This window comes from Limanda limanda, chromosome 5 (genome assembly GCF_963576545.1).
Source record: "Limanda limanda chromosome 5, fLimLim1.1, whole genome shotgun sequence".
Lineage (NCBI taxonomy): Eukaryota > Metazoa > Chordata > Actinopteri > Pleuronectiformes > Pleuronectidae > Limanda > Limanda limanda.
Window position 1 is genome coordinate 3,289,647 of NC_083640.1, and position 144,179 is coordinate 3,433,825.

Here is a 144,179-nt window from a genome sequence, read left to right on the forward strand (position 1 = left end):
CCTGATCTAGAGCGCTAATGATTGTGGGTAAAACATCCTGTGAGAGAGCAGTGTTAGTATTTCCAACAGTATGTGTAATGTACTATCTGGTTGAGTTGTAACAGGTGAAGTCTCATCGTGTTTTATCACAAACTGCCCTAAGAAAGAGGCAGAATTGTACGAAGCGTATTGAAATGAATCTAACGCACCCAGCCTTTAATCCCGGTGATCAAAACCTCTCTTTGCTTCTTTCTCAACGATCAGAAATATTTCACTTTTGTATTTTGTCACGCGTTTTTCTCTATTTATCCTTTTCCACACGTCGCTGCTTCCTTAGATTAGCGTCGTGGTTTTAACTGTCACTTTTGATTTCCGCCTTCCACTTCAAAAGCCCCCCCATGACAAATCAATGTACTACAACTATTTTCTCAATCCACTGATTCTCGTAAACATTTCCCCACCCAAAATAATGGTAAATAAGTGCTTCTCCTCATCTTATCTTTGTCTCCCTTTGTTCCGCTCAGCCCCGACTGGATGCACCGAGTTAGGGAGGATATACTAAAACCAAACGCCGTGCAGAGGAATTAACATTGTAATTAAAATCCAGTTAGACTTTGATTTGGCAGATAATTATACTCGTGTGTTGCTGTTCTCAGGACTATTCGGATTTGATGAGGTGTGTTAGTGGTAATTACCTCGCTGATATGGAGTTGTGTGACAGCGCAATTTTCCACACGGGGACAAAAACAAAAGAAAATAGATTTAGTTGCTGTGTGGAATCCATTCGACGGAGAGGAATCGGTTCTTTGATTCTTTAAGAGGATTTAAACTAAATGTGGTTTATGGATGTGAGTGTTTTTATTATCTCTATATGCAGATCAAAAGAAAAACAGTGATTTATTGGAATGTCTCCGTCCCATCTTGACACCATGTCTGTCTCACATCTGTCCACTGTATGTAAAGGACTGGGATTGTGCAGGAGGAGGAAGTTCAGGGTCGAGGCAGGAGAGCAGATCAGATCATGAGCTCATTTATTTACTGTGTGAGTGTCTGTCAGTGTTTCTACCACATTCCATAGCCTGAAGTCGTATCCTCTGACAGCGACACACACACCTTGTCCCAACAGGAGCGGTGAGCGATCAGATAAGACCGAACCTGGAGTTTCCTGTGTGTCTTACCACATGAGGCAATTAAGGTTTATTGTAACCTGAGGGCAGGGAATTTCCTTTCCAGGCCATGCTCATGACCCTGGTAGATAACTTGTCATCCGCAGAATTGTAAGATAGAGTGTGAACAGTATCACAGAGGGTAGGCACAATAAGTACACCAACCTTTCCAATAAACAAATGTTGTTGCTTATAATTATTACTAGTAGTGACATCTGTAGAGGCATGAGTATTACCAGTAGCTATATCTGCATTCTTTATCAAAATGGCACAGCCTAGACATTGAGAGACAACCCAATGCGTGACTACTTTTATTTTTAATACATAAAGTAAATTTAAAAGTAAGTATTTTTTACTTTTACTTAAGCAGGATTGTTGATGTAGTACTTTTGCTTTTACTTAAGTATATATTTTCCTGGGTACTAAACTTCAGTACTTCCTCCACCACTGCTCATGACACAAAGCTATAGGAACTCTAGTTGTGTAAACTAACCATAATTGTTGATGGAATGGTTACTTACAGTAATATCTGAAATTGACATACTCATGGTGTTGGTCACCATCAACACAGCCTGAGGGGGAAGAACGTCACAGCAGTTATGAAATGTTATTATTACTCATCTAGATGCAACAGGTACAACTGTGAAAACATTTGACTCATCCATCCGGTTATTTCCTGGAAGACTCCTGGAACTTTTGGAACGCCACTCGGCCACATGTTCATATTGCAGTCGGTTAAAAGCTGCGGCAGCGAGTGGCAGCGGCGAGTGGCAGCGGCAGGAGGAGGAGGTGCCAGGTCCACATCCAGTCTGCCATGTTTGGGGATTTTAAATCACACAATGAACCGTCCATGCTGAAGATGGAGGCGCCTGCAGGTTGCTTCATGTGTCATGAATAAAAAAAACATAATTACATCATCCCTCATGTTGCTGCACTGGTAAATATCCTGTCTGACAACACACTGTAGATAAAGATGGACGACGTGTTTCCACCTCCTCCCACTGTCCAGAAATATCGTCTTCGACCTGCATGATGTCATTTAGAACCAACATTTGTTTTGTTTTTTCATATTTATGCATTGGTTCCACCACAGGGAATCAAACCCTCAACCCTCAAGTTAATGCCTTCGTGTTGCAGTTTACAAAGTCTGTTAAATCTGAGGAGAAATTAAATGAATTGTAGATATTGTTGACGTGACATTATGAAGTGGCCTTGAACAAAAGAGGAAACAGATGTTATTGGGTGTGTGAGCTCCAGCTGGACTTCACACTGATGCTGCATTCAAGAGCTGCCGGAAACACTGGACTCCAAATTAAACTAAAATATAAACATCCATCTACTTATTCCACAAATGTTTGTCTGTATGTTTGGTGAATATCTCGTGAACCATTCATATTATCGACTTCATGTCTCTTGTTATAGCCAGAGAAGCTGAGTTTGATGCTTGGACACTTGAAATGGTTAAAATTGATCTGCAGATAAACCAGGTGGGATGAGCTCATGGTTTTCTAACTTCATTCTGCTCCATTGACTGTGTGTTAACAACATCCAGCACACAAACAACTGAAGGGGACAGTATATTTCTGTTTGAGGAGGACTCACTCGTGAGAAGAATAATTCTGAGACTCTGCAGAATCAAACCAGGACGAGCACACAGCAGATTTAAGAACAGGGACTTCACTGATTTGTGTGAAAGTATTTTCCATAATATAGTAAAAAGAAATCACTTGAATGGTTCATGCAAAATAAAAACATGTCCTGTGTTTCTTTAATTCTGTAAATCATAACAATGTGAGATCAGTGTAGGTCGGGTCTTGATCGCTCAGATATCCGAGCTTTGTAGGTGCACCTGAACGCAGCCTAACTTTTCCTCCCGAACCCTGAACTTTTCCTTCAGCTCAGAGAAGTTTCCTCGGAAGTTTCCTCTGAAGTTCCCTGGGCTCGTTTCCTTCAGCTCGGTGAAGTGTCCTCGGCTCGTGTCCTCAGCTGTCCCCTAGGTGTCTCCTTGTCCCCTGGAGACTTGTCCTCCTGACGTCACAGAGGATGTGACCGAACCGTGACTCAAGAACCATGCAGAGCCTTCACGCCTGCTGACGTCAGAGCCTGTCGTGCAGGTCAGTGCTCGGGACTCACTTTGTTTTGGAGGAAGAACTTTTGAGTCTCGTTGACTTTTCACAGCCGCTTCCTTCTTCTTCTTCTTCTTCTTCTCTATTCCTCCTCCTCCTCGGACATGAAGCAGCCGGAGACAATGTGGCGGCAGCTGTCGGGACGTGTGGCCGCGCTGGGGGACGTGTTGGACGGCAGGAGTCGGTGGAGGACCTCGGTGCTGGCCCTGGTCCTCCTGGTCCTGCTGGCCGCGTCCTGCCGGGCGGAGGAAGCCTCCTGCCACGGAGCCTACGACCTGTACTTCGTCCTGGACAAGTAAGTGAAGTGGAGGAGGGGGGGGAGGAGGTTGTGTTGTTGTGTCAGTTCTCAAGTTGCAACAATGTTTCACTTTGCTGCACAAAGACAACAAGAGAACAAGGTTCGATTCCTGGGATGGTGCCGCCTGATGTCTTCAGACACTTCTCCACATGCGATAACAAACTCTCAGTGAAGATCTTTCTGAGTTCAGACCCGACCGGTCGCGGCAGGTCCAGCCCGAGTCCCAGCTTCGTTTAACCCCCTGAGGCGAACTGGGATTGGTCCATACTTAAAACACTGATTAATTGGTTGACTGATTGCTTGGCAGTGGTTGTAGTGGTTTTCACAAAGTGCTTCCTGGTTGTGGGAACTGTTGTTGCTCTATAAAATGTAAATTCTCAACCTAACTATGTAAAGTACCTTGAGATAACATATGTTTTGATTTGAGCCTTAACAAATAGAGTAGAGTTGAATCAATGCCACATTATGAAATAGACCTTTTTACATGGACACTGATCTTCCACTTGAACTTCTCCAGTGTTTGGTTTAACAAAGCTACAAAACAATGAAGCTCACCCGGTGTAAAACCACAGAGTTTCATGTTTCTGACCAACAAGACAAACCAAAACAACCAAAACAACCGAAACCGTAACAACCACTGGTTTCACTTCATTAATTTATTGTATTAAAATGTTTAAGCAATGCCATCATTGTGTTGTTAGGAGCATAGAAATCAATGTGCCGCTACAGGATCTTTTACTAAACACAAACAGACATGATGATGGGGAGTTCAGTGGTTATTGAGGAGGAGGAAGATGAGGAAGAGGAGGATGAGAGCCCTCAAAACAAACTTTTGAACATGAACGTGACCTTTTCCACATCCTGAGCTCTATCTGCCGAAGGGTGAACCGAACCTGAACCACCGCTGCCTCCAGGGAGGAAAGCTGGTTATGAGGTTTGTCCCACAACCTGTTTTATAAAGATGGTCATAAACAGTTCCTCCTCCATGTTGGTGGATGGGACATAGGGTTAAATTAAGAAGTCACAGTCTATTGTTTGTCCCCTTGTTGCTCTCCTGACCCGACTAACATCAGGAAATGATTATGAAGAAGAATCTCGGCTTGTCCGCTTGTACTTTCCCCCAAACTTTAAAAAGTCCTTTAGTCTTTTAAGTCCCTCTCTGTCCTATGGGATCATCTAAAACAGATTTGATCCTCGTGTTACCTCAACATTTTCGACCTTCTTCAATCGTAGAATGAGACTAAAAACAGTTGTTAAATCGGGCGTGTTGATCTTGCAATGTGACCACAAAGAGCTGTTTTGTCATTTGGAGCATACTTAGAAAAAAGCCTTCACTTCCTGTGTCTTTCATGTGCTCGAGTCTTCTGCTTCAAGCACTCAGACAGCTCCCTGCCAGATTCAGTGGCTTCAGCAGAACTTTGCAGAGCTGCAGCAGCGTCATGCACAAAGACCTCACATGCATTCTGAGAGTTTACAGTTTCTGTTTTGAATCCTGTCCTCCCTCGGCCTGGACAGGAGCCAGCGTCTCAGGGCCGTTGAGTTGCAGCGCCGCTTCCCCCCCGACCTGGTTTCAAACCCCACTCCACCCTCGTCTAAATTGCCAAATTACCGGATGATGACATTGATTATTCGTTGGACCGTGTTTCTGTGCACATTTGTACGTTAGGGGCGTGTCTGGTGCACAGATGCAAGTTTGGGTTTGTGAAATGTAGAAGCCTGATTCGTGGTGATTGTGACATCCTGAGTTCACAGGACTTGTTTTGCCTGAGTGTTATCTGCAGGGAGAAATAGCTCCGCTGTGGAGTTTCCTGATTCTACTGATAAGACTAATGTGCTAACGTCAGCACTTTAATTTACAAAGCCTCTGGACAAAGAGGTTTTTGTGCAGATTTGGGGAATTCTGACCTTTATTCTGACTTTCTGCAGATGAAGATTTCCTCGGAGGCCAGGTCATGAAAGTTTTTCTGTGTTTGGTTTTCCACACACTCAGGTAGCTCTTTCCAAGGAAGTGTCTCTCGGCCTTATTAGTTCAGGCGAGTTTTCCACTTGAGCTGCAGCTGCAGAGGAGGAGCAGAGAAACTGGTGCAGGTCAAATACTCGGGGTAGAGATTCTAAATCTGGTTCTATTTTAAATCAAGTTCCCAAAAATCACAGTTTAATGATGTAATGAAAAACTCCCTATTGTTCATTTGGTGAACAAGCACAGTGATTCACCCATCAAAAAAACTTTGAAAACTTTAAGAACAACTGTATTCACGGTCATATTATCGGACTATTTATTGATCCCAGTCCTGTTCAGTTTTTATCTTTTTAACTGAAGTTATTTATTTAATTTATCAGCCACTGTTAAAGTAAATGTCACATACATTTTGAGGGCTTGTATTCAGGACTATTGGGAACAACAACACACGTTTGCTTCCTGATTGGCTCTTGTACTTTCTCTCAGTAACAGATTCACCTCATCATTGCACCTAGGAAGGAAATGCTCTGACTTACCGTCACAGAAGTTATATTTTCGGCCTCTGATCATTTGCATATCTGTTTATATCCTTGTAGCGTGCACACCAGCAGTTTCCATGTGTGGACATGTGGCGTGAAGATGCTCATCAGGGCTGAGATTACTCATTTTAAAGCGAAAACACATTTGTTGCCTTAAATGTGATATAACTGTATTAATTTGATTGTGATGACATCTGAGACAGCTCTGAATCTCTCTTTTCTACTCGATTTATTGCCTCTTTCTGTCTGCTAGTGTGTTTGTGATCAACATGTGAACATCTGGATACGTAGCATTAGCATTGGAAGCTAGCGTTGCACAACAAAGTGAGATTCTGGAGGGATGAGTGCTTACAGATCACAAAGAAGTTACAATCCAGTTTCCCTCGAGCGCCTCATCTGATCAATAACAGATGAGTTCCGGGGCCAGATACCATTAATTTGTCTCCCTCCTTTAACCGCGGTGCAAACACTTAACCACAATTAACCACCGCTAATTACCCAGTGACACTCAAATCCTGTCAAAGTGCCGTGGAACTTTGTTTCACCCGTGACCTTGACTGGAGCAGCTGGGGGGGGGGGGGGGGGGGAGGAGAGAGAGGATGACAGATGAGCCTCCTAATGGTCAAACTCGTCTGTTTTATGTTCTCCGCACATACATTGAATTGTAATTATTGGTTTAATTACCTCTTACATCAAGGGCACATTTTACTCACTGTACCCACGGTGGTCAGGTTGACTTATCGAGGGGCGGGCGGGGCCACAGGGCCACAGGGTGACGCCCACCTCACTGCGGTTTGTCCTTGGTCACAGCCAGAAACTTATATTTTTCTTTTTTAAGTCTTAATTGGTTTTAACGAGAGTCTTTAAAACAAATTAAGACTAAACACCTGAAAGGAAAACCTCCTCTTCTTGGTGTTCTTGTTTCACATCGGCTGAATGAAGAGAGACATCCTTTTTTAATTTGAATATCTTGATTCTCAGCTAATTGGTTTTTAATTAAAGGGTCAAACTTGTTTTGAAAAGTTGTACAAAAATGTTTATTTGAATTAAAAATGGACTAATGTTGTGTTGACCACCTCAGAATGAAGGTGGTGCAGTTCCCTCCTACTCTGTCTCACAGCTCTCAGTTCATACGATCATATCACTTTAGTTATCTCTATTTTTTCCCTACACTTTCTTTTTTCGGATAAAACAAATCCCGACTCCTCCGGCCAACTCGATTTGAACGCTCCTGTGAACGTGTGAGGACTCGAGCAGCTGAAGCTACGCTACACAGATTTATCCCTCACAATTATCCAGCATGTGGCCGGTGTTAATGTCCAACTGTGGCACAAAGCACGATTACTGTACAGTATACATTTTTTTTTTTTTGTGTGTGTAACTCCCCAGCACTCAATCTGCTGCGGCTGCCGAGCTGTGAGCTGACTCTTGTTTCCCTCGGTTTCAGGTCTGGAAGCGTCTCCGCCGACTGGATCGAGATCTACTCGTTTGTGAAGAACCTCACCGACAGATTTGTGAGGTGAGCATGAGGTCACGAGTGTCCTCTCGCGTCTCCTCTCTGGAGGTGTGATATATTTATTCATGTGGAACCGGGAAGCGTTTCACAATGCTCGTGTTTTCGAAATAAGAAAAAAAACACACATGAAGTGAAAAATCACACTCCCTGAATCTGGCTTTGCACGGAGCCTCGGAGCGAAGCAGCAACTTAATGTTTATGGCGACACGGAGTTATAGCAGGGAACATATAATAAATCAATAAAAGCTCAAGTACGTAGTAAATACGAGGATTTAACGCCGAGGCGAGATATTCACCATCTCCTCAAAAGTTGTCGCGGCACACCGACAACACAAGCGACAGCCGCGAGTGGAGACGAATGATAAGTGAACATCAGTGGGATTGTTTTATGGGATAAACGTCAATAATTCACGAGCAGGCATGGGGCGACTTCCCACCTGTTTCATTTTGCATAAACCGCGGCTTCCTTTCTCTACATTATTCATCGAATCCAAAATGACCACAAAATTAAAAAAAAACGGGGAGAAGCCGGCTTGCGTAACGTTTTGATTCGAGCGGCGCCTGCCAGCACAGGACAGACGGTGGCGACCCAGCCAGAATCAAGTGGTTGGTTGAAGAAAATAGCAAAGGCACCAGGTGGGAGTGGGTGGCAGAGAGGAGCAGTCTTCTGGGCTGTGAGAATGGCCATTTGCACCGGGGAGGGGAGAGGAGAATGGTGGCGGTGGTGGTGGTGTGGGGGGTGTGTGGGGGGTGGGGGGGTCCGGCTCCACACGACAATGTACAGTAAAGCAAAAGAACACTGGAAGGCAACGAGGACAATCTGCTAAACAATGCCCGACTCACCAAGAGCACTTCTGTTCCGCCATGTGGAGCAAACTGGACTCCCTTCTTCAACCACCCCCCCAATCCCACCACCACCACCACCACCACCTCCCCCCTGATTTGTCCTTGGCATCGCCCGCCTCTTCATCCCAACTCTTCCTCAGAAGGAGTAATACACCAGCAGCAGCAGAAGAGGTAACGTATATATCCGATAAGTCGCCCACCCACGATTTCTCCTCCGTGAGTTTCTAGTCCACATATGACTGAAAGTTGCAGACAGGATGTGGATGTATGCGGCTGCTAACCGCTTCCTGCCAAATCTGCCCGTGTGGCCTAAAGATTGTGCTATGTTTGCGTGGGTGGATGGCGACTGGGCCGTGTGTCACGTGGGTGAGAAGTATCAGCTCCATCTCCTTATGCTCCGAAGACTCCGGATCCCTGAAGGAGACTCGGCAGCGCTCGAGTATCTGAAGTTTGAGTCGCTCTATGGAAGCTGGGAAGTTCCCCGAGTCCGGTTCTTCACTAACGCAATACTTAATTTAAATACTTTCCTGGGATACACCTGATTTTGACTGTTTTACTCCACTTTGTACTTTACATTGAAATGAGGGCTGGACCTGCAACGCTCACATATTCTCTTCAAAGACAAATTCTGATGAGCAGAACTCTATTTGGGATTTAATATATCTGCATTTCATAATAACAGTAAATTTAATAAATAATAAACTTAATTTACAAAGCACTTTACATTGGTGGCACATTTCAGCACTCAATATGATCAGGAAATAATTTAATACAGCAGAAATTAAACAGTAAAAAACATAATTAACACAACAATAATATAATAATACAAATAACAAAAACGTTTTTTTTTGCTTAAATTCATATAAAACTCAAGCTAAACCAAATTTTTTCACTTGGTACATTGGACTAAGAGAATTTTAATCAAATGTCTTAACACATTTTAAGTTGCTGCCGTTGTAATGACAAATTAAGTGTTTAAATATTTAATAATGTTAATATCTGCTTTGATCAGTAGTTTTTATTAAAGACGACAAGTCTTGAAAATATTCATGTTTGTTGATCAATGTAGACTTTTTAGACTTAATTGTAAAATTTGTTATTTTTCAGCTTTTCGATTTAAATATATTTTTGTTAAATTATTCAAGAAAATAATATTGAATATATCATTATTATTATTAAATTACTATAATTATGTAAAAACCGCTATGGCAAAAGTGCTGTATTTCTGTGTCACTGATATTTAGACACAAACACAAGCGTCCACAGTTTTTACAGTTACAATACTGTTATTTACACCTAATACATTTTACTGGCACATTTTACTGCTGATGCTTTACTTTTATTTAGGTAAAATCAAATGACTTCTTTTTTATTCCTTCACGACGTTGCTGTGTAAACATGTGAAGATCATGTTCTCAACACGAGCTGGTAAAATAAGTTTTCGCCTCTGCTCTGATTTGTGTTTTCACAAACTGAAGAATCTCTGTGGTCAGTCCCACCTTTTAAAAATACAAAAGTCACAGGTACAAAGTACATGTTCGTGCAACAGGACATGTGTGTGTGTTTGTGTGTGTTTGTGTGTTTTACGTGTGACTCATCGTCACCACATCATGTTTCCTGCACGTCGATTATTCACTTCAGTCACACACTAATATTAGTCCACGGCTCCTTCTGTTGCTCTGTAATCCTCCTGAAGTCAACTCATGTAGAAGCTGTTTCATGCAACTGACTCTGACTCCATCATGTCACTGTGTGTGTGTGTGTGTGGGTGGGTGGATGTTTGATGAAGAGGATGAAGGACACAAGGGAAGATGAGTTCATGGAGAAAAGAAAAATAAACTGTTGTGTTTCTTTCAAGCAGGAAGTTGTCTCCAGGTTTAGATAATCTGGATTAATCTAAGGATCATTGATTTTTTTCTTGTTCCTCTCCAGCCCCAGTATGAGAGTCTCCTTCATCGTCTTCTCAGCCAAAGCGACTGTCCTGCTGCCGCTGACCGGAGACAGGTACTGAGCTCTGAACTTACACTCTGCACACGTGTGACACTGTTAACGTCTTCATATCACCATCAGACGTGTAACTTCTCATTATCCAATATAACTGCAAGAAAATTCCAGACTAAAATGATAATTTTTCCTCATTTTGCACAGTTCTACCATTGAACGTGTTTGAGTTATAGTTTTGAGCACTTGTATTATTTAACATTAAGCTTTTTTAACCTTCTTAGCCAGAAGAAGACGTGCTTTTATAATTTTGGGCCAAATTTTAAAAAGGAAAGTCTGAAGTAACTTATTTTCCCCTCAGGGTTTTGACTCTAACATGATTTATAGAACCTGAACATGGGAAGGAAAATTAGAGATATTCCACATCAGGAATCATGCAGTATAACCATGAGGTACTCTAAAAATAGTAATGATATTTACAACATAGACAGGACTGTTATACAATGTATATATTGAAATTATTAACATGACTTTTATGCACCATCATCCAAATTTGCTCTTGTTTTAAAACTGCAATTCTCTTCCAAGAATCTCTCACAGTGTTTTTTTGTGCAGTTACAACTTGAGATCTTTTTTAAAAGTTTGCATGTTGACTTCAGGCTGAAACTTTAGAAACAAAAAACCCGCTGAAATTGTCTAAATTAACAACTTCTCTTTTTTGTCTTTATTACAAGAACAACCTGTTAATGGTTTTCACCACAACCACAAATTTATTGTTAAGCCACTAATCTTAGATCTGGGTTCGGATCCTTTTTAAAGAGGGGGAAACAAAACCCCAGAGTCCTGCTGTGACTTCAGCTCAGCAGAGAACACGTGGACCACAGTGCTGATCACTTATCTTGTGTGTGTTTGAAGGTACGAGATCGAAGAGGGTCTGGAGCGGCTGCGAGCCGTGAAACCAGCCGGGGAAACGTATATGCACGAGGGAATCAAAGAGGTCAGTTTACTCTCTCTCCGACAAACCTGCTCCACAACCACGTCTGTTGAAAAGCCGAGTGTGACGATCTGTCTTGTGTTTGAACCCGAAGGCCAAGGAGCAGATTCAGAAACAGTCCAAGAAGTCCTCCAGCATCATCTTGGCTCTGACCGACGGGAAACTTGATGTTTACGTCAACGAGCTCACGGTGAAAGAGGTCAGATCGTTTCCCTCCACACCAAAAGTCTTTCCTGAAGTGCAAGTGCTGTTTTCTTTCACAGTGTTTTGACCTTTTCTCTTTCCTTCCCGTTCGACCCGCTACACGTCGTCCTCTTTGTGACGGAGCAGGCGGATGAGGCGAGGAAGTACGGCGCCCGTGTTTACTGCGTGGGCATCAAGGACTTTGACGAGCAGCAGGTGAGAGAGCTTCAGTCTGAATCTGTCGCTGAACGTACGCTCGGCGTGAGACGCGCTTCCGAGCTGGAAGTGTGACAAGAAAAGGTGAAACAGTTGTAACATCGCAGACTAAACAGCCTTAAAGAGATATTCCACCTAAAAACTCCCACTTCCTGAACCATAACAGGAAAGAGGAAGTCATTAATAACAGAAGAGAAGCTTTAGGGACATGTTTTCATGGCAGAAAAACAAATATGCATAAAACTTTTAAACTATTCTTTCAGGAAAATCCACTTTGCAGATGTTAAACTGCAGTTTGCTCCACGTTTGGTCAAAATATGGTGAAATATGTTGATTCCAGCCGAGCTCTGGAGCTTCAAGGACGCAGATATCTGTTGATCTGGAATGTTCTTCCAATTTTTTAGTTTATTTTTTGCCACAAATCATAGATTAAGAGTCCAACACATGTTCAAACCCGGGGGTTTACAGGTTATGTGGCTTTGTGTGTTTGCTGAATGTTTAATGATTAGCATCACAATCAGCTCTCAAATGGAAAAAAGATCTCAACTAAAAACCTAAATTTATTGTTAAAAACATAACTAATAAAACAGCAGCTATATGAAACTATTAAATACTAATTTGATCTGTGGATTCTCTATTAAATCCACTTTATCTAAGCCTCATATTAAAGTTTGTAGCTTTATTTATTACACATACAGCTGCTTAAAAAAGTCTAACACCTAAAAAACCACATTTAAAATCCACTAGATTCACATTTTTATTTGGATCTGCACCAATTTGCACAAACTCATAGATGCTAGGCCTCTAAATAAGCCAGATTTTTGTAATTATTGTAAGGGAAATTGTTTAACTTGATAAAATGCCCCTTTTTGCAACGTTAAATAAAAAGGTAAACATTTTCGGTATAATAAAGATTAATATGGTTTTCCCCTGACACAAACCGTTCTGTAGTGCTTTTGCAAAATATAACCTTCATGGCAAAGGTAATGAAACTAGGACACCCATCAATATTACAAACAGGCACACACTAAGTAATAGTAATACTTTTTAATTTAAAGTAGAAACTGAAGTAAAAGTCTTTTTATTTTGCCTGTTTCAATCAGTTTCTGACCCATTACTTCTCTGTTTATTAATCAATATGTTTAATCTGGTCACTGGTTCATCCATCACTTCTCTGCTGGTGTAATCTTAAGTCAGTGAAGTCTGTAGTTCTCCTGTTTCTCCTCCACCCGTCACCACGGCCTGTCCCCTGTAACCATTGGTAACCATCCTGCGATCCGCTCTTATTAAGTCATAAACAAAGACAATGTTTCTCCCAGTTTGTGCACATTTTTTTTTTTTTTTACAGTTGAGTGTTATGAAGTGTTTGCCACAGTCATGCCATCTGCTTGGTCTCCTGCTGCCCATGATCTGAGAGGAAAGAAAGACACTGCTCCGTCATTAAGAAAAGAGAAGAAAGCAGCGTTTAAATCAGACGTCTCTTCTCTCTCTCGTGTCTCCGGCAGCTCGCCGAAATCGCCGACACCAAGGACCAAGTGTTTCCTGTCAAAGATGGCTTCCACGCTCTCAAAGGCATCGTCAACTCGGTGAGTTTTAGCTTTTTACTCCTCCGTCTGTGTGTCGGTTCACGTGAGATCAGGAGGAGGCTTTGCTCTCTTTGCTCTCTTAAGAAACAACTGAAGGTGCAGACTGATGGAAAGTTTGGTGAATTCACCAAATCGTGTTTCCTGTCTTGACCTCCTGGAAGTTTATCACAAACCTCAGTGAACTTCCCGCAAAGCTGCGTGGAAAACATTTGCAGAAACGCCGCTCGGTGTTTCCTGGGAGAAGGAAACGTGCAGAACACTGGACTCTGGAGCGGGAGCAGCTTGACAGTTAGTCACTGTCCATATGACATCAGGGTTCTCATTGTGTTGAGTGTCAAAACTCTCTCGAGCGGCATCAGCGCCTCAACGCCTTAACGCTTTTATTATTTCGATAAAAACTTCAGAATAAAAGCCAGTAAAACCCATCGAATCCATCTGGTCAGTTTGAGAGTAAGAGTCCGTGAAACAGTGTTTATATTATGAAGTTTCCCCCCCGCTCCCTGCCAGCCAATTAGCGATACTTTCCGTCCGCTGCGGCTCTCGGGCCTGAGCGCTGTCAGCCAAGGCGGGGGGGGTTTGTGTGGCAACATTTGTACATGATCGTGAGCCCAGAGTCGGCCGAGGCGCTCTGACCTGAGCCGGACTTGGACACGAGAGTCGGAGCCGACAGGGCCGGCAGTGTTGAGGAGCCGAGCGGAACCAGACAGAGCTGCTCCGACGAGCGGCGAGGAAGAAGTGATGCAACGCCACGAGGGTGTGGCCTGTTTTCTGAGAGTGAGCTCGACAGAGGAGGAGGAGGAGGAGGGTCGGAAACTGTGGCTCAGTCTGCGTCTCACACAGGAAGAACAACCTCTGATCGCAAACTCAGATTTTTTTATGATAAAATGTGCATAATTCTATTTGAGACATTAAATTCACCTTCAGAATTGAATCTGTTTAAATTTGAGTTTAGAAACATTGAACTTGTAGCCTTGGAAATATCAGGTCGGGTCCTGGTGGCTCAAACGTGTCCGGGCCTCTGTCACCAGGGCCTGAGGATAAGAAACTAGTAGATTTACTATAAAATAATTACTTCTTTTAAAGTAATACATGTGTTACTGCCTTTTTATTTTGTTGTTTTATTACTTTCCTTCTTTTATTTGTATTTTTATTAACATTTATTTGATGCTGTCTTATTGCTTTTATTAATTCATTTTTCTATCAGCGTTAGAGGTGCTATATAAATAAAGTTATTATTATTATCAAGTGGGTTTTTTCAAACAGGAATTTTCTTTGTTGTTTGGTGCATAACAAACATATTAGGTAGAACAAATATTAAATAAAGTTTTGCACCTGATTGCAAAACTATGCACTAACATCAAATGTACTGCATAAATTAAAGGTAAAAACTTATAAATTTAGATACTCTATATGCAATGTGTTGAATATTGTGCAGAACATTTGCAGGTAGACAATGTTGTGTGCATTCATCTAATGCATTATATTAATAATGGGTCATTGTCGGTGAAGGTTGTTGATGAAAAAAATATATCAGGTTCCAATGCATGTTGCATATATTTGCAGCAAAATTATTCAAAACAGTTGCTGGTTAAAAGTGAAAAGGGAACTAGAACTTTACTTAACACTTTAACAGGCCCCTTGGTTAAAGTCACTGAATCCAGATGTTTACTTTGACCAGCACCAAATGAAAAACACTCATAAACATCAGTCCACTTAATATGTCAGATCTTTTAAAAATAAAGATCCATGAATTATTGTCTGAGAAACAAACAGAAATGTCAAAAACGTCCTATTTTATAATGACCCTGGATCCGCCCACATCCTTGTGTCGTTGAAATCAGTCCAATAAGTCTTTCTGATATTTCCAAGGAGCATGTGAATCCATCTTGTAATAATTAAGGTTAAATTGAGCTCAAAGCCTCTGGAAGCTTGGAGTTGATTATCGATCATTTGATCTGATCTTTCAAATGCTCTCAGTCTTTTTTCCACGAGGCTGTTCTTCTCATTGAATCCATATTTTCTGCATTTTTAATGACACGTCAACACTTTTTTATGAAACGTATCAAAGCCTCTATAAGATGCTCCTGCTACAGAGCTCATCCCCTCAGCTCTTTTGAGACCTAGTGATGCTTCATCCAAACGAAAACGTGCAGCATTCCTCTCTGATGAATAATACTGGAGCGTTGACGACTTGGCCTCCGCCTTCCTCTGCTGGATTGTGAGGATTTGAGATCATCTGTGAAGCCTCTTGCTGCCGGAGGATCTGCGCTGCCTCTGTGACCGGCATGACAAAACTCACACAGATAGAGAGAGAGAGAGAGAGGGAGAGAGAGAGGGTTTCTGCTCCCAGTCAGGACATTTATTTTTATTCCCTGCTACACTGGGCCTTTTGTTGCCTAGGCTTCCGTCCTTTTGGGAAAACCAACCCCAAAAACTGCAGCACGGCCACATTGTTATTGTTATTTAAACTCACACTCCAGCTGAGTTAAGCAACATGTACAGTGTCGCAGACTTCCTGTTTAATAATGTATGAGAGAAACGGCCCCAGTGAACCTTTCCACCAAATTATCTCCATAAAACTGATAAAACTCTGGGCCTGATCCTTTCTCAAACCTTGTGAGTTACAACTCTACAATTCTGGCTGCAGATATTTGGACGACTGCCTCCTTCTCCTCCTGCAGCAGAGGAATGTTAGTCACAAGATTCCTGGAGAAATGAAGAGCTGCTGTTTTAGTGTTGAACCAAACGGACGCCGATCATCTCAACGTTCAAAACTCAGATTATGAATATCTGCAAACCTCCAGCGTGAGGATCTTCCCTCCCGAACAAATCACTTCATTTACTCTTTGAATTTGAGTTTAAGATTTTCCCTTTTAGATCTCTTCTTAGAAACATTGAGCCACTTGTATCATCTGGTCGGGTCCTTGTGTCTCAAACTTGTATTTATATATATGTATGTGAGGCTGTCTTCTTATTGCTTTTATTAATTCATTTTTCCATCAGTGTGAATGAATTTGTGTTGTTACCCCTGAGTCGAGGCACTTTTTAAACCCTGTGTTTAAAGGTGGTATATAAATAAATGTATTATTATCAAGTAGGTTTATTCAAACATAGGAATTTTCTTTGTTTTTTGGTGCATAACAAACATATTAGGTAGAACAAATAAAGGTATAGTTTTGTACCTGATTGCAAAACTATGCACTAAAATCAAATGTACTGCATAAAAGGTAAAAACTTATAAAATTAGATACTCTATATGCAATGTGTTAAATATTGTGCAGAAAATGAGCAGGTGGACAACGGTGTGTGCATTCACCTAATGCATTATATTAATAATGGATCAGTGAAGGTTGTTGATGAACAAAAAATATCATGTTTCTACGCATGTTGCATATATTTGCAGCAAAATTATGAAAATGAGGAAAAGGAACATTCAAAACAGTTGCTGGTTAAAAGTGAAAAGGGAACTAGAACTTTACTCAGCACTTTAACAGGCCCCTTGTTTAAACTCACTGAATCCAGATGTTTATTTTGACCAGCACTAAATGAAAAAAACACATAAACATCAGTCAACTTAATATGTCAGATCTTTTAAAAATAAAGATCCATGAATGATTGTCTGAGAAATAAACAGAAATGTCCTCGCAGTCCATTTTGTTTTATCTCCCTTTTCACCGAGGAAGTGGTCAGACGGAGGAACAGCAGCAGATCCGTTTCCTCCCGGCTGTCATCCCCTCACCCCCCCTCCCTTTCTGACGCTTCCACATCAAACCATCATCTTTAATAAGGCCGCTGTAAACACTCCTCAGACTGAAGTTTTGCCCAACATCAAACGAAGGGTTCAAGTGTCCTGTATCGCCGTTAATATGCTTCTTTTTACCGCCTGTGTCCGGGGATTTGCATAGTTGTCCTTTGTTGATTTATTGAATCATAGCGGACAGTGCGGCTCCGTGACAGTGGGCTCACTCGCGGCCTCTTTATATGTTAATGCGCGATCCCGGAGGTTTTTAATAGAACTGAGGAATGGAATGGTCTTGCATAATTTCCCCATAAAGGCTGACACAGCTGCCGTGTCTGCCTCCTCTCCTCCTCGCCGCTGACGCTCTCCTCCAGACACTGGAGACACTTCTCAGGTGCTTCGTCCCCTTAATCTGTTTTCTAAACGTGACAGAGCTGATAACGACCAGTGGTTGATGTGTTTATTCTCGGGCTGCAAAGCGATAATTTACCCGTTCCCTCTCTTTTCTCCCTCGTCCTCTAGATACTGAAGCAGTCGTGCACAGAGATCCTGAGCGTGGAGCCGTCCAGCGTCTGCGTGAACGGTGAGTGGATCCTCCTGCTCGAGACGTCTGTCCAACAGAAACTGGAAAAGACGTCTCAGGTTCCAGGCAGTGGGGACGTGCTGAGTCAGAGCCGGAGAAGATCACTGTGGCTTGTTGGAAAAAACATCTGACAGCACTCGGGTCATAACAGGAAAAAACCCTCAGAACGTTTAACTTACTGAAGGTTTTTAGACTTTTAAGGCCCACAATTGGGACTTAAGTCGATTTTATATCAGTGGTTCCGAGGAGTTTTAACTTGTGCTTCATCAGGAGTGTCTGTTTATAGAAAGTTAAAACATGAGTGGTGGGAAGTTTCCTTATAAAGCTTTTAATTTGAAGGAGTACAAGATACTTAAAGACGAGTATTGAGTATTTTATTGGAGAATAAATATACATTTGTGTTTCAGAACTTTTTTCTCAATCTTTTTGACAAAAAATTATACAATTTAAACTTTTTTCATATTCGACATTGATGTAAATATCACAATAAATGTCACGTTGATATTTATTTGACATTTAAAGACAGATTTTTATACGAATCTGAGGTCGGTCAATTATGTGTTATACCTCCTCACTGTGTATATACATTACAGTACATTGGCCTTTTGTAATATTACTATTGATGAAAATGATATCGCGATATTAACTGATATTGTTTTAAAACACCAACATGTCCGCTAATAACAGTTTGAGGGACTCACTCGTGTCTGCTGAATGATTTGAAAAGCGCCAGATGTTAGATCTGTATTATCAAGAGTTTTGTCTTATCCAGGTGGAAAAGAGGAGAAGTTCAAGCAGTTTGTCTTTTTGAAGTCAAATACATAAATCGAATCTCTGAAAATCCACCACATTGCTGTAGAAACGTGTACATGACCACAAGGATTGGGAAAAACAAGATATCCCGTATTTAGGGAATCTTCCTTGTTGTGATAATGTCCCTGTAAAATCAAATCTGCATAGAAACAACAGGTGCATATTACAACCTCAAGATGCAGTTGGAAGAAAGTCCAACTATACGTAGACGTCTCTCCTCCTCCTCCTCCTCCTCCTCCTCCTCCTCCTCCTTCTCCCGTCTTATCTTGTGTTTACATTCCACAGAATCCTTCGACATCGTCCTCAGAGGAAACGGCTTCAAACTCGGCCGCAGCAGCGAAGGCGTCGTCTGTAGCTTCATCGTCGGCGATCAAACCTTCAGTGAGTGTCTGAAAAACAACGAGGTGCAAAAAACTACAGCACAAATGTATGGTGCCTTTAGGAAAACACATTTTAATTCACTGGAACAAACTAACAAACAAGCAAAATAGGAAGTCACTCAGTCTCAAGCAGTCGATGTAAACATAGATCTGACCAGGATTCATTAGTTCAATCCTTCTTCTTCCATTCAAACAAGAGACTTCAAACGTTTCTAGAAAGCAGCATAGGCCCCTCCCTTTTGATGACGTCACTGATGACCTCATCAAAAGGTCACGGCCCAGCTCCATGGGCTCAACTCTGTGTTTTTTGTTAAATCTCATCATTGACTGTCTGTGATGTGAGTTGATGGTTTGTCTGTTCGGAGGTGAAACATCCCGGCAGCGCCATCGTCTACTTGATTTGAACCCCCCAAAAGGGGCGGAGCCTCTGCAGGTCACTGTGCCTCCATATTGTCAGGCCTTGATCGGCTCTGTTGAAAAAGCAAAAATCCTTTTTCAGGAAACAAACACCATTTTGGCACCAAATTCCTTTTCTTTTTTTAAAGCTCTGGCCGCAGGATCTGTGGGATCGACGGCTGCCAACGACAACACTTCCCTCTTTTCCCTCTAAGTAATTTTAGATTTGTCATCATTTGACTAAAATACTGGAGCATATTAGATTTGTTTTTTTACTGTCGTCTGAAAGAGGAAGTGGCCGTGAGCAGATGTCTTCCTGTTTGTCCTTTCCCAGTTTGAGGCTGCCTCCTCACATTTGTCCACTTGGGGCATCATCAATAATCTGAAAGACGTGCACGGACACACACACACACACACACACACACACACACACACACACACAAACACACACAGCAAACACTCTTATTATAATCTGTCATCTCTTCATTCAAAGTTGAATATTGTTCAGAGACATGTCCTGTAGTTACCACCTCTGACCAGAGTGGCCGCTGTTTCCCAAAAGTGACATAAGCTTATTTAGAATATTAACAAAATGTCTGAAGTTTTAAAAGAAAAATGATTCATGTAAAAAGCTTGTTTCTCTTGTTTTTCAGATCATAAGCCGAGCGCCGTGAGGAACGATTACCTGCTGTGTCCTGCACCGAAGCTCTATGATGTCGGACAGTAAGTGAATGGACGTGTTGCATATGTGGACATTTTATCAAATATGAGTTTATTAAGAACTAGTCAATTATGTGGTTGTGAAAGTTTATTAATCTAAATTATTTAATCCAACAATAATTCAGCTGTGATCTTAATCTTAATTCTTAATTTAAACTCACACAAGCCTGAGAAGATTTTACTACGTTGTCATGATTCAAATTCTTAATTTAGTTTTTGGTTATTTAAGTTGAAAGACAACGAGGTGAGAAACCTGAAATAAAAGTGATTAACACAATTGTATTAAAGTAGAACCGCTACAAAAATAGTGGTGGAACGTGATGATTGACAGCTGAGACTGACACACAATTGGTTGGATGCGTGTAGGGGTGGGACTTTGGCAGCGTTCATATTTCTGATCTTTGGCGTGGAGATGCTTCATCCGTCTTAATTCACGTTCTTGGCTCCGCCCTCTGGAACTCTCGTCCAGCAGAGATCCCAAAAAACTCACCTGTTCTCCAAAGCTTTTCACCAACAGATCTATTCCCGTTATTATTTTCCAGTATTGGTTTATTCAAATATTACCTTCTTTGTTTTCTGTATTTAAAGGCTCTAAATAAGTCGTTATTATTGAAATCTCCTGTAGCTGCCGTGACCCCTCATGTCCTGTTCCTCCTTATTTTAATTTAATTTATTTTAAATTAAACCCATAGCTGAGGAGCGTAAGGACGCAGTCAACACTGTAGATGCAGCTCCACAGCAAAAATACATCCCATACATAACAACCCACAAAGATTTAAGTGAAATCAGTGTAAAGCAGTAAAGCAAGTGTAAGCATTTATTCCTGGCTGCGTTAGTTATTGTTTGACTTTAACTCCGACTCTGGTTTAATCCCGAAGCACGACAGATGATCGCTAAGGCATTCTAGATGGAACAACAGATTTTCATGTCCTCGCCGACTGCAATCCAATCAAAAATGTATGATTACGAGTGCCGCTGGCTCCTGAAGGCGTTTCGGCTCCGAAGCAGATTATGTTTCATATGATGTCGGTGACGCTGCTTCGGCTCAAAATCAACTTCAGCCTCACCTCAGATAATCTGCTCAGGTTTTAAACCCACGCTGCTCAGGACGACATGTTGTTCTGAGCAGAGCTGAAGGTTGAATAGATGGAGGGATGAGAAAGACGCATGTTTTTGTGTTTGTTGTGATTATTGAAAGTAGAGTTTTTGTTTTTTTTACCTTTATTTGGAAACAATGCACCCCAACCATCGAGTCGTTTGCAGGTTGTCTTGAAGAAAAATGTAAATCAATTGATCAAACTATGTTGAAAACGTGAACGTATTTAATTTAGCGTAAAATTCACAAGTCAAAAAGACTCATTCATGTTCTCAGATACTGTTCGTAAGCGTCTGTACACTTTCTATGATTTTATAAGGGATTAATTGTAGGTTTTTATATATTTTTATTAATCACTCACTCTGTTGAATGTTAAATGTCAGGCTGTATATTCACATTTCCCAGTTTTTTAATTCAAAGACAGTCAGATTAAAAAGATGCAGAACTGAGTAAAACAGGAAATCCTCACATTGGAAAATAAAATCCTGTTTTGAGGGATTAATTATATCAATTGGTTCATTTTTCTTAGCATATAAATGACTTAAAGGGGAAAAACAGTTTATCATCATGACTTGATATTTAATTTGACCTTTGCTCCTTTGCATCCGTCTCAAGTTTGATTGATTTGTAGAATAACAAATCTCGGTGTCAATCATCCGTCTGATTTCACAGTTAATCTCTTTAACTCAAATTGTGGGAATGCGATGATTTTAAATCCTGATTTTCTCTCTTGGATAAAAAAAAATCAGGAGAGCAAAAAAACATCCTCATGTTTTCCACTCGACTTGTTCAGGATACAGTCGAACAGATTCACTCGAGCGACAACATCTGTAAACCGCGGGCCGACGGCGCCCGATCGGAGCCGAGCCGATGCTCCTCCTCCGCGGACGCCATTTGCAGGAAGGCCCTGCTTAATTAACTCTTGGCTGCCGGTGGTGACCCATTAAGTAGTTAGCTGGGCCGGGCGGTGAGTAAACACATCTGTTGGAAGAGCTTTAAAAGGATCCGCGACAGATGCAGCCGTTCCCTGCTCCGCGCCTCCCGTTTGAATTATTCACCACGCACTGAGATTCCAAGCGCCCGGGCCACCTGCACACGGAACGCCGGCGCCCGGGAAACTTCCGTCTCCGTCCATCTGTCTGCCTCTGCTCCATCACCGGGGCGCTCAGGGCGCTCGGGGCGCTCGGCGAACGCCGCTCTACTCAGCCGAGGAACAATCCTTCATTGCGCAATTTGCCCTTTTTTCCACCATGTTTGTTACACGTGGGAGGCGGCTTCTCCTCCTCAGCGGGCGCCGCCACGCCTCCCGTCTTACCCTCGCAGATGTGCATTGTTTGGGAAACATATTTGAAACACGGCAGTGGGCTCGAGCCGAGGAGGAGGCCGCCGCTGCCCCCCCCCTGTCCCGTCCCACCGGGGTCTCCACATCCCGGCTCCATGTCCAGGAATCACCGTGTCCTCAGTCGGTCGTTGAGCTGTGTAGGAGCACTCACGGAGAGGCATCATCTGCCACGACAGCTGTGGCATCAGGCTTCAAACACTGGCAGCTGTCGATGCCCTACCCCCCCTCTCCTTCCCTCCTCCACCCCCCCTTTGTGTATCCCCATTAGGAGACCCCCGGTACCCCCTGCTGGGCCGCCGGGCGCGAGGTTAAGTGGCGGCGCTCCTGCAGCAGCGTGTCCTCACCTGGTGTTTTCACAATAATGACGAAGGGCAAAACAATAACTGAGCCGGGAGTCGACACCTGCTGTACAGAGGAGCAGGTACAGGAGCTGATGCTCGTCAATAATTAAACAGGCCGTCCCGGGGGGGGGGGGGGGGGGGCAGCGCTCCATCTGCTCCAGTGGGGGTATGAAAATGTTTATGATAGAAATGTCCTGTTGTTTGATTGTCCTCCGTGTGTCTCCGGGGTGTTGGACGTGCATCGGGTTGTTGTCACGTGACGGAGCAGGAAGCTGCAGCGTCTCTGAGGCCGAGGACGTGAGCGACGAGTGGGAATCAGATCCAGAATGAGTCAGATCAGGGATTCAAGCTGTTCTCTGGAAACACACAAATATTAAGAATGATTATAGTATATAGAGAGAATAATAGAATTTTCAGAATCAATAAGAATTTGTAGAAATACCATTATCATCACTTAATGCACTTGATCCTTGTAACAGCCATTATTTTAAGTGCATCACCTTCTGTAGATCAAATAATAATATATAATTGATCTATCATATCTGAAAATCTATTTTTATTAAAGAAATATCTAATATAAACGACCTTGCAGGCGTCCTACTTGGGTCAGGGACCTGGATGGTTTATTTGTGAAGCTCAATTCAAGTGGTTCAAAGTGCGAAATAAAGAAAATATAAAATGCATCATGAGGAATTATAAAAACCAACATAAGACAATAGAAGAAAGAAGCTTTAAATAAATCCAAATCTACAGTTTTGCACCTTCACACGACTTTAAATGATTTGGTGAATTATCTGAAAACACAGATTTGTTTTCCAGCTCATCAGATTGTAAAATATGCTGCTGTTGTTTTTGAAACATCTGGAAAGAATGTTTGTAAGTGCAGATGTTTGTTTCCATTCGTTTTTACACTACAGGAGATCAATAACTTGGTGTTTCCAGCACCTGAACTCCTGCTTCTGCAATATATAAAGAATTCTGGGTAATTCTCTCTCTGCTGCAGAGTTAGGCAAACAAAATTCCTGGATTTATTTGGATCCGCACTAAATTATGGCTTCTTCTCTGACCAATAACGCATAATTTCACCAAGTTTCATGATAATCCGTCAAGTAATTTGTGCGTAAATACAGCAGATAAACTATGAAAATATAGGTTATTAAGACTTTGATGCTTTGCAGTTTAAAGTCATGAAAGTAAATGGATTTCTGGACTTGTAGGAAAATATATTTCAACTGTGCCATGAATTGAAAAAGTAAAGATGTGTATTCAAGTGTCGTGCAGCTTCTGTAATAGATTGAATGAATTCTGGGTATTTCTCTCTCTGCTACAGAGTTAGGCAAACAAAATTTCTGGATTTATTTGAATCCGCACTAAATTATGGCTTCTTCTCTGACCAATAACGCATAATTTCACCAAGTTTCATGATAATCCGTCAAGTAATTTGTGCGTAAATCCAGCAAAAAACTATGAAAATATAGGTTATTAAGACTTTGATGCTTTGCAGTTTAAAGTCATGAAAGTAAATGGATTTCTGGACTTGTAGGAAAATATATTTCAACTGTGCCATGAATTGAAAAAGTAAAGATGTGTATTCAAGTGTCGTGCAGCTTCTGTAATAGATTGAATGAATTCTGGGTATTTCTCTCTCTGCTACAGAGTTAGGCAAACAAAATTTCTGGATTTATTTGAATCCGCACTAAATTATGGCTTCTTCTCTGACCAATAACAAATAATTTCACCAAGTTTCATGATAATCCGTCAAGTAATTTGTGCGTAAATACAGCAGATAAACTATGAAAATATAGGTTATTAAGACTTTGATGCTTTGCAGTTTAAAGTCATGAAAGTAAATGATTTCCTGGACTTGTAAGAAAACAGATTTCAAAAGTGCCATGAATTGAAAAAGTAAAGATGTGTATTCAAGTGTCGTGCAGCTTCTGTAATAGATTAAATGAATTCTGGGTAATTCTCTCTCTGCTACAGAGTTAGGCAAACAAAATTCCTGGATTTATTTGAATCCGCATCAACATTTCTTCTTCTCTGATCAATAACGCATAATTTTACCAAGTTTCATGAAAATCCGTCAAGTAATTTGTGCGTAAATCCAGCAAAAAACTATGAAAATATAGGTTATTAAGACTTTGATGCCTTGCAGTTAAGAGTCATAAAAGGAAATGACCTCCTGGACTTGTAAGAAAACAGATTTCAACTGTGCCATGAATTGAAAAAAGTAAAGATGTGCATTCAAGTGTCGTGCAGCTTCTGTAATAGATTGAATGCATTCTGGGTAATTCTCTCTCTGCTGCAGAGTTAGGCAAACAAAATTCCTGGATTTATTTGGATCCGAACCAACATTTTATGGCTTCTTCTCTGACCAATAACACATCATTTCACCAAGCTCCGTGATAATCTGTCAAGTAATTTGTGCGTAATCCTGCAGAAAAACTATGAAAACATAGATTATTAAGACTTTGAAGCTTTGCAGTTTAAAGTCATGAAAGTAAATGGCTTTCTGGACTTGTAAGAAAACAGATTTCAAATGTGCCTCGAATTGAAAAAGTGTAGATGTGTATTCAAGTGTCGTGCAGCTTCTGTAATAGATTTAATGCATTCTGGGTAATTCTCTCTCTGCTACAGAGTTAGGCAAACAAAATTCCTGGATTTATTTGGATCCGCACTAAATTATGGCTTCTTCTCTGAACAATAACGTGTGTTTCATGATAATCCGTCAAGTAATTTGTGCGTAAATCCAGCAGAAAAACTTATGAAAACATAGGTAATTAAGAATTTGAAGCTTTGCAGTTTAAAGTAATGCAAGTAAATGACTTCCTGGACTTGAAAAAAGATTTCAACTGTGCCATGAATTGAAGAAGTGAAGATGTGTATCTAAGACGTTGTTTTCTCTCCTTGACGTCACCAGCTGCTCTGCCACAAAACCTCCAGTTTACTCTGAACTTTGCTCCATCATCCGGTCTTTTACTTTCCAAACAGTGGAAGTGTCTCCCGGTCCCGGTGCTTTAGGAATCTGATCCTCTCGCCTCAGCCGAGTTTCCTTCCCTCCGTCAGAACTTCTGCCACGAAGTCCGACTGCAGAGCGATGGCTCCTGGATTCCGAGTGACAGCCGTCGCATATGCTCGGCTGTGAATTATTCAGCCTCCTCAATTTATCACATCTTTAAGGGAAGTTTGAAAGCCATTAGCGTCCCAGTTGTCAGCTTCTCCAGCTGCAGCGCATCACCAGAGCTTAGTGTCACGGCCCGGGCCCTCCTACTTTCAGACAGATTATCGTGAGCCCAGGGACAAAGTTTTTTCTCCCAGGGATCGGCGGCGAGGAATCAACCTTCTGCCGTTCAACCGGTGCGTCCCTGGGAGCCCGAGTCGCTCGCCACTCGAGTTCTGACTGATCCCTCGGCTCCGTGACAACCTGCCCTCTCATCTCCACTTTATTCAAACACAGGCGGCGACCCACCGAGCAGCTGCAGCTCGCTCCTCACTGTCACTCCCCGGCTTTGACTGCGTGAAAGTTAAATGACAGCGAGGGTTGTTTTTAAATTATTCATTCAATCATGCAGTTGCCTTTTTATTCCCCCCACTTTCTAACCCTCTCGCCAAAAATTTTAATATTCCGTGCAGCATCACCAGATTGGCACGAACCCGGAGCCGCTTTCAGACACGAGCTCTGGAAAATGTCCGGACAATTGGGTGCAGACATTTTGTGTAATTTTCCTTTTAACCTATGAAAAGTGCACCAGGGGGATCGTCCAGGTCGAGCAGCAGGAGGCAGGACATGACGTGCAAATCAATCAATCAATCAAACTTTATTTGTATAGCCCACATTCACAAATAACAATTCGTCTCATAGGGCTTTAACAACGTGCGACATCCTCTGTCCTTAACTCTCAGCAAGAGTCAGGACAAACTACTAAAAACCCTTTTAACAGGTAAAAATATGTAGAAACCTCAGAGAGACACATGTGAGGATCCCTCTCCCAGGACGGACAGAAGTACAATAGATGTCAAGTGTAGGAAAACATCATCGGGAATAAAGATTTTTAGCAGCATCGATGAGGGTAAACATTTTTGAAGGATAACTCCAATACTATATGTCAGTAGTAAATCACAGCTCTTATCTCCAGAAGCTCCCAGATCTTGTCGTGTTACCAAGTTGACTATTGACTCTTTTTCATCCTGAGATATTTGGATTCTTCCAGTTTCACATCGGTCACGTGTGAGAAACCTCATCAACATGAACACATTTTCCAGATTTTCTGCAAAATGTCCAGAGCAACTCACTCTGACTTCTTGTATTCTCATATTCAGCCTCTCCGGAAAAGTTTAGTTTTGGTTCATGTCAGAAAAGCAGCTTTTTTCATAGACCTTCTTTTATTGTTAATTTTCTTCCAGTCAAACACTTAAGCATCTTAATCTGTAGGAAGTCGAACACTTACCCTCAAGTGTTTGCACAACAGGATGTTCTGTAAAGTTTATTTATAGAGCACATTTAAAAACAGCTGCAGTTGAACAACGTGCTGCACAATGAAAAAGACACAATGCAAAACACAAGAAATTAGCTAAATAAAACAAGCAAAAGTATAAAATTAGATTGAATTTCAAGTATGTTTTTAAAGACCGGGTTATTAAGTGCTTTTAAAACAAATAAAAGAAACTGGAACTCAATCCTGAACTGAACCTGAATCCAGTGCAATCTTACATATCTGAAGAACTGATTAATTTTCCGCTGAGTGACAAAGACACTGACTAAACACTTCAGCGCTAATTGTAAAAATGTGTTACGGCCGAAACCACTTAAATACTTGGTCATTCTTTTGGAAATAAAAAGGGTCGAAAAGAGGAAACGAGGATAGACGACTTGTTTCAGATTCTGCCCACTCAACAGTAACTGTGTAATTAGCAGGAGGAGGAGGAGGAGGAGGAGGAGGAGGAGGAGGAGGAGGAGGAGGAGGAAGAGGAAGAGGAAGAGGAAGAGGAAGAGGAAGAGGAAGAGGAGGAGGAGGAGGAGGAGGAGGAGGAGGAGGAGGAGGAGGAGGAGGAGGAGGAGGAGGAGGAGGAGGAGGAGAGGAAGAGAGGAGGAGGCGGTCTCACTGGTTGGGTTGTGGTGCGTTAAGGATGCCCAGTGATGTCAGGTTATGGGGGGGGTTGGGGTTGGGGGTGCTGGCGTTCGTCAGTGTAACTCGCTTGGGAGCTTTCCCTCCTTCACACGCCGGGGGTCCGCTCCTCCGGCTTGATTAACAACCTGCCCACCATTACCAGGGATTGAGGGTGTCATCTGCATTAGCCTCTCCCCTCACCCATTCAGCTGCAGCACTTAGTTAGTGCTCAGCGTCTCAGCGTCTTCAGACACAAAGACACGTTCTGTGATGGAAGCAAACCGGTTCTTATAGAGTCTGTCCAGATTCTACTCGTTTTAATGCAGAGGAGGAACGAGCACAAACGTCCAGTCGGGACTTTACTCTGTGTTTCAGCTGGACTGGATTCAAACCCTGTGCACTGTGGTTCTCCCAGTGGTTCCATTTCAGTTAAAGGTTTATAACCTGATACATTTTTTGACTCTCTTCTGTTTGTGTCGTCTCTTGCGTTTGTTTCTTAGACTGTAAATGTTTTTGGTTTCAATGCTTCAGGATCCCGGAGCAGGATGGAACCAGATCAGATTCGTCCTTTTCCACCTTTACCCGAGGTTCGGAGCCAGTGTTTGATCTCAAAACAGTTCTCTGTGTTTTGAAAAGCTGGTTCGACTCTGACAACAACACAAGACCTACCAAAACATTCTGACCACCATTTCTTTTTTTAAAACGTATCTTATGTCGTGTTTAGTCTGCAAAGAAGATTTTAGGAACATGGTTCTAAAAAGGTTTGCAGCTCTGAACCAGCAGCAGGTTCACTTTGGTTGAAGAGGACTGTGTTAGTGCAGCAGAATGTAACAAAGAGAAATCTGTATTGTGAACTAAGATTCTAAACCATATAATCTATTTTTTTGAAAGGGAATCTACCTGAAGTGGAACACGAATCTCGAGAACAATTCATCAACTGCGATAACTGGTTCTCCAGTTCTGGTTCTGCGTACTGGGTCGAGTTTCACTCTTGTTTTCAGTGAAATTAACTGATTTGAAAGATTATGCTAAAAATTGGGGAAAAGACTAATTCATCACATCAAAAAAACTAAACTAATTTCATCAAGGTTCTCTGGGAAATCAGAGGAAAAAGTGAACAAAGATCCTGATATTTCTTGACCCACGTTCAATCATTCAACCAATTTTTCATTCAACAAAATCAGCTCAGTAGTTTTTGCTGACGGACAGAAACAAACAAGTACAACCTGTGAAGTGGAGCCGTCAACAAGTTGAAGTGTCAAAGTGCATCGTGCCGTTTTTAAAGTTCCCCTTGTTTTAAATATTTAGCGTGGGTAAATAAGAAGTCAGTTCAGACTATTTAGAATAAAACGCATAGTAATGGACACATGGTCTGGTCGCTCATCTGTTCCGAACCACAGGAGAGTCGATGGCCCAGGGCTCTGCCTCAGGCTCCTCAGCAGAGAGAAGAGCTCCTGTTATTATTCTAAAGCACCGGGTTTAATGCAGGCCTCCCCTGTACGCTACCACACACTCACAGCTGGCCACTCACACACACACACACACACACACACACACACAACGCCGCCGCCGCCGCTACACTTCTTTCTCTCCTCTGTCTTTTTTGTGTTGGAGGATTTCAGGCGTTTCACTTGTTCCGTATTCCTGAATTCTCATTAAAGCTGGAGTAATTGGATTGGGCATAATAGACATATGGAGATTGCGGTGCCGTTCATCATTAGGGTTTTAATTGCACCCATTTTGGTCTCTGCAGGTTTTTTCTTTCTTTCTTTCTTTCTTTCTTTCCTCCGTCTAAATAAGTCGTAGGAGTTCACGAGCCTTGTTACCGAAAGTCCGATTCCCGGCGTTCGCGCTAGGTGATAATGAGGATCTCGACCAGTTAGCAGCCATTGTGTTCTTTAGTGGGCGTCGTGCTAATGTGAGCTCTTTGTTGGATCCTTTTAAATCACTGGTGAAACGATGACTTTTAGCTTTTCAGTTGATTTGTCAAACCATGAGAGGAAAGTACTGATTATTGATGGATACAATTTAATTGATAGATAATTCCGTTACCTTGATGAAGGCCTTTGTGCTCCAGGTGCATTTCTATCTTTCCCACATTAATAAAGGCTTTTTAGTTGCTTCCTTTATTTCTTTCTTTGCAGCAATGATTATTGATATTGGAATGGACATTTTTTTAAATTTAATATTGAGTCTTGTAGCAGTTTCTCTTTAGTTATATTAAAATCACACAGATCTTTGATAGTTATTCCTCATATGTGATAGATTGGATTAAAACACAGTCTGCAAAAAAGTAAATTCTGTCATAACTCAAGGTTTAACTTATTTATTTGATTTCCAGTTAGTTAATCCGGATGAAACATTTTCTTTTTCAGGACCATGGATGTTCTCATCAGCCTGAACGACGGCAAATCCTTCATCTCCAGCTCCTACACCATCACCGCCTCCACGTGTGTGAGTCTGAAGCAACAAGAAGTTTAAACCATTAAATAAAGTTTACCAAATATGAATTTAACAGATGTGAGGATAACAGTGAGATGATGGATGGATGTGTGGATCATCCTCTAGGGGAAATTTTAGTTTAAAGGAGCATTAAACACCACAAATCGACAAAAATACACAGACCTCCAGTGTCAGTCATCACTTTTTGCTTTGAAATGAAATATAAAAACACTGAGTTCTGTGATGCTAATCAAAAACCTTGATTTTGTCCCTGGAATCCAAACTAAAAGTCCTAGTTAGAGCGTGTAATCTGATTACTGTGTCTCCTCCTGCAGTCGGACGGCTTTGCGGTGGCGATCGTCTTCCTGGTTCTTCTGATCCTCGTGGCTCTGGCCCTCATGTGGTGGTTCTTTCCTCTGTGCTGCACACTGGTGAGTGTTCCTGAGGATCCACTGGTTCTAATAACAGGACTCATAGATGTAGAAGATTCTCTTAATAGTTTAAAGTGGTGAGAACATTATTCTCTCTGATGCAAACGTCCTGCTGTTGCAACACGCAGCTCGTCTTAAGCAACTGGGTTCGACTGAAACTGTGGTTTTTAAAATGCAGTTTAATTTGAGGAAGCGTTTCGGTTAATGTATAAAAATCCAAAAGCTGAAACCACGGTGACCAGCAGCCGGTCGGGGTCGGGTTCAGCCGAGGCTCGATATCGTCCCTCAGCCGGCGGTGAAGAGGAAGCGGTGCAGGAGCATCTGCTCAACCTCATCACCTCCGGTTTACCTCGTTCACCCGCGGTGGCTTAGCAACACCACACAGGCCGAACCTCAACCAGGAAGTGGAGAGGCCACATCCTGCCGACGTGATCACGTGATCGCACACGAGTTTCTGAGAAGAGATGAAGTCAGAGAACAGGAGATGTGACAGATTGTTCCTCGGTGAACAGATCTGTGTTTGTTCAGGATCTTTGATCCGCCCGGGGACCGAAGTGATTCATTATCAGTTTGTGTTTTAATCACTTTTGAGTCCGTCGTGTTCCTGCTGCTGATTAAAATACTTACTGTGTTCGGGTAAACACGGATTAGCTGGAATCTCAGACTCTGCTGCTTGAAGTGAGTTTCACGTGTTGGTGTGAACGTGGAGACTGGAAGGTTGATTTCACTTTCACTTCATTTTTTATATTAATTTGAAGATAAACATGAGCCTGACTGATTTATTTGTATGCCAATATAATAACTTTTATTATACAGAATAAACAATGCAGATTGTGCATTTAAAATTATGTCAATTTCAGTCGGGCTCTAGTTTAGTGTGTGTTTGTGTGTGTGTGTTTGTGGGTGTGTGTGTGTGTGTGTGTGTGTGTGTGTGTGTGTGTGTGTGTGTGTGTGTGTGTGTGTGTGTGTGTATGTGTGTTTGTGTGATAAATGCAGACATGAACATCCAGAGAAGCAAATTAAATGGAATTTTAATAGTATTAAATGTAGCCACTATGAAATATAATAATAATTGAATACAAATACATGGAAAAGTCATGATCTCTCTGATCATCTATCTGCACAAGAATGGATAGAATAGTGTAGTATTGTAAGAAGTATCCTATTGTGCTTCGAACATATTTAATCTGACATAAATGAGATAAAACACACAATAAACATATTAAAGATCAAATTCACTGATGGTTGCCTAATAATTATTCAAACATTCCATAGATATGATGATAAAATAGTTTAAAAACAGATTATTTAGGCCACAATAATGTGATATTCTAACAAGTTCAAACTTGTGTTTATTCCTGGAGGCCGTTGTTGCCTCCTCGCTCGCCCCCCCCCCTCCCCCCCCCTCACCTCCTCTCTCTCCCACTTAACAATTTAGAAAAACCCACAGCAGATTCTGGTTTGGGGCTGAGCGAGCGGCGAGGGGCTACAGATGGTGCACCCGCTCTCTTTCTCTGCGCCTCTGCTTTTATTATTTTTCTTTCCAGCGGAGATCTGATGAAGGCAAATTTACCCTCCATCCACCCCCCCACCCCCCTTAGCACCTCCGTTCCGGCTCAATCACGCCGCCCCCCCCTTTAAATGATGGACGTTACCTGGCTTTGTGGACCTGAAGGGAGCCCATCCAGAATGAGATGGAAGCATATTTTGGAAAACCAACAAAGGCATTAAAATGTAAACCCCCTGCAGCATGTCTGGCCGCGGACGTGTTTGTCTTGGTGGAGCGAGCTGCTGTTGCCTTCCATCGGGGGACGCGGCAGAAGAGGAGGGCCATGTGTGGCTTGTTAATATTTAAACCCCCAGTCTGCCAGGTTTCAGCAGTCAGGATGAGGCCACACACACACACAGAGACACACACACACACACACACACTGGCCCAACCTCTCTCCCACAATCCCTCCCTCTCTCTCTCTCTGCCTCTCTCCCACATGGCCTGATGCCAGCAGAGAGGTCATACAAGCTGTGGAGTGGTAATTTCTTTGTTTATGATTTGTTGGGGAAAGTAAACTCGGGATCGGCGTCGCCCTCAGTTCAGACGAGTTGTTGGTGTCGGAGATTCAGTTTTCAATAACATCAACACTTTATCCCCAAAGTACAAATGATTCCCTGATAATTTGGAGGCACTTTTGGACACGTTTTTAACTCAGTTGCTGCCGAATATGTTAATATTAATCTGATTGTTTGATTTCCTGAGTTGTCGGCGTTGCTCCCTGATGCAGAACTTTCCCAGTGTTGTGTTTCTGTTTCCATCTGAGACATTTTTATTCTCAAAACAGTTGAATGTAAATACAAATCATTTAAAAAAGGTACCTGCTATGGATCCACCGCCCAAAAAACATCTGTAAACAAGTTCTGATCTCGAGTTTGGAAACAAACAGATCATTTTTTCCAGTTGCAGAGACGGCCACATGGGGAAGATTCCCTGGAGATTCAGATTTCAATAACATCAACACTTTATCCCAAAAGTACAAATGATTCCCTGATAATTTGGAGGCAGTTTTGGACACGTTTTCAACTCAGTTGCTGCCGAATATGTTAATATTAATCTGATTGTTTGATTTCCTGAGTTGTCAGCGTTGCTCCCTGATGCAGAAGTTTCCCAGTCTTGTGTTTCTGTTTCTATCGGAGACATTTTTATTCTCAAAACAGTTGAATGTAAATACAAATCATTTAAAAAAAGGTACCTGCTATGAATCCAACTCCCAAAAAACATCTGTAAACAAGTTCTGATCTCGAGTTTGGAAACAAACAGATCATTTTTTCCAGTTGCAGAGACGGCCACATGGGGAAGATTCCCCAGAGATTCAGTTTTCAATAACATCGGCACTTTATCCCCAAAGTACAAACGATTCCCTGATAATTTGGAGGCACTTTTGGACACTTTTTCAACTCAGTTGCTGCCGAATATGTTAATATTAATCTGATTGTTTAATTCCATGAGTTGTCAGCGTTGCTCCCTGATGCAGAACTTTCCCAGTCTCTTGTGTTTCTGTTTCCATCTGAGACATTTTTATTCTCAAATTAGTTGAATGTGTCCTTAAACAATAACACAAATCATTTAAAAATGGTAAACGATGATACCTCATTGAGACCAGTAAGAGAAGGGTGAAGGAAATTATGTTAGGACATATATCTAGTTGTACTGAAAGATGCTAATGAAGCCCAAATGTATTAAGTGAGTATGATTTAAAAAGTACTGGATCTACAATACATTTTCAATAAACATCTCTTATGTTTGAACGTTTCTTTGCTAATAAAAAGGCCTTGTCAGTTTAATTATTGGTATATACTGTACATCATAAACACAAAGAAAAGAACAAATTCAATTATCTTATCCAACATTTCAGTTCCATTTCTGTGCTACATGCCACAAAGTATCTAAAACAAATCTGTAAACTTTAGGTAATGTCCCCATATTCTTAGCACTATGCAATAAAGTTTCCTCTTTGAAAAAGCAAAAACAAAACAAAGCTGCCTTTGACAGTCTCGTGATGCACATAAGCATTTCAGGAATCTCAGAAACTTTAATAAATACAATCTTTTACCTTCGCTTTAAACTGAATACACTGAGAAGCAAGATAGCATGGAAACAAACAAACAAATAGAATCATCCTCAAAGATTTATTTCCAGTAACTGTCACAATGCTGTGTTGGATTTTTTAGAAGTGTGTGGCCTGCAGAAACAAGATGTGAGTTTAATGTTCATGCACACAGAGAAACTGGTGGAGTGTTTGGTGTCGGAGATTCAGTTTTCCATAACATCAACACTTTATCCCAAAGTACAAATGATTCCCTGATAATTTGGAGGCACTTTTGGACACGTTTTCAACTCAGTTGCTGCGGAATATGTTAATAATCTCTGATTGTTTAATTTCACCAGTTGTCAGCGTTGCTCCCTGATGCAGAAGTTTCCCAATCTTGTGTTTCTGTTTCTATCGGAGACAATTTTATTCTCAAATTAGTTGAATGTGTCCGGAAACAACAACACAAATCATTTAAAAATTCAACCTGCTGCAGAACCACCTCCCGAAAACAGCTTCAGACACAAGTTCTGATCTCGAGGTTTGGAATCGAACAGATCATCTTCTCCAGCTCCTCTGATTGGTTCCGATTCTCTCCCCGGTGTCATCGCCACAGTGGCGAGCGCTCATCAGATGGCTAAGCGTCCTGCGGTCTAGTTTCTAATGATGCCGCCACATCGCTGAGCGCCCTCTCTCTCCACATCTGTCCGTCAGGTATCTGGGAAACAGCAGCCTCGCCGCCGTTATCGGCATAATCCCACAATATGTCGTGGGAATCTGCTGCACTTAATAAAAAGAGATAATCCCTGCGGCGTAAGGTGAGGTTTAAAATCACGTTAATCAGCGTATGGAGAAGCTACTCGCGGCCAGTTGTGTGTCAACGAGCGATTAATTAACGGTAATTGATTATTTTTCATTATTCTAATGACAACAGTATGTGGCCAATGCGGTGGGATGAAGCAGCTGTTGGCATCTATGATATGCTATAATTACATTGCTCTTTTTATTCTCCCCTCAAAAAAACAAATTTAGCAAATGCATGAGCAGTGATGACAGTGTTCTTTCTGTCTGTGATGACTGATGGACAGAGGTCTGAGTTCCACTCGACCACGACTCCAGCGGAGAGACACGTCCTCCTCGCTGGAACTACAGGAACAGTATTTATAAACCAGTGTGGCGTCCAGGAGACTGAAGAGGTTTTATCTGACACCACAATCTGTGCGGAGGAGAGAAGAGGAAGTTTCTCTCTCGCTTCGTCTCGTGTTCTCACTCGTTTTCTCTCCTGAGAGTCTGAAGCTTTGTCTGTTTGTTCCATCGATTCATTTGATATGGTTGGTTTTGGTTTCACATTGTAATTTAAGGACTAAAGTATTTTGTCAGACATACGTACGTCCTGTCGTTATCTCCCACGTGGGCGGAGTCTACCTGTACTTGACTCTGATTGGTTTGTAGACGGCGTCTGACGTTGGTGTGTTGTTAATTGGGCGAGTAGTGGTCTTTCCGTTTGATTGGAATCTGTTAATTTGGTTGCCCTGGTAACATCTTTATGGTATAACTACCACGTTCACCAACTTCAGGAGCAACACTGTGGTGGTTGTGGCAGAGAGGGTCGGTGGTTCGATCCCCGGCTCGTCTACTCTGCTTTTTGAAAGGTTCTTGGGCAATAGAGCAAGGCATCGTATGAGCAACAGAAAAAGAGAGCGTTCAAACATGTCGTCGGAGGTGAAGAGGGCGGCGGCTTCCTCTTCTGTTTCTTCCTCTGTGGTTTAATGTTCTCGTTACTTCCTGTGATTTTGATCGATAAGTTTTCACACTGTCAACAAACAGAACCTTGCAACACCACATACACAGGCTTGATCCTCATTCTTTTTTCTTTTTTTTTTTTTACGTATATGTTTATTAGTTTTCCAACAGGTAATACAACACAAAACAAAACAAAAACAAGACAAACATTTGGCTCACACACATATTCAAATCCAGACAGGCAGAAGATTCAGGGGTCACGTACAAGTAAGAAAAAATTAAAAACAGAAATAAAAGTGAATCAATTAAATGGTAAAACAGAGTGCTTCTTTTGAGGCAGAGCATTCTGAGCTATGATACAAACCCTCTTGTGAGAATGGTGGAATTAGTCAGACCTTAATCCTCATTCTTAAACCACTCAAATTCAATTTCAGTCTAGAGCATGTTGGGATACGCTTTTAAAAAAGCTCCATATATAAGAAGTACCACATATAACCTGTAAACTTCGTCCAGGATCTCTCGTATCAGAGAGAAAAATGTACGACCCCTGAAACCTCAAAATGCCAAAGTGTTTGATCCGTCTCACACACGAGGCCCGAGCGGCGTCTTCAGCAAACCTGCAGTTAAAAGTTGCACATGTGGAATGTGATTCGCTGACTGACACCTGACAAACGTCAAGTCGCTCCTTTGCTTGGCGATGCACATCTGTAAAAACCTGGTGGAGGCATCTTGTCCTTGAGTGGAATCACATTGTGGACAACCTGCTCCTCAGGTGCCACGTCACCCGCTGTTGTCGTGAACAATCCTGCCGGGCCGGTCACTCTGTGTGTGTGGAGTGTGTGTGTGGAGTGTGTCGGTTGTCTTCTCTGTGTGTGTGTGTGAGTCGTTGTGTGTTTGACACCACTCATCTTGGAGCCTAGCCGAGCCCGAGCCTCCTCCTCCTCCTCCGCATCTCGTTGGAGCTAATTAACTCCTTAGGACTTAACGATCGGGGGGGTATTGCTCGGGAGCACCGAACCTCGTCCAATTAATTAAGAGCTAAACGGGCGACAGCGAAGACTCCCCCCTGTCAACAAGTTGCTTTTCAGCTTCTTCTTTATTTTGCCCCTGATGTTGGTTTACAAGCAGAACCCTTGTAATCAGTAGTCAGCCGGGTGGGGGGGGCGGTGGGGCGGTGGGGGGGGGGCGGTGGGTACACAGAGCAGCCGGCGTCTCTGGCGTGCGGCGAGCTGAGGGACGTCTCTGTCCGTCTCAGTCACCTGTCACCAATCACCTCCGTCAGCTCGGCCTGACACGGCTTCAGCGTGTGTGTCTGTGTGTGTGTGTGTGTATTTGTGTGTGTGTGTGTGTGTGTGTGTGTGTGTGGTTGTGTGTGTGTGTGTGTGTGTGTGTGTGTGTGTTTGTGTGTGTGTGTGTGTGTGTGTGTGTGTGTGTGTGTGTGGTTGTGTGTGTGTGTGTGTGTGTGTGTGTGTGTGTGTGTGTGTGGTTGTGTGTGTGTGTGTGTGTGTGTCTGTGTGTGTGTGTGTCTGTGTCTGTGTGTGTGTGTGTGTGTGTGTCTGTGTGTGTGTGTGTGTGTGTGTGCACTCGTCCCTCCGTTGACTTTGTGCTGACGCTCTTTTGCTCTTTGTGTTGATCCAGGTCATCAAAGACCCGCCTCCGCCTCCTCCACCTTCCCGGCCGCCGCCACCTGTGAGTATTAATATTGTGTCGTCTCTAAATATTAAAATTAATAAACAGGAAACTCATCAGGCAAAGCCACAACTCAGATATTGTTCTTTATTAAAACAAAGCAGAAAATTACAGGAACATTTCTGCATCTGCATAATTAGGCCGAGTGGCTTTCTTTTCAAAATAAGAAGGAGGAGATTGATTCCATTTTTATCTTTTTATGACGAGTGGTTGAGATCTTTTCCTCTGACTCAAGACAAAAAGTGTATTTCTCAAAATGTTGAACTATATTTAGAAAACGTTTAATATTACTACTCTGAGAAATATGAATTAATTAATTGTTTTTATGACCTTTTTATGTCCAACAACCCATTTGTCATTATTCTAACAAATCTCTTTTGGTCTCTAGTTTGCACCTCATATAAGTATTGATGAAAAAAATAAAGATATCATATTGTTTTTAGTCTCACTTCCTTCTTGACAAAATTACGGAAATGATCTTTGCAATCGGAAGGAAATGGATTCAAAATATAAACAGAGCTGAAAGAAAAGAACAATAAAAGCTTCCTCTTGTCAGTGTTGCATGTTTGATAAATGACGATGTTTATGTGACGATAGAGGAAGTTTGCGTCTGTTTTGATTATTTAACGAGTCTCTGAATCTCACTCCACGACTTCCTCAGGAGCCGGAGCCGCTGCCCAAGTCCAAGTGGGCGACTGTGGACGCCTCCTACTACGGAGGAAGAGGAGCCGGAGGAATCAAACGCATGGAGGTCAGAGAGTTGATATCATCCTTTATTCTTCTTTGTTTGGTTTTCAAAACATGAGGAACGATATTGTGAACGTGATGATTCAAGAACGGCTGAAGGGACTTTCTACAAACATGGTACAAAGTTAAAGATGAACTGATTTGATTTGGGAGGTCGAAGGTCAAGGTCACTTTTGAGCTTGATATCTCAGGCTTGTCTTCAAATTTTGATATCTTGGCCTTAAATATGAACTGCTTAGATTCCAAGGTCAAAGGTCACAATGACTTCAATGTGTGTAGATTAAAAACTTTGTGTCTGTTGGAGGCACACAACCACTGAGAGGTCATTCTAGAGAGATATCTATAATAAAACCAGGTCAGAGAGTTGATATGATTCTTTATTCTTCTTTGTTTGGTGTTCAAAACATGAGGAATGATATTGTGAACGTGATAATTCAAGAACGGTTTAAGGAACTTTCTTTAAATTTGGTATAAACGTACAGTTTTGGCTTAAAGATGAACTGATTAGCTTTGCATGTTCAAGGGTCAAAGGTCAATGTCTCTTTTGCCTCAAAAAACATGTTTTTGGCCTTTTGAGCATGATATCTCAGGCCTGTGTTCAAATTTTGATATCTTGGCCTCAAATATGAACTGCTTAGATTCCAAGGTCAAAGGTCACGATGACTTCAATGTGTGTAGACTAAAACTTTTGTGTCTGTTAGAGGCGTAAAACCACTGAGAGGTCATTCCATAGAGATATCTATCATAAAACCAGGTCAGAGAGTTGATATCATCCTTTATTCTTCTTTGTTTGGTTTTCAAAACATGAGGAATGATATTGTGAACGTGTTAATTCAAGAACGGCTTAAGGAACTTTCATTAGATTTGGTATAAACATTCAGTTTCGACTTAAAGATTAACTGATTAGATTTGGGAGGTCAAAGGTCACTTTTGCATCCCAAAACATGTTTTTGGCCTTTTGAGCATTATATCTAAAGCCTGTGTTCAAATTTTCATATCTTTGCCTCAAATATGAACTGCTTAGATTCCAAGGTCAAAGGTCACGATGACTTCAATGTGTGTAGACTAAAGGTTTTGTGTCTGTTAGAGGCACAAAACCACTGAGAGGTCATTCTAGAGAGATATCTATCATAAATCCAGGTCAGAGAGTTGATATGATTCTTTATTCTTCTTTGTTTGGTTTTCAAAACATGAGGAATGATATTTTGAACGTGTTGATTCAAGAACGGCTTAAGGAACTTTCTTTAAATTTGGTACAAACGTTCAGTTTCGACTTAAAGATGAAATGATTAGATTTGCGTATTGAAGGGTGAAAGGTCAAGGTCACTTTTGCCTCACTGAACATGTTTTAAGCCTTTTGACCTGGATATCTCAGGCCTGTGTTCAAATTTTGATATCTTGGCCTCAAATATGAACTGCTTAGACTTCAAGGTCAAAGGTCACGATGACTTCAATGTGTGTAGACTAAAGGTTTTGTGTCTGTTAGAGGCATAAAACCACGTCAGAGAGTTGATATGATTCTTTATTCTTCTTTATTTGGTTTTCAAAACATGAGGAATGATATTTTGAACGTGATAATTCAAGAACTGCTTAAGGAACTTTCTTTAAATTTGGTACAAACGTACAGTTTCGACTAAAAGATGAACTGATTCGATTTGGGTGGTCAAGAGTCAAAGGTCAAGGTCTCTTTTGCCTCAAAAAACATGTTTTTGGCCTTTTGAGCATGATATCTCAGGCCCGTGTTCAAATTTTGATATCTTGGCCTCAAATATGAACTGCTTAGACTTCAAGGTCAAAGGTCATGATGACTTCAATGTGTGTAGACTAAAACTTTTGTGTCTGTTGGAGGCATAAAACCACTGAGAGGTCATTCCATAGAGACTCCTCCTCTGTTCGGTTTGACACATGAATCATATCTCTGCCCACATGTGAAATGGTTTCAGAAACACATTTTTACAAAGTGTTGTTATTCAATCTTTCTATTTATGTGACATAAAAAAATCTGGCGTCCTACAAATATCCGATCGGGTCCCCGGACGAACAGGAAGTGACTCGCGTGACAGCTGTTCTCCACTGAACCTGCTTCATGTTCACGAGGAACCTGCTGACGTTCAGGGTTTCTCCAGAAGTTAGAAGTGGAGACACACGCAGGGGGGGGGGGCAGGAGGAGGAGGAGGTGGGACGGACGGACGCCGCCCCCCCCCCCCCCGAACTCGTCAGTCCGCTGATGCCTCCGACGTGACAGGCGCTGCCATCTCGTCCTTGGCCGTCCGGCGCCTGATTGGATCAAGTCATCGTGAGGATGAAGGATTGAGCGCCGCTGTCAACTTGACGTATCCACCTCACCCACCTCCCCCGCCTCACCCACCTCCCCCGCCTCACCCACCTCCCCCGCCTCACCCACCTCCCCCACCTCACCCACCTCACCCGCCTCACCCACCTCCCCCCGAAACCTTGGCAGGGCCTTTGTTGTCCGCCTGCTCCGTCCACGGGGGAATCCAGGTTTGAAATCCTCCCCCTCCTCCCTCCCTCTCCTCCCTCCCTCTCTCGCCCTCGCCGCCGTACCCCCTGCCGCTTTCCAGCCTCGAGGAAGTTGGTGGCATTGCAGGGATTTCCCAGAATCCTCGGGGAGCGCCTACCGCTTGATTCCATCCCCACGAGTGTTTTGGCGAGATGCGAACCCGACACCACCCCCCCCACTCCTCTCTCTCTCTCTCTTCCATCCCGTGGCAGGTTGATTCCCACCGACAGGTCTGTCTCCACTTCTGAGGATTCCTCCCTGGCGCTCGGGGAAACCCGGCGCCTGTAGAGACTCACGCCCTCTTCTCCTGAATCCACGTTTTCCTCAATATGCCAATATGTCAAACGTGTGTATTTAACGTGGCTGAGGTGACAACAGATCTTTTATTCATCGACGCCCTCTCTTCTTCTCTTGATGATGATGATGATGCGGCGGCCGGCGCCGGGGACGTTTCCCAGAGATGATTCTGAAAAGCTGTTGTATATTGTCACGGCTTAACCTACAGCTTGAAAACTGTGTCGCTAATTAATCACCTCTCCCTGTTCAGGAGATGCTGGATCTGTCTTTTTTTTTTTTTTTTTTTTTTTTACCTCCTCCTTGCAACAGATGTGATGAATTCAATTAAAAGGCAGGACAGCTTAGCTAACACACACAGACACACACACACACACACACACACACTCACACACACACCATGACAAATATCACAGCATGTAGATGAGCTTGTTAACAAAAGAAAACAACAGGTTTTTCAGGTGATTTTATTTTCTTATGGATTTACACTGCAGTGATGGAAGTTGTTCAAATACTTTGTTTTAATCATCACAGATGTTGTGACTAGGGTTGCAAAATTGCAAACTTTCCATGGGAATAAACGGGAATAAACGGGAATATACCGGAAATGTTGTGGGTAATTTATACTAACTGTATTTACCTTGTCATATACAGACATAAATATAAACATTTTGTTGTGTCATAGGCTGATTTGAGTCCTGAGGAAACTTTGGGCACTTGACTATATGCTTCTGCATCGTTGTGTCATTCTTAACATAGGTCTTTGCACAGTATTTGCAAATGTACACAGCCTTTCCTTCTACATTGGATGGGGTGAAATGTCTCCACACATGAGAGAGTGCACGTGGCATTGTTCTGTAGAATAAGATGAGAAAAAAGTTTGTAAAAAAACACTCATGCAATGCCAGAGATATAAATAATTAGCCAAACAATTGGAATCGTCTGTAAACATATTTTACAATTGATGGATAAATGAATGGAAATAGGCTAGATGAACAGATGAACAATCCTCAATCAGCATTCTAATATATTTTCCCAGTAATATCATGGAAACTTACCTGACTAGTCCTTCACTCTACAGCAGGCCTCAGTAGCCCTGCTGTAGAGTGAAGCATGCTGGGAGTTATCTGTGCATGTGATGGAAGAATGCACAGTGGAGGGTTGAAACTCATTTTTTTTTTTACAAATTCCCCAAATTCCCGAGCTAAACTTCCCATGGAAAGTTTCCGGAAAGTTTCCGCCCCTTTGCAACCCTTGTTGTGACTAATCTTAATCTATTCTATGAAAATCACCTCCACAGGTTTTCACAGCTCTGAGTTTACAAGTTTATATCAGTAACCCTGAGTGAAGGGGTTTGAATATGTGTTTGTTATTGAAATCGTCTGAACTTGGATCTTTTCGGTGCTGGGTTGATATTTGTGTTATTGTTATTTGTGTCCAGGTGCGTTGGGGTGAAAAGGGCTCGACGGAGGAAGGCGCCCGGCTGGAGAAAGCCAAGAACGCCATCGTGTCTTTACCGGAGGACGACGAGGAGCCAGTGGTGAAACGTCCCCCCCCGAAGCCGGCTCCCACCTACCACGCAGAGAATAAATGGTACACGCCCATCAAGGTAAATACTCTCGCGACCAAAAAAAGACTTTTCCTTTTCTTCCTTGTGGTTTCAGCTATTTGATAAATCATGATTAAGTCAGGTTTGGTTAGTTTTGGTAAGGGTTTTGAATAATTTAACGAGCTCTAATAGTTTAGATTAGAGTTTTTCCCGTCTACACGTTGTTTTGCACATAATGGGATCTTGTGATTTAAAAGCAGTCCCTTGTTTTCTGTGTGTTCAGGGTCGTCTGGATGCTTTGTGGGCGTTGTTGGGACGACAGTACGACCGAGTCTCCCTCATGCGTCCAAGCTCTGCAGAGAAGGTAAGACACTAAACTAAGAACCTGAAACCACCAAACTTCTAAATCTACAACTCAACACTCAAAAGCACAGACATCATCACATGAGGAAGAAACTATAAAAAGGCAAAGATGTGTAATACCTCAGTGTGTGTGTGTGTGGGATCCAGTAAATGAGCGTTTCAGGGTTGCGTGTTTTTTGTTGTTGTTCAAACCTCTCGCCTGAAGGGAGTGAGTCACAGTTTTCTCTGAGGTCAGTGGAGCTGTTTATTGTATTTGAGGATGAAAAGAGTAAATATCCTTCATCAGTCAGAAGTGTGGATGGTTGTCGTCTTTTCTGACGATTTAAAGGACGAGTGTGCATCATCTTTAAAGGCGGCTGTGGCTCAGGAGGTAGAGCGGGTCGTTCACGAATCAGGATGGAGGTGGTCGCCCCTGAAGCATCGGTGTGAGTGATAGTGATTTATATGAGAAATTAGTGTATTTAAAGTACTTTTTGTGGTCGCTAACACTAGAAAATTGCCGTACAAAAGCAGTCCATGGAATATTAAAGGGAATCTATTGGCAGAAATAGAAAATAATATTTTTGATTATGTTTTGATAAGTTAAGATGAGCGTTTGAAGGCAAAGATGAGGGAAAATATGACAGAAATATGACAATAATAATATATTTTTGTCTATATACGTCCGCTGGTGTGAACATGGCTTCTGCGCCTCAGGAGGTAGAGCGGGTCGTCCACTAACCAGAGGGTCGGCAGTTCAATCCCAGTCTCACCTGTCTTTTTTGTTTTTCATTTGCTCAGAATGAGTTCTTCATATCTACATCTTTATACTTTCACCGAACACCTTTTGCATTTTACACGTCACCTTTGCTCCCGAGTAGATATTACTCTCCGCTCCTGGGACCTTCAAATGGTTTATGATGGGATGTCACTAACACTCTGGTATTTCAAAATCCCTAATCTGCTGTATCTGTTATCACTGCAAATCTTTTGAGTCGGCCACAGTGACCTGTAGAGACTCATTACTTTATTGTGTTGCTTATGGCCTTGTTGCACTACAGCTGTGTTGCTCCAGTGATCTGGAGGCTGCTGCCACAACTCTGTCATTGTGCTGCTGTTTCCTAATCGAGCCGCAGCTGCAGCGACTCACAGGAGGAGACGAGACCTAATACGGTCAAACTCTGGACTTTTCTCAAGCCTTCCTAGGGAGAAGAGGAACTGTTCTGATGCTTACAACCGAAACCTGACACCGGGCCGGTGGTCAGGAGAGCACGCGCCTCACAAACCGCCAAGTCAGAGTGTTGTCTTGGTTTTTTACAAGGAAACGGTCAAACCACCAAACCACAACATCTGCTCTGGACACGGAATGAGCTGCTGTTGCTTCATCTCAAAATGAATGTGAAAGATAGGAGTCAGAAATCCCCCTTCTTACACGTTAATGCAACTTACAGCTGTTCTCACAACCACATCAGCATGAAGCCAACTCAAAATCTCATTTGATTTTAAAAGCTCAAGTGAAAACAATTGAACGTTTTCCTGTAAAACAATGCAGAGACTCTGCAGGCGAATGGGAACACATGACACATCTGTGCAGATGTTTAATGTGTAAACTTCCTTCTTCAGAGGAAGAGAAGTGGAACCATGGGAGTTTTGAATTGTTCGGTGAATGATGTCACGACTGCAAATGTCTAAAGGGGAATAACGTTCTGCTATAAGGAACAAGTCGGTTTGGCCAGTTGTGATCTGAAGCTCTGGACTTCAACATGTATATTCCTGAACTTGCATTTTTAACCAGATTAGTCCAGATGTGTAGTTTGCTCACTTTGAATTTTCCTGCAGTATTCTCACATGGGCTAATTCGAACATTTTACCGATCGATCGGCAGGAAGAGTTTCAAGAAAACATCTGGAGCAAGCGTTCTCACAAACAGCCGCTCTGGAAGATTTCATGAACTTACTTCCTGCAGAGCTTACAACTGATGTGTGTGTGTGTGTGTGTGTGTGTGTGTGTGTGTGTGTGTGTGTGTGTGTGTGTGTGTGTGTTGTGTGTGTGTGTGTGTGTGTGTGTGTGTGTGTGTGTGTGTGTGTGTGTGTGTGTGTGTGTGTGTGTGTGTGTGTGTGTGTGTGTGTGTGTGTGTGTGTGTGTGTGTGTGTGTGTGTGTGTGTGTGTCTGTCTGTGTGTGTGTGTGTGTGTAGCGTTGACGTATCCTTTAGAGCGACTTCATGACTTCTCCCTGTCAGAGTAAGAATGACTCATGTGTGATGTGAGTGTGTTTCTCTGCCATGATGATAACTTCCTGGTGCCTGGTGGTTTTATGAGGCTTCACGATGAGTTCAGGGTTGTTATATTTTATGAGACGACCAAACTTGCTGATTCTCACGCAGTGTGCTCATTGGCCGACGCCCTTTTGTTTTCCACACTGCAATGACAGCTATTCCCTCGACCCGACCTTTCGTCAAACTGTCGGAGTTTCGAGCAGAAACATCGGAAACGGCCGATCCCTCCGTGCGAGAGATGATAGACGTCGCCACACACGAGGTCGCTCGGAGCAAACTGTTCTGAAGGAGGAGGAACGTGAGAGAGTGAAACCCGCTGGTGGGTAAACCAGTCGTGTCAGAGCACTTCGGCCAGGAGAGGAACGGGCTGCCAGCGGCGTCCCCGGCACAGCTGGCTCGCCTCATTCACATGCCGGTCGCCGAGCCAGACGCCACTTCCACGTCTGTGATCAGGCACCAGACACGGGGGGGGGGGGGATCAGACACGAGGCCTCAGCGGTTTAACCGAGCTGCCGCCGAATCAAACTTTTTTTTTTAAATGAGTTGAGATGTTTTTAAATTTTAGATAAAGCTGGATTTTAACCAAAGACTCTGTTTTTAAAAGATGGAGGAAATAACTGCTCATTTAAACGGAAACCCTACTCTTGATCGCCCCCTGGTGGCTGGCTGCAATATCCGTAATAGACCAAGCCTCCTCAATGTTAATAGCTGGGACATGGACTCAAATTTTATATTTAAAGAACACTTGAAATATATTGATTTTTATCATTTTATGGAGTTTTGCAGTTTATTATCCCACTGATAGATGTTCAAGTGTTCATATTCCTGATGAGTTTGGGTTTAAATTAGTAATTTGATGATCCATAACGGGTGGAAACTGACAAATCCATCAAATCCGTGTATCAACGTCGACAAAAATATGGTTAGGAAAACACATTTTCCAAAATACATCTACAAACAATAGAGAAAAATCGAATTTTCAAAAAAAATTCTGTTTACCCAGGAAGCAATTAACTCTATAATTAGCCACTATAGTGGAGTTATTTCAATATAGATACTTTGGCTGACTGGTAAATATATATTTCGTGTACAGGGTCTGTAACTGGTCCAAATTGTGATTTTGGTGTTTACAAGTGAACGTGGCTTGGTTAGATTGTGTCTGGTGGCAGGTTTGGTTGTAGATGGCACAGCAGGGACATGGAGACGAAGCAGGGGATGAGGAGGAGAAGGAAGGAAAGGGAGGATGGAAGGGGGGGGGGGCAGGGAGCAGCTTTCTTTGATGGCGGACAGGAAACCTCCAGGGTCATGAATGTTCCTGCTTCCGCCGAGGTTACCAGGACGTGTACAGGTGTAAGGAAGCAGGTTGCCTCAGACATCTGTTCAGCTCGGGGAGCCGGGTGTCCACGCCACCTCTCCTCTTCCTCCTCCTCCTCCTCCTCCTCCTCCTCCTCCTCCTTCCGTCCTCGGCCTCCTTCCCTTCGCTCAGCGGCCTCCTCGGCTGACCCCTCCCTCCCTCAGCGCCGCCCGCAGCCAGACTGCTGGATTGTCAGCAGATGCAGAAGAGAGAGACAGAAAATGAGAGTGAAACGGTTTTTTCTGTCTGTCTTTCTTTTTCTTTTTTTTTTTCCCGTGGTCTCACATTTAGCGCCTGAGGGCCTTCAACACCAAAGGTAGAGCGGGGGGGTGGACACAGCTGCAGTGCCGAACTCGCCCCGGGCACAAATAAAGAGATCTAATGTGGTTTGACTGTGTTGTGGGTGAGACCGGGAGCCGGGGAGGCACTTCAGAGCCGACTTGGCTCGGCAACATCTGCCGCCAAGTTTTGCCGGGGATCGACTGGGGACAGCAGGTAGAGGAAGGTGGCAGCGAGGGGGGGGGGTGGCCTTATTCTGATGCTCACTCGGCTCTTTTTGAAGAGGCGGTGGAGGTGGTGTGCTTTCTGTTTTTTGTTTTTTTTTTGGTTTCTCCACCCCCACCTTCACACTCCAGGTATTGTTTTCTGAAAGCAGCTGTCCGCAAAATGTCCCAACAAGGTGCGCGATGAATGATGCATCACTGTACATTAAACCCTCCGAGTACCACAGAAGAAGACACGCGGGCGAGTGAGCGGGCGAGCGAGGAGCGGAGAGCGGGCGTTTGAGTTCCTGTGAGTCCGGTCGGATTTCCAGTTTGTTCTTCTCACGCTCGCCTGCTCCTCGCCAGGGGGACGTGTGGGCGGAGTGAGCTGCTGTGTGTGTGGAGGTTAATACTGTTATCTGATGGACTCAACACTGTGGAGCTCAGGAAATACATTTTATTTGTTTTTTTGTGCAGATCAGATCTTGAAATTTATGATTAAAAGGTCTAATGAGGCAATTTTTACTGATTTAGGTCAGAAACAGACAAACCCAGAAATATAACCTTCTTCTTCTTCATCGTCTTATCGTCAAAGTCTCAATTTTTGTCTTAGCTTCAACTAGATCTGAAAAGAAAAAACATATTTTTCTTTGTTGCTCTGATTTCTTTCATCCTACATGTCACTGTCATATTTGGAATCATTGGCATTATTATAAGTAAAGAAGCATTGTCATTATATATATTTTTTTATATAATTTTCTCTTATTTTTATGTATTTTTGAATTTGATTCCATTGGACTTTCTTAAGGGGGAAATTCAATCAACATGAAGACATTGATTGATTTAGATTCCAGATGTTTGTCGGAGGGATTTTCCATTATTTTAGAATTGTATAGTCAAATAGCTTTTAATCTTATTTCAAAACCCCAAAAATATTCCCATGACAATAAAATTATTACAAAATAGATACAGAAGGGAATCAGGATACGTCTGACAAGGCCCAACTGTGCCATTTAAATTCACTAGATCAAGATTTGTGTTTGGATCTGCACATAATATTAGTCCCCTAAATATATATATATATTTTTCAGGATCCATGAAATAGTATCTGAGAAGTCAATGAAAATGTTGAAAAACGTGATTACACCTCTAAAAGAAGGTGAAAAATTAATTTCTGGATCTGCACCAAACATTGAAGGGCTTCTTCCTTCGGTCATTCCTCAGCCCTCTGCAAAAATCTGTTTTACTTTCAGCTCTTTCAGCTTTGCAGTTTTTTTCCTTCGAGCAAACAAACAAATGCCGACAGAAATAGAATCTCCTCGGAGGAAGCAAGGATAAGAAGACATTTCACATCAGGAGTCGGGAACATCTGAGAGGATTTTGAGTTTTTATTTCACAGAAACAAACGGAGGCAGTAAAGCACAGTGGACGTAGAACCAGCCTCCCACACCTCTCTCCCTCCCTCCCTCCTTCCTCCTCCTCTCCTCTCCTCCCTCAGCTGTTTTTATCTTTCCTTCACCCTGCCAGCGCTCCGTGCCCCGGCTGTGACAGCATCTTAATTTAACAGCCGTCGGTCACGTCGTAGCCTGAGCTGTGGGAGCGTTTAATTAAGTGACTGTGAGCAGAGGGACTCCACGGACCTGCTCTGGAGTCCCGTCAGACGGAGGGAGCAGAGAGCGAGAGAGAGAGAGAGAGAGAGAGAGAGAGAGAGAGAAGGACGGATGTAAGGCGGAATAAGAAATAACGAGGACGAGGCTGGCATAAGCCGAGGGCCACCGGGGGTATAGGTGACAGTCTGCTTGCCGTAGCCTGGCACGGCACAGCACGGCATGGCATGGCAGAGGAGTCCTCCGAGGTCACAGAAATACATGTCGGGTCTATTTCCTCTCTCCTCGGCAGCGGCCGGCGGTTTCTCGAGGCTCAATTAGGAGGCTGCGAGGTGATTGTTCGCTTGGAGCCGGAGCCAAGTGAAGCATTAGACTGGGAACCGGTCGTAGATAGAGGGTTTTAACATCAGTAAGTCATCGGTAATCATTCAGCCTGAGAAGAGAGAATAATGACGGTAAACAATGAGCGTGACTCCGGGTGCTGGCAGCTTCTCTCTGGCCTCTGAGCTGCATTTCTACATCGTGAGCCACTGGGTCACATTTGGTGGGAACATTTTCTCCCAGTGAAAGTTTCTCTCGACGGCAGATGGTCGAGGGGCGAACGGTTAATGTGGCGGAAATTGTTTTATTACCAATATGTTTATCGTCTTCAACAGTCACGATCAAAACAGCGTCTTTGTTATGAGGACTGAGAGAGGATTGTGGGAAATGGAGTCTTTTGTGGAGCAGTTTTAGATTTCCTATCTTCCATTCATTTAAATTGAATCATCCAACTTTAGATTTGTAACCTTACTGGTTGCTTTTAAGGTTTAAACATGAATTATCATACATGGAGATAAAACACGGTGTCGTCTGTCAAACGTAACATCACCAACAGATCCTATTTTATTTTGCCATTACAAATTAAGACCATGACCTTATTTTATTGTCATACTGGTTGATTAGTATGTTTAAGTTTTAGGTTCCTCTTCTAATTTACTGTGATCTTATTGTATATTGTTGTTCAGCTCATTCTGCTTTTCCAAAATAAAAGCGTTAAAAGCACAGAGAATATGATACACGTGCTCTTTTAATTGCGTCGTCGAAATAGAAAGAGATCGGACGACCGAGGGAAATATTACCAACACTAGATTAGATCGACCCGACTCACTGCTCCAGTAAATCAGGTTTAAATACAGATTTAAATATTGGACAATAGCCACGCCATAGGATCAGCAGTGAACTGGTGCATCAGTATGTTCTGGGCCGGCTGGTCACATGGACCCGGTCCAGCAGAGGAGACGGACGCCTCTCAGGAACCGAAGCAGGCCGGGATAAACAGAATGACCCAGTTCACATCCTGCAGGAGGTGAAAAAACCTTTAAAGACTATTTGTAGTGAGGAGAAAACGATATGGAAGAATTTACTCTGCTGCTCGACGACAGACTGTGTGTTCAGTCTTATACGGAATCGAACACAGAAAAGATGTATTCGGCAGCTTCCTGCTTTGCATCTTTTTGTCGCCTCATCTTCGGATGTAAAGCAGAGCAAACATTTGCTCGGCATCGTTTGAAGAAGAAAAAAAGGAAAAACAAACGTAAACAGATGCACACTCACACACTCATCCGTTCACGCTTCCCTTCCTGTTGCTGCCTTTTGTCTTTACAATGCCACGCTGAATATGGTGAGAACATCTTTTCTGGAAACTAATACAAGACGTCAAACTGCATTTGTTCGGCGTGAGGATTAGAAAAGAAGATGTCGCGGTCTCTCTCCACAGCCGGTGGACAGAATAATTTGGTACCTAAACGTCTGATGAGACAATATGCTAATGTGGTTATAATATATGCCCAAAGAAAGAGTTGACAGCAGCGCTAATGCAGAATAAACACGAGGCTAATGCATGCGAAGGGGACGTGGACGTGTTGACATCAGACGAGATATTTACCGTCACGCGGACAAATACCTCAGCGAAACAAATGTAACACGTAATTTCACAATAAAAGGGCTTTTAATCGGAAGTAAACAACCTGGCAAATGACATTAGGGCTGAAATGAAGCTCTAGATCACAGAGCATGAGATTTGCTAATTAACAGGGGTAATTGGAATTAAACCAGGGCGTCACAAATAATGAAGCATTGGGAGAAGAGACGCGTCTTCACTGGAAATAAGATTCTCATGCTTGACATTTAACCCGAATCCAGCGTCTAATTTACCTCCGTGTGAAACCGGAGGAATTGAGTCGGTGGTGTTTTGTTTGTCGGAGGGAGGAGGAGGAGGAGGAGGAGGAGGAGGAGGAGGAAGAGGGGCGGCGTCGTGTGGGTTCGGCCTCTTGAGGAGGAAACGGACAAAAAGACAAACGGATGAATAAGATGTGTGAGATCTGGGAGAACTTCATCTTTACTCTCCGGCCACAGGGGAAGTCTCTCACTGTATTAGTTTATCTCCGGCTTCCATTCCTTTTCTTTTCTTTAGAAATCATTTACCAGTTTAACCTTTTTGAAGTTTTGGTTCCTCGTGGCCGTCGCTCCACAGTTCTTGTATTTTTCCAAACAAATCTTGTGTGATGTTGCTAAGAACATAAAATCCATTGATTCCTGTGCATTAGAAGAGATTTGTACTTAGAATTTAATAAATATAAAACCTCTCATGTTAAGATATTTTATAGATCTTTTCTTCTGTGAATTTGCTTCAGACACGTGAAAATAATAGTAATTTCTATAAAATGAAAAGAAAATTATCTAAAATTAATACAGTGGAGGATCTGTGCTAATGTTAAATCGAACCGGGAAAGACCATGATTCAAAAAGTATGATTTATTACACATAAAGGTGTAAAGTGCTGAATGAGTTGTGTCTTTCTAATACATCAGATGTTTGCTTCAGTCATTTTTGTTTTTCCTCATCTTATTTATATTTAATATTTTTGTCTTGAGCCTATTCGTGTATTTTCTTCTGCGTGAAGGTAGAAGAGAATTTACTGTAAACATAAACTGCATTGTGTCAACAGTATTTTAGATTTAACAAAACCTCTTTGAGATTATATTACTGCTCTTTCAAAAAGTAAAAACATAAAAAAGGTCCAGTGTCAGTATCTTGACGGCTTCTCGTGTCTCGATTCAACAGATCTAGATGATAAATCCAATACAAGAGAACTGCATTTGATGTATTTTGTCTGTCTTTTCATAATAATGCATGTAGCTCTGTGCACGTTGGAGATCTTAAGACGCAGCTCAGCACAGAGCTCTACTGCTGCAGCCTCAGCGGTGGTAGCGGTGGGCGGCTGTGCAGGGTAGCGGCGAGCCCTGGGCCTCATTAGTCCTATCAGTGGACGGCCTTGTTAGCCCTAACAAGTCGCCGGCTGACAGCTCCATTCAGCCGCCGCAACCCCCACAAGAGAAGTGACAGCTTTAACTGTGGTGCAGAGCGCCGCCGATTTACGGGCCGCGCCCGCGCTCTCTTAACCAGATTAGTTCTTTTTACATTAACAGAGGAAAAGTAGGGCAGATGTCTGTATGACTGGTTGTAAATTCGATAATGACCACCGTGTTAATCCCCCCCCTTCCTCACCCACCCACTCACCCCTCCTCCTTCCACCTCCTCATGCACGGCCCTGTACGGCAAGTCCAGGCTGGGACCTGGCTGGTAACAGGATTACCAATGAGGGAACCCTCTGTGTGGTGATGTGTGTGTGTCTGTGTGTGTGTGGGGGTGTGTGTGTGTGTGTGTGTGTGTGTTATAATTGTTGTTGGTGGCGGCTGGTTGGAGGAGTAAAGTGAAAACTAAGCCTAATGTGGGAAATAGAGAGAATTAATGAGAAAATGATTAGAGAGACGTCAGGAACAAATCCCTTCGTGTTCTTCACATATTTCTCTGAATCTGATTCTTGGATTTGATTCCTCGAAGGTTGTTTCAGTTAAAAACAACTCTTGTTATGAATATTTTTCATAATAGTATGTATAACTTTGGTTCTTGTTGTTGTTTGAGGTCAGGAGCATTAAAAACATATTTGAGACTCTTCTCTGACTCTCAAGGCTCATTATCGTGTTTTTATACTTTGAATACACACTTTCATATACACACATTTTTATGTGTTTGAGTCAAAAAATGGAAACAAATCTGAAGAATCTAAATCTTCTTCTTGGGCTTTTTGTTACCTTAGTGACAGATTTTCCAACAACAACAAAACACAACTGTTTCTCCGGCAACACGTCTCCTGAAAACAAAGTAAAAAACAATCTGTTTGTGTGAGATTTTAATATCCCTCCAGATTTAATGTCATTTTCCAGCTTGTAAAGATTCCGACTCTGATCTCTGCTCTCGATCAGTTTCGGATTAGCTCTTGTTATTTCCCCTCATCCTCTCGTCTTTTTTAAATCTTGTTCTGGGGAGAAATCCACTTTGGATTCGCAGCTTTGTGTATTTTTTGTGTATTTTTTTGCAGCCTTGTTGTTTTTCCCGGGACGGTTCCGGGCCGCGGTGCGTTCAGGGTCTTCTCCCTCTTCCTCTCCATTAGCTGATCGGTGTTGTTGTATTTGGGTGGCCGGGGCTGGTACCTGCACCCACCCACCCACCCCCATGCTGCTGCACCCCCCCACTGCACCCCCCTGCACCGCCGCCTGATACGATCTGAACTGATGTCCCGCCTGGGTCGTTTTTCTTTTTTTTTTTTTTAAATCTCAGAATCCCTCAGACTGGTCCGTCCACCGAGCCACTTTCTTCATCACCTATTAAAATCAAAAGCCCCAGTCGTTTGGAGAGGACCGCTGGGATCTGGGCTTTAATTAAATTACATTATTGTTAACGTCAGCTTTGCCGAGGCCGGCGATGTCGCGTGCACTTTGCCCTCCTCCTCCTCCTCCTCCTCCTCCTCCTCCTCCTCCTCCTCCTCCTCCTCCTCCTCCTCCTCCTCCTCCTCCTCACCTCTTGACAGACATATAGAGGAGAAGGAGGAGGAGGAGGAGGATCACACATACACGCAGTAATGTATTCTAATGTTCCCCTCCTCTCCTCCCATTGATTTGAATTTTTAAAGTGATGGAAGCTGGTGGAGTCGTGTTATGCAGGGAATATGTTCACAGTGAATATTCAATTAGGCCGCTCGTACTTTGTATACATAAATGTAACGGTGTGACGGCGCCGGCTAATCCGTAGTGAAGGGCCCTCGCGTGGAGCTGCGTGTAATGTGATCCGCTCTGAAATGTTTGATAAGAGACGTACGTTATGAATAAACATGTAAATATGTGCTTTGTATGTACAGAACATCCGACAGCAGCGTTCTCACTCCTTTCATCCTCTGGGTTTGACCGTTGTTTCCACTTTGGTTCTTCCGGAACTAGAATATATCTTTATTTCTTTTCCTCAGACCGGACCACGTTACGCCTTCGTTCAGGGTTTTTTAAATTAATTTTATTTATGATTTGTTTTGCTGGGAAGATAAACTAATTGGCCTGGTGGAAACCCCCCGAATGTCTCACCCTCCGAGCCCCTCGTGTCTATTATGAACAGAGCGGTGAGGTGTCACTAATGTGGTTCTATTGGTCGGTTTGCAGGCCCGAGTCTGTGCATGGACACACACACACTAACACACACACACACACACACACAGACACACACACACACACACAGACACACACACACACACACACACCTCCTCCTCTCCCTCTCTTCACTCGTGTCCTGTTGATCGTCTGAAGCTGGTCCGACAGGTCACTCACTTTTCAAACGATGATCTCAGCTCTAAAGAACCAGAGCAGTTTATTCAGATCTGTTATATACGTTTGATTTTATATCAATAACTTTTATCAACATTGATTGGTTGGTGTCTCGCAGTGTGAAGTAAATATGACATAAAATAATCAGAATGTCACAAAGAAAGATAAGAGAATCACCATTTGGAACTTAGAAAACCATAAAATAATCGGAATGATACAAAGAAAGATATGAAACAATACAAAGTCCACACCATAACAATGAGAACCATAAAATGAAACTTAGAAAACCATCAAATATTCAACTAATATACATATTTAATATAACATACATATAGGATATACAATTAGGACGATAGAGCCAATGGATGAAGCAGTTTTGATTAAACCTATTTAGTAATCATACAATTCAATTTCTCTCACTCAGCTCTTGTCCACTCCCAGCATGTCTGTTCACTTTATTAGGTACAACTAGCATTATTTATAGCCAGATATTTCAAATGATCATAAATGAAGACATCTATAAACAATAAACCAGGCAAAATGAAGAGGTTTTAAGTTTGTGTTTTAAAGATTTCAACACGTTGAGTTTACTCAGGTCCTCGGTGCTCCGGGCAGCTTTGGTTTATACTTTGCTGCTGCATGAAACCAGTGCTTTAAAGATATGTAGGAGATTTAAAATCTGACAGGAAACCAGTTTAAGGACGATAGTACACTTGAGATCTCTTCTTCACTCCGGCTGCAGCTGATTTATGACGTTTCTGGGTTTGACCATACCTGCTGGATATTAAAGCTTCAGCTTCTGGGTGTCATCATGATTGAAAATATAAAAAACATATATTTTTTAAGGCACCCCCCCTTCACTGTTTCTCTCTGGATCCACATTTTCCAGCCTCTCGTGACCATTTAAGTGAATTAGCGGATGTCGGCGTCACTGGCCGTGAAAGGGTCGCTCCTCGTCCAATTACCGGCTCCACCTCGTTAACTCCTTCAGCGCCGGGCCTCTGCCACTTCTTTAACGTGAGATTAATTACGCTAATGAGCTTAAGCACGAGCGCTTTCATCCCAAACTGTGGGCTCAACAGCAATTTGAAGACGTTTTAATTTGTATTTGACACTAATTAAATTTTTTTTTTTTTTTTTTGCTGCTGCTGCTCCTTGTGTGAAGTGACCTCGGACGAGATGCTTCCAAAGTGGTTTTGTCTCATCGCAGTTCAAAAGTTATTGTAATGTCCTGGAAAGAAAAACTCAGAATTCTACTTTTCTGATTTAAAAAATGTTGAAATTGTTTCTTTATTGACTGATGTCTTGTGATTTAAGCAGATGTCTTCTTTAAGGATTCTGCTGCTGCTGCACATGTTTTCCTCCGTCAGTCCAGCGGTCGACTTCCTCGTGAGCCCGAGTGTCCCATGAATAAATCACAGCGTTTCCATAATTGATTGGAGAGAAAAGCTGTAGATGTGATAATCGCTGGCAAAACTCGCACGGCGGCTAATTGAAAACATTCCTGACGAGCTTCCAGATGAAGTTGTCGTTTCCCTCTCGGGTCCAAACTCAGGGAGAAATTCCACTTTTTCCGCAGTTTTGAGGAAGTCGACAATTTCACCGCCTATTTTTACCAATATGTCATTCATCACGATAATAGATGTATCCGATGTTAATGGCGATAGTTTATAAAACAGCTTATTAACCTTAATGACAGTGTGATCTTTTACAATTGATAGGTTGTCTCACCTTCAATTACACTGAGTGATGATGATACAGATTTAATTGATGCCTAAGTGCTGTAATGGTATTATTTTTCTTCTCATGGCCGTACAGCAGCTCATCAGAGTCTGTGGGCTTTTCCCTTATTGTCTGTTTGTCTGTTTACACGTCTGCTCTCTGGGGCCCGAGAGCCACGAGAATTATTTATCACAGTGTAGAAAGACTTTGTGTTACTGTGGAATAGAGGAAACACAAGCTGAGGACGTGCACAACTCTGTTAAAGCTGTGTTCGGCCTCCAGGGAAGATAAAGGCGTCGTGGACGTGGAGCAACAGAAAGAAAACAGAGAGAATCTGTGTTCCTGCGTCGTCCTCTCGCTCCTCTGCCGTCCGTCTGTCTGTGCGTCCGTGTCTCCGCTCGGTCGCAGTGTTTCCGAGGCACAGATGCACATTCAGTCCCGTGTTCTCCGACGTCTTAATAGTGTTAACCCGTCAGCTGTCCCCAAAACCCAGGACACAAGCAGCTCCAGTGTTTTCGCCGCTAAGCCGGATTTTCACTCGTTCTCGCCGAGCAAGTCGCCAACACAATTCTCCGCTCTGTTCTGCTTTTCTTCCTCCTCCTCCTCCTCCTCCTTCTTCTCCTTCTCCTTCTTCATGCTCTTGTAGTGAATTCTGCTCTCTGCAACAAAAACTACATTAAAATGCTTTTAATTATGAGAATCTAGATTTCAGAAATAAGGTTTTTATCACAAAACTGAGGAGAATGGTTCTCACACTTTGATTTTATACTTCAGGAGCAACTTAAGCTTCATAGTCTGAAACTGGAGCATTTTTGATTTGTGTTTTTAGGAGTTTATTGGCTTTTAAATAATCTAGAAGATTTGCAGCTCATTTGGTAAGACAGCGATATTTTTTAATATGCACAAAAATCGTGTTTCTAGCACCGAATATCAAAAATCACTCGAGTACCAAAAGTGACCTGGTATCTGTTTTTACTATTTTTATTTTTTGCTTTTTCTTAACTTATTGAGTGAATGTTGGAGCTGCTTGTGTTAAAACATGATTTTAAAAAGGATTGTACCTATGTTAAAAGATATTATTTTGTCATCTGCATTTCTAATTTTTCTTTAGTATTGAGCCGACGATGCTGCCAGAAATTATACCACAATAAAAACAATTCCATATTGTCGATATCGCCAATTATCATGATAAATGTTGCGTTAATATTTATTTCTTTTAAGTTTAAAGACTGATTTTTACTGGTGGATGAAGGTTTAAAGGTTTAAAACTCCTTCATGAGCAGATACTTTTCACTTTTCAACATTTTACAAATCTGAGATGAATTTTGTTTTTTGCCTCAAGTTTTACATCCATATACATTTGTAACCTTTTGTTTTAAAGTTTTTGATGAAAATGATATTGCAATAATTATGGATATTGATTTATTGCTCAGCCCAGGTCTTTGTTTAAATGTTCTTCTGGAAGTTTACTTCATTTAAAATCACATCAAACTCTTCATCTCTTTTACTTAACTTCACCCAGAATACTCCACCTTTACTTTCTCTCATCCGTTTGACTGCAGGACATCAACTTCCACTCTCCTCCTCCTCCTCCTCCTCCTCCCGTCTCTCTCTCTCTCTCTCCTCCACTCTACATCTCCTCCTTCGCTCTCTCTCCCTCTCGCTCGGCCTTTGTCTACTGCCTCGGTGTGTGTGACTTTGTCCTCCTCTGCGTCTTTCACACTCCCTCTCCGTCTCCATCGCTCTCTGTCCCTTCGCATCGGGCCGAGGGACGCTGGGCGCCTGTGACAGTGCGCCTAATTAAGACGTAAAACTGTGGGCAGCAGGTTTCTGAAGGTTACACTGTCTATACCGCGGGAAGTGATAAAGAATGGAGTCACTGATGACATGTGACGTTTTCACCGGGGATGATGCAAACCGCTGCTAATGAAGCCGGGGCGAGGGAGGAGAGAGCGGAGGGGACAGGGGGCCTCTGTGTGTGTGTGTGTGCGTTAGTGTGTGTGTGTGTCTGTGCAGTGTTCGAGGCCTTTGGGATTTCAGGGCAGAATATTTGAGTCAATTAGACAGATCGGGTGCGTGAGAGTTGCTTCTCTAGTCTCAGTCACCGATAAGTTACTTCTCTGGTCCTGAAGCTGTGATGGTTCATATGTCGTAGAATCGTCCCTGGGGCTGGGAGATGATTCAATATTGTCTTTTATGGACTTTCAGGTGGAATCATATCAGATTTGTGAGGATTCAGGTCAAATTCATGATCCTCTGACAGGTTTTGCCTGAATCAGATCTATCAATATATTGTGATTACAGCAGAGTTTAATTTAAATACAGTTTCCTGTTTTTGATACTGGAAACTTTGGTCTTTTACATGTCATTCATCGATGATAAATATATTATTTGTTAACATGCTTATAATCCACACATTAAGATAATAGAAAAGCAGGACAGGGTATCATGAAAGTTTTGAATCCTAGTGTCTATTCAATACTTGAATCATGTAACTGACATTTTCTTGTTTGTCATCACTGTTGTTGATATTGGAGAAAACAGATCTATCAATATATTGTGATTACAGCAGAGTTTAATTTAAAATCTTTGAGGCTTTGGGTTAGATTTTAACAGTTTCCAGTATTTAATACTGGAACATTGGTCTTGTACATGTCATCCATCGATATAAATATAAATATATTTAATATGTTAACATGCTTATAATCCACACATTAAGATAAAAGAAATTAGGACAGGGTATCATGAAAGTTTTTAATCCTAGTGTCTATTCAATACTTGATTCATGTAACTGACATTTGCCTGTTGTCGTTCTGTGTTCCTTTGTTTTCGAGAGCATCTTTTTAAATTATTAATTGATCCACAAACACATTTTTTCTTTACCCATCGAGGGAAAAACACAAAACCCTAAAGTCGTTACTGCCTCAACTAGACAAAGATGAAATGAGGCTGCATCCAAACACATTCCCGTCCAGACGCCGCGTCCGTGTCACGTTCCCTCGCCTCTCGGCGGCGGCTGGCGGGCGATCAAGGCCGACGCATCCGCAGCGAACGTATGAAACCTGTTTTCTGTAAAAACATAAAAGCCGAAGCACGAAAGCAAATGCATAAAACATGGTAGCTGGCGTTTTCCCTTCAGTGGAAGTGATGGTTTGCAGCAGAAACTTGCAAACTTGCAAAGACGGGTCCCGTCCCGGCAGCGTCATATGTGCGTCCTCCCGGTGAAATATCCTCGGAGACTCGTGGTAATAAATGCCGCGGCCACCAACCTCGCCATTAGGAAAACAGCAGCGACATTAGCCTTTTTAATGCCTCGTAATAGAAAACGCCGCCGCTCTCCACACTGCTGAATAATTACTCTCGATGTATCGAGTGTTCGCGATGAGGCCTCGGGCGACTGGGAATGTCTCTGGTCTCCAACATATGCAAATAAATTAAGATAATGCAGGCGGCGCTCAGATTTACGCTGACGGCGGCGGCGGGAGAAGTTGAGGCGAGTGTTGACCCGACGCCGAGTCTGGAACCCGGTTTAATTAAACAGTGCAATCAGTGTTACTGCAGGAAGAGAGCAGCTGATAAATCAACAGGATGATTCCACTCCTGATATTATCAGATGCTCCAGTAACGTCCAGATGTGTTAATAAGACTTTACACAACATCCCAATGCAGCTAAGCCATGATTTCCTTTATTCATTTAACTGTTTTCTTTGTGTTTCGAATAAATTAGTGATGGTTTTAAATATCAGAGATGAAAAACACGTAAATCACAAAATTCTTTAACCTGCAAATGTCCAAAAATTCTGCTCGATAAGTGATTTTAACGGATTAAACCGATTTGAATTCTCTACTCGCATAGTTTCACAAGTCATGTTATTTACACAACGTCCCAATCCATGATTTCCTTTATTCAATAAATCATTTTCTTTGTGTTTCGAATAAATTATTGATGATTTTAAAATATCAGAGAAGAAAACAAACGTAAATCACGAATTTTAGAGATTCTTAAACCCGCAAATGTTTAGAGATTCTGCTCAATGAGTTATTTTAACGGATTAAACTGATTTTAAGCTTCTGCTCACATAGTTTCACCATTCATGTAATTTCTTCCTCGTGTCTCTTTTACCTGGAACTATTGCCTGCACTGCCCCCAGAGGATTTCTGGTTGCACTGCTCTTTCATTAGCATAGATACCTTTCAGAAAGACGTACAAAAAGCTGAAACGAACATGCGAGTGCAAACAGACGTCGTCTATAAATACGTATCTAACATAAAGTTTAAATTCTTGATATGTCCAAAACAACACGTGTGTATGTGATGAAGATGTGAAGCGTTATTAGCGTCACAAAACTTTTGAGGTTAACTATTTAGCTTCCTCTGCATCAACAGTCTTTCCTCTGCTGGATGTTTGTAAGAAAGAGAAGATACTTCACTCTTTCCATAGTATGTGTCAGTCACAGGAACATGTACTACGTGTTACTAAAACACACGTGTGCGCTCACGCCTTCACAGGAAGTCATTCGCCCGCAGCTTCGTGTTTGTCGGTTCCTGAGAGAGAAAAAATAAAATCAGACATGTTGGAAAGTGAGAACAGACTCATTTGCATAAATCCGAAAAAAAAAACTAGAAAGTCAAGGTGTGAAGAGCTCCGTCACCTGGGGAATCAAACGGTGGTGCGTTGATGGTTTTTCTCGTTGACGCTGATCTGGACGACGTCCAAGCTTCAGCGTTGACGGACAGGAAGTAGAGATTCCTCCCTGCAGCCGGACAGGAAGTAGTGATTCCTCCCTGCAGCCGTGCAGGAGCAGATAGAGACGTGAGAGGAGCTCTTGACGCTTCATTTGTCTTTACAGAGGTAAACACTGTCTGTTGTATAAAGGCCGGCGCATGCTTCTGCAACGGCGTCTGCGGCTTTTCACGCCGCTGTGTCGACAAACTCGTTTTAATTTATGGTTCCTCAAGTGTTGCGCTTGATGCAAAGCAATTCCCTGCCAGACCACTAGGCAGAGTAATGTTTTTTGTCGAAGTCGGCTCTTCTTCGTGTGTGGCAGTCGTCGTCGTCGACAGTTTATTTACATCGCGGTACTTTTTGTAGTTGTACTATTGTCATAATTTCGGATCTCTTCTGCCAAGTGCTCTTCTATTTGGTCCATATTCGTTCTTCTAAATCTTCTGTGATTTTCTTCCGGTTCCGGGCATGAAACCGGAAATGCGACTCCGGTAAGGATGTAGTCGGCAGACCAATCACAGCCTTGCGGGCTGCGTGACGCTTGCGGAGCTTTGCCGTCTAGTTAGAAAAATTGGGAGACGCACCTAAGAAGGGATACGTAAGGAAGGAAGGGCTCTTGCGGGCCCCTGAAAACGAAAATGAAGCATGCGCCGGCCTTAAGTCGTGGAGGAGATGGAGGAGGAGATGGAGGAGGTGTGGTGCAGTTTTCAACCCACCGCTCCCTGAGCTGCTAAATCTCGAACTCGGCCGCCGTGCCGCAGCCGATCCTCGCTCCACTTCACTGGTGTGAGCGTCTGAGCCCCAATGTGAACTCTAGCCCAAATCTGACACACTGGCTCTGGCCATATGCAAGCTTTTCACCCCTCCTCCCCCCCGTTCGTGCTGGTGTTGTGAGTACACGAGTCATGACTGTTGGCTGTGGAAACGTTCTGACTCACATAACCCCCCCCCCCTCACGCAAAAGATCTGGGCCAAGCTCCTTCAGACCCGGGCCAGGCCAGGGCCATTTCTGCATAAGACTCTTAATTGATTTGATAGACTCGTGCACTGTTCACACACTCCCCCCCCCCTCTCCAAACAAACAGGCCGCCGAAGACTCGTCTCTCCATTGAGACAAAGACGCCGGGCCCGCCCCTCCGCTAGCTGAGGCCGGCGCTCGCCTGCGAAGGCAAACGCCGCGCTGCCAAACTTGTTAATTTCACTGCCGGGCCTCGGGGAAGGTTTGAGCCGGGCGCCGATTCATCATCACCCCCCCCCCTGTTCTTCTAGCAACTCCCAGGTCAACCAGAGTCGACTCGGGTTCACAGGCGCGTTTGTTCAGAGAAGCAGATGAACCACAGCAGTTGTTTTCATCAGGACGGATTTAGGCGTCGCACACTCGGAGAGCTGCAGCTGCACGTGGAACCGTGTGGCGTAAAGATAGAGTGCAAGCGGGAACTCAACACAGTTTTGTGTCAGAGCTCGAGCAGCAGCGAGCCGGAGGGAAGATCAGGGCTAATGGGTCAACTCTAAAATAAATGAAATCTCAAAACACCCAAATTAATAAACGTAGAGAGCATTTTGCTTTTTGTTTTGGCGATTAGAGTTAACATGAAAAAGCTGTTTATGTTATCGGCTTCAGAAGTGACATCGGGATCGTTTAAAGCTCAAGGAAATGCGATGTGGACAAGAGATATAAAGATATATGAAGAGATATAAAGAGATATGAAGAGATATAAAGAGATATAAAGATAAATGAAGAGATATAAAGATATATAAAGATATATGAAGAGATATAAAGATATATAAGGCACCAATAGCCAACAATAATTAATCATATTAAAAATTAACCCACTTGTAGAAGCCAGTTCCCAGATGAGCCTGATTTCTTTCTTGCAAATATCAGTTCAAGGCAGGCGGATGTTTTTAAACTCTTAAAGTTGTTTCACTGCAGCTTCTTCTTAATGTGTGCATAACATATGTTTGTGTGTGAAAACATTTTAATATTAGTCTTCTGGAAGATGCTCAGTCCTGGATGTTTCCTCCAACTGAGCCCGAGATAATTCACTTTACCTGAAAACCTCATAAAACCTGAGTTTTACAGTTTTCCAGCAGCAGCAGTAAAAAAAACTCCTGATTAAAAAATCTGTTCCCAGTTTGTCTCCCGTGTAAATTTATCCCGTTACACAGATTTGTCTCCGTTCCCGCAGCCGAGTGGGGTTTGCTCCATGCATGTTGGGTAAATAGCCTGCAGTTGGTCCACCCAGTGTGTGTTAGCGCTCACGTCTTCCACGCTCAGGTCACATTAGCCCAGTTCTCACAGTTTGGAGCCCATGTGGAAAAGAAGAGAGACACACAAACACCTCGCTGTCGTCAGCGTAGCTTCAGGCTCCTTCACGCTGTTATATTTCCATCATCGCTGGCCGATGATCACATTATTTACTGCTTGTATTAACATGCGGCTTGATAAGCATATTTTCCTCAGTAGAGCTAACAAGATGCTTTATCACCGAGCTCGTCCACCCGCTGTAGCAGGACGCGTTTCCCCCCCGTTAGTTTACAGCCTCGTAAATAACAACTTGTTCTCCCGCTGAGATTTAAAGCTGAGAGTTTCTGCTGTAATGTCAAATCCAACTTTGAACATGAAGACATATTTTGGTCGTGAATTATGAGCCGTGAACCTTTGGTGCAAATCAACTGTGCTCTGCTAAATAAGCAGAACACCTCCTGGAATATATACAGCCACTACAACACAGTAAATACAATACATTAATAAAATAAATGCTTTTTCTTAGCCTCTAATTTTATTTTTAGAGGGGGAAAAGGAACATTTTGCCTTTTTAAAATTTTGTAAATCAGTTTTGTGGGTTAAAAACACAATAGTTAAAGAATAATTTTGTATAAATAGTATGTAACAGTTGAGTAGATGCAAACATGTCACATCCACACATCTGAAATCTTATATATTTATTTTTTTATAATTAAACAACTCATTTAATGTAGAATACGAATAAACAACATATTTAATGATTATTTAAAGGCAAAATATTAAAGCAGAAAACCTCACACACCCAAATTGACGCAGAGTTAATTTTTAAAATATTTGAAAAATGAAAATGTGTGTTTGAAATATAACTTTTCTGTCTGTCAGAGTCGAACACTAACAACTCAGCTACAGATGTTGTCGCGCTGACGAGAATAAAATGACACCAAATTGTCAGAGAAGCTAATAATAACTAATTCATCGAGCCACAACACAATTATCTCCGCTGTGCCTGTGATTAGCCGGCGTCCCATTAATGCTTCTCTGACTTTTTCTGTCTGTAATTGTCGTTAATCACGTCGACGGCAGGAAGACGTCTTCTCTTTTCTTGGCGAGTTCACGTCGACACGTCGTTAGCGGCGAATCTGCATCTTTAACGAGTTGATTAACCACGAGCGGAGAAACCAGGGCTGTGATCTCTCTCTGGATTATCACGTCTGAAGGTTCAATGATTCCATAATCACACAAATATGAGGTGTTGAATTCCTAGTTCAGAATCCCTATGAACGTATACATGAATATTTGTTTAAAATTAAACTCAGGTGACCGATTAAAAAAACATTTTATTCATTATCGTGCACGAGGGACATTGTTTTGGTGGCAGGTTTTAAATAAACACATGCAAATCATCATAAAGTCAATATTACAAATACAAATCTGCAGATGACTGGGACAAAAACACAGAATTATTAAGTTCAGCAGATTCATTGTCGTACAATTAAAGGAGATTTAGCTTATTTGTTTGTCCTGCATGTGCATGAACGTCCATATCTTCTTCCTGAAGCTGCAAATTCTCTATTTTTTAATATTCAGAATAAATATAAACACATGTACAGTATCTTCTGCCTTTTTTACTTTCTTCCATGCTTTTATTTTGTATTTTTTCCCTGCGCTTGCTCCAGATTCAGTGGAGGTCAGGGTCGCCCCAGCCCGGCCTTCCCCTCTCACCTCTCAGCCGGGCGCCTCGCCAAAACCATTTCCTCCTGCATTAGCCTCATCAGGGACTTTAATGTGTGCCACCCTGTAGGAGAGGAGCCGCCCTGGCACGTGCACAACACACACACACACAGACACACACACGGACACACACACCACCTCGTCTTGACAGCTCACTCCAATTACTGGCCCTCGCTGTCGCATGGCCTGCATCTCGGCTCAGAGCAGATCGCATGTGACCCCGTGCAGCATGCCGCCGGTGGAGGGGGAAGAGGGGGACCCATGCAGGGAGCAGGAGCAGCAACACACACACACACAACACACACACACATTAACACACACTGAAGGGCCACTTTCCAAAAATCGAGGCCAATCAAAGAGTTCCATTCCAAAACGAGATCTTCAGCACTTGAGAATTTATCTGCTCGCTCACACAGAAACACGACTGGCATGAGAGGAAAGCACATTGCTGCTAATGAGTCGCTCTAAGACCTTTATTTACAGAAAGGTTTGTGAGGATTGAATCGTCTGTTTTTAAAATATTGACAGATTAAAATTCAAGGCAACAAAGTTTGGCCCAGATGGACTTTAAACATATTTATATCTGGGTAGAAACTGTTTTTGTCTTCAACTCCAGACGAGAACAGAGGAAATGTTCCATCGGTCGTTTGAAGCAGCAGAAACACCTGATGTGAAAAGAAAATTTTGATTAATAAGTGATAGGAAACCATTTTTACCTCCTGTTGATAACAGAGGTCAGTGAAAAGTAGATCAGAGTCGGGACCCGGACCTTTAAAATATATATCAAGTATATTTTAGCCGAAGTAGCTTTTCTGCCCTTTGCAGTATTGGTAAAAGATCCAAGGAGAAGATATTAAGCTGGATTCTGACCAAAATGTTGAAATGATGTTAGTGTTTATGTTACATTTGGTCCAGTTGCCTAAAAAATTGATTTATTTATGATGCTTTTGCCTTTTTTTGGGTTTGGGTTCACAAAACACTGAATCCCTGCTGGGTTCAGGTCAAGTCGAGCATTGGCCGATTTTCGGTCACTTTCTTTTTTTGTAAATATCTCTGCTTGTCTGCAGGAATTCAATAGCTGTGTGCAGATTGTGTCAGATTCACTGTTGATCCCATTTAAACTCTAAAATACGATATTGGTTATAATGCAGATCTATAATACATATTCGCTGCATCACGGATTTATCAAGATGGGAATTTGCACATGCACAAAAAACAACAACCTGATAGATGGCTTCTCTGGATATGGATTTTGTTTCTGTCTTTCTCTCGTGCAGGAAGAAGAAAACTACATCTTTTTGCAAGTTTTCTCTTTTCAAAATTCCTTGATGCTGTTAATCCGGATTTTGTTTGTGCACTTTTTAAATATCTAAACGCACAGAAGGACCCTGAGCTGTGAGCGAGGTTCACTCCTTTTAGCGCCGAGCAGAGAACCAAACTGTGCACGGACTTTCCAGCGGCACGAGGAGATGCTTGTTGATGGGGCCGCGACCCGGAGACATGAAGTGAGCGTATGTTTTTGCTGCAGCTCTGAGTGTTTGTGGCGTCTCTCCTGGAGGACGGCTGCGGCCCTGACACATAATTTAAAAGTACAGATGAGCCCACTGGCTTGTTTCTGAGGACGCTGATACTCGGTGGCACCCAAAGGAGAAATTAACAAATATGGGGGGGGAGCCCTCCCGTCTTTATTTTTAGTTTGTAGTCCCTGCTCAGAAGGTTTGCACATGTTGTGTGAGCGTGTTGTGCTGCAGATCTGAGCTTTTGGGACACGGAGCAGCTGTGTGTGTCTGTGTGTCCACTGCACAACTGGCTTCTTTGTATTTTTTCGGGATCCTGCTGCAGTTTGAATCGTCGTCTTCTCACGTTAGTCGCACTTCTAGGATGAATTTTGCAGAAAAACAATTTCTCGTATATCTTCCGTTGCCAGTTAGCACCTGAGAAACTTACATACATTTTAAAATGCCACGATTTCCCTTCTCCGGTTCCAATCCTCCCACCTAACTGCTCTTCCGATCGCCACTTACATTTTTAGAAAAACACACAGACGGTTGGATAAAAAGGCTGAAACTCAAAGTGTCACGACCCTGTGGACGTATTCAAACTTCCATCAGGAGAACACAAAGCTCAAAAACCGGTTCTCATCGGCCCAGAAGCTGCGATTGACGAGCTCTTCTTACAAGCATCTGATTAGCACAACCAGCTAAAAGGGCCGGAGTGTTTTTTGTGAATGCGTTACACGACAAATGTTCAAATCTGCAGCTTGTGGGCCTCATGTAGGAAAGGGAGGGAGAGGGTCTATCACTTCGGGGGGTCAGGAATCAGGCTATCAGCTGGTTTACACCTTCCACACAAGTATCTTTGTACCAGGAGAAGGTGCAGTCTATCAACTGGCTCTCTCATCTCAGATCATCAGCCTGTCTCAGTCACTTAAACACATATCGGCCTCGGAACAATCTCTCCTCTGTCTGATCCTCCTGGCCCGGCTCCACGCCGCTCCTCCTCCTCCTCCTCCCACCGCCTCCTCCTCCTCCTCTCTCCCATGATTATTTTATCATTTTTAAATTCTTCATGCCGCATCGCCGTGGCAGCGGCCCCGCTACAGCAGAGTGGCGCGTTGGCCATACAGTACATTCACACTACAGTTATTTGGACGGCGCTCCGGCGTGGCTCTGTCCCGGTCCCTCGGTTGGATTCTGCGCGTCCATTAGTGCCATCTGTGCCTTCCTGCACCGTCTGTGAGGGCCGCGCCGGCGCCAGAACCATTGGCATTTCCCTGGAACAACCAGAGGGACGGTGCCCAGAGCTTTTAGCTGCCAATGATGTGCGCGCTTACTCTGACAAAACCCAGGGACGGGCGGGGCGGTGAGTGGCGAGCAGGAGGCCCAGACAGGAAACAGCTGCACCTACAGTACAGTGTGGCGTCCGTGCTCAGGCTTCACGAGGAAGCACTTCTCCCTGCAGCCGCTGACAGATGATCCAGAGTCAGAAGCTGCTTCACGCTTTGCTGCGGAGACGTTTGGCTGCAGCATGTTGACCGAGGGACGAGCTGCAGGAATAAACACACACAGGCTGATGGATGCTGCAGAAGCAAACAGGAAATGGAGGAATTCATGCCTCTTGTCCACATTACTGCAGAGTTTTTAAACCCCTGAAATGTAGAAGTTCGAAAATGCTTCTTGCTTCATGTTCAGTTCTGGTCGAGTCAGAACTTGACAGGCTACGATTTTAGATCCTGACATCTGATGTCCTGCAGTTTTCAAATACTTGAGTGTTATCACCGACGACCGAGGGACGAGCTGCAAGAATAAACACGTACAGGCTGAGAGATGCTTCAGTAGCAAACAGGAAATGGAGGAATTTGGCCCAATGCTCGATCCACAGTACAACGGCCTCAGTGTTGCTTCATTAACGCCTTTTGTCCACATTATTGCAGAGATTTTAACCCCTAAAATTTAGAAATTTGAAAATGTTTCTTGCACCATTTTGGTTTGAAGATGTATTTTGAATTCTGGACCAACGCAGTCACCAGCATTCTCTCCCTGATTAGTTCTGGTCGAGTCAGAACTTGACGACAAGCGGTGAATGCAAAGCTAACAGTTCCACCTCGTTGTCACTCGAGGATAGAAGCCTACGATTTTAGATCCTGACATCTGATGTCCTGCAGTTTTCAAAGACTCGAGTGTGATCACCGATTGTTTCCAAAGAGCAAGTGAATGAGATTCTAATTGTTCACTTGGACTCACTGGTTAACTGGTTAGATTCCGGTGTTCAAGGGTCAAGTCATTGGCGTCTTGAAGATAATGTCTCAAGTCTGTGTTTAGGATATTGTTGTCAGTTATCACTTGGAACCAAAGAGGCGTTTATTCCATCAGTCACATGTCACACTGACCTCATGATAATCTGGATTAACAATATGTTTATTTCCACTTTACTGGTTAGGCTGATTATTCTTCACTTACTTGTAATAGGAGGTCGATTTCAGCTCCAGAACGTCGTATTCAAGGGTTCGACTCCGCAGCATCGTAAAGGAGGAAGTGTTTTTTATTTATTTATTAACGTGGTCCTCCCATGTACCTTATGTGCCTCGATTATCTGTGTTCATCTCTTTACAATGAGAAGAAGAAATGCCCGAGTTGTCAGCGAGCATCATGTATTTGGCCGAGTCTCAGGTGGCTCTGATTTCCCAGCAGGCCAGATGGCTGCGCTGTGTGGGCAGTGTGTGTGTCTGTGTGTGTGTGTGTGTGTGTCTGTGTGTGTGAGGTGCTGTGAGAAGAGGGCCAGCAGCCTCGCGGAGGGAGGATTGCTCACACTCTGGCGTCCTCCTCTGTCCTCGTGCAGCTGTGCTTCGTCCGTCCAACTTGAACTTTTAATTTGTTCAATATGTGTCCGAGGACGGAGGAGAAGAGAACACATGTCTGGAGGCCGAGGTTTCACAGGCGGGGGGGGGCGAGAGGACGGAGAGAGGACACCGTGTGGCGTCTCTCCGTCCAGAGAGGACGAGTGAGGATCTGATAAAGGAACAGTTCACACTTTATTTGTCAAAGGGAGAGAGGGGGGGTTTCTAACACGGAGAAGTAGTTTGGTGAATTGCACCAACATGATAAAACAGACCAGGAGAAGATATTGAGCTGGATTCTGACCAAAATTTTGAAATGACGATTGTGTTTGGGTCATTTTTGGTCCAGTTGACTGAAATACTTCACTTCTTTATGCTGCATGTGTTTGTTATTGGGGAGAACTTCAAACTGGGTTCAGGTTAGTGGTGGGGGAAAAAAGCGATTCTGTTCAGTATCGCGATATTTTGGGCCCGCGATTATATCGATACTGTAGCACAAAGTATTTTTTATTTTTTTTATATTTATTTACAATTATATATGTAACAGCCCCTGGCTGGCAAAGCATGGCGAGGAGAGTTTCAGAGTTTAAAAGATACCTAGTGTGTATGTGGAAAGGATGTTCTCCACTGCAGGAGATATAGTAACGTTCCAGAGGAACTTTAACATCTGAGCATGTTGACCAACTCCTTTTTCTCAACAAAAATGCCAATATTCCCAAATGAACTTAACATTTTGGGTCATTGCAGATTGAGCTCAGTGTTCATGTGAGAGGTCTCCTATTCAGAAAATAATTACAAAGGTCCTGTGTCCTGAATGTTCAAGGACAAAGTTTTTGCACTTCAGTTAATGTGTAGAAGACAATGTTGTTCACAGAATTAAATGTGACATTTGAAGTGAGTTGAGCAGTCTTATTTTCCTCATTTTTTGTAATGCCTTTGAATAATATGGGGGACATGAATCGCAATATATCGCAGAATCGAATCGCAATACTTGCTGTATCGCAATATATCGCAGAATCGCAATACTATTGAATCGTGGCCCAAATATCGCAATACTATTGAATCGTCACATTTTTGCCAATTCCCACCCCTAGTTCAGGTCAAGTTGGACAAAAACTTGTGATCCGAGCAGAGCGATGGTAGATATACGGTCACTTTCATTTTTTGTAAATATCTCTTCTTGTTTGCAGGAATTCAGTAGTTGTGTGTAGATTGTGTCAGATTCACTGTTGATCCCATTTAAACTCTAAAATACCATATTGTTAATAATGCAGATCTATAAAACACATTCACTGCATCACTGTTTCATAAGATATCAATTTGCACATAGACAAAAAACCACAACCTGATAGATGACTTCTCTGCATATGGATTATGTTTCCATCTTTCTCTCGAGCAGGAAGAGGAAAACTACATGCTGTTAATCCGGATTTTTTTGTGCACTTTTTAAATATCTAAACGCACAGAAGGACCCTGAGCATATTCACTGCATCACAGATTTATCAAGATGCGAAATTGCACCAACATGGCTCTAAGTTGAATTTTGGGTTAATCTTCCTTAATATCATCTTCAGTAAAAGTATAAGTAAGTATTGTGAAGTTATTGAAGTCTTCTTCTCGTCAGTGGTGATTGAACTTCACAAAGTATTGAACTAGAGCCGGTTCATCACTCATTTCCGTCCCCTGGAAACATTTCAGTTTCCAGTTTGCAGCACGTTTGTGTATTTGCATGTGTTGTGACTTTTTGCAGCTCATTTGTTTTCCTAATTTGCACGTGTGACTTTTCTATTTGCACGTTTTTTTTTTTCATAATTCGCCGTGCGAGTGAGTTCCCTCGGCCGCCGTAGAACAGATTCAATACTTTCCCTCGTTCAACTCGTTATTATTTTTTTTACCACAACAACAGACAAGTGTTGGAATAATGTCGCCGTCGTCCTGTTGCTGTTGGATTAACTAAACCCGGGATTAACTAAGATACTGTATAGCTGCAAAGCTCTAATGTGGGAAGAAGAAAAAAAAGAAAAAAGTCTCTGTTCTGGTGATAAAATCTTTCAAAGCCTGAAGCTTATCACTGCAAAAATAAGCATCTTGCAACTGGATTACAACTCCCATGCTTGAAAGTGCTTTTGCACTCCAGTCCAGATGGGAGATTTGTTTGTAACCTAAGTGGATTCTTCCTTTAGGCTTCTACTCTTTTATTTTGTTTTGATTTCACAAATGTGACAAACTATACAATCGATTAATACGACGAGCGAGTGCAAACAGTTGGAAGGAAGCTGACTCCTGATCAGCTGTGTTTAGTTTCTGTTATTTGTCTCGTGAAAACTGTCGTGGAGAGAAACTCGTTCTGAGCCGACGCCATGGAGAGACAAACACTTGATTTAATATATTAGAGAAGGAAACATTCAAATGTACGAATCAGATCCTGTCAGCTGTAAAGAAAAACGACTGAGGTTTGATTTTTAAAGGTGAATATTAATTTGTTGTAGTTTAGACGAAGCACCTTCTCTCGAAATATGACTAATGTTCACTTAAAGGCTTTTTGTGGAACCAGATGAAGAAACTCAACCTTCAGCTGTTTCCTGAGGTTTTTCTTACGGACAAATGTGAATATGTCAAGAAAACTTTAGATTACGCAAAAACCACCGAAACTAATTTAATGAAACTTGGTGGGAGTGGGAGTTGTGGAGGAAAAAGGAGGAATCCATTCTGGAATCTGATTGTTTGCTGAGAGAGGGGAGTCGGTTTTGGGAAATGTCTGCAGGGTAATAAACAGCCTGGGTTCTGACATCTTCTCTAGAGTTTATACAAACTTGTTTACTGGAGACGTGTTCTGTCAAAACTCCGCTGGGAAGTCAGGAAATAGCAAAGTGGACACAAACACAACCTAAACATCACGTTTGTTGGACATTCGACAAAGAGAAAGGAAATCGTCACCCAGTTAGAAACCAGTCGTTCAGTTTATCTTCAAATAATAGCTGAACAGTTTTATGTTTAGAATTTTTTTTATCTCCAGTAAGGAAGTTATGTTATCTTTTAACTGCTGTTTGTCTGTTTGTCAGCAGGATTATGCAAATACAACTTCTCTTTAACATTTTGGGTGTTTTTGACATTTAATTATCAAGAAACGATCCAGAGAAAAATAAGAGAAATAATAAATATATCCGCTCGTCTCTGTGAACAGCTGCAGATCCAGATACTGATCTGAATGTATCTGATCTTAATACACGTTAATGCAATATGGTGTTAAAGTGGCCAATCAGCCAGGTGGAGGTCTGAGAGCTCCAAGTGCCATTTCTCTTTTTGTCTTTCTGCTGAGCTGATTTCATTGAGACTTGGTGGAAGGAGCGGTGAAGACCAAGAGAACACCCACTAACCTCAGGATGATAAACAGGCAGATCCAGGAGATATACTGATGTCTGTGATATTTAGAGCAGGATCTGTTTGTCTTAAAGAAAAGGGAAAAGGGAGTTGGGTCTTGATTCAAGAAGCTCTGGATGCAAACACTTTGAGAGATAACAATCAAAATCACATACACACACACACACACACACACACACACACACACACACAAAAGCCTGAACAAATGGGAACCTCTGCAGCTCGTCACCTGACACACACTTGAGAAGCAGAGAGAGGAAAAGTTTACAACAACACAGAGTTTACGCTGAAAACTGCAAAAATCCTGCTCAGTTCCATTTTGCCTGAAAATTTACCAGTGAATCAAATATTTTTTTAGTATTTGCAACTTTTTTCTTTCTTGTTTTTTTTTTTATATTCTATAGATTAAATATGAATAAACACACAACTACAGGCTGGATCTCCTTTGTCACCGTTCAGTATATTTTCCATTTATTTCCATATAATGCTGCTGGAGCGTCAGTAATGAACCTGATTAATCTCAGTCTTCATTTCATTTGGAGGGTTGATGCCTCTCGCCCTGACCCCCCCCTCCCCCCCCCCACCCCACCAACCCCCCCCCCCCACCCCACCAACCCCCCCCCCTTCTTGTCTCTCCACCTCTCCGTCTCACCACCTGACTCATCCACCCGTCGATCTGCAGTCACGCTCCCGTCTGTCTGATGAGATTCCGCTGACATTCCGTGCTGACATATTCAGACTATTGTTCTGGCCCAGGTGGAACCCCCCCCCCCCCACCCGTCTCTCCGGTGTGGCCCCCCCCTCTCACCGGCGTGGCCCAGTTACTCGGCGGCGCTCGCTGCCAGGTCGGGCGCCGATCATCCGGGAACCGAGGAGCTGGACTGGGTTTGACCGTATTGTGCCGCACCTGCTTCAACCCCTCGCTCCAGATCCCCCCCCCTTCCCTCGCCGTGCCCCCCCCCACCCTTCCCCACTCCACGCCGTAAAACCATCGAAATCCACTGAACTTAGCCGCTCTGATGGCCGTGGCCAAAACAGCATCTGATGTGCCTTATTTGTTGACTGTGTGAGATTAGCTGCAGAGGGGACACGTTGAGGGGCTTACCCCCCCCCCGCCACGCCCCCCCGCCCGCCCCATCCCCCCCGCCTGCCCCTCCACCAAACACCCAGCCGTCCTGCCAAGTAATCAGGACTGGAAGATTCTCTCCAGCTTGTCTAAAGCTCTCGTCACACTCCTGCTCCCGAGCCAGACTGTAGCAGCGCCGGTACTGTACGAGCAGGAAGTGGCAGGTCGGCGTGGAAACCAGGCGCCTCGTGGTCGTTTCTGTCCCGTGACGCCTCCGTAAGGAAGCTGCCACCTGGACGGGGGGGGGGGTGCGGCCTGCTTGGTTTCCAGCTCCTCCTGGACGGTTTCCCCTCCGGACGGCGTCGGGCAGGAGAGAAGAAGCTGAACATCGAGTGAAACCCTCTGAGTCGCCGTGACGACCGGACACCTGGAACATGACGTCACCTGTCGGCAAAAGCTTCAAGACTCACTGACACGTTTCTGAGATTATTGTTTGTGCTGTAGCAGCAGCAGCAAAATGTCGGGGGGGTTGTAGCGTGAGATGCTGGACAGAGAAGGTCAGAAAAGTGCGGGTCTGCACGGTTACTATGACAACCAAACTAGTGTTAGAGCTCTCACTATTACAAAAACAATGAATCCTCGGAGATCAGGCCCAGGAAGTGACGGCTGACGGAAGAGAGAGAACGACCCTGAGGTCAGAGGTCAGAGGTCACATCCCGCGAGAAACCAGATTAATGAGAGAAATCAGATTAATGTGAAAAACCAGATTAATTAAGAAATCATGCTCCGGCAGGAAATGAGAAACAAACATCTTGACTTGTTTCTGAGTTTTCCTTTTTACTGTCGACACAGCGTCGGCCACTTGTTGTGATCACGTCTGTCCAAGAACATTTAATTCACACAAGCAGTTTTTAATTGTGCGTGATTATATCAAGTAATATTTGTAAGATTTAAAGATTAAGTAACTCACAAGTAAAAAGGGCGTCACACTCACACACAGTGAGAGAGCGGAGATGAAGAGTTAAGTCCCAAAACACGAGGAAGAGGAGGAAGAGGAGGACATGAAAACTCACTGAGCCACAGCGGTATGAGGAAGATATCGCGTGTCCACACACACACACACACACTCACCTTCACAATAAAACTACTACATGTTTATGTTTTAGGTAAATCATCATTAAAGAGAAGACCCTAAATTAACTTATTTCTCTTGATTTCAATTAGAGAATTACTGCAAACACCATTTCTATCTGAAGTTTTGCTGTAACTGTGATTTTCCTCAGAATTTATTTTAGTTTAACTTTGGACTGAATTCTTTCGGATGATGACGAGTCTTCTTCTTTTCTCTGGTTCTGGCAAAGTGACGCCACAGTTTGAAGTGTTGTCACGAAACCCCAGGAAATCCTGATGTGTGTGTCTTCATGTTCAGGTTTCTTAATGATTAAACCTTCACAGAGGTTCAGAAGTTCACACCCAGAAGGTTCTGAGTTCAAAGCCAGTGGGAGGCTTCTGTTTTGTAGTTTGACTTAAAGTTACAAGACGTCACCATCACGTCTCTTTCTGCTTTAATCGTTGAAATCGACCTAATTATCCTGATATGAGCAGATACACTGTCGGAGAAGTCAAATACCATTCACCTGCATTGTATCGGTCTGTGTCCGTTTGCATGGAACGTTGAAACTAGAAGAAAGTTTGATAATGTGGATTTTTTACTTTTCATGAAGTAAAACTCTGCTGTTTCTCAGATCTGGAGTCAGTTTGTCTTTGCTCCTTAAAACGTAAAAACTACAACTACCTGTTTTATCACTTTAAAGAAATACAGTTTTTGTAGTAAACACATGTGAAGCCGTGTGTGTGTGTGTGTGTGTGTGTGTGTGTGTAAGAAAGTGTGTGAGTGTGTGAGTGTGTGTGCTTGAGGGTGTGTGTAAGAAAGTGTGTGTGTGTGAGGCTGCAGGCCGACGAGTTGTGGAGGATTCACTGTGCGAGAGCTCCCTCTTGGTGCCAGTTGGCCTACTGCTGCACTGAGGCTCAGACAACTGCTCCACACACAGACAGACAGACAGACACACAATCACAAACACAGACACACAACCACAAACACACAGACAGACAGACACACACTGTGTTTTGTTGTATTTTCATGTAGTGAATGAACAGAGAAACGTTGGTGCAGGTTCATCAGTTGATATTTGATGTTTTGTTCGGCTGCAGCTGAGACGTCGATGTCAAACACTGAGAACAACGAATTAAGAGGATTTATCATTATTAAATATTAGATTGTAATTGTTCAATGAATATTATCTGTTTTATTTGTTAATTTTGTTATTTTAATATATATTTTTAAGGGGTTAAAAGTAGAACAATTGTTGCTAGAATCTATATTAATAGCATATATATATATATATTAATATTTTTAAAAAATATTAATATTAATAATAAATATTAGCAATATTAAAAATACTGTGAAAATCTGAAGTCATATATAAGTTTGATGTTAATTCTGAAAGTTTCTCTCTCTCTTGTTTTCAGGGTCGCTGTATGAATTTCAACCGAGTTCAGCATCAGTAGAAAACAGCGACTCGACTTGTTTCTGTGGACGAGAAGAAGAAGTTTCAGGTTTTTTATTGTTATTATTTTCATTTTTAATTTTTTTTAAAGATGTATAATCCTGCAGCTAAAACAACTTCCTGTTTGCTCCGCTTCACTTTGTGCACAAAGTTTCTGCTTCTCCACTCGGAGCTCACACACACACGGCTCAAATGTCAATATTGTTATTCCTTAAGTTATTTACAACCTTTGCTTTAAACACACGCAAACTTTTTAATTTTTTTTAATTTAATTTATTTGCATAAGGAACAAGCAGGTCGCCCCAGAAGCCGGCGCTCGGCCTCCGTTAGTTTCTCATCGGCACCGAAGGCTTCACGTGTTCTGACCATATTGAGCCTTCTGTGAAAAACCACATTTCACGGACACAGACAGAAGCTATCTAACAAAAATAAATAAATAATAAAAGCATGGAGGGTAGGGGCTGTTTGCCGTGGGCGAGGAACTGGGATGATCCCAGTGGGGCTTCACCAGTGCACAAGTCCACTGCCTCGTGGCCATGTCTCCTCGCGACTCCTGTCCAACTCCAGCGGGTCGGCGCCCGGCACCCGGCGGCGCCTCTTGTCATTTTAACACTGAGAAGTGCACACGCTTGACAAACTGGAGACAGGATGCCCCAAGGTACGAGAAGCCATCAAGACTTCGCCCTGTAGTTGAGTTGTTTTTTTAAGACACCTTCCTTTCATTATGCACTCGGGACAAGGAAAATTAATAGAGCGTTATTCGACCGCGGGTCAGCCTCCTCGCCACGAGCAGCTCCGGCCCGGTTTGAGGGATTGATGCCTTGAAGACCTTGACATGGCGCTTGGTGTTTTCTGCCCTTGTTTCCATCGCAGTCTGCTCTCTGCTCAGCAAGGCGTAGCACATCACCGCCCATGAACAGGCCCATCACTTAGGACTTCCAGGATATAGACACGGCCGCCCGGACGCCGCCCGGCCCCGGCGTCTCAATCCCTCCGAGGGCCCGGGCCGCGTCACGACCCGGTGCTTCTCTCCTCACCGCAATATCAAAGTTTAATTAAAATAATTATAGGCAACAGCGAGCAGCAGCGTGTGAAGCCTCTTTTTTTTATGCCTCTTGACATTGGATGACCTCATACCGCGTTGATCTCAGGAGAAAGAGGACACGGCGCCGCGGTGACGCCACGCCAACTCCGAAACGCAAACCAAAAGCAACGGATGCGATGGACGGATAAGTATTGTTCATTTCCAGAAATTATGTGACCCACCCCCCCGCCTCCACCCAACCCCAAAAAGCAAGGGAAATATACTTATTTATATTGTGGATTTCTCAAGCGCGCTGTCATGACGCCAATCCCAAATGATGTCAGCGCGAGCGGGAGCACTGTGTGGGGGGAGGAACTGGGGGGGGAAGCAGCTGAAGAAAAAGGCTCGAATGATCCAGTCACTTCGGATTCCGGACTTCAGATGCAAAATGGATATTCGAGTCGAAACCTGACAAAGCGCGGCGGCTTTGACGGGAAGCGGTATAGACAATGACCAGTGGCTGGGTCAGTGGGATGTCTCTGTGCAGGCAGGGAAGCTTATCACATGACACTAAAAATAAGTTCAACAACCATCAAGTTTCAGGGGGAATGGGCGAGCGAGCGGCTCCCGGTTGGCGAGCGAGGCCGGGCGGGCGGGCGGGCGCCACGCGACACGCCGCTCTAATTATTCCTTTGTTTCCACTTCGTCCCGATCGGAGGGACGTAAATAAACCCAAATCAAATCCTAGGGGTGGGGGGTGCACTGGTATTTATGTCCCACTTCAACACTTTTAGCCTCTTGCATAATTTTGGCGTGCGGATGTTTCACTATCGTCAGCGTTTTTTTTGCACGAGGACGTTTTTGTCGTCTTTGTTACGACAACGAGCACGAGGAGGTTTTTAACCCGACTAATGAGATATTTACACAAACGTCACAATAACACATCACATGTCCCCTGTGTGTCCTCACACACACAAACACACACACACGGTATTTAAATTGTCCAACACTTTTTTATTGTACATAAAATAAATATTTTTGTTGTAAATGAATGTTTTTGAAGAAAATTTGTATTTTTGTGTTTCTGCTTTTTTTACTTAAAGTTGTTTTAAGATAAGTTTTCTTTTATTTTTAAATATTTTCACTTTTCAACAGTTAAAATTTATCTTTGGGTCGAAAACAAGTTGTTCATTTGTCTTTTATTTTATTTTTTATCCACATTTCAACCCGATTGTAGCTTGAATGTCGTTTGCCTGCTTCAGTTTCTGCTCATTTCAACTCATCGACTGTAAATTATCATTTCATTGTCTTTATGATTGTGTGTTTTTTTTTTATTCTCATATTCACGAAGCACCTTTGATTCCAGGTCCAACTCACACAAGCACAAACGTGTGTGAGTTGAAACCAAAAAAAAAAGAAAAGGCTTTTCTGTATTGTCAAGTTTTACACTGTTTTTATTTTCCGACAAATAAACCCTGTTGTGTTAAATACACATTGTGGGAAAAAGCGAACCGTGTGTGTTGTTGTGTTGTTCTAACACGTGTGTGCTGGTAGGGGTGGACACGCTGAAGGCCATCTTTAATTGGGCCCTCACAGATTTATAGGGCCCGACAGGGAACGTGATTATACAGAGTGTGTGTGGACAGAGGAGTGGACAGTGTGTAGCCTCTCCCCCTGTGAAGTCAGTCACCGGAGGCACAACACACACACACACACACATACACAAACACACACACACATATACAAAAACCCCTAAGGTTTCCAACGCCCCAAAAATGAGGTCTTGCATTTAGTAAAAATATGCGCTCATACACCTTCTGCTTTATCCACATTTGCATAGTGTGACAAGATGCCAGCTGAGGTGTGTGTGTGTGTGGGTCTGTGTGTTTGTGTGTGTGCGTGTGTGTGTGTGTACAATAACCCTTCCTCATTGTTAGAATCATCTTTGTCTGATGTCCAGTTTCATAAATATCAGAGTATCCCTCTCATCACAGTTTGTGGAGCGACGACGTGTCGCTCCACAAACTCAAACACAAACTGAAATCCATTCAGCTAAAGTCATTGTGAGAGAATAAAATTCATTTTAGGATTTTAATTTACATTCTAAAAATTTGAACGACTTTATCCACAGAGAAGTATTTTTGTTTACTATTTTTAAATTTAATGCAAACAGAAGCTTTCTGCAGAACAAGCTCATCACAGTTTATTTAAAGATTCAGACGAGATTCAAACCCAAAACTCAACTGTTCACGAATCTGTCTCTTTCCTCTAAGAGCTTCTCAGTTCATACAGTTTGTTTTTTTACAGTGTAAAGATGTGAAGTTTTTCTTTCTCTTAACATTTTGTACATTATCCTCACTGTCGTTTTCTTCGGTTTCATCTTCTCTCTCTGAAAATACAAGTAACTGGAGATTTGATGAAAGATAAAAGTGATTGATGTGGTAAAAAACTATTTAAAAAAGGACAAATCGTGCAAAAATATCAGCAAATTACTTTAAAAACAACGTAATAAAAACAAAGCCCTGAACTAACATGTAACTTATTAAACTTAAAACCAAAAAACTCTCCCCTGGACATATTTATATTGAGAGGAAGAAGAAGAATCACTCATTTGTTGAATTGTCTATATGCTCATATATCATAAACCTGCCGCTCCAGCTCATCATGAAGAGCTCAGTATTCAGAGCTGTGATGTGAACAAATAAACAACTCGTGAGAGGAAAAGATGCTGCATGTTTAAAGAAGCTTAGATGCTTCAAATATTCAGCTGCAGAGAAATTCACAAATATCAAGCGAGCGACGCACGAGAATCAATTTGAAATTTTGAAGATGTGAATTTGTTTTCGACTCGGATTTCAAGCGTCGCCGCAGCAACAAGAGTTTCTCTCAGGATCCACAGAGGAAGAGGATGTTGTGTAGTGTTGTGTTGTGTTGTGTTGGAGTTGTCCAACAGTAAAAGTGGCGCACAAGGACGACTGCATCCGAAGCTCTTTGCGTTTCCCCCCCCACTCTGGTATTAGCGCTAACAGCCGAGGAAACACAAAGCAGCTAAATCCTTCCTGAGCTGCGCCACCAGGGTCTGTTTTCACAATTTGATGGAGGCGGCTTTAGTGCCATAAAACTTTCAGCCTCCACTTCCCCTGATAAAGTTTCTCTGGCAGGCGGCGAGCAGACTCAAGCAGCTGTTGAGTCTGCTCGCCGCCCCCCCCCCACCCCCATGCCACAGAAAACCAGCCCGTCTGGCTTCCCAGGTTATTCCTGATTTGCACAGTTGTCTCACTTTTGGGGAAAGTGTTGGGATCAGATGCGGCCGCTAACCTCCGGGACCCCCGAGTGGCCCCCGTGGCCCCCGAGGTCCGGGCCGCCCCCCCCCCCCCCACCCACCACAACAGCTTGTTAGAGTTGACACTTGGTTTTATGCATTGTGTTTCTGAAGCATTACAACTAAATCCCCTTCTCAGGCGAAACGCCGGGCTGCTGTTCAGCGACGGCTGTGGGAAATGCAGGTGGTGGTGGTGGTGGTGGTGGGGGGGGGGGGGGGATTAGCCGAGCTCGACGGTTCAGGATTTCCGAGCTTTAGCTTGATGCTCTTTATTTCCTTGTGAGCTCCCTGTGAATTTTAAAGCCCAATATACCATAAATGCTGATAAAAGATTTACGAGTCCGGTGAGATGATGAGACTGCGACAGAGGATCAGATGTTTCAGGAGAGAAGCAGGAGACGGAAGAATGGATTTGAAGGAATGTGAAGTATTTCACGTGAGATTCGTGTTCGCTGCAGTGAAATGAAAAGATAATGAGCCGAGAGAAAAAATAATTTCACTGGTTAAACACCTAAAGGCTTTAAATTGACTTTGACTCAGGTAATTAATAAGTATTTAGTCACATATGGAGTTTTTCAGGACATACCAGTTCTTTGACATAATCTGAGCCACGGGACAAAATAATTTCACTCTTTCAACTTAAAATTCTTCATTACATAACATTACATTACATTGCAACTTAAAATTCTTCAGAAACAGACTCAGGAAACTATCTGTAGCTTTAAATTTCTTTAAATTTCTTTAAATTTCTCATATTTTTTTAGTCTTTGAATCTTTACCCACTTTGAAGGATGAGAAAAAACAAAAACCATCTAAATAAAAGCCTGTTTAGTACAAATGTGATAACATCATAAAAAACATGTTGTCAGCCTATGATGTTTTCTCATGGAATAAAATAGTACAGCAATAGTGTAATAACAACTGGTTATTGGTAATAATCTGTAAAAATGAGAAAGAACACAGAATCATATAAATATCATGATATGAAAATACAATATAAAGTCAAATGGAAAGAAATAGAATTAATATGGTGTTGCAGAGGAATGATGACGAGTTTTGGATAAACTGGTTTATCTTTTTATTAAATTCACTTTCTTGTGTTTGTAAAATATGAGAACTTAATCTTCTTTTGTCAACTCGATAATAAGTTTATTTCTTCAGTTTTGACTCGTTGGACGTTAATAACAAAATGTAATTTTACTTTCCACCACCGGACACTACTAAAACAAAATTGCTGAGTAAGCAGCTGTTGATGCTAACGTTAGCCACGTAGCAACAGCAAACTTTACGTATCAGCCTTTTGAGTTTACGTAGAAATGTTGTTATTCTTTCGGTGTTTCAACATTTAACTGGTGTTTGCAAATTCAACTATAACTCAACAATGAGAATATGTCACAAAGTTTTGATCCTCTGTTTCTTTACTTCCGCACACAAATATGTTAATTTCACTGAAATCCAAAATAAAGCTTCAGGAATAGATGAATAAAAAGCAACACTTTAATAAATCTGGATTTTTAAAGCAGATATTTCTGTTACAATCAGGTTTAATATGTAAAAATTAGAAAGAACACACAATCATATAAATATCATGATATGAAAATACAATTTGAAGTCAAATGGAAATAAATAGCATTGATATAGTGTTGAACATGAATGATGATGAGTTTTGGACAAACTGGTTTATGTTTTTATAAAATGTTTTAATGTCAATTTCTAGTGACAAAACGTCATCTTTACTTTCCACCAACGGACCGACTGAACTAAATTGCTTAGTAAGCAGCTGTTGATGCTAACGTTAGCCACGTAGCAACAGCAAACTTTACGTATCGGCATTTTGAGTTCACGTAGAAATGTTGTTATTCTGTCTGTTTCAAAATTTAACCGGTGGTTGCCAATTCCATTCAAACTCATCAATGAGAATATGTTACAAAGCTCTGATCCTCTGTTTCTTTCCTTCTGCACACAAACACACACGTTCCGACAAAAAGCCGAAAACCAAATATTTCATATCAAACAGTGGAATTGATTTGAAATGTGTAAATTTCACTGAAATCCAACATTAAAGCCTCCGGACTAGATGAATAAACAGCAACACTTTAATAAATCTGGAATCTTAATGGCAGATATTTCTGTTACAATCAGATTAAATTATAGTTTTTGCTCAGTGCTCGTTAGCGTCACAGTTTCCCATCATGCATCACTTCAGCAGCGTCTCTGAACATCTGCTGGTGAAGTCTCTTTTCTAAACGTGACGTGATTCCACAGAATCTCCTCCAGCCAGAGTTCCCCTCTGCCTTCATTAAAGCAGACGCCACCGGCAAGGTGACTCCACCCTCCTCTGCCAGGGTCCCACCCCCCAACCCCCTCGCCGGGGTCAGCCCGGGCTCGCTGTGCCCCGACGCCATTGGCTCAGAGGGCCGTCTGTCAGCGGGTGGGGGGGGGCCGTGCCCGGGTCAGTGGCGATGGGCGACCGACAGTCGGTGAGTTGTTTATCCTGCTCAGCTCCAGACGGACCTCGACCCCCCCCCCCCTCCCCCCCCGGGCGGACAGGTGATCTCGCTCGCTCTGACTCAACCGTTCCCCCCCACCGGCGCCTCGCCACACAAATTGTGTTATCATTATTTCATACCTAGCAGGAGCATCAGGGAGCAAAGCTCAGATTCAGGTGTAAAGCTCTGTGTGTGTCTGTGGGGGGGGGGGGGGATACAACACATGAATGGTTTCTGCAACATATTACATGTGTTGAAATGAAAACCAGGTTCAGAAAAGGTTTCAAGTTTATTGTCTATGTTATTAAAAATCCAGTTTTCTTGATAAGTACAAATTAGGTAAAATGTTAAATGAAATACTTCAGGCACATTCACGTAGTTTAAATTAATCCACATTGTTTCCTTGTTTCTTTGTTTTGTTTAAATGCTTCGGGAACTTCTTCTTTACCTTTGTGAGATTTGAGTTTTATCTACTCTTTCACCATTTTCCCCAAGAGAGAATAATTCATGAATCATGATGAAAAATATCAATAACAGAGTGTTAAAGGGACTCTTACCTTTGTTGCATTTGAGAATTACAGCACATTCGAATCATCCCGCCTTCCTCCAATGCCCCACCCCCTCGTTCCCATCCGCAGTGTTTTTTCTTTTGTTTTTCCCCCTGGGAGCGGCTGTTTCAGTACGCCGTGGACCACTTTGGTCTGCCATCGTCAGTCGATACGGTCGATACGGTCGCTACTGTCTGCCGTGGAATCAAAACAAACCCTATAGTTGAGGACGCGCCTTGATGACGCGGGCCCGAATGCGCCACAAGAAGCAGACGGGCTTCCTGTCTGTTTCCATGCAGCAAACAGACAGGTCTGTCGGCCAATAAGGTCCTTCGGTCCGAAGAATTTTATTGGTTGAAGTTTTCACTAAATATTATGAGAGTGAAATAATTGTTTGTTTTTACTCCTGGTGGGTCTGTCTTGCATTTTAGAGTGTCATTACCTTATTAATACCAATTTAACCTTATCCACAAAAAGTGTAAAAATGCAACAAAGGTAAGAGTCCCTTTAAGGGGAGTAATGTCTGTGAGTGTAAGATATTTTAATTTCGGAAAAAAAGTGTCAGTACTCGGTGCAGGCAGGAGCTCTACTGTCCTAGTTTAAGACGCTTGGTTACAATAATAAAATAATAAATCAAAAAAATATTTTAGTTAAGCTACTTGAATTTATTAACATTGGGTTAAATATCGACTTCAAATTTGCCTTATCAATTTACCATGTTTTGTGTTTATTGTTTAAATAAAATGATTTCGGTTCTGGCAACGTTCAGGCATCGGAAACGTTTAAAATTTTTTAGATCATAACGATACAGAACCCAAAGTTTATTCAGAACTTTATTGATCCCAATGAGGGCAACTTGCTTGCAGCTTAAACAATATGACACGTGTCAAAAAGCACAATAAACAGGTCAAAGGACATAAATATTAATAAGAGTTCACACTGTTTAAAACACTTTGACCTTCAGACTAAACTGTGAATTGAAGTTTCTTTCACATTTCTGCTGAATCATCAGTTTATTTCATGTTTGTTTTCCACAAACTGGCCTGAAAACCAGAATCTGAAAGAAAAGTGGACTCAGCTCGGCCGTGATCTTTAATATCTGCCTGTTAATTAACGACTGTGTTAACCTTCCATCTTCAGATAAAGTTCTTGATGCTGCGAAGCTGTAAAAACACTCGTCTCCATTTCATCTTAAAATTAATTTGGAGCTAATGTTGAAATAAATCTCTTCCTCTCAGCAGAGCCGGAGGAAGAGAGACGCTGCAGCAGGAGCTGAGGCTGAGAGAGAGACAGGTTCAGGTCTGAGGTGTCCCTGTCGGACCCTCATGGCACCTGTCGGACCCTTAGACTCTGGCCCCTGTTGGGACCCTAAGACTCTGGTCCCTGTCGGACCCTCAGAGTCTGGTTCATGTCGGACCCTCAGTCTCTGATCCCCTTTCAACCCTCAGACTCTTGCCCCCCTATGGAACCCTCAGATTGTGGCCCCCCCTATCGGACCCTCAGTCTCTGGCCCCTGTCGGGACCCTCAGACTCTGACCCAAGTAGGACCCTCAGTCTCTGGCCCAAGTAGGACCCTCAGTCTCTGGCCCCTGTCGGGACCCTCAGACTCTGGCCCAAGTAGGACCCTTAGACTCTGGCCCCTGTCGACTCTGGCCCCTGTCAGACCCTCAGACTCTGACCCCGTGTCGGACCCTAAGACTCTGTCCCAAGTAGGACCATCAGTCTCTGGCCCCTGTCGGGACCCTCAGTCTCTGGGCCCTGTCGGGACCCTCAGACTCTGGCCCAAGTAGGACCCTCAGTCTCTGGCCCAAGTAAGACCCTCAGTCGCTGGGCCCTGTCGGGACCCTCAGACTCTGGCCCAAGTAGGACCCTCAGACTCTGGCCCAAGTAGGACCCTCAGTCTCTGGCCCAAGTAGGACCCTTAGACTCTGAACCCCTGTCGGACCCTCAGACTCTGACCCCCTGTCGGGATTCTCAGACTCTCAGACTCCGGCCCCTGTCGGACCCTCAGTCTCTGGTCCCCTTTCAACCCTCAGACTCTTGCCCCCCTATGGAATCCTCAGATTGTGCCCCCCCCTATCGGACCCTCAGTCTCTGGCCCCTGTCAGGACCCTCAGACTCTGGCCCCTGTCAGGACCCTCAGTCTCTGGCCCAAGTAGGACCCTCAGTCTCTGGCCCAAGTAGGACCCTTAGACTCTGGCACCGGTCATACCTTCAGACTCTGACCCCTTGTCGGACCCTCAGACTCTGACCCCCTGTCGGACCCTCAGACTCTGACCCCCTGTCGGACCCTCAGTCTCTGACCCTTTGTCGGACCCTCAGACTCTGACCCTGTCGGACCCTCAGATCTCAGACTCTGGCCCCTGTCGGGACCCTTAGTCTCTGGCCCCTATGCGACCCTCAGACTCCAGCCGCTGTCGGACCCTCAGATTCTGGCCCCGTGTCGGACCCTCTTGGCCCCCTTGCGGACCCTCAGACTCTGACGACTTATCCCTAACTCTCTGTTTAGCTGCTGCTCTCGCTCGGCCGAACCAGCACCGCTCGCCCCCCACTCGGCCTGTGCCACTCTCTCTCTCTCTCTCTCTCTCTCTCTCTCTCTCTCTCTCTCTCTCTCTCTCTCTCTCTCTCTCTCCCTCTCTCTCTCTCTCTCTCTCTCTCCGCGGCTGGCATCGTTTAACATGGCGGTATCCTCCCGGTGTTTGCCGGCGGATGATGAGGCTCTCGTCGCTCTGCATGTGCCAGATGAATCATAAACCTGTTCCATATGCCGCCGCAATTTGCTGATGGGCCCAAGCTGTTTTGCCGGATATAAAAATCCAGGGATTACGGCGGCTTGATCCTCAGTGAACGAAGGGAGAGGAGGACGGAGAGAGAGGGGGGGGGGGGGAGAGGTGAAGGGCGACGCCTCCTTTCGCCACCTCCCATTGGACGGTGAAGAGGTGGAGGTGGCGGAGGCGGCTGGTGGACACCTCCGTCGATGTCTGAGCTCCGGAAAACCAACACACAACAACATGTTTGTCACCTCGGCTCCGACTCACACGCTGCAGCTAATTGAAGTGTCCGTTCAAAACAAAGGGACAAATCCCTCCGGGGGGGGGGGCAGAAAACGAGAGTATTACACATCCGCAGATCTTTTGTTTTTGATGAAGCTGGTTTGATCCCAGTTTGATTGTTGCTCAGTTTGCACCATTGAGAGAATGTTGTTGTTTTTCCATAAAACACAAACTGAGATCATTCTCAGAAACATCCGAGTCAGCGTTTGTTGTGAAGATGTGGTAATAAAGTATAAATGTTAAAATAAGAATTATATTCAGTTCTTTAATGTGCAGGAATGTTTCTTTGCTTTAGGAGTTATCACATCTTTTAAATATGAAACATATTCCTGGCATTTGACAATACTCCAGTACTTTTCTGATGAATAAAAACAAGATAAAGATAATAATGAAAACTAAAGAAACTAAAATAAATAGAGAAAAAATAATAAAGGACAAGTTATGAAGATATTATGAGGACGCCTGCACATATTTACATAGATTTACACACATACATGTACAGAATATCATGTAACATGTTATTTGTATTGACTCATTCTGCATAAACAAAATAAACATACTCATTGAAAATTTAACAAGTTTCATTGTTTGAATTCATAAAAAGTTTTCTAACGATTTAAAAATGCAGTTTTTCCAAATTGAGTTTGATTATTCATAGAAGAGCAAATACATTAAACAAGATTTTACTAATAAAACTGTAAATATGTTTTCATCTGAAAACGTTTCTGACTGAAGCTGCAAGGAAAACCATATGTTTCCCCAAACTTTTGATTTATGATTTAATGCTGTGTAAATCGAACATTAGAAAACATTCGGAAATATAATAATTCAGATTAATTCAGATTTATTTGTTGTCTCTTATGGTTTCAGATATGACAAAAGCTTTATTTTTCATCCGTCCTTGTCCATCAAAGCTCAACTTTTCCCCTTTAATAAAAGATTTAACGTTGACTGTAAAACTGAAGTCATATTAAATATCATCGTCTGTATTTACACAGAACAGATTAAACTGTTTACACTGCGGCTCCGCCCTCGTGTGAAAGGTCGACAACAAACCGATAAACAAGTAAAGGAGCTTAATTCATTTTCAGGTTTTTGATTAATATCAATATTTGGCGGCTCAGCGGCTGAGACTTCCTGTCAGTGGGCGGAGCTTAGGGATCAGCTTCCTGCCTCTGAGCAGCTCAGCAGAGAACTGGACAGTCCAACTTTCTATTTAACTTTACGACACTTCTAAAGGTCACCTGGTCTGACCTTTGCTGCTTTCCGAGGTTTTAATGTTTCATTTCTTAAGTAATTGCACAATAGAGTGAGGTGCACCCCAGGCGGCAGGAGGGGGGGGGGGGCAGCGTGCTAACCACCATAACTCAAACTAACAGCATGTAGCGGCGATTACCTCGTACTTTTTAATTGAGTGGGCTCAGAGAAGCTCTAACTTCCTCCGGCTCTTTACGAGTCGCCCGGCTCCTTTTTAACGGCGCCGCCGCAGTAATTCGATAATCATTTTCATTTGGTAGAATGCTGGCGATCAATCTGATGGACGACTTCATCAATCCTTCGTAACGCCGGCGCCGTGGCGGCCGCGCGGCCCGAGTGCGAGCGGAGGAGCCATGAATCCTGGCTTTATGAATCACGCTCCAACTTAAAAACTTGATTAGTGCGGCAGCGGGGTCCGGCCGCACTTGATATTCATTAAGAGAAGGTGTTACTGCCAACGTTACAACGGTTTGTGACAATAAATTTCACCCATTTGCATGAAAATGGGCTCAGAAATTTAAATGGCCGAAATACAGTCGAGCTCATTGTGGCCGAGTTTTGGCAGGAAACTGGGCGCCGGCATCTGAAGTGTGTCCTCCGAGTTTGATCTCACACGAGTGGATCCGGTCTGTTTTTGCAGAATGTTTGATTTATTTACAGTGTACAGGAGGAAAAAAATTAATCTCAAATCCCATTTAAATCGACATTTCAGGCTTAATCCACAAAGTCCGGGCGGTTTACCTTCGATCAAAACACGTGGAAGTTTAAATCCCTGATCATCAAAACAACAATGGACCAATAGAAAGAAGTTCCAGATCCTAAAAACAGCCCGAACACAGATTCCTCCTCTAACGTCTTTGTCTTCAGCTCTGACGTGTGAATCATATTTGTTCCATCCTATTAATAACTGAGATTATCCTCCTGATTATCCTGCTTTGTGGAAAAGCCTCCAGATTATCAGCAAATAGTTACAGTGGTCTAAGGAAAAACAAAGGTAAATATTATTATATATGGGTTTCAAAATACAGTTTGTGCCTTTGTGACTAACTTATTAATCAGCTTTTATTCTTAAAGTCAGAAGAAGACACGGAAACAAATGAATATGTTTTCATAAATATGTTTTGTATTGTTGATTGGTCGTGTGTTACACTGTGAGGGTTAAGCCGCACACTTTTATTTTGAGTACAAAACACGAGAGCAAATAAGGAAACACTTCAGAAAACACAGAGTTAAATAAACACAACGTTTATAAAACCTCAAGGAAACTTTCCAGTAAATAAGAAAATACAATGTTAGATCAGATAACACAACATTCAATAAGAGAACAACGTTTAAGAAAAACACAAAATTTAAATATGAAAACCAAACTTTTAATTCGAACAAATTATAGGAAGTGAGAAAACACAACAACAAATCATAAAACATATGGACAGTTTGCATCTATTCTTCCCCCTTCTCCACTTCTACTACATCCTCTTCTTCCTCCTCGTCCTCCTCCTCTTCCTCCTCTTCTTCCTCCTCGTCCTCGTCCTCCTTGTCCTCCTCCTCCTCCTCTCCCTCTCCCTCTTCCTCCTCCTCCTCGTCCTCCTCCTCCTCCACTTCTTCTTCCTCCACTTCCTCTTCCTTCTCCTCTTCCTCCACTTCTTCTTCCTCCTCTTCTCTTCCTCCTCTTCCTCCTCGTCCTCGTCCTCGTCCTCGTCCTCGTCCTCGTCCTCGTCCTCGTCCTCGTCCTCGTCCTCGTCCTCGTCCTCGTCCTCGTCCTCGTCCTCGTCCTCCTCTCCCTCTCCCTCTCCCTCTTCCTCCTCCTTCTCGTCCTCCTTCTCGTCCTCCTCGTCCTCCTCTTCCTCCTCTTCTTCCTTCTCGTCCTCCTTCTCGTCCTCGTCCTCGTCCTCCTCCTCTTCCTCCTCCTCTTCCTCCTCCTCCTCCTCCTCCTCCTCCTCCTCCTCCTCCTCCTCCTCGTCCTCCTCCTCCTCTCCCTCTCCCTCTCCCTCTCCCTCTTCCTCCTCCTCCTCGTCCTCCTCCACTTCCTCTTCCTCCACTTCCTCTTCCTTCTCCTCTTCCTCCACTTCTTCTTCCTCCTCTTCTCTTCCTCCTCTTCCTCCGCCTCCTCGTCCTCCTCGTCCTCCTCCTCCTCCTCTCCTTTTCCCTCTTCCTCCTCCTCCTCGTCCTCCTCCTCCTCCACTTCTTCTTCCTCCACTTCCTCTTCCTTCTCCTCTTCCTCCACTTCTTCTTCCTCCTCTTCTCTTCCTCCTCTTCCTCCTCCTCCTCGTCCTCGTCCTCCTCTCCCTCTCCCTCTTCCTCCTCCTTCTCGTCCTCCTTCTCGTCCTCCTCCTCCTCCTCTTCCTCCTCTTCTTCCTTCTCGTCCTCCTTCTCGTCCTCGTCCTCGTCCTCTTCCTCGTCCTCTTCCCCCTCCTCCTCCTCCTCCTCCTCCTCCTCCTCCTCCTCCTCCTCCTCCTCCTCCTCCTCCTCCTCCTCCTCCTCCTCCTCCTCCTCATTGACTCACTCCTCTATCAGCTCCTCCTGGTCGATTGGCCTGGACAGCTTCACTCATCTCACTGAGCTGGAGACGGATGAGAGAGACTGACAGTGAGACATAGTGAGAGCGCCCCCTGGGGGAGGAAATACATCTCATCCCCAGATTCCTCTGACGTCTTCTCACCTGAGGAAGCCCCTGGGCACAGGTTGACCCCCCCCCCACACACAGACGCTGACATGAAGGATTGTGGGTAAAGACCTGTGGAGATGTGACAGCAGCTGCATCGATACGTCTGCTCTGCTCAAAGTGAATCATCGTTAAATAATCACGTTGAAATCAACACTTTGGTCTAATGACTGAAAAAACGACAGTTGTCTCAGTAGAGTTTTGTTTTAAAGCTTCTTACACAAGAATAATAAACAGTATTTATGGACGGCTGTGGATCAGGTGGAGGAGCGGGTTGTCCACTCACAAGAAGGCCTCTAGTTCGATCCCCTGGTCCAGTGTGGGACCGATTCGTGAAGGGAGGATGAGAGAGACTGAATTATCAAATTAAATCTGTTGTCATTGTTGTTTGTGTCTTTGGCAGGATTAAAAACTACAGAGCAACACAGAGACCAAATTAAAAGAAAGTTGTTGTTTTTATCACAAAGCAGAGTTTCAAACAATTTTCAAACAAAACAAAAGATAAGATAGATAAGGAATGAAATGATTAAAAGATGTAAATTGTAATAAAATCCTAACCCTAACCCTAAGGAAATAAAGAAACCTTTAATTTTTGGGATTTGGCCAGGATTCATCAGGATCAAACTAATCCGGCTCATTTACAGGACTGAGCTCGTTGGTGCAGGTTTGTGCTCCATACACTTTACTCAGCACATTTCTAGTTTGCTGTTGTACATAAATATAATTTAACTTTCCATGTTTCAGCAGCAAGTTGATGCAGTTCAGGAGATAACGAAACTGTGTCTGAGTAGAAGAGACACAGCTACGCAGACGTCTCCCAAACACATACTTCTGTGACTATTCACTGTTTTAATGTTGGAAGTGAGATGTATATCTGAGTCACATTTCAGATTCAGTCAGCTGTCGATTCACTGAGCGTCCGTACGTCTTCCTCCTGAGGGAGTTCCAGCCGATGGGATCAGAGCCCAAAGTCCTGATTGTGTCCTCGGCCTCAGAGAGTTCAGCTGCTGCTGAGATCAGAGCGTCTCCTGGGATCTGAACCCTCAACAGCACATATGCATTTTTCATTTGCACTGTATGTTCCGCATAATCCGGTTTGCTGTGTTTGTCTGGGGACGTCGTCCAGTCTCCAGTAGCGTGACCGGACTTACGCCGGCGCCGGACTCCAGCTGCAGGATCCATGGCGATCAGGTCACCGATGTTGTCATGAGGCCCAAATGAAAAGCTGCTGTGGAATCTGTGGACATGTTACACAGCTTAGCTCCTGGAGCTCTTGTGAGGCAGCGAGCGTTGATCAGAAGTCACGCGAGGGCACGGAACAGCTCATCCTGTTTCCAGAGTCGTCTCAACGCCGTGAAGCCGGGACAGCGTCCAGGAAACGTCCTGGAAATGAGATTAAAGGATCCAAGACGTGTCTTTTCTGTGAGAGACTGGAGACGAGCTTTTATAAACACACACGTGCACCGTCTTTGTTTAGTGATTCTTTATTAACATAATATCAACTAGCCTTTATCATCAGTTCTATAAATTCATACAAACCTCCTTCTTACACAATTTATCTTTACATAATCTTGTATTTATATTGCATTTTTTACGTATTTATGACTATTATACTGATGCTTCTGTCTTGCTTTTCACGTTTCTGCAGGATTAAGGCAAATTTGTGCCTAAAAGACACTTAAAGGGGAAATATTATGAAAACTCAAAACAGGTCAATCTGAGGAGGGCTGTTTTAGACAGGGTAAAAAGGTGCTGTTTAAAATTATCCTTGTGGTATTTTGACCAAATATGTTACAGACATTTCATTAAGACCCTAAGGAACCATATCAACTGTGGTAAAATGGACATAATATGTCTCCTTTAAAGGAAAATCTCATCTCATTATATTGTCCTTGTTGTGATGAGGACTGTGAGTCAGAATCAACACAAACTTCAGTGACGCACAAACTTTCAGTTCACGTCAAACACTGTAAACAGATTTTACTGAGTTTTGTGAAACGCTGGATCTCAGACATTCATCTCCGATTCGTTTAGGAAGAACGAATGAACAAAGTCTGCAGCTTTAATCACGGCCTGGACCTCGGGGGCCACGGGGGTCCGCGGAGGTTAGCGGCTGCATCTATTTATACATAATTTTGTATTTATATTGCATGTTTACGTATTTATGACTTTATTATACTGATGCATCTGTCTTGCTTGTCACTTTTCTGCAGGATTAAGGCAAATTTGTGCTTAGAGGGGACATATTATGAAAACTCAAAACAGGTCAATCTGAGGAGGGCTGTTTTAAATGATCCTTGTGGTATTTTGACCAAATATGTTACAGACATTTCATTAAGACCCCAAGGAACCGTATCAACTGTGGTAAAATGGGCATAACATGTCACCTTTACAGGAAAATCTCATCTCATTAGTATATTGTTGTACCTTGTTGTGATGGGAACTGTGGATCTGAATCATCACAAACTTTCAGTTCACGTCAAACACTGTAAACAGATTTTACTGAGTTTTGTGAAACGCTGGATCTCAGACATTCATCTCCGATTTTTAAAGAAGAACGAGTGAAGAAAGTCTGCAGCTTTAATCACGGCCCTGAATCGAATCACCGACATTATTCTGACGCTTTTGGCTAAAACGTGTAATAAAGTAATGAGTGTGAAACGCATCAGAGGCGTCGCTCTTGTACACACAATTACAGGCGGCGGCCTCGGGGCCCGAGAGAGGAGATGGAATCTTTCTCCATCAATCACGTGTCACGAGCGAACGTTTATATCATTAAACTCATCGTCCATAAACACAGATGTTGTAAATGATGTCTGGGAGAAGAAAAGAGATGAAAGTGAAAACACCTGCAGCTGTGATGAGATGATTCCTCCGTCGAGTCTTCACCTTCATCACAAAGCTCATGGGACGGAGATGGAACTGTCATTTGTTCACCTTCATCTCTTCATCTCTTCACCTTCATCGTCATCTTTATATCTTCATCTCTTCACCTTCGTCTTATCACCTTCATCTCTTCATCTCTTCATCTTCATCTATTCACCTTCGTCTTTTCTTCTTCATCTTTATCACTTCACCTTCATATCTTCATCTCTTCACCTTCATCTCATCACCATCATCTCTTCATCTTTATCTCTTCATCTCTTCATCTTCATCTCATCATCTTCATCTCTTCATCTCTTCATCTCTTCATCTCTTCACCTTCGTCTTTTCATTTTCATCTTTAACACTTCACCTTCATCTTGTCATCTTCATCTCTTCATCTCTTTATCTCTTCACCTTCATCACTTTACCTTCATCTCTTCACCTTCATCTCTTCATCTTTACCTCTTCATCTTCATCTCTTCATCTTTGTCTCTTCAATTTCGTCTCTTCATCTTTATCTCTTCATCTTTTCATCTCTTCATCTCTTCATCTCTTCATCTCTTCATCTCTTCATCTCTTCATCTCTTCATCTCTTCATCTCTTCATCTCTTCATCTCTTCATCTCTTCATCTTCATCTCTTCATCTTCATCTCTTCACCTTCATCTCTTTATCTTCATCTCTTCATCTCCATCTCGTCACCTCATCTCGTCACCTTCATATCTTCATCTTCATCTCTTTACTTTCATCTCTTCACCTTCATCTCATCACCTTCATCTTTTCCTCTTCATCTATTCATCTTCATCACTTCACCTTCATCTGTTCATCTTCATCTTTTCACCTTCATCTCTTCATCTTCACCTTCATCACTTCACCTTCATCTCTTCATCTTCATCTCTTCACCTCTTCACCTCTTCACCTTCATCTCATGCAGATTGAATTCACAGAGACTGTTTGGCTGCATCGAACGTGAATATTTTAATTCTCTTTACTATAAATCAGTCAAGTTCAAGTTTCCATCTTTTCTCAGAACTCAAACGACTTCTCACTCACCACAAGTTAATAATCTTATCTGAATCGTTTCCCAGCATGCTCGGCACGATGAGCGCCTGGCGTGCATCAGAACCTGGAACCTGATGGGAGGAGCCTGTGGACCGCTCTGACCCGGGAAGCTTCATGTAATATGAAGACGTTCTGGGAAACAAAGCAAGAGGAATCGCAGCTCTGGAGACGTGATGGAGCATCATCATCAATAACCCACCGCCCTGCACTCACTCCTGGATTCCTTGTCTAAACTCGCCATGTATATTTCATCCTGGCGTCCCCCCAGCTCGGGGGGGTCACTCCCGAGCAGGGCGGCCCAGCAGATGCCTGGAATGGCAGATGAACACAACTTAGGCTCCACATATGCTGAGGAATCCGGAGTCTGGGTGATTTATTCATCCCGGTGAATAATGTACGCACACTTCTGGAGCGAGCGGCCTCGGGTTCGGGCGCGTGCGACTCAGTTCAGCTCACGACAAACCGATGTTCGTGTCACAGGAAATATCAATCACGCTCCTCTGTGGGGGGGGGCGGCGAGCGCTGATTGAACAGATGCAGACGACGGTTAGTTTGAGGTTTTACAGAAACCGTTGTCATGTGACTGGAAGAAGACGAGAGCTGAGCGTCGAGTCCGAGGTGAGTCCAGGGACAAACTTCATTTTGACACATGGAGAAAATAAACTGAACACTTGAAAAGTTTTAGGAAAAGTTTTGATTTAGTGGGAAGCGATTGGGAAAATGTTTAAGTCCCCGATTAGAATATGGATTAAATATTTTCTTTTTCCCAGACGTGTCAGAAAGCACAAGATCATCTGCTCGAATTTTTCAGAATGAACAGAGTAATAAAACACATCCAACTCGGTGTGTGAGGTTTGTTTGTGTGGGAAGATCGATTTTAAATAAGCATTTGAAAAATACAGACATTGTGAAAAGACCTTTAGTCAAAGAAAATACTAAATAAACATTTTCCTACATGATAATGTGATAAAGTTGAATTCTGTTCTTGTGTGAGTGACTTTTTGCATCTTTCCATTTGTTTTCTGCATCATATTCTACTTCCTGTTTTATTTTGTCAGTTCTGACATTTCCTGTCTTTCCTAGTTCCTGGTTAACCACTGCACACCTGTCACCTGATTCACTTCCTGCCAGCAGGTGGTCTTGTTTCCCTCGTGTGTTCGAACCCAAACCTTCTGACCCGTCCTTCTCCGGACTCGTGCTTTTGGACGTCTTGTTTGTGATCGACTCTCCTGGACTGAGAACCTGAGGGTGAAGAACCAAACTCTGAGTCAAGTTTAAGCTTCTTATTTCAGTCCTTGTTTTGTGTCACATGTTGAAATGTGATGGAAACAGGAAGTCGACCTGCTGAGGTAGAACAGGTCTTCTGTCAACACGTGAAGAGAAATTAAAATCAGATTAAAAACTGTTCTGAAATATAACGAATAAAAAGATGAGGAAGTATCTGCTGGTAAATAATTACTGTAATTGTTTCCAAACTTTTAAAGTGCAGCCAGGTTTCTCCAGGTGGGAATGGACGTGTCTAGATGTTGGAGCCATGAATCTAGAAAGCAAACTTCTAGGCTTACACTGGATACATTTAGTTTTAATATCAGTGGAGATATGATACAGAAATTAATCTGTTCTTTCTTCACCAAATTGTCCAACTTCTCATTTGAATGATTTAGAATGACTTTTTGAGATAAATCAATATCTTCGGCCGTTTTCAGACTCTACTAAATTTTGTGGAAATTGGGTCGAGACAGTTTCTGGAGTTTCTGTTCGACTCGTTCACAAGAACATGTGGGGAACATTCAGGTGAGGGGGCGGAGCCTGTAGAGCAGCAGGAGGCGGGACATGATGTGTAAACTCTGCTGTGGAAAGATCAGTGTTGTTGTTTCCAGCTCCTCCACACCGGCGTCGGCCTCATCACCAGAAGATCTGGAATCTCCTCGTGTTTACAAGTTGACGTCTTCATCTTCTACGTGTCCGGCTTCTTCACGTTCACTCGCTCGTGTCTTCCTGTTGTTTTCTCACAACAGGACATTTTACCAGGAGCCCGGCAGGAAAAGGCCCAGAAAAACATCCAGATCTACTGACTCTGACATTTGCGTAATTCTGTAAGACGAGAGCTAAGCGTCGTGTCCGACGTGAGGCCAGGGACAAACTGACCTGAAAATAAACTGAACCTTCTTTTGGTTCGATTTGCTGGGAAGCGATTAGGAAAATTCCTCAGCTCCTCGATGGACTCAATGTTTTCTTTTTCAAGACGCGAGAAGAAGGACAAGATCTTCTGCTCGACATTTTACCTGCAACAGCGAATTTATTAGAATGAACAGAATAATAAAACGCATCTGACTGAAGTGTGCAATGTTTGTTTGTGACAATTTGTATCAGGGAAAAACACTTCTTGTTGCAAAGACGTTTACTCAAAAGAAATACTAAATAAACATTCTCCTACATTATAAAGTGCAGCCAGGTTTCTCCAGGTGTGGATGGACGTGTCTAGATGTTGGAGCCTTGAATCTTCTAAACCTTAAACTTCTAGACTTATACTGGAAACATGACATTTTATACCAGTGGAAGTATAATACAGAAATTAACCTGTTCTTTCTTCACCAAAATGTCAAACTTCTCATTAGAATGAATTAGAATGAGTTTTTGAGATAAATCACTATCTTCAGCCGTTTTCAGACACTTTGGGTCCAGACAGTTTCTGGAGTTTGCGTCCGACACACCAACAGGAACATGTGGGGAACATGTCTTCCTGTTGTTTACTCACAAAGGGACATTTTACCAGGAGCCCGGCAGGAAAAGTCCCAGAAAACATCCAGATCTACTGACTCTGACATTTGCCTCCTCATATTCAGCCTCTCTGGACTTTATTCCATATCTGAAAGCATCTTTAAATCCTCAGGTTTATTGAAGCCGGGCTCGTTTAGCCTGTTTTGGATCCATCTCCCTGTTTAATATTCCTGTGTGGGAGCAGGATGGAGGTAATCGGCACAGAACGAGTTAATTATCCTCCTCCCTCCTCGGCCTCAGCAGAAGATTGGGATGCTGAGTGAGGAATTAGATATCTGAAATGACCGGTGTGATTGTAATGACAGCTCTCTGTAAGAATCATTTCATCTGCCGACATTACTTTGGAAGACGTGATTAATGAAGCACAGCGTCCTTCACTCCCCCCCCACCCCACCCCCCCACCCGCTCTGCCTCTCAGCCGCAGATATACTGATCTGCTGACATTTACTTAAGTTTGGGCTAATGTATTAATTCCAAAGATAATTATTCAATATACTTTTGTCACTGTTGATATAGCTCAGCGTCACCCTGCTCCGAGACGCTGGCTGTGGGGGGGGGGGGGGGGGGGGGGGGGCATATGTGAGGAGCAGCACAGGGACGGAGACGAGACAAATGGTTCGACTCAGTGACTCGATGGAGCTGCACATGTTTAATATCCTGAATATTTATGCAGCGAAATGTGCGTTAATATCACGTCTTTGTTTTAAAAAATGTGCCTGAAGCTCTGGAAACCATCGTTACCCGCGGTGGATTCATTATGTTGAGTTATCCTGTATTAATGTGTTTATATATTATACTATGTCTCTGAATTTTCTTGATTTAAACTAGTTTTCTTTTCTTTTATTGTAATAGAGTAAAATCACACAGCTGTTGTGTTTATTTCTCATCTAAATCAGTCAGATTTTATTATATTTTCTTGGTTCTTTATAGAATAAGGACAATTTAAAACAACACTCCCCACTGCATCAACACACAAAGCAAAATAATAATAAAGAAGTGGGGAACATCAGAAGCAGGTCAACAAATATACATGTAAAAAATAAATAAGATAAGACATGAGAAGTTAAAATTATGAAATGCTTAAAAAGATCAATTTAAAAAACAATCACATTGTATAAGATCCTAAAAGCGATGGGCAAGTAAAACCAGAGAATTAAAGGGGAAACAGTTCCAAGAAATTAAATGGTTTAATACATAAATACATTAAAAAAGGACGTACATCTAAAACATGTAAATTAATACATCTGAGTGTGACAAAAAAAAAACAATTATAGAAACTGTGACTCTTCAGGAGTTAAGATAAATGTTTAATTTTTAATAACTGCTGCACAAACAGGACTAAGGTCATATTTATATTTATATCAAATATGTAGAATTAAATTCTTTAAATGTTATAGAAAATGCTGCACTGACATATTTATTTACTTACAAATAAATATATCACTGCAGGTCAGACAGTGTGTTTTGACCATTTAATAATTAGAAATAAGCATAAATATTCTTATGCTGTAAACAACACGACCGACTCTGAGATTGTGTGATTGTTATTTTCTCAGAGGAGAAAAGAGAAAATCTTTTTCCACTGAAGTCGTCGTCTTGTCCGGGGTCAAGAGGTCGTCCCTTGAATAAAACACTCCACGTCTCAACACGTTTGATTCCCAGAACATCTGGTTGAGCTCCACTCAGCTGCTCAAATAGGATCCATATGCCTCCAACATTTTTTTCATTGTGTCCTGTAATTGTCAGCGTGAAGGCAACAGGTGTGAGGCTGAATGTGGAGGAGAAACCACTTGGCAGCAGTTTGTGTTTCCTTTCACAATGTGATAAAACGCTTTCTGTGGAAGCTCAAAGACTCCGGCTGAACCTGAAACTCCCTCAGAGACGAGAGCAGCTGATGAGGTGAAGAGAAGAAACCTCCAGAGTTTCCTGCAGGAACATAATCATCGTTATATCTGGAACAATAAAACATCATCACCAGACAGGAACCAGATGTTTGGGTCAAATATTCTCATTTGTCTTTTAAGTCCCTTTGTCCTGTGGGATCAAATCACAGATAAGAGAATCAGTAATTTTTCTTTGAGAGGTTTTCCTCATTTTAATATGTTCCAGTAAACGTACACTGACGACATATCCTCCTTATGTTTTATCCAGATGATTCATAAGTGATTGAACCTGAGAAAGTTTATCAAACTTGGCTCAGAGATGTTCCCTCATGACTCCAGCAGCAGAAACACCTCGGACATTGCCGGGTCGTGAATCAGCAAGAAGGCGAATCAACTCAACGATCAGATACAACATCTTTAAAGTAAATTAGTCTCAACAAATACAATCTGTTCCCGGACTTTACTTCTTCTTCGTCGCTCAACAACAACATTTGTGACGAACATGTCAACAATCAGGGAGATTTCAAACTGGAAAGTCGCACAAGTAAAACGTCCGTATGCACGAGTTTCCATGCTTGGTTCTTGTGTTGGCGAAACACAACACTGGAACTAGGCCGTTTAACAAAGATAGGAATCATCTCCTCGCCATGCAGGCCAGGCTCCACCCACCACTGCTCCAAATATGGTCACTTCTGGTTTCATAAGACCAGGAAGGCGCTGGGCGAAATGGCAAAACTGTTCACAACCAACAGGTGACAACACATTGGTTCGACACTTCGTGGCTGCACAAAATGTGTTAAACATTAGCTTCCAGGGATTTGTTGTGTTTAGATTCAATATTTAATAATAGCTAAACTGCGGTGACATCATCAGGAGGTGTGGAAAACCATTTGGAGCTGCACACAAACACAGAGACAAGAATTACAGCCGGGACGCAGCATCAGAGATTCATCCTCCCGCCTCAAACAAAGACCCTGAGCATCATCGTCTCCTGTCGGCGTGTCCGTCCACGTGAAGAGGAAACAGCAGGAGCAGGATGGAGCCCAAAGGAGGAGGAGCCTCATCACAGCGGCGCCCGTCATCCGCCCGGCGACGACAACAACATCACAGCAGTGAACACGTCGGTGGGGTTGTGTGTCCGAGGCCATCTTGCACATGTCTTTGTGTCCGCGCTCCCCGAGCTGAGCTGCCCACTGTGTGTGTGTGTGTGTGTGTGTGTGTGAGTGTGTGTGTGTGTGTGTGTGTGAGATAGATACCAGGAGACATGGGGGGGGGTTGCATGTGATATTTCAGCAGCTGTTTCCTTTATGCAGCTGCACCACCGCAGACAGGACACTTCCAATCATGCTCATGGCTGCCACCCCTGTGTGTGCGTGGCAGTCCACAGGGATCTGGCGAGCGGGGGGGCACCCTACATCTATCACTAAGGATATGATCAGCTCAGGTTTACTGCAGAGCGCAGGTCACGTGTGGGTCTGTGGGACGAGCGGCGCACAAACTGAGGGTCTTTGCTCCGTGTGAATCCACGATAGAAACCGTTTCACCAGGTTCGCGTGAAAACCTCGTTTGACTCAACGTGTCGAATTAAACTCACTGAATAACTAAAAGTTCTCGTGTTTTCTTCGATATTCCTTGAAAACGCTGCTGAATTGCTTATCATCCTTATACGTAGAATATGTAGCTCTGGTATTTTTGTATTTATGGAAATAAAGTGACGATTCTAGATGTTTTTGTTTTGGACGAGCATTTCTCACGTTAGTCCAAATGAGTATTTATCCAAACTCAGAAGTTTTTTCTTGGAATTATAACAAGAATGTATTGGCTGTATTTGTTTGGGAGCAAAGTCCCCTTAAATACAAATACACAAATATCAGTTTCCTCAATATGTCAAATTTGTGAAGACATATCAAGACTATGAATTGTTCACTGGAAAGTAAATGTCTAATGTCAAAGAAAGCTAACACCATTTCCTGGATCTGCACCAGAACAACACAAGACACAGAACAACAAAACAAGAACCTCATTTGACTCATCGAGGTCGTATATAAAACTCAATGTATATCTAAGTTCTCATGTTTTCTTCGATATTCCTTAAACGCTGCGGAATTGTTCCCCACACTTAAAAAACGTATGTGTAGAATATGTAGCTCTGATATTTTGTATTCATGGAAGGATTCATAAACCTTTTGGACGAGCATTTCTCACGTTGAGTATTTAAACAAACTCAGATACATTTTCTTGTAAATAATAACAAGACAGTATTGGTTGTATTGGTTTTCGGAGCAAAGTCCCTTAAATAAAATTAAGAGGCACTTAATTTCCACACATAAATATCAGTATGTCAAATTTCTGAATACATAAAAAATATTATTCGCTGGCAAGTAAATGTTAAAGAAAGCAAACACCATTTCCTGGATCTGCACCAGAACTTGAAGGAGTTCTTCTCTGACTCGAACCACAGGAGAACGTTTTCTCTCCAGTCTCCAAACTGTTGAGTTTGTCTTTCATTTTATATTTTTGTTCAATTTTTGAATTGAAATTAATTGTGTAATCTTGCGTGTAAGCAAACCAACCAACCAACAAACATGATCTGCGTGGTGGAGGTAATTATCTGCATCATTTAGTACTTTAAATACTCTAAAGGTCATTTCCTCTGTACCATCGGGATTTCCTGGATACAAATGCATTTGATTTGCATGTTTTATGTAAATGTTATGTAGTATATTGCACTAGAATCACTTAATCACTGGATGTTGAACAGTAACACATATCTGTATATTTCTGTCTTCAAATGTGTGTGGACGAATAGTTTTAAAAGGAAATGATTCGATTTGAATTACATAAAACAAATTGAAAACAAACAAATACAAGAAAAGGTTTTACTTTGGAGGTTTCAGTCAGTTTTAATAATTTAAGTCAGAATACTTTAGGTTCCTTCGTGTCCACGTGAAAACATCCGACCACTTCAGAAAACCGACACCAGTCAAATCTCCGTGTCATCGCCGACTTCTCCCGACGACAACAACACAACCATCTTCTCTCTCCTCATTCATTTTTCATTTCAAGCGTTGGCATGCCCGTGGAAAATACAGATTTCACCCTTGTCCAGTTGGGGGGGGGGAAATCCGATGAGGCAGAAAGACACATCAACAGGGAGGAGAGGGCGAGCGAGGAGCGAGGGGAGAGAGCACGCGGCGTGTCCTTTGAGCCGGTGTCACCCTGCTGGGCGGAGTTTGACATTCAGACCATGTGACAGCGCTCGACCCAGGGTGGACGGCCCCCCTGCAATATTAACTCTCATTTGGAGAGCAGCTGTGGCTGTGAGCATGAAACATTGAAGGAAACAGCTGCCATGGATCCAGTGCCATCGCACCACCTCTCGCCATGCAGCCGCCCCCCCCACCCCTACTGTTCCCTTGAGAGAAGCAACACAAACCGGCTCTTCTTCCTCGTGCGGTTCCCCGTCTGTCGGCGTTCTCTCCGGCCGACGCCGCCCGGCCTGTGGGAGGCGGGACCGACCCCGGGAGACGTCGCCAGCATCTGGACGGGAGAAGAGTCTTTCAAGGCTCCTCTCTGTCCCGGAGACTCTGTGGTTTGTGTGTTCCAGGGAAATCTGGGAAAGATGCGTTATTCAGAGTGTGTTGGACGAAGACCAAAGATGCTTTAAAAGCTGAAAAGGTTTATTAATAAAGTGGATGAAAAGGAGAAACATTAATCTGGGTTGTTCATTTATCTACAAATGTCAGGAAAAAAAATATCCAGATGTTCCCCAGTGGTTCTGTTTTTAGCTTTAACTTCTTTGAACCACACAGATTTGATTTTAGAAGATTCTAACTAAAGGAAGTAATGTTGGAATTTCAAACTTTTTAACTATGGGTTGTGGCTGAATTCCAACCTAATAAAGGTAGTTTTAGCGAGATATTATGCTTCATACAAATTATTTTAATAACTGTTGCTATTTAGTGCCAATAATGAATCTTTTTACTTGTTCTAATACTTAACTTTTTGATATTAAAGCATAATTCCCTCAGATTCATTAAACTCACACAGAGATCCAGGAACTGTCCCTTCTGGGGCAAAGTCAGTATGACATTGTGTGGGTTTAGTTTTGTTGCGAATGTTTACACAGTCAGGTTTGTTTTGATGAAGCAGAAAACATAATAATCTTTTCTCCAATTGTAAACACCTTTGCCCCACATTGCATCTGCTGGTTCAAGGACTTTTATGAAGTAAACAGGTTGCCTAGCAACTATAGCGTCATTGGGAGTGTCTCCCTGTTCTACTTCCGTATTCCAAAAGCCAGGAGGATGGATTACGCCTGCGCACTTCCGAGGAGGAGGAACGAAGAACTACTGTTATAAAATGGACTGATACCGGATGTTCAGGGCTCTGATACAACTAATGTACTGGAAGCCCATTGCTTTGCTGTAACCTGTTCATTGCTTTCTAAATAAATACTTAATTGAACAAACCGAATTCGGCTCATCTTCTCTTAAAGAATAAAAGAACACGCTTTAACAGTAACCAGTTTCTACAACCATTTCCTGTGTTTGGTCCACGGTCAATGTGGATTACAGGTCTCTGGATCTATTTGAGGGATGTCATGGGAATTTCTCAATAGTCAAGCACAAGTCATTACAATTGTTCTTCCTGGAAGTTTAATTCTACATCTGCAGATGGGTATCACCGTACAAAACCATGCAATGAGCAATGACAAACAGGACACACACCCAAGCTCCTCCTGGAGAGGAACACATGTTATCGATTAACCTTTTCGATCTTTAGAAATAGGTGACCGGACCTGAGGAGTCTTCAGGTCCCTACAGTCGACGTGTGGATATCACAGATTTCTGCTCTTTTTCCTATTGAGAAGTTGACTCGTGACCTCAATCACAAATCAGTCAAGTATTGGAGGATCTGGGAACCGGTGCATTCCTTCTTACAGAAACCATAACTCATAATCTTTTTCTGGAAGGGAAGGCCTGACTGCTTTTTTTATTTTATTTTGTTTCATTCTCTTTATTTTATACACGCTATTCCCTTGCCTGTCTCCTGTCATCCTGCTGATTGTGTATGTATGTATGTTTGTGTATACATGGATGTATGTGTGTATGTATGTGTATGTGTATATATATATATATATATATATATGTATATGTGTATATATGTGTGTATGTATGTGTATGTATATATATGTGTATATATATGTGTAAGGATATATATTGCAGTGCTCATTGTTATTTTGGGGTGGGACTTTTTTTGTTGTTGTTTTGTTTGTTTTGTTGTCTGTTTTGTTTTTCTAATGTTTGTCCTATAAAACGGTTAAAAACCAATAAAGAAAAAAATATATATATAATAAAAAAAAAAAAAGAAATAGGTGACCAGTATCCTGTCTTCTACTCTGTCTCAGACCCCTTGAAGGCAACATCTGTTTTCAAAGATCTCTTATCAATGTTTTACAACCCACTCACATCTCCTGTCATGTGACGTCATTGCTAGGTGACCCTGTGAGTGAGGAAGTCATATAACATCAGCTGCTTGAGCAACACTCTGATATGTAAGGGAATCCATTTTCTCATCTTTCTATACATCAAAGTGGTTCCTTCCTTCAATCAATGCCCAAATGGTCAAATTGCCATCACAGGGATTAATGCTGGTTAATCCAGGAGATTTTCCATCGTGTGCTGTTATTGTTATGGAGGTTTTTATGGTTTAAATGTGTTTTATAGAAATTTCAGATCTGTCTTTTCCCAGAATGACACAGTAAATAAAGTCCGAGCACCACCCAGGCCTTTCAGTGGAGTTCTCCCTGTGGGTTTGTAGCTTTTCTCTGGGAACTGTTGAGAAAAACAACAGCGTGTTCTTTACTTCTTTAATGAGAAGAAGAGCCAAACTCAGTTTTGCTCAATTTAAGAATTTATTTAGGAAAGCAATGAACAGGTTACGGCAAAAGACAATGGGTGCCAGTAAATTAAGTGTATCAGAGCACGATGGACATCTGGTGTCTGTCCATTTTATACAGTAGATCTTCGTTCCTCCCTCCTCGGAAGTGCGCACGCGTAGGCCATCCTCCTGGCTTTTGGAATACGGAAGTGAACAGGGAGACACTCCCAATGCATCTATAGTTGCTAGACAACGAGTTTTACTACAAGAACGTCCTTCACCCAAAGATGCAATGTGGGCCAAAGGTGTTTACGATTGGAGAAAAGATTATTATGTTTCAACTATTACAAAACAAACCTTCCTGTGTAAACATTCGCAACAACTTCACCAAAACAATGTCCCAAAATGTAGTCAACAACGTCACTCTGTCCAACCTCAAGACTTATCAAGACAGCTGTGGAACTCTGTGTGAGTTCAATGAATCCAAGGGAATACGCCTTTAATATCAGAAAAGTTAATTATTAGCACTAAGCAGCAACAGTTATTAAAATCATATGTATGAATGCCTAATATATAGCTAAAACTGTTCCTATCTTTATTGTTAAGAGTTCTTTCAGCAAAGGCTATAGTTAAAAATTTGAAATCCCAACAGAACCACCACCGATCGATGACATATAAAATTGGAGTTTGGTTAATTATCGTGGCTCCGGTTCCCCTGTGACTGTTAAAGAATGAGACTTGTGTATTTGATGTTAGCAACACAACTGTTAACATCTCTACATCTGCTCCGTCTCCCTGATACTGTGCCACTCGTTGATTCCACGTGTTTCCCTCCTCTTCACCGCTCTTCATCCTCCACCCTGCAGAGTCCTCTCCCTCGCCGCCCCCCCCCCCCCCCCCCCATTGCTCCTCCTGAACGCTACAGCGACTCCACTTCACAATCACACGTTCATAAGACACGCTTGTATTTTAAAAGCTCTCCTCGGAACCTCCTCAGAGACACATGCTAATTTACTTTAGCTTCAGGAGGAGCGAAGGGGGGGGGGGGGGGGGGCGAGAGCATTAAAGGTCGTGTGTGATTCCTAGTGACAGGCTTAGAGAGTAAGTGTGCAGGCGTCTGAACCTGGCTCTCCGCTGGGGCCCGGACCCCCTGGTGTTCTCCTGGTAGCTGAACAAGCTCCTGTCGGCCGTGCAGTGTGTCGGAGACGGATCCGAAGGCAAAACGCTTCTGAATAATTGATCGCTCAGGTCGCCGCGGCGCCGGGTTACAGCCGCGAGAACATCGCCCGCTTCCGCTCGTGTGTTTAAGTGTAATTAAAAACAGTTTCTCAGGAAGTGAGGGAGGAGGAAACACGGTGTTCAACAAGGATATGAATAAAGAATCCCGCGGATTCCGTGTCAATGAGGCGCCCGGCAATTAAGCCGCTATTAATTATTCAAGAGTGGAAATAATGGATCGGCGAGGTTGAAGTGGCGGCGGATCGTAATGGCCGGGGCAGCGGCACTTTCACGGGGGGGAACAATTAGCAACGGGGTAATTACACTCACGGTCAATTTGTAAAAACCAGCGTCTCTTAATGCCACATGTGTACGATGGCGTCGGCGGGCGGAGAGGATGACTCAGCGTTCTCTCAGGTGAACCATCAGCTGGAGATCGTTTTACTCAGAAGCTTCCACGGGAAAATAATGACAATTATATATCATATCTCAGATGATTGAAATGATGATTGACATTTGTTTGTGTGAATGTCAGTTTAATAAAAACAGCTGATTTGTTGTTTTATTAATAAATGTGTATATGTATGTTTTCCTCTCCCCACATGATTTTCCTGATATTCCCTGATTTAAAAATGTTATCGTTAATTTCTAAATCAGGAATATTTAGCTGACTGAGATATGAGATTGTGCAATTTGGTGCAGATCCAGATCAAATGTGAATTTTGTGACTTTAATGTGTTTTCCTCTAGTTTCCCTTGTATTTCCTTTTAGCGTTGTTTTGATAGCTAGCCTCGTGCGTTAGAATAAAAAACAGCTGTATTGTAAGTATAACTCACACGTGCAGATACATTATGCAGATATTAAACGTCTTTACTTCTAATTGCCTAAAAAGGTAACTAACAAATCCAATCTCCTTCATAGTCCCATGCAGTTATTTTTCTTTCCCTGTGTGAATCCTCTAGAGAGACTTTCACTTTTATGATTGAACATAAAAAACGAATATGAGTAAAGATCACAGTCGTATACAAGGAGAAGAGAGAAAATGTAGATTTGCCAAAATCAACACGGAGAAGTGAGATTCTTCATTACGTGTTTTTGTTTCTGTCTGATTCTCACTCCCTCCCTCGCTTGCCCGTCTCACTTCTCTCTCTCTCTCTCTCTCTCTCGACTCATTTCCAATGTGCCCTTTGCAATTAAACCCGGGGATCCTCACTTAAGACGGACAGGTTCGGGGGGGCGGGTGTCAGCCGAGACCATCAGTCACGCTCGGCTGCTGCTGCTGCTGCTGTGGCTCCGTGGACGTGATACTGGAAACCACAAGCACCGCAAACAACTGCTGTTTGACACACACACACACACACAGACACACACACACACACACAAACACACAAACACACAAACACACAATTATCAATGGAATGGCACAACACTCTTTCTTCTTTACTGTTTCTCTTTCAGTTATTTTCTTTTCTCTCTCTCTCTCGTCACTGTCTTTTCCAGTTCCCCTCCTCCCTCTGTCTCTCTCTCTCTCTCTCTCTCGCCCTCTCTCTCTCTATCGCTCGTTGCCATTTCAGCACATTAATTGACTCATTATTCTGATTCCTGCTCGGGGAGAGGGGGGTGGGGGGGGGGAGGGGCGGCTGATTAACAAAGGCAGATGCCCGGTCTCTGCAGAGGAGCTCTGGATCACAGTTGTTTGTCCCATACATTAACATGAATTATTAGAGAGTCGCGACATTAAAACACCGCGGATGATTGAAACCACGATTGACAACTGGTAACAGCTGATTTGTTGAATATTTATTAATAATTAAAATGATAAATTTTCCAGTTCAGCGTTGGAGGAGATGAGCTTGTGGTTTGTCTGTTCTGTATCGTTGAGTGAGGAAACCCGAGCCGAGCCAACGGGATCCAGTGAGGCTGCTCGGGACCAATCAGGTCCAGGTCTGGATATTCATAAATGATATTGAGGTTCTGGTCGGTTTGGTTTCTCCGCTGCACTCGTCGGTTACCACGACGATCGCCGTGTGAGGGACAAGGTTCCACAGACTCAGCTTCTACATTCACTGCTTCTAACTTGGGTTCGAGTTGAGTTAGTGAGTTCTCTCTTGGACTCGGACGGGTTCAGATAGAAAAATGCAGCACAAGCAACAATAACTCAGATATTAACTAACACCCCTCAGATATGCCACTTATTTTTTTTATCAAGCTAGTTGATTAATCCCTAAGAAATAAGAGTAAAATGATAATGAACCTGATAAAGAAAGACGCTGCCGCTCGTGTCTATCTCAACAAGTTCCACCAACGTTTTCTTCCTCGTGTCTTATTCTCGTCTCGGTTGAATTATTGGCTGCGCTGCCCTCCCAAGGTTTCAGGTGGAACTGCATCCGAAAGAAGACGTGAACAGATACAGACAAAATTAACGCACGAGTACGGACAGAATGAGTCAGTTTCCGTATTTAACGTTAAGCATAAAAGAGCCGTAATAACTATGAAAGAAACATAGAGGTTTTTTGGACTGTGAGTAAGTTTGCAGTAATAAAATTTCTCGTTTATAACTAATTAATAACGCGTGCAACCTATTAACACTGAAATGCAAATACAGGAATTCACAGTTGGGCTTGTCCCCTTCCCCCCCGGCCATCTCCCAGTCTCCCCCCCCCCCCTCACGTCTCTCTCTATGTGACGCTAGCATAAGATTTTTAGGCCATATCTTCAAATCCATTGTTTCCGTGGCGACAGCTCAACATTTAGCCGCCCTGACACGTCCGGTTAGCTACAAGCCCAAAGTTTACCTGACACAGGGTGGCCTACTTATCGTCTCTCGCCCCTCTTCCTCTTCTTCTTCCTCTTCTACTACACCCCCCCCCCCACCACCCCCCCCATGGAGTGCACCACCATCATCACCGTTCAGTCTCCTCCGCTCTCCCTCTCCACCCTCCTCACACGTCCTATTTGAGAGAATTAGGAGGGAATCAATCATTTGTCGGGGGGGCCTACATGTTGTTCGGGCGTCTAACCGCTGATCTACCGTCTCCAGTTGGACAGGATGGGGTGGGGCTGCTGGTTTTTAGAGAGGGGGGGGGCGGTGATATCATGTGGAGAGACCAGGAATCCAAAGTGACGCAGGTCGGACCCTTGAGTTTCTCTGACAAACTGACTGCAGCACCCCCCAGGCTCTTTCTCTCTCCCGTCCTCTCTGTCTGTCCGTCTCACTCGTCCGATGTCCAACGCCACACTGTCCTGTCATCCAGCGAGACAGGAGGCCGCCGTCATCAGCGTCCCAGCGGCCAATGGGAGGAAGCCTCTGATCGTCTGTCTCCGCTTTCTGTTCTTTAATCGTCTGAGGTGACGCTGGAATCGGACGATGATCAGTTGAATCTGATCCGAGGGCTGAGAGTAGAATGAACTGTCTTTTTATCAAAGCACATTATCATATGCAACATCCAGATTTTTAATTGGATCTGAACCTTCGCCAAGGAGGTAAAAATGTCCACCCCTGTCCGTCCAGACATACACAAAAAATGGTGGAAGGATGAGACGAGAAAGAACTTGCTGAAATTCTTTAATTCTATAACGTTGCGAGATCAGATAATTTCTGATTAATAATTTATGGATCTGGGTGGTAAAAGTCGGCCATATTTAAAGGACATATCTATTTGTGTGTGTAGGTGCAGCTTGATGGAATTTCAGGGACTGTTGCTGTTATTCTGAGTGCTATGAGTTACTATGAGTAATAAGAGGATCACATTTCTTAAATCTATTTATTTCTCTTTTATAGATTGGTTGGTTTACGTCAGCAGAATATTCTTGAACAGGATGAATCCTAAACATTGTCCTGACCTAACTGGTGACACCTCACATTCAGTAATGCAGATATGACGAACACACAGACATTGTCAGAAACCCGTCACAATAATAAATAAGCAGCAGCGGAGATGTGGAGGTGAAAATTCAAAATAATAATGAGATGAACAAAAGATCACGAGTGTCCCGTTGCAGCCGAGCGAGTTCAGAACCTGGAGATGTTTGTTTGTGGCGACGTCATCACCGCTCGGCTGTTTTAAACAGTTGATTAAGTCTCGTCCAGCTTGCCAACCCGGACCCCTGACCCCCCCCCCCCAACATCTGCTTTGTGAGTGTGGGCTGAGAAGCAGAGTTGCTCTCACACTGCGCAATATGTGCCGTCATAGCAAGGTGACATTAGCTCTGAGAGAAGGAAGTCACGTGGGTCTGGTCGATGCTTTTTGAATCTGCTGCAAGAAAATACTGAAAAGCCATCAAATGAATATAAGGAAGCGAGAGAACTCAGTTGAGTCGGAAACAACGGATGCTGATAAAGAAACAAGCAAAGATTCTGTGGTCGAGTGAGTCGTCGTTTTGGAAAAATCCAGTCATGGAAAAAAATGTGATGCTGCTCTATTAGAGGTGTTACGGTGCAGGTGTGTTCTCGTGTACCTGTGCCGTAACTCCTCTAATAGACCAGCATCACATTTTGAGCAATGTCTGGCTTCACCAAGATCCAGAAATGATTCTTGTGAGAAATCAGCAAAAATGTTGAAAAATATCTCACAATGTATAAGAAACTGAAAATTTAAAGTCATGAAAATCAGTTGTGTAGTTTGTGTGTAATCCTGCAAACAAACAAACAAACAAACAAACAAACAAACAAACAAACAAACCTAACCTGTAAAATACGTCCCCACTGGATTCCAGCTCGTTCCTGTGGCTTCACATGTCACATGCTGCTGCTTACCAGCTGGAATTATGATGCACTAATGTTTTTGTTTGTTTTTTTTACTATAATCTTCCACTGTCAACCCCCCCCACCCCCCACCACCCCCCTCCCCCCTCTGCTTTATCTCGACTTGCAGATGGTGACCCGCTCTAATAATAGTCACTTAAATAGGACATGACTTTCCAACACACACATATGTCTGTGTCTCTCTCTCCCCCTCTCTCCTCCTCTCCCCCCCCCTCTCCCTCCCTCTCTCTCTATTTGGCCCATTTGCTCGCCCTCTGACTTCACGTATTCGAGCGTCCCCGTCCCCCCCACTCGTCTCTCTCTCTCTGACGGACGACCGGCTCATGCACAGCAGCCATGGTGCTGACGCCGGGCATGAAATGAAACGTTCTCTTTATCAACTGCTTGGAATGTCAACAGAGAACGAGGGGCGAGGGAGAGGGGAGGAGGGAGGGAGGGAGGGAGGGAGGGAGGGAGGGAGGGAGGGAGGGAGAAAGAGACATTCTTTGAAGACAGGGGGGAGAGAGAGAGAGAGTAAAGAGGAGGATCTGGAGACAGAGAGATTAACACACATGGATAAGTAGCCATGAACCCAGTCAGAGGAGTCACTTGATAATGTACATGCACACATATGTGCACACATGCATCCGTGTGCATGTAAACACTGCAGCACACACACACACACACACACACACACACACACACACACACACACACACACACACACACACACACACTGTTGCTCCAGCCTGTCGAGCTGCCTGACACGAAAGCTTCTCTGTGTCCATATGTCGGGAGAGAAACCGACATGTAAATAAACATGATGTTATTAATGGCGTCATAAGAGATGATCACATGCTGCGTCTCCCAACTTCAACCATTCACTGGAATAACTTAGAAAATTTAATGTTTAATTTAATTTATACACAGCTTGACCCCATCTCTTTTTTTTTTGGACACAATTATTAACTTGAGGATTTACTGTCATCTGAAGGGTCCTGAGTTGAGAAGCAGCAGGTCTGCGAAGTTTTAAATTATTTTTCATTATTACTATTATAAACCCCACGCTGAATTTTACTGACTCACTTAATCATTTTAGAAAATTTAATTTAATTTAGTTTTTAATTTTCTCTTCTTGTCTCTTTTTATCTGTTTTGATCTTTAAACTTTTAACTGTTTCCTGTGTTTGCCTTCAATTCTTCACTTTTAACTTTTATCGTCAAAAATTTAGATTGAATTAAAATAAAAACCGGATGTGACAAATGCAATTTTAACGATTCTGGGAGGAAACCTTTGTTTACACGATTTCATAGATGTTCACCAGAGCTGAAGTTCACTGAGTTAAACTTCAGAGTTTTCCTTGAAGCCGAACAGAGCTGAACCAGGACAACAGTTTCCAGTCTCTCATTCTCGACCTCAATCTAATAATTGCTCCGTTTCCATCTAAAAGCAGATTCATCCTCTTTAAGTTTTTTAGCTTATGCCTGGGAGAGAGAACGCACGAGGCAGATCTTACATATGTCAGAGATTATAATGTACGCGGGTGGAACAGCCGGCGCGTGTGGACCGATCCCTGCACCGAGGTTGTGACAGAGCTTTTCATTTCACTGATGAGATCCGACTGTGGAGCCACAGAGCTGCTGCCGTACTGACTCTGACCAAGAGAGGGCTCCCTCAACCTCCGGAGGCCTTCGGGGGGTTTGCAGCTGCAGAGAAAAAAGGGGGGGGGGGGGCTATGGGTGAGCGGGCGAGAGGGTTTATCGGTTGGAAAATGAGAGTGGACGGATCAAATACACTCAAAGTAGACATGCTGAGGAAATGTTGAGGGAGAGAAAATGATGCAGAGCGGGAGAGAACATGTCTGCACAAGCTGAGCATATTGGTGAGCGGCTCTGACCCCCCCCCCCCTGTGAGCACAGCCACGTGCCGCTCTGCTGGAGCAGCTCGCCGCCGCCGCCGCCGCCATAAAACTCCATCTTTGCAGCTCCCGCGTGTGTGACGTGTTTAACGTGGCAGGACCGACGAGCATTTTGTGTTCTCGTGATGAGCAGAGGCCGGAGATAAGTGTTGCGTCTGTAGGCCGCGGTGCCGCGATCAGACTTTCCACCTCAGCACCCTCAGAAGTCACCTGCAGTAAAAAAAATCGGAGAATAAGAAATCTCCCTCCCACGCCGGCCCTTCCTGATGAATTGGCCGTTGAATGGCGGCCATCACAGAGGTCAACCAGCCGCCGTCAGAGCAGTCCAGGTGTTTTAACGGTTCCACTGTGGGCGCCGCCGATCCGACACACCTCACAACCCTGTGGATTGGAATAACGAGGGGGGGGGCGGCGTGACAGAACACGTTCCCCTCGCCGGCGCCGGCCGACAGTAGGAGTTTCTGCTCCGGGGAGAGCACGGCTTTATAATTGTAACCACATCCAATTAAATTTCCAATTCCGACCCCCATTCATCAGGCCAGTGACCAGAGGCTGCAGAGCATCTCCTGCAGAGACCTGAGCTGCTGCAGACTCACAGTCTGAGTTCTGAGCCTCAGCCACAGGGACCGTGTGAGTTCAGAAACAGAGTTTTATTCTGTTAAGAATCTCTCTTTTTATTTCGTATTTTTCAACCAAATTCCAGTTTGCAAGAGTCGTTTCTTCCCGTTCAGGAGATTTCTTCCTCTTAATTTCCATTTAAAATATGAGAGAACGTGAAAGAATAAGTTTAAATCGACTGCTGAGCCACCGAGCATCATTATAAGTTCCTCTCCACGTCTTAATCAGTCAGAAAACAGACACCAGACAATACAGTAAATGTGAAATGTCTTTTTTGTTTGATTTATCCGTCTCATTATCTCCTGACCATCCGTGACCTTTTGTTTAATTGCTTTATTTGCTCGCTGCACCTCCTGAAACGCTCCTGACATTACAATACAACTCAAAACAGGCAAACAATTAAAGGGGAACTTCAGCAGTTTGTTTCTGTTCTTCCAGCCGAGTTCAGGGATCCTGAGCTGTCGTCTCTAACTACATTTCACATAATGCAATTCTGCAGCATCTCTCATTAGGCCTCATCTGCCAGTTTAGTGCCCACGACTCATCCCCCTGTGGTGTCACTCAAACTATTGTTTAGGAGTCTTCAAGACAGAGTAAGTTTGAAAACCATATTGATGTTTATAACAACCACACCCAGATTTCATGTCAGAATTGTAAGAAAAGTTATTTCCAGATCTGGAAAATTCACGTTTGGTACGAGAGATGCTGACGTCATCACTTCAAAACCCCAAAACTTCCTTTTACATCGGCTTTAAACGGTAGCTTTTGATGTGAACTTTAAAACACATGAACACACACAAGTTGGGACAATGACTTCACAACTTGGGGAAACTGTAAAGATATATATTTAGATGTAAATATTTTATTTTCTATTTTAAATTTTTGATATTCTATTTCATTGTTATTCTATTTTATTCTTTTTTATTCTATTTTATACTATTTCTATTTTTATTTGTATTTTTTTTGGGTTGAAATTACTGAGCATTGCTTAAAGAGAGTGTGTGGCCCAAGCATTTCATTGACAGTGACTACTTCATGTTATCTCTGTTCATTTGACAATAAAATCTTGAATCTTGAACAGGAGCTTCCAGCAAACTATATGTGATAAGTAACTTAAAATTCCTGTGTAAAATTGTGCTTCTCATTGGGGAAGTTGAGGGGAAATCAGTTTTTTCTGGACACGGAAAATAACTCAAGTATTTGGTGATAATACCTGAAGAATCAGAGAAAGTGGGACAACACAGGCGTTAACAAGTTGTGTGACCATCATAGAATCTGAGCTCAGTGCTTTAGAAGCCTGTAAGTCAAGGTGGCTGCAAACTATTCCATTATCTGTGGAGTTTCATCTCAGAGATATCTAGTTCCTTCCTCAAGTTTCTCTTTATGTGGCCTCCTTAACGCTGAGTCATGCTTCTGCGTTGAAGTCACGCCACAGGTAAGCACGTAAACACGAGCATGAGCATTCATAGTTTTGCGTACGTGTGTGTGAGTGTCTGCTACAGCTCGTGTTGGATCTGATAGATGTTGAAGAGAAATTACTTTTTCTTCAAGAACTACAGCGAAGATAAGAGACGTCGTCCGTGTTCATTCCTTCCGCTCAAATCAAAAAAGGGCGGCTAGTGTCGGAGATGTCAGTCTACAGCGTTGGGTGAGCGTAGGGTTCAGGTGTTCAGGTTTAACTCGACCTTGGATACTGTATCAGTGAAATAAAAACTCTGTATCAAGACACAAATATGAGGTGAATTTGATTAGATCTTCTTCTGACGTCCTCCTGCATGAGAGACGTAAAGTGTGAGAGAATAAAAGTTACTCAACAAACGCTCTGCACATTATTTCAGTGGAATCCCTCCCGGCCATCACATAGATCACATGCCCATATGTAAGAAAGCAGTGGGGTGTGAGGCCTGAAATGATCATGGGATGTGGTCATAATCATAATCCATCTAATGGATCAGGCGGATCTAATCCACACACACACAGTTACAGTTGAGCTAAGTCCTCATGCAGCTGCCTGTCAAACAATAACAGGAATGAAAGTCCGTGTGTTGAGCTACCTTTTTTATTTGTAATCCCTGTGATGAGTGTAAGTGAAGGAGAAAGAGCTTTTCTGTTGTTGGACGTAATCTGCCCGTCAGTGTCCAGCAGCTTTTATCCAAAGCACCTTACGATGCATCCATCACCTCAATCAAAGAGAGTTTACTTTCACCCAAACACATTTTAATCACATTTAGACGGTGGATCTTTTTAAATGAAAATCAGTTCTCAGTTCTGAGTATGAAATTAAATTGCATTTTAGCCGGTAAACCATATATATCAATAAATAAAGCTCCAGTTCTGCACTAACACTAACATCTGGCTTTTGTTTGAGTTGAGAATAATCGTCATTCACAAGCAGGTCAGTGACTCTGCGGTGGATTCTGGTTTCTATCCACATGACACCCGGGGGATTCAAACTATACCGGACATGAAGTTAATATTTCCAATGCATCCATTGTCATGAACATTTGTGTATTTTCTGTTTTTTACATCGTGTGAACATCAGTGCATTTCCTTTTCTTTATATCGTGCACGATTCAACATCGACAACACAGCGAAGTGGATCCTCACGTTGTACACAATATTATAAATGTTAAAATAACTCATTTATACTTCAATATCAATTCTACTGGTGTGACAAGAAATACCACCGATACAGGATCAAGATCATCTTTACAGTATCATATGAATTGCTCAAATGCTCCTTATTGATAATTATAAAACCATTTATTTTAGAAAATCACAATCCTTTGCAAAACAAATGTCGTAGAAAACGGAAGAGAAGCAAAACCTGCGTTTACCTGCAAATTTGTGGGTAAAAGAAGTTAGCGGTAAATTGAGTTAAACAGGTGGAAAAAGAGGTTTCTGCATTTTTAAACAAGCAAATGATTTGAAAGAAATGACAACCTCTCACATCCTGAACCCGTCAGGTTGTGTGCGCGCGCGTGTGCGTGTCTGTGTGTGTCTGTGTGTGTCTGTGTGTGTCTGTGTCTGGGTGAAGCGTCAACAGAAGGTGTGGCTGCAGGAACACATGCATCAGATTTCCAGGACCTGGTGCACTGTGTGGTCAGAGGCTGCACAGAACACCGACTCATAAGTCCATTGTCACTCAGCATGTGAGACATGGATAAGCCCTCGGCCTGGACAATGGGCCGGGCCCCCCTGTAAAGGCATCTGACGCTTTAGCTCGGATTAGAGTGTAAAATATAGGTTATCCTCTGATTGACGTGACATGTTCGCTTCCCACAAACAGTGGCAGCGGCGGCGATTTGACTAAGTGCCATTGTTTTTAAAGCCTGCGCCTCAGTAATGCCGTCTAATGCCGTTTGCTTGTTGAACACGACGCACATAGCTGTGGTGCTGATATCATACCAACCCCCCCCCCCCCCCGACACGCCCCCTCATGAAACCACATCTAAAATCACTGGATCCACCTGAATATACCAGATTTATTAAATCCAGATCCATGAGTTACTCTCAGAGAAATCAACGTCAAAATAAAAGTAAAAAAGGAAACGAGGACAAATTCCTGGATCTCCAACCAAATTCCCCCGGTTCCCTCCTGACCTGTAACACATGTTTCCACCGAGTTTCATGGAAACGCCATTCCATAGTTTTTCACATAATCCTGCAAACAAACCAAAACCAAAACAAGCATAATTGTCGGAGGTAATAAATACGCGTCTACGCACACAGCTCACAATCTGAAGGGGTCAAAGGTCAGAGCTGTTTTAATTATCACCAGCGACGGAGCTGCTGAAATAAAACACTGATGAGAGTCAAAGGAGCAGAAATAACCCACAGATCAATCAGTCGACAAAGTAATGTAAAGAAACAGCACACAAAAATTAATTCGAAGCATTAATTGCTCAATAACTCAGCGAGTGTACAAATAATATTAAGCCGGGGACAGTAGCTCTATTGTTTTACTACCCGTTGCTTTTAATTCACACATTTGCATTTGTGATGGGGGTAATTAGGATCTATTTATTATTCACACAATCCCTCATAAAAGGCTAATGAGCATTTGTTTTGATGACAGTAAAAATGCAAGAGAAAACGATTTATGTTTGTTAGCAGGTCATTATGCTGAGGCCATTTGTCAGAGACGTAGCTTCCTGATCTGAGTGAGGAGGAGAGCTCTCACTCCTCCTCCTCGTCCTCGTCCTCGTCCTCCTCCTCGTCCTCGTCCTCGTCCTCGTCCTCGTCCTCGTCCTCGTCCTCGTCCTCCTCCTCCTCCTCCTCCTCCTCCTCTTCCTCCTCCTCCTCCTCTTCCTCCTCCTCCTCCTCCTCCTCGTCCTCCTCGTCGTCGTCCTCCTCCTCCTCCTCCTCCTTTCTCTCAGGGACGACTGTATGACAGTGTGTCCGCCCACCTGCTGTAACACTGAGGGAATGTAGTACTTCTCACTTCCAACTCAGTAGTGCAGGCATCATCGTCACCATAACTAAACACCTATAAAAATACTCTTAGGTGGATATTGTGGCCCAACATTAGATATTTGGGGACTAGTCTAGCTCCCGTTGGAGGGACGGGTCGTCCACAACCGTCACGCACGAGACAAAGCCAACACGCCAAACTTCTGACTCACCTGAACAACGACTGGCGCTGGCACAGGGAGGGGGGGGGGGGGGGGTGTTGAACCTCGAACACGGAAGTTACAGCAATTTCGCCCCGAAAAAGCCCCAAAATGGAAATTCTAATCCTTTGAAATACAATAGGGCCTCCCACTGATCGCTGCTCGGGGTCTTTCAAATACATTCATGTCAGTGTAATTATAGATTTCTGTCTTTACAAAGTGAGAACTAAATATATGTGATAAAGGAAGGTCAGTGTTTGATTGACAGCTGATCTCTGTGCGGAGCAGAAACGTCACCACGACGAACTTTGATCAACAAACATGGAGACAAAAGAAATTAAAGATTTAAACACAGAATCTAAATCACTGCTTTTAATGACTCAAGTCTATTTGAGTTTACAGAACTCAGCTGTGGATCGATGATTACCAACAAAAACTCCAGCATAGAGCTGCTGAGTGAATGTGGTCTGGACTCTGTGGAGGAGAGTCATGGTGTCAGAGACGCTGTAGAAGGACAGAACACCTGCACTGTCATCCAGGTACACTCCTACTCTGGAGGACAGAGGACCTGACACTGGAGTCTTGATGCTGTTGTAATGAAAGATATAACTGTCTCTATAACAATATAATGACCAAGATTTATCATTGAATCCAAATAAACATTCATGTGAGTCTCCTGCTCTGCTGATATTCTTGTATGCGACTGCTACACTAACGCTAGCCCCCATAAACCCCCCCACCTCCACCTCCACCTCCCAGTAACAACGACCAGTCAGACTCTCTCTACTCAGGACCTGATGCCAATAAGTGAATCTGTCTGGATGATCAGAATAAGACTGTTTTTTACTCATCCATGTTACTTTTCTGTTTCCCTCAGATAATAACAGAAGTCTGTATGCTGTGTTTGGATCCAGTGTGATTTCCTGTGAATATCTTAAAGAGTCAGCTCTGGTCTTTGGCTCTGGTTGTCGCAGTAAAACATCCACTTGAGACACAATCTGTAAAATCTCTGTCTCTGTCTCACTCACAATGTCCTGTAGTCGACCTCTGACCTGTGACACAGCTGCTGTCACGTCCTCAAAGTACCTCAGAGGACGGATCCTGATGCTGGATGAGTGTGTAGATTCACTGAGTGGTGACAGTGAGGGGTAGTTGTGTAGAAACTGGTTGTGATCCTCTGTGTCTGAGAGCTGCTTCAGTTCATGGTCTTTCCTCTTCAGCTCAGTGACCTCCTGCTCCAGTCTCTCCTGAAGCTCTCTGACTCGACTCACTTCAGTTTCCTGCTGGGATCTGATCTGCTGCTTCACATCAGAGCTTCTTTTCTCCAGCAGACGGATCAGCTCAGTGAAGATCTCCTCACTGTCCTCCACTGCTTTATCAGCAGAGCCGTTGATGGCCTTCTCCTCCGGTTGAAGCAGCTTCACGTCTTTCTCTGTGTCCTTGACTCTCCGCTGGATTGTTTGTCTCCTCGGCCCAAGCTCTCTCTGCCTCTCAGTCCTTTCTGCTGCAGCTGACACTGTGTCGTGGTCTATGTGTTCATCCACAGAGCAGAGATAACAGATACACTGCTGATCAGTGCGGCAGAACATCTTCATCACCTCGTCGTGACGAGAGCAGATGTTCTCCTGGAGCTTCTCTGAGGGCTTCACCAGCTTGTGCTTCTTAAATGCAGCTGACTGAAGATGCGGCTGGAGGTGTTTTCCCCAATAAGAGGCCAAACAATTCAAACAGGACTTGAGAAATTTCGGTTTTCTCCCAGTGCAGACATCACAGGCCACATCTTCAGGTCCAGCATAGCAGTGATCAGCAGGAGCAGCTTGGAGTCCAGTCTTCTTCAGCTCCTCCACTAAATCAGCTAACATGGTGTTTTTCTCCAGGACAGGCCTCGGTGTGAAGGTCTGTCTACACTGAGGACAGCTGTAGCTTCCTCTCTCGTCCTCTTTGTCCCAGTGGGTGTTAATACAGCTCTTACAGTAGCTGTGTCCACAGCCAGTAGCCACCGGATCCTTCAGTAGATCCAGACAGATCGGACAGCAGAATCTTTCTCTGTCCAGTTTAATTTCTTGATGCTCCATTTCAGCTGCTGCCAGAGACTGTAGAACAGATTCCCTTCCTCTGAACAGAAAAAAATCTCTGCACTTCCCTCTCTCCGTCACTTCCTCTTTTCCCCACGTTTTAACACACTAATGAAAAGAGCAACAGTATGGTCTTACCTCGCCTCATCAGTGTTGTCAAACTGTTTAAAGGCAGCTGCTGCCTTTTATGTCACACTTTTTAAAGACAGCTACACTAAAGCAACCTTTATTGTAGCTGCCTTTAAACAGTGTGACATACTGTTATATTTTTAGATTTGATGCGGGCCAATTAAAAGTGGATGGCGGGCCAAAGCCGTAGTAGTTTGGACACCCCTGGTCTAGGCCCTGAAAAAGCCCAAAATGGCAAATAAAAATAATAATAGGAAAAATCCTTACAATTTCAATAGGGCCTCCCACCGCAGGTGCTCCGGCCCAAATAAGTTTTATTAAAACATAGAAACGACAAAACAAGAAAAAACAACAGAATCCAAACTAGGGCTACGTTGTAGCACTTGCGGGCCCGAGCACCCGCACGTTGAAGTCTGTTGCGGTCGGTGAAGAGAGCGTTCGATGACCAAGCGCACGTCTCTGTGTTGCACACATGTTGCGCACTGCGGCAAGGATAAACGCTTCACTTCCTGTGTCCGTCACGTGATATTGATACTTGCCTGCTAATTGCTCATTACGGTCCACGCTATCAATTGCACATCACAATGTGAAAATTTTATGTACATCGAATGATAGTTGAAAAACAAAGCTTGGACTCTTATCATGTGACTGATTGGGAGTGATGGGACAATGCAGAGTGGAATTATTAAAACATTGTGTCCTTTGGCAAAGGTTTACACGCTTTGAGGAAATGTCACAATTCGGACCATGATCCACTGACTTGACTGAGTTCTGTTGAGCTGTATATTGTAAAGCATCCAGGAGCAATTCTTCAAAGTATAAACCATGTCACTTCCTGTAGCCACCAGGGGGCGCTGTGATTTCAAGGCATAATTTCTGTGATGATGTCATCAGGCCGGGACTCTCATCTAGTTTGGACTCGATTGGACAATGTATGTCCAAATACAGAACCTTGTGTTTTGATGGCGTTTAATCAAACTGTGACGCCACGGTCACACGGTGTGACGAAAAATCGATGGATATGTCTAAAATGGCCAATACAGCCAAAACGGCGGCTTCCTGTTTGCTCTAGCATATCTATCCAAGAGACTTATTTGTTTGTTATGAAAAGACATATGTCCCCATTGATTTTTTTACATGTCGGCCAAACGTGGTGCCGGGGCTGCCTTTTAGGGGGCGCTAGTCAGTTATTTTGCCACGCCCATTCCTTAAAACCATATGAATATCTTTAGGGGGGGAATGTTAACACACACATGTAGTTTGAGTGAGATGGAACCATGAACACGGAAGTTACAGCAATTTCGTGTTTCACGGCGAGTTGATGAACTTTAATGCCACGCCATTAATATGGCGTTTGACGAAAATTCCGGTAATCTTATTCCTACATTATCAATATCTTGAGGCTTCGTGTTGCGTTTTTCATACTGCCGGTTGAGACTTTTTTGTTTTTATGGTCATGATACACGTGGGCTACGATTTTTGTGAAGATTGGTCAAAGGGAAACCTAGTGGCTGCATTCCAGGGGGCGCTGTTGAGTTATTTTGCCTTGCCAAATTACTCCAGAATACTAAAATATCCGTTGGTCTTGAATTTTCCTGCAAAGTTCCATAACTTTTTGAGCTTGTCTAGACCATGAAAAAGTCCCCCAAAGGTAAATAATAATTAGAAAAATCCTTACAGTTTCAATAGGGTTTCCCGCCGAGTTCGGTGCTCAGGCCCTAATGATAATATCATATATCATAATATCAAAATACTGCAATACTACAAGTTTTAGTGTTGAACTTTGACCTTGTGCATGTGTCTCCAGCCTCATCTTCCTCTTCACTTGCTTCCTCGGGGTCAGCCCTATGTTTCCACAGCCCTATGTTCCCACAAGGCTATGTTCCCACATTTCTAAGGATTTTTTTTTAATGGCAATTTTGAAAATTAGCCCTATGTTCCCACAGCCCTATGTTCCCACATTTCTAGATTTTTTCTGAAAATTAAAAGTTCCACATTTCCTGTAATGCCCCAGCCGTTTTCGGGACAAAAAACACCTATAAATCCATGCCTAAAGTAAATTATCAATTTCTCCACAATGATACGGTCAATTTGCATGTAGGGTTAGGGTTAGGGTTAGGGTTATATAGGGCCTAATTTTGTAATGAATATTAGAAATGTGGGAACACAGAGCTGTGGGAACATAAGACCTCATTTGGAAAAAGCTCTTAGAAATGTGGGAACATAGACACGCTCCCGTCCGAGTTTTTTTGCAAGGATCTATTTATTATTCATACAATCCCTCATAAAAGGCTAATGAGCATTTGTTTTGATGACAGTAAAAATGCAAGAGAAAACGATTTATGTTTGTTAGCAGGTCATTATGCTGAGGCCATTTGTCAGAGACGTAGGTTTCTGATCTGAGTGAGGATGAGAGCTCTCACTCCCCCTCCTCTTCCTCCTCGTCCTCCTCGTCCTCGTCCCCCTCCTCCTCTCAGGGATGACTGTCTGACAGTGTGTCCGCCAACAAGGGGTCCTGCTGTAACTGTGAGGGAATGTAGTACTTCTCACTTCCACCTCAGTAGTGCAGGCATCATCGTCACCATAACTAAACACCTATAAAAATACTCTTAAGTGGATATTGTGGCCCAACATTAGATATTTGGGGAGAAGACAAATACGTTGTAAAGGATAATTGTTGTGAATAATTCTGAATTGCATTAATAATAAGATAAATGGTTAATTTAATCTGGAATATTGCAGTTTTATTTTAGTTAATCACACAGTTAATGATGGTGAAGTGAGTCTAACATATTTCCTACAGGAATCAAACGTACATAGAAGATACTTGTTTGCATTTCACCTTTGTTTGAATGATTTGTGCGTCTGCTCAGAGGAGGAAACTGTTCGGAGTTACTTGCAATATGTTCAGAATCCGGCGTAGAGCGAGCGGCGTGGAGCGAGCGGCGTGGAGCGAGCGGCGTGGAGCGAGCGGCGTGGAGCGAGCGGCGTGGAGCAGGCGGCGAGATGACTTGGAGGAAGTGTGGAAAGGCTCGGTGCCTGATGATGAGCCGGCGCATTAAGGGCTCAGAGGTGAGAGGGTCGTGACCTTGCATGTCTTCACCCTCCCGGCGGCCCGCTGGCCTTCACCTGTCCCCTGTCCTCCACCCGCCCCCCCCTGCCCCGCAACAGACGTCTTATCAAAAGTGACTGATTGCTGTAATCTGGACTCTAGGCAGCCATTAAGCAAATTACCTGAATCATTGCGAGGATTAGTCTCATTAACACATGATTAGCATCAAATTAAAATAATGAGTGTTTAACTTGTGATGTCTTCCAGTTGTTGGAACAGCTTGATCAGCCACGCCAGGGTGGCGGGGGGGGGGCGGAGTCTAGCCCCCGGTGGAGGGACGTGTCGTCCACAACCGTCACGCACGAGACAAAGCCAACAAGCCAAAGTTCTGACTCACCTGAACAACAACTGGCGAATGGAAATTCTAATCCTTTGAAATACAATAGGGCCTCCCACTGATCGCTGCTCGGGTTCTTTCAAACACATTCATGTCAGTGTAATTATAGATTTCTGTCTTTACAAAGTGAGAACTAAATATGTGTGATAAAGGAAGGTCAGTGTTTGATTGACAGCTGATCTCTGTGCGGAGCAGAAACGTCACCACGACGAACTTTGATCAACAAACATGGAGACAAAAGACGTTAAAAAACACTGAATCTAAATCACTGCTTTTAATGACTCAAGTCTATTTGAGTTTACAGAACTCAGCTGTGGATCCAGATTTATAAAACCCCACTCCAGCATAGAGCTGCTGAGTGAATGTGGTCTGGACTCTGTGGAGGAGAGTCATGGTGTCAGAGACTCTGTAGAAGGACAGAACACCTGCACTGTGATCCAGGTACACTCCTACTCTGGAGGACACAGGACCTGACACTCGAGTCACAATGCTGTTGTAATAAAAGTTATAACTGTTTCCATTACGAGATAATGACCAAGATTTATCATTCTTTCCAAATAAACATACATGTGAGTGTCCTGCTCTGCTGATATTCTTGTATGCGACTGCTACACGAACTTCTCCTCTCACCTCCAACTCCACCTCCCAGTAACAACGTCCAGTCATACTCTCTCTACTCAGGACCTGACACCAATAAGTGAATCTGTCTGGGTGATTAGAATAAGACTGTTCTTCATTCATAAGTCTTACTTTTCTGTTTTCCTCAGATAATAACAGACGTCTGTATGCTGTGTTTGGATCCAGTGTAATTTCCTGTGAATATCTTAAGAAGTCAGCTCTGGTCTTGGGCTCTGGTAGTCGCAGTAAAGCATCCACTTGAGACACAATCTGTAAAATCTCTGTCTGTGTCTCACTCAGAATGTCCTGTAGTCGACCTCTGACCTGTGACACAGCTGCTGTCACGTCCTCAAAGTACCTCAGAGGACGGATCCTGAAGCTGGATGAGTGTGTAGATTCACTGAGTGGTGACAGTGAGGGGTAGTTGTGTAGAAACTGGTTGTGGTCCTCTGTGTCTGATAGCTGCTTCACATCATGGTCTTTCCTCTTCAGCTCAGTGATCTCCTGCTCCAGTCTCTCCTGAAGCTCTCTGACTCGACTCACTTCAGTTTCCTGCTGGGATCTGATCTGCTGCTTCACATCAGAGCTTCTTTTCTCCAGCAGACGGATCATCTCAGTGAAGATCTCCTCACTGTCCTCCACTGCTTTATCAGCAGAGCCATTGACGGCCTCCTCCTCCTGTTGAAGCAGCTTCAAGTCTTTCTCTGTGTCCTGGACTCTCTGCTGGATTGTTTGTCTCCTCAGCCCGAGCTCTCTCTGCCTCTCAGTCCTTTCTGCTGCAGCTGACACTGTGTCGTGGTCTTTATGTTCATCCACAGAGCAGAGATAACAGATACACTGCTGATCAGTGCGGCAGAACATCTTCATCACCTCGTCGTGACGAGAGCAGATTTTCTCCTGGAGCTTCTCCGAGGGCTCCACCAGCTTGTGCTTCTTGAATGCAGCCGACTGAAGATGAGGCTGGAGGTGTTTTCCCCAATAAGAGGCCAAACAATTCAAACAGGACTTGAGAAATGTCGGTTTTCTCCCAGTGCAGACATCACAGGCCACATCTTCAGGTCCAGCATAGCAGGGATCAGCAGGAGCAGCTTGGAGTCCAGTCTTCTTCAGCTCCTCCACTAAATCAGCTAACATGGTGTTTGTCTCCAGGACAGGCCTCGGTGTGAAGGTCTGTCTACACTGAGGACAGCTGTAGCTTCCTCTCTCCTCCTCTTTGTCCCAGTGGGTGTTAATACAGCTCTTACAGTAGCTGTGTCCACAGCCAGTAGCCACCGGATCCTTCAGTAGATCCAGACAGATCGAACAGGAGAATCTTTCTCTGTCCAGTTGAATTTCTTGATGCTCCATTTCAGCTGCTGCCAGAGACTGTAGAACAGATTCACTTCCTCTGAACAGAAACAGATCTCTGCTCCTCCCTCTCTCCGTCACCTCCTCAACAGTATGGTCTTACCTCGCCTCATCAGTGTTGTCGAACTGTTTAAAGGCAGCTGCTGCCTTTTATGTCACACTGTTTAAAAACAGCTACACTAAAGCAACCTTTATTGTAGCTGCCTTTAAACAGTGTGGTATACTGTTATATTTTTAGATTTGATGCGGGCCAATTAAAAGCGGATGGCGGGCCGCACCCGTAGTAGTTTGGACACCCCTGGTATAGGCCCTGGACTATTATCATGTGACAGATTGGTAGTGATAGGACAATGCAGAGTGGAGTTATGACAACATTGTGTCCTTTGGCAAAGGTTTACACGCTTTGAGGAAATGTCACAATTCGGACCATGATCCACTGACTTGACTGAGCTCTGTTGAGCTGTATATTGTAAAACAGCCAGGAGCAATTCATCAAAGTATAAAACATGTCACTTCCTGTAGCCATCAGGGGGCGCTGTGATTTCAAGGCATAATTTCTGTGTAGATGTCATCAGGCCGGGACTCTCGTCTAGATTGGACTCGATTGGACAATGTATGTCCAAATACAGAACCTTGTGTTTTGATGGCGTTTAATCAAACTTTGACGCCACGGTCACACGGTGTGACGAAAAATCGATGGATATGTCTAAAATGGCCAATAAAGCCAAAATGGCGGCTTCCTGTTTGCTCTAGCATATCTATCCAAGAGACTTATTTGTTTGTTATGAAAAGACACATGTCCCCATTGATTTTTTTTACATGTCGGCCAAACGTGGTGCCGGGGCTGCCTTTTAGGGGGCGCTAGTCAGTTATTTTGCCACGCCCATTCCTTATAACCATATGAATATCTTTAGGGGGGGAATGTTAACACACACATGTAGTTTGAGTGAGATGGAACCATAAACACGGAAGTTACAGCAATTTCGTGTTTCACGGTGAGTTGATGAACTTTAATGCCACGCCATTAATATGGCGTTTGACGAAAATTCCGGTAATCTTATTCCTACATTATCAATATCTTGAGGCTTCGTGTTGCGTTTTTCATACTGCCCGTTGAGACTTTTTTGTTTTTATGGTCATGATACACGTGGGCTACGATTTTTGTGAAGATCGGTCAAAGGGAAACCTAGTGGCTGTGTTCCATGCCATGCCCAATTCAAATTACTCCAGAATACTAAAAAATCCGTTGGTCTTGAATTTTCCTGCAAAGTTCCATAACTTTTTGAGCATGTCTAGACCCTGAAAAAGTCCCCCAAAGGTAAATAATAATTAGAAAAATCCTTACAGTTTCAATAGGGTTTCCCGCCGTGTTCGGTGCTCAGGCCCTAATGATAATATCATATATCATAATATCAAAATACTGCAATACTACAAGTTTTAGTGTTGAACTTTGACCTTGTGCATGTGTCTCCAGCCTCAGCTTCCTCTTCACTTGCTTTCTCGGGGTCAGCCCTATGTTCCCACAAGGCTATGTTCCCACATTTCTAAGGATTTTTTTTTTAATGGCAATTTTGAAAATTAGCCCTATGTTCCCACAGCCCTATGTTCACAGATTTATTTTGAAAAATTAGTCCCGATGTTCCCACAGCCCTATGTTCCCACATTTCTAAATTTTTCTGAAAATTAAACCCTATGGTTCCACATTTCCTGTTAAGCCCCAGCCGTTTTCGGGACAAAAAACGCCTATAAATCCATGCCCAAAGTAAATGATCAATTTCTCCACAATTATACGGTCAATTTGCATGTAGGGTTAGGGTTAGGGTTATATTGGGCCTAATTTTGTAATGAATATTAGAAATATGGGAACATAGGGCTGTGGGAACATAGACACGCTCCCGTCCGAGTTTTTTAGCAAGGATCTATTTATTATTCACACAATCCCTCATAAAAGGCGAATGAGCATTTGTTTTGATGACAGTAAAAATGCAAGAGAAAACTAATTAGCTTTGTTAGCAGGTCATTATGCTGAGGCCATTTGTCAGAGACGTAGGTTTCTGATCTGAGTGAGGATGAGAGCTCTCACTCGTCCTCCTCGTCCTCCTCGTCCTCCTCGTCCTCCTCGTCCTCCTCCTCCTCCTCCTCCTCCTCTTCCTCCTCTCAGGGATGACTGTCGGACAGTGTGTCCACCAACAAGGGGTCCTGCTGTAACACTGAGGGAATGTAGTACTTCTCACTTCCACCTCAATAGTGCAGGCATCGTCGTCACCATAACTAAACACCTATAAAAATACTCTTAAGTGGATATTGTGGCCCAACATTAGATATTTGGGGAGAAGACAAATACGTTTTATAGGATAATTGATGTGAATAATTCTGAATTGCATTAATAATAAGATAAATCATTAATTTAATCTGGAATATTACAGGGGGGTGGCGTGTCTAGCCCCCAGTGGAGGGACGGGTCGTCCACAACCGTCATGCACGAGACGAAGCCAACAAGCCAAAGTTCTGACTCACCAGAACAACAACAACAACACCAGGTCCCTATACATTTTTGTAGATGTCGGCCAATCGTAGTGCCGGGGCTCCCCTTTAGGGGGCGCTGGCCAGTTATTTTGCCACGCCCATTCCTTAAACCATATGAATGTCTGCAGGGGGGGGTGGGTTGAACCTCGAACACGGAAGTTACAGCAATTTCGCCCTGAAAAAGCCCCAAAATAGAAATTCTAATCCTTGGAAATACAATTGGGCCTCCCACTGATCGCTGCTCGGGTTCTTTCAAACACATTCATGCCAGTGTAATTATAGTTTTCTGTCTTTACAAAGTGAGAACTAAATATGTGTGATAAAGGAAGGTCAGTGTTTGATTGACAGCTGATCTCTGTGCGGAGCAGAAACGTCACCGCGACGAACTTTGATGAACAAACATGGACACAAAATAAGTTATGATTTACACACAGAATCTAAATCACTGCTTTTAATGACTCAAGTCTATTTGAGTTTACAGAACTCAGCTGTGGCTCCATCAGCATTATAAAACCCCACTCCAGCATAGAGCGGCTGAGTGAATGTGGTCTGGACTCTGTGGAGGAGAGTCATGGTGTCAGAGACGCTGTAGAAGGACAGAACACCTGCACTGTGATCCAGGTACACTCCTACTCTGTAGGACCTAGGACCTGACACTGGAGTCTTGATGCTGTTGTAATAAAAGTTATATCTGTTTCCATTACGAGATAATGACCAAGATTTATCATTGAATCCAAATAAACATTCACCTGAGCCTCCTGCTCTGCTGATATTCTTGTATGCGACTGCTACATGAACTTCTCCTCTCACCTCCACCTTCACCTTCACCTCCCAGTAACAACGTCCAGTCAGACTCTCTCTACTCAGGACCTGACACCAATAAGTGAATCTGTCTGGGTGATTAGAATAAGACTGTTCTTCATTCATAAGTCTTACTTTTCTGTTTTTCTCAGATAATAACAGACGTCTGTATGCTGTGTTTGGATCCAGTGTAATTTCCTGTGAATATTTGAAGAAGTCAGCTCTGGTCTTGGGCTCTGGTAATCGCAGTAAAACATCCACTTGAGAAACAATCTGTAAAATCTCTGTCTCTGTCTCACTCAGAATGTCCTGTAGTCGACCTCTGACCTGTGACACAGCTGCTGTCACGTCCTCAAAGTACCTCAGAGGACGGATCCTGATGCTGGATGAGTGTGTAGATTCACTGAGTGGTGACAGTGAGGGGTAGTTGTGTAGAATATTGTTGTGATCCTCTGTGTCTGAGAGCTGCTTCAGTTCATGGTCTTTCCTCTTCAGCTCAGTAATCTCCTGCTCCAGTCTCTCCTGAAGCTCTCTGACTCGACTCACTTCAGTTTCCTGCTGGGATCTGATCTGCTGCTTCAAATCAGAGCTTCTTTTCTCCAGCAGACGGATCAGTTCAGTGAAGATCTTCTCACTGTCCTCCACTGCTTTATCAGCAGAGCCGTTGATGGCCTTCTCCTCCGGTTGAAGCAGCTTCACGTCTTTCTCTGTGTCCTTGACTCTCCGCTGGATTGTTTGTCTCCTCGGCCCGAGCTCTCTCTGCCTCTCAGTCCATTCTGCTGCAGCTGACACTGTGTCGTGGTCTTTATGTTCCTCCATAGAGCAGAGATAACAGATACACTGCTGATCAGTGTGGCAGAACATCTTCATCACCTCGTTGTGACGAGAGCAGATGTTCTCCTGGAGCTTCTTCGAGGGCTTCACCAGCTTGTGCTTCTTAAATGCAGCTGACTGAAGATGAGGCTGGAGGTGTTTTCCCCAATAAGAGGCCAAACAATTCAAACATGACTTGAGAAATTTCGGTTTTCTCCCAGTGCAGACATCACAGGCCACATCTTCAGGTCCAGCAGAGCAGTGATCAGCAGGAGCAGCTTGGAGTCCAGTCTTCTTCAGCTCCTCCACTAAATCAGCTAACATGGTGTTTTTCCCCAGGACAGGCCTCGGTGTGAAGGTCTGTCTACACTGAGGACAGCTGTAGCTTACTCTCTCCTCCTCTTTGTCCCAGTGGGTGTTAATACAGCTCTTACAGTAGCTGTGTCCACAGACAGTGGTCACCGGATCCTTCAGTAGATCCAGACAGATCGAACAGGAGAATCTTTCTCTGTCCAGTTGATTTTCTTGCTGCGCCATTTCAGCTGCTGCCAGAGACTGTAGAACAGATTAACTTCCTCTGATCAGAAAAAAATCTCTGCTCTTCCCTCTCTCCGTCACTTCCTCTTTTTCTCACGTTTTAAAAAACTAACGAATGGAGCAACAGTCTGGTCTTACCTCGCCTCATCAATGTTGTCAAACTGTTTAAAGGCAGCTGCTGCCTTTTATGTCACACTGTTTAAAGACAGCTACACTAAAGCAACCTTTATTGTAGCTGCCTTTAAACAGTGTGACATACTGTTATATTTTTAGATTTGATGCCGGCCAATTAAAAGTGGATGGCGGGCCAAAGCCGTAGTAGTTTGGACACCACTGGTCTAGGCCCTGAAAAAGCCCAAAATGGCAAATAATAATAATAATAGGAAAAATCCTTACAATTTCAATAGGGCCTCCCACCGCAGGTGCTCGGGCCCAAATAAGTTTTATTAAAACAGAAACAACAAAACAAGAAAAAACAACAGAATCCAAACTAGGGCTACGTTGTAGCACTTGCGGGCCCGAGCACCCGCACGTTGAAGTCTGTTGCGGTCGGTGGAGAGAGCGTTCGATGACCAAGCGCACGTCTCTGTGCTGCATGCGTGTTGCGCACTGCGGCAAGGATAAACGCTTCACTTCCTGTGTCCGTCACGTGATATCGATACTTGCCTGCTAATTGCTCATTACGGTCCACGCTATCAATTGCACATCACAATGTGAAAATTTTATGTACATCGAATGATAGTTGAAAAACAAAGCTTGGACTCTTATCATGTGACTGATTGGGAGTGATGGGACAATGCAGAGTGGAATTATTAAAACATTGTGTCCTTTGGCAAAGGTTTACACGCTTTGAGGAAATGTCACAATTCGGACCATGATCCACTGACTTGACTGAGTTCTGTTGAGCTGTATATTGTAAAGCATCCAGGAGCAATTCTTCAAAGTATAAACCATGTCACTTCCTGTAGCCACCAGGGGGCGCTGTGATTTCAAGGCATAATTTCTGTGATGATGTCATCAGGCCGGGACTCTCATCTAGATTGGACTCGATTGGACAATGTATGTCCGAGATACAGAATCTTGTGTTTTGATGGCGTTGAATCAAACTTTGACGCCACGGTCACACGGTGTGACGAAAAATCGATGGATATGTCTAAAATGGCCAATAAAGCCAAAATGGCGGCTTCCTGTTTGCTCTAGCATATCTATCCAAGAGACTTATTTGTTTGTTATGAAAAGACACATGTCCCCATTGATTTTTTTTACATGTCGGCCAAACTTGGTGCCAGGTCTGCCCTTTAGGGGGCGCTAGTCAGTTATTTTGCCACGCCCATTCCTTAAAACCATATGAATACCTTTGGGGGGGGGGCTGTTAACACACACATGTAGTTTGAGTGAGATGGAACCATGAACACGGAAGTCACAGCAATTTCGTGTTTCACGGCGAGTTGATGAACTTTAATGCCACGCCATTAATATGGCGTTTGACGAAAATTCACAGTAATCTTATTCCTACATTATCAATATCTTGAGGCTTCGTGTTGCGTTTTTCATAATGTCAAAGGGAAACCTAGTGGCTGCGTTCCAGGGGGCGCTGTTGAGTCATTTTGCCGTGTTCGGTGCTCGGGCACTAATGATAATATCATATATCATAATATTATATTATTTTGTAATGTCATCATACTCATATATTAAAGATATTAACCAACCTGTTGACATTTCCCCCCCCAAAAAGCCCCTCGCAACAGAGAACATCTGATTGCTTGAATAAACAGCAAAAATGCATTATTACTATCATCCTCATAATGCCACGTCACCCCCCCCCCCCCACCCGCCCTTCACCTCTCTTCTGAAGTGAAGACGAGCAAATGGCTCGAAGCCGATGGGGGAGGGGGGGGGGGGGAGTGAATGCACCTTCTGCTTTTATCTCAACAGAAGATTTATTTTAATACCACAAATGCATATTTAGCAACCCGCTAAGTGTAGTTAAAAACTATAATGCTAACCTGCTGCTTGGAGATTACGCACCCTGAATGACATTATGTTTTATCGGACGGGGGGGGGGGGAGTATTGATGTCAAGTGCTCGCCCCAGAAGCTCATATTTAATATCATGCGCAGCAAGTACAATTCCTTTTTGCACTAATGAAAACAATAGCAGCACTAAACACTCCACAGCCTACATTGAATTTAATCTTTGAGGGATTATCTTCCTCGGCTAATGTCAGAGTGTAAGACGACCTCGGAATATTAAAATAATATTAAATACGTTTCCTCTGCAGATGCTCCGACAACATCGGACGGGATAATGTCAACAGATTTTTTTCTGAGTTTCTTCATATGGGTGGAATTACTTCGTGAAACATTTAGCCGAGATCTCCATTAAGCCTGAATGTCATGACACACAGGGGGCGGGGCTTGAGAACAGAAATGTGTGTTAATGGCCTTGTGTTCCTTTGGCTAAATTAAAGAGCTTAGAGAGAATCCATCTTCCCCGTGACTGTGCTGCTGCAGGGGGTGGGGGGGTGGGGTGGGGGGGGGGGGAGAGGGATGAGTTCTCCTCAGCCAGGAGAACTCATCTAATGTCCAGTGTTACATAACTAAATTAAATCTGTGCGCTAGTTCAGTTTGAATATATCGCTTACCCATCTACAAAGAAAAAAAATCGATGGCCGACACGACAGCTTAACGAAGGTGAAGCCAAAAGCGTCTCGATCGCCCCCTGGTGGCTGGCTGCATTACAGCTCATAAACCCCGCCTCCTGATTCGATAAAAAGTGAAACTCAAAAACAATTTGTTTCTGGTAAGTTTATTCTTCTGATTTCACAGCGTAAGTCAAATGGCGTTTGTTATTTGCCGAAGTCCAGCATTTGTTGTTTGTGAGGCAATGTTCGATTTACACACATTGTTGAACACATCTGTGAACCCCCCCCCCCCCCCCAGCCTGCGAGTGAATGAAAAGTCATCCTAAGGACATGGCAGCGCCGCCGCCTAATTGCAGTTGATTAATAAAATACCAGCACAGGCAGCAGTTGGCAACTTCATTATTGTGTGTTTCTCCGGCAGATTAATTAACGGTGAACAATATGAACCTGCCACACCGGTGATGGCGTCGACTTCGGATACAAAGGCAGTCGTCAGGACGGCGCCCGGCTCGCATCCGTCATTTTAAATAGCTCACTCAGTGACTCCTCCCATCGGCGGTGCGGCGCGACCGGCAAACAGCTGCTGGGAACCATCAAGAAATACAACTGGTTGTCGTTCAATCAATACAAAGAACAATAAAAAGGTTTAAATCAGTGGAAAGAATCCGACAGCTTCATTTCTGTTTTCTGAAAAAAACACTCCTCGACAACTCAGCCTATGAAGTTTGGCTCCGTCTGTGTTAATGAAGTTAAGCTGAGCGGGGGGGTGGGGTGGGTGGGTGGGGGGGGTACCCTCCTCCTCCTCACGACAGCAAATAGCCAAGGGCAATAGCCGATAACTAATGTGTGGAATATTGCAATTAGCATGGCAAAGTACTTACAGGGATCAAATTAAAAAATTCATTAACGTCCGCACTTAATTAAGAAACACTTTTGGGTTTACATGATAAATTATGACACCTATTAAATCTCCCACCAGCGGCTGTAATGGGCTCCTCCTCTGCTCCTGGGGGGGGGGGGGGGACACACTGTTTCTTTTCAGGTTCAAGGAACTCTCTCCAAGGACCTGAGGTATTTATTAAAGAGTTTTATTAGGAATAATGTTTCCCTGCGAGGGACACAGCAGCAGACATTTTAGGGGAGCTCCGTGTGTGTGTGTGTGTGTGTGGGGGGGGGGGGGGTTCTTCCCCTGTAGCTGCTGCTGCACCTCAGCATCCAGCGGTGAACAAGTCGGCCTTAATTGAAACAAGACTGGAAAGAGCCTTGAGATGAATGTATTGTTGAAGGGGAATTAAAATCAACCATGGAGGGGAGTTAGGTGAGAATAATAACTTTCATGTTAGAGATGTGGTTAATGCACTTTGTCCTTCAGCAGTTTGTGCTCCTGACTTATTAAAAGAATGATATCTGCTTGGTCTTGATGAGATTGTCACTCAGAGACAGCAGTTCTCTTTGGTTCCGCACCAGAACCTCAAGCTGGTTTGGACGCAGTTCTAAATCTATTGAAGATGCATTTAAACCAGGGACCACCATTCTGACTGGAAAGTAATCCGCGGCCCACTGATGTGCCTACGCACGCGCGTGCCTAAGGAAGTTTTAACATTTGGTTTTCCATGTTGGTTTTATTTAAAAACCTCAAACAGATCTAGAAAAATCTGTGAAAAAACAAAAAAAAACTGTTGATTTTCAGTGCTAAAGAATGAATACAAAATTAAAATGCAGTTTGTAGTTGTACTGCATCTCAGAACCATATGAACATCAATATATAACGTTCATGACTTAAATGTACAGACATGTAGCTGACATGTGGAGAGAAGGTTAAAGTAACGGTGATCAATAACAATCAACATAAACTGGGGCTACAACTGAAGAGGGAAGATGACAAAGTAATGCAGAATATGTCACAAATGATAATCATACAATATCACACAAACAATTGAGGCCTAATTAAGTTTAACCTCATGATCACCAGCACCTTTATATTATTTTAGACATATTTTTCTTATTTTAGATATTTTTCACGATATTCAAGAGAAATCTGGAAATGTGTTCAAATATCAAAGCGAATTTTGCGGACCCCCTGCAATGCCGTCGCGGACCACCAGGGGGCCGCGGACCCCCGGTTGAAAACCCCTGATTTAACTGTTGATATTCTACTGATTCACATCGTCTCAGCTACACATCCATGGTAGTTACTGGTCTGTGGACAAATCTGTAACCGTACAGGGCTCACTCTCCTCCTGTGAAACCATATTCAAATCTGCTTGATCCGACTGACAAACAAATAAACCCACAAGTAAACGGCCGATTGAAAATATATTCTCCATTATGGAGGTTAATAGTTAAAGATCATGAAGTGCTTTCCTTAAAATATCATGAAAACTGTGTTTAAAACTTTTTATGAAAGGAATTATTTAATTCTCTATTAATTGACACTTCGATTATACTTAAAAACATCAACAAATATTTTAGAAAAATGCTGCTTCATAATGCAGGTTAATATGATAATAATATAAATAGTCATAAAAGACAAAGACAAAGAAAAGCAGCAAATTCTTTCGTTGGAGGAAATCGAACCTGCTTTGATTCCTTTCTGTTTTTGGAGGATGCGCGGCTGCTTAAAAAATACAAAATTATGCATTTATCAAATATTCCCTGTAGTTTTCCGATCATTAATTGATAAGTTATTGCAGCTCTAAGTTCACGTGACCTGAACATCCAGTGAAACAGGTGATTATTGGTTTGACAGATTTACACAGTGGTTAATATCTGTACTTCAGAGACACAGGAATCCCTCCGTCCACTTCCTGGTTTGTTGAGGTTCGGTCCTCGGAGGTTTCTCTGCTGCGCTCGGACTTAAGGAAATGTGTCTTTAAAGCTCCGGGAAGCCGGCAGCTGACGAGCTCACGGCGTGCGTAGAGGTTCAGGCGCCGCTGCATTCGTGGGGGGGGGGGGAAGCCCTGCAGCCTTGATCATCTCATTAGTAAGCCGAGGGTGACGCCTGATTTGCAGAGCGGCTTTCCACCGATGAACCTGATGCTTCACAACAGAGATGAAGTGATACCAGCGCAGGCTCCTGCTGAGGCCTTAATACCTCGGTGTTTCCTCACAGCAGCTGAGAAGCTCTTGGTCTCTGATTGGTTGAAGCGGCCTTTCTAGACAACCTCTTCATTGTGGTCATTTGTGTCTCCACTCTTTCCAAAATGGCCGCTCAGCCTGGGTGCATACAGATGTCACATTTGCCGTGGTGTGAATTTATGCACAACATATATTATCTTAAAAAACGAAACAGACATGTCTATTGTTTTGGTTCTTTATGAAAATCCATAAGGACCAGAGATCCTAAAGGTCAGGGGTCACAAAGGCTTCCACCTGTGTTTCAAGGATCTTTCCTGTAGAGCTCAGTCAAAGTGATGCTTCTGTTGTTGTTGTTTGGAGTTTGTGTCTGTACCAGGTCTGATCTGCTGGATTCATGTGGACTTTATGAATAGATACAAAGCATTTTACCTGCATAATATAATATAGCGAGCCAGTTCCTGTATAAGTTACAAACCAGCTTAGAACTATTATAGTCAAAAGTTTCTGATTTAACCTGAATTACACGTTGATTTCCTATAGTTTTCAATGTATGTTACAGCTTCAGTGAGCATCTGATCCTAGCTTATGTGTATCTACTGGATTTTGACATATTACGAAGGTTCTGTTATAGTTTTAAGTCAAGAACACATCTTTAGGGTTCCTGCAGAAAACCACAGACGACTATGCACCTCAGAGTCTGTCACTGGTTCCCTGACGTGTTCCCAGCAACTTCCTTCTATCTTTTGACACGTGAAGAAAAATAATAATTGCAGAATAAACTTTATCGAACGCTCGTTGTCGTGTTTGGCTGCGTTTGACCCACCGGACCCTTCGTGGAGAAGTCGGTGATTCCCTGCAGCTCGTGCCCTTTGCCCTCGGACCCACTGAGGAGCTCGGGGATTGGATCTGAGGGTCCGACGGTTCCACTCCACTGCTGCTGCTGTCTCGGCCGATCTCCTCCCTGAGATGATGATTTCAGCTCTACATGCACGGCTCTGCTAACTCTTCCTCCTTCAACCCTCTGAGCCGGCAGTTGGCAGAACATGGGGGAGAAAATGGCCGGTGGACAAGTCATGCACGTGCAAATCTGGGCTTCATCTGAAGCCTGCAAACAGGCGCTGGCTCACTTCGCTTGGATTACTTCAAACAAGTGTCCGGAGCCGTGTGCCATGACTGAATTATTAACTGTGTATTTCATAATGTTTCTGACAATATGTTAACGTGTTTTTCCGCCCCCCCCCTGCCGTGAACAGATGGGTCCTTTTACTTTATTTTCCACATCAAGTCTGATTATTTCTTTCTGCCAAAAGCCACCTGCCGTTCCTTGGTCTCTGTTCTAATTATTTATGTTGGTAACACACAGCAGGACTTGTTATCAGTTGGATGGCGTCTTAATAAAACGGAAGGCGCATCAACATATTGACATCATGTTCAAGGGGGAAATGTAAGATTGCGCAGAAATGGGCGGAGGGGAGAAGCGGAGCGGATCAGGCCACGTGCCAACACCTCCGATCTGACCTGCTTTGGTTCCCCGGCTCCAGAGTTCCCTCTCCGGCTCAGATCTGAGGAACCGGGGGAGGATAATGAGACGAAAGCCCATTAAAAAGTCAAATAAGAGAGAATACATTATCATTGAGGCACCGGGGACCTGGTGATACTCAGGAGCCGGTGACAGAGAAGGACGACGGCGTCCGACTGCTGCGAGAAGTCGCCTGTTTGTTTGTGGAACACGAAGTTTGTGATCACAAACTTCAAAAGATCCAGTGGATAAAAGCATTGTTTGTCAGAATCCTCGTGAATAAAACTCACAGTTAAGTTTAGACGACTGATTGAATTCAACACAAGACGATCAATAAACTCAAATTATATGGAATTGAATAGGAAATGAAATCAAGAAAGTTTCTTGTCTTTGACCTGATTGATTGTTTAAACCATTTTTTCGGAGGAGAATCTTCTTGAATCACTTTAATGTATTAGCGAAGCATTTAGTTTTGTATCTTCAAATTTTCATATTCTCTCCTTTTATTTAAGTTTTTTTCCTCCTGCAGTCCAGAGCTGCTCTGTGCCCGACTCAGATTTGCATGTTCAACATGAATATTACTCGATTGGCTCCTGATCTCACAAAGACTATCAAGCAATTCTTTATCAATACATATTTGTCGATTATCCCTCGATTGCATCCTAATGATATCAGTATATTGATATCACAGACATCTTTAGCCATCTCAAAGTGACGACACACAGCTCATCTGGACGAGTGATTCTCCTCCAGACACGTATATGAAGTTATCTGAGGAGAAGAAGAGCTGAATATGAAAATCAAACCAGACTAAAGATACGATGACATAAACCTTTAAACTGTTTTCCCAAATTTGATTTGTTGCTGTAATAAACAGGTAAACATGCCATATAAATGCAAGGGAATATAAATGTATATATACAATAGAAAATAACTACAGTTTTAACAGGCTTTGGTTTTTCTGTCAGGATTTCCGACCATGACGCCTTCTTGGTAATTGAGGGCAAAACTGTCCACTGCTGCTGTTCATGTGTTTGGGATTTAACTAAGGAACTAAGTCAGATATCCAGTGTTTCCACTTTACACTGTCCAGGTTTGAATGACGTAAACTATTCACAGAAACTTTAAATAACAGAAGTTGATGTCCTTTATATCAGGAAATAAGAAAAGAACCACAAAAATACAAGTAATGTGTTTTTAATAAAAGAAGATAGAACAAAAGAGCAGAGAGGGAAATGAGTTCCACGTCATTAGGATGAAACGTTACATCAGAGGGTCGTACCCCACCAAACCCCCCCCCCCCCCCCCCACCCCCAGGGCTTCACACTGAGATTTGAGTCCAAATACTGCAAATAAAAAAAGTAGCAATTAAGTGAAGTATTCAAGTCCTTTCAGCGCGTCCTGTCGTGGGGATTCCGTCACTCTTAATCACGACTCCACTGATGTAGAACACTTACAATTAAACATACTCAATACTTTAATCCCTGCCAGCTAAAAAAAAAAAAAATGAATATACCGTAATTACAATTTCTCCCCTTGTTTCTAATGTGACTGGAAATGGGTTCAGAAATATGTCATTGATGACGGCTGATGCATTATAATTACAGATTCCTCTATCCTGTCTAAGCTTTTCCATCCATACCAGGCCAAACACAAAAGCCGGCGTATTACCCCACGAGGGCGGTAAGCCATTGTAGCACTCCCATTACCGAGCCCGATTTTAAAAGGGTTACAAAACCTTTATCTACCCATTTAAGAACATATATGGGCTCACGGTATCCACAAGAGTGCAGTGAGGAAGAGCCATTGTGGAGCTCAGACAATGTACTGACCATAAATCTGTAATAGCCTTTAGGATTAGAGAATATGCTCTCTGAGTTTAATTACATATTGCTTGTGAGAGGTTTACCCCCGGCTGGGACGGAGGCGCGGCGCCTGGCGACGAGATGAGGGACAGACGGACGGGAAATTAACAGAAGGATGTTTGAACTCAACGAGTGAAAGCACTTTGTGTTTTTAATTGACGTGTGGTTGCAGTGAGAGAAAAGAACAACACGTGATGTCAGATCCTGTTTCTGCTGCTGGTTTGTGGTGTGAAAGCAGGACGTGGAATTTACATTATGTATAATTGTACCTTTGCAAACAGATGGGATATGTAAAAATGCTTTAGGACGTGTGGCTGAATCAATCAATCAATCAAATTTTATTTCGTATAGCCCATATTCACAAATCACAATTTGTCTCATAGGGCTTTAACATGGTGAGACATCCTCTGTCCTTAACTCTCAGCAAGAGTCAGGACAAACTACTAAAAACCTTTTAACAAGTAAAAATACGTAGAAACCTCAGAGAGACACATGTGAGGATCCGTTTCCCAGGACGACACAAGTGACACAGATGTGTAGAGGAGAACATCATCAGGAGAAAGGTTTTAGCAGCATAGATGAGGGTAAATATTTTGAAGGATAACTTCAATACTATATGTCAAGTAGTCCTGCTGCATCATAGTCTCTGGTCAGCAGCCAAGAAAATCACGATCCAGCATCAAGATCGGATCCATTATAGTCCACAGTCGATGTTGAATGTGAAAAAGATGATGTCGGATTCAGGGGCTTCGGGAATTTTCTGGAAGTTTTCCTTCAGCCCCTTCGCAAACATGACAATTCAGCAGGAAGATGTCTGGAAAACTCAAAAAGTGATTGGTTCAAGGTTCCTTTATTGTGTCCGGAGAGGCACAATATTTACATACAGTACAGATTTCAATATGGGAAGAAGATGAGATTCAAGAGTTTGTGGAAATACACCCTAACCTGAAGGTTCTGGACATTTTCCTGTTGTTGTGAACTCGTCTGACCCGAACAATCTCCTGCTGCTTCCTAATATGTGAAAGACAAACTGTGACATATGACCAAAACCCAATTCCACGGACATTTTCTCTGAGTTCATGTCTGTAAACTGAGATTGGTGCATTTACACCTGTTTGCTTTCTCATGTTGCAGAAATGCTGTGAGTTCCTTTACTCACCAGGAACTGTCTCGACATCGGTGAAAAGCTAAACCCATGTTCACTTCTGTTTTTCTTGCTGTTTCTATCATTCCCTCATCTTTCGGATCTATTCTTTCCTCCTCTGATAATGTGAGAGTCTTAATTCTTGCAGAAGAATATTCCCTGTTTGCTGCTGAGCCTCTTTATGGCGACATGTTTCCTCTGAAGGACCAGAACACATCTGGATTGACTCCTTGTTGATAGATATAATTTGAATTATACTCCGTTCGCAGATGATTTGTTTGAGCATGCCTCCCGCTGATGGGCGAGCTCGCCGGATGCTGTTGAGTCTCCAGGTCAGACGTCCTGTGATGTCACCGAGTGGAATTCATTAACACCCTGCGAGGAGTCACGTGATTTATCGCAGGTCTCCGATCTCTTCCTTTTGAATTATAAAGTCCTGCAATTAACAGATTGAAAGGACATTTAACCCTGTGTGGAGGGCGTGTCGGGAATCAGAATTAATGACGCCGAAGTTCAGCGGCGAGAAAGTTTCCAGCCACGAGAGAAGCTGCCGCAGCAGAGAAGTTCCCCACGGCGCCGCAGCACCGAACCACACTAACTCACTAAGTTATGGAAATGACTTCTATTGAGTACACTCCTTTGAAGAAAACCGGGAAGATTATTAGTCCGCTTTTAATTAGTATGCAAATGTATTTCTTTATGATCACTTTCCCTCTTTCTTCATTATATTTCATCTCTCTATTTATCCTTCAAGAAAGAGGGAGATTCAGTTCACTTTGTCTTGCGTTGCAGCGCTAATTTACTGCTCTGTAATTAATTTCAAATGCATTACACCATTAATCAGACACATCTGCACCGTTATGTGAGCGGAATCTCTCCTGCGACGGCCGAGCTCACCTGTCCGCTCGGCCATCGCGCCCATTTACCACCAGGGAGATTTAATTTGATGACTTAGAGGAGGTCAAACAAGTATTTGAAGTGATATTTTACTTGGCTCAAGTGTTTCTTTTTTTTTTTTACTGCCTCCCGGAGTTCTCAAACTCAATTATCATCATCATTCACCTACTTGTCTTTTGAAATCTGGGCTGGAAGGCGTCACAGCCCGGAGACTGGATATCGTCTGTGTGAAGCCGGAGAGTCTGGATCGCCCCCTGGTGGCTGAGTGATGTGTAGATCATGAACCCTGTCTCCTCCATGTTAGCAGAAGGGACAACGAAGTCTAAACAAAATGTCTCAAAGATGGTTTCTGTCATTTCTGGATGTTCTTAAAACAGTTCCTGTTTTTGTTAAGTTTTATTTTGATGAGCTATTTGATGCTCAGCTGAGACTGACCTGTGATTGGTCGGGAGCCTGTGAGGACGGGATACGGCCGCACTCGAGTGAAGCTCGTGCCAGTTTCCTGTCCGATCCCGATCGTAACCGCGAGAAAACCACCTGAGAATGACCCGAACCCGACAGGCGTTCAGTTGTTTGTCTGAACTCGACCGGTGACCAAGGTTTTAGCAGATGTAGTGAAATAAATGAAGTTTTGAGCCCTGTTAACGTGACAGAACCTGAATATAATTTCCCTAATCTTGGTCTGCAGGATCCCAGGCCTGCTCACGTCTGGTCTCTTCACTCCACCATCACATCGAAAGCACAGGAGGGCAGATTTCCTATCTTTTTTTTTAAGCTTTATTTGTACATACCAGGAAGTGGGAATGTGTGATCCGTCTTTATTTATAGTGCATCACACTCTCAGAGATATCCCACACAAGTCTAAACTAGGGAACCGGGATGTTTCAGATATAAAAGATGGAAACTGGTTGGCGCGGATAGAGAAGCTGTTCACCAGGAAGCTGCCATCACGCTGCAGCTCTAACAAAGAGATCAGTCGGACCTTAATCTCTCAGCGCTGCCCCTGCAGACCTTTGCTTTCTACCTCTGCTCCTATTCAGATAATGTTTAATTCCCATAATCCACGGCGCTGAAACAAGACCCTATTGTTGTCACAGCAAAGTATATACAGCGTTTTAATGTTGTGTGTGAGGCCAGGGGACGAGTTGATTAAATCTTCCTGTGCATCGCTATCGAAGCTTTGTTTTTTAATCACTGCTGACGAAGACGTCCCCCCGGACCCCCCCCCCCGGGCGCTGCACTAACCCGCGCTCACCTTCTGTTTGGTCGCCCGGACCGGTGATGAACCGCGGCCGCTTCAATCAGAGCCGGCGCATTTGAATATCCCGACGACTTCCCGAGCAACACCCTCTGTTTGAGATTTATGCCCTCATTGAGAAAATTACATTCACTCCCTGTCCTCACTGTTTGGCATCCATTACAGTTCATTATTATGTTCTGAGGCCGTATACAGCGCTGCAATAAAAAAAGGAAGGAGGAATAAAAAAAGAAAAGCAGAAGTTTGTGCGGAGATTGAGGCATAAATTGTCTCGTCCCTGCTGCTGCAAAACACTGAGCCGTATGTAATTACTTTCCTTCTCCTCGGCAGTCGGCCTGTGAGTCCAGAGCTCTGACCAACGCTCTGCACCCCCGATGCGTATGAAACTTGTTTCTCTGGTGGGTGCATCAGAAACTAGTGTTCAGTGTGGTTTGTATATCCCTAACCCGACCTTTGAATCAGTTAATGCTGAAATTCGATCTGGGATCTTACTGTATATATTGTTTTATGTCCGATTGTTGTTTTTTATGTGCAATGCACCAACCACACCAAGGCAATTTCCTGTATGTGCAAATATACTTGGCAATTAAAATAATTCAGATTCTGATTCTGATAACAACGGCCAATACCAATATTAGGGAATAAAAACATTTAGATTCATCGGAAAATGTATCTGTTGTGTTTCTCTGCAATTTTCCCGACCTTATAGTGCCATGAGCCAATGTATGTTATGATTTGGTGCCTTAAAAAATAAATATTGGATTGACTATTCTAGTTTAACCGTAGAACCCAAAAACAACCAAAAATGTAGAACTTGAATTAAAAAAATAAAAATAACTAAACATAAAATGTAAACGTAGATCCACATATTTTCTAACGATTCCTTTGTTAAGCTTTTCCTTTGTGTCCCCTTCAAAGAAATCAGAGATGATATCAGGAGTATATTCTTAAAATCTCGACTGTTAGCATGAAAAATACTTTTCTCGTCTGTAATCGAAGACCTAAAATGTGTCAGTGATAATCTGGTCCTCGAACACACCATCGAACAAACAGCACAGTGGAAAACTTCCTGTTCCTCCTTTGTGAGGCAGATGTTTGAGATGAATTCCTTTAGTTCACCTTTGTGAGCGTAAGCAGGTGTTCAG

General features: G+C 43.2%; 1 protein-coding gene across 3 annotated transcripts; it reads left to right on the forward strand.

The window, feature by feature from the left end:
* The first annotated feature begins 3,028 nt into the window (after nt 1–3,028).
* Nucleotides 3,029–78,931, forward strand: antxr2a (ANTXR cell adhesion molecule 2a). Of its 3 annotated transcripts, none has more exons than XM_061071515.1 (18): nt 3,029–3,259; nt 3,382–3,566; nt 7,516–7,587; nt 10,363–10,434; nt 11,287–11,368; nt 11,460–11,564; nt 11,696–11,764; nt 13,270–13,350; nt 17,612–17,672; nt 18,771–18,866; nt 19,915–19,984; nt 30,244–30,322; nt 30,646–30,741; nt 37,704–37,754; nt 38,416–38,505; nt 42,758–42,925; nt 43,149–43,229; nt 76,359–78,931. In XM_061071515.1, exons 2-18 carry the CDS (start codon nt 3,394–3,396, stop codon nt 76,395–76,397), a joined length of 1,485 nt encoding a protein of 494 aa, XP_060927498.1. In that variant the 5' UTR covers nt 3,029–3,259; nt 3,382–3,393; the 3' UTR covers nt 76,398–78,931. The 3 variants fall into 3 exon arrangements, with proteins under 3 accessions (XP_060927498.1, XP_060927500.1, XP_060927497.1); XM_061071517.1 differs by having other exon boundaries at nt 3,385–3,566; XM_061071514.1 differs by having other exon boundaries at nt 3,029–3,566.
* The last annotated feature ends 65,248 nt before the right edge of the window (nt 78,932–144,179 follow it).

Excerpts from the sequence above, each read along its gene's own strand:
- antxr2a (XM_061071514.1), top strand. The coding sequence starts at position 3,376 with ATGAAGCAGCCGGAGACAATGTGGCGGCAGCTGTCGGGACGTGTGGCC. Across the intron at positions 11,369-11,459 it reads TGCACGAGGGAATCAAAGAG|GCCAAGGAGCAGATTCAGAA; the intron begins GTCAGTTTACTC and ends TTGAACCCGAAG. Across the intron at positions 11,765-13,269 it reads AGGACTTTGACGAGCAGCAG|CTCGCCGAAATCGCCGACAC; the intron begins GTGAGAGAGCTT and ends TGTCTCCGGCAG.